General features: G+C 45.2%; 1 protein-coding gene across 2 annotated transcripts; it reads left to right on the forward strand.

Moving 5' to 3' along the window:
* Positions 1 to 15,144: 15,144 nt before the first annotated feature.
* On the forward strand, positions 15,145 to 64,959 carry TUNAR (TCL1 upstream neural differentiation-associated RNA). 2 transcript variants are annotated; one of them, XM_054530483.2, is made up of 4 exons: positions 15,145 to 15,472; positions 15,744 to 16,061; positions 20,419 to 20,538; positions 61,680 to 64,959. In XM_054530483.2, exon 4 carries the CDS (start codon positions 61,719 to 61,721, stop codon positions 61,863 to 61,865), a length of 147 nt encoding a protein of 48 aa, XP_054386458.1. In that variant the 5' UTR covers positions 15,145 to 15,472; positions 15,744 to 16,061; positions 20,419 to 20,538; positions 61,680 to 61,718; the 3' UTR covers positions 61,866 to 64,959. The 2 variants fall into 2 exon arrangements, with proteins under 2 accessions (XP_054386458.1, XP_054386457.1); XM_054530482.2 differs by lacking the exon at positions 20,419 to 20,538 and having other exon boundaries at positions 15,146 to 15,472; positions 61,680 to 64,958.
* The last annotated feature ends 79,220 nt before the right edge of the window (positions 64,960 to 144,179 follow it).

Below are 144,179 nucleotides of genomic sequence, written 5' to 3' on the forward strand. Positions count from 1 at the left end.
AATTAAATGCTACATAGCGTAATAAAATAGCTACCCATTTTGTCCATTCCTTTATCATATTTCGTCTTCACTGCTGCCATTTTAAAGATTTTCAGTTTTCTCTGTGAGTTACACCAATTTCTAATTGGCATCATTTTGAAGTTTTACAACTTCTGGTATTTCAAAGGAAATCAAAAGAGAAGGAAAGAGAGCCACAAGATGTGATTGATGGAGAAAGTAAACTCAGCCCTTCCACAACACGCATAACTGCTCAGTTTGAGTGACTTGGCTTTAAGAGGCATTCATTGCAAAGCAAGGAACATTTGTTATGAATCTAGTGTTTGGCATGGAGAAGGGGCAGATGAAAAGATGAATAGACTTTGAGGAGTTCAAAATCTGCTGGCAAAGATGGACCCAACCCCATTTAGTGAGTTCTATAACAGTCCTCTCCCAGCTTCTTGTACTGAAGTACCATTTTTAACCATCTGTGCAGCCATCTCTTTTGTGGGTGTGTCAAATGAAAAAGGTGCATCTGCCCCCAGGTCTGTTAATAATAAATTTCACAGCAACAATACTATTATTGCTAACAAGGACGATTAACATTTGTGTCATGCTTTAATGCTTACAAACCACACTCACACTCAATGTGCCTTAAAACTGCAGAATTAGAGAAGTGTGGGTCAGGTAATATTTTTCCACTGAAAATATTTATGTTCAATTTTCTACAACTAGCAAATTTGAGACATTATTAACTTTTTACAAATATTGTAAAGAGAACCCCTTGCAGGCCATTTCCAACTATGCCAAAATGTGTGCTGACATCCTTCAAATATTAAAAAGAGCAAGCAAAACATTTCAACTATTTGGACTATGTGAACCAAGCCAGTGGGGAATGCACATGACTCTGCAGAAGCAAAGAACATTATTCAGCAAAAAAGACATGCATTCTGCATAAGGCTATAAAATAATTTTTTCCTAGAGCATATTTTTAGATCATTGTACTGCAAGAATGCTGATTTCTTTCTAAAACAAATTGATTACCAAGAATCACTGAACTTCTGTAAAAGAATAGCAACTTATCTAAATTTCCTGTTTTGACAAGCATTAAGGAAAATTATGTAGTACTCACAGCCACAAGAGGAATGTGCTGTATAGTTCTTATACTGTTGAGACTGTTAATCATATCAAAACAAATAATTTCACTCAGCTAAGTTTGTACTTGGTAGAGCAGATATTCTTATTGCAATACTTAATTCATGGACTCAAGCCATTGGCCATTCAAGGCTAAGGGCATAGAGGAGCTGGTACATGCAAGTCGCTCTCCATGGTACTGAGTTGCCCATCCTCTCACGTTAGGGTCTAGTTGTTTTTCTTTCCTGCTGAAAGGACCAGATGCAGAGTCAGGATTTAGAACTCTGTTCCAGCTCCATCACTACATAACTAATTGTGTAGCCAAGGTCACATTATTCACTTGTTTTCTCTCACCCTCAATTTCTTCAGAATGTAAAACGAGCACATTAAAAAGAGGGCTCTATGCTCCAACATCCTATGATTTGGTGACTTAAAATTGCCAAAGTAGGGCAGGCACGGTGGCTCGTGCCTGTAATTCTAGCACTTCGGGAGGCCGTGGCAGGCAGATTGCTTAAGCCAGGAGTTTGAGACCAGCCTGGGCAATATGGTAAAACCCAGGTTCCAAAAAAAATGCGAAAATTAGATAGGTATGGTGGTGTGCTCCTGTGGTCTCAGCTACTCAGAAGGCTGAAGAGGGAGGATCACCTGAGTCCCAGGTAGGTTGAGGCTGTGGTGAGCCATGATTGTGCCACTGCACTCCAGCCTGGGTGACACAGTGAAACCCTGTCTCCAACAACAACAACAACAAAAGATATTGCTAAAATATTTGAACAACTGGCAGGGTTCTCAATTTGATTATTGACCAATTAGGGTCATCTCTCATATTTCATGTACTATGCTAGGTACTAAAAGTACAATTACATATTAGTTAGAAATTTTTGGTTGAAATGGACACAAAACATACTGGCTTATGTGGGGAAAAAAAAAGGTAATACCATCACGTAATTTACTGGGTCATGAACCAAACTTGTAGGATTCCAGCTGGGAGTCAGGTACAATTGGAAAGAGAACCTGCAACACCCTCAAATCTTTATTTTTTTCTGCTTTATTCTTTTATTCCAAAATGACTTTTACCCAGAAGGTGTGTGGCAGACAGAGTTTCAGGTGCCCCCCAATTATCCCAGCCTCTTAGCACTCACAACCTTATACAATTCCCTATCCTTAAGTATGGGCATGACTTGAGAGTTACCTTTCACCAATAAATATGGCAAAGGTAAAATGATGTCACTTCTGTGATTACATTACCCAGGACTGTAACATATTTCTTGCTAACGTGTTTTTTCTTGTTGGCTTGGATGAAGCCAGTGGGCCTGTTGGGGAGGCCCCAGTGACAAGGAACTAGGGGCAGCAGCCTCTAGCCAACAGTAATGTAGGAACTGAAGGTAGCCTCTGGCCAACACCAGCCAACAACAAACTGAGACCTTTGGGCCCATGGGCAACAGCATCCAGTTCTGTCAACAGCCATGTGAACTTGGAAGGGGATCCTTCCCCAGCTGAGCCTTGAGATGAGACAGGGTCATCAGTTCCCACCTTGATTACAGCTTTCAAATGAGGCCCTGGTGCAGAGGATCTAGCAAAGCTGTACTCAGATTTGTGACCCACAGAAACTGTGAAATAGCAAATGTATGTTTTTTAAGCCACTGAGTTTGTGGTAATTTGTTATATAATAGATAAATAACATGAAGGGCATGGCCACTAAAATCCCTGCACCTGAATCTCAAGCTTTGGAACCTGGGCAGAGCTGAAAACCAGTTTTTCTCCTTTCCTGTTGAAAATTCCTAATGGAGAGCTTTGATCATCCCAGCTTGTGTCAGGTATCCAGACTACTAACCACTGAGGCCAGGGAGGTGGAAATCGGCAGGAGGCAGCAGCCTTTATTCTGGCTGATTGAATTGGATAGAACATTTCCCATGACAAGAGAAAAAGTGCAATTATGGGCAGGCCAAACAGTAGTTGCCCACTGCAAATGGTGAACAATGTACACGTTCTTTGCCCATGATCTAGAGGCAGTTGTATGTGAGTTAATTGCCTATTAAAATCAGTTGTTTCTGCGCTGCAGTAAGGGAAGTACAGATCTGGAAGAAGGACTTTTACACAAACCTGAGAGTCAGGAAAAAATATCCAGGGAAAGTGACACTTAAGATAGCAACTGAAAACTGAGTAGGAATAATACAGGTAAAAAAAGAACAACTAAGAATGCCTCAGACATGGAAGACATGTGAAAAACACCCAGGCACTAGAGAAAAAAAAATGAAGTATCTGGTTGATTCCAAACATCTTTAATATACTCAGATCACAGTATGGAGAGTATGCTATGGAAGTGCCAAGAAAGAGGCTGAAGAAATTTTCCAGGGCTGGGACATGAAAGACCTGGTATTAGTCAGAATTCCTAGTGACATACCACAGACTCCATTCTTAGTTGGCTCACAGGGTTAAGACACCATGCAGTCAGAAACTCTGCAGCCATGGTGAGACCCAGCACACCAGAACATCATGGTTGCCCATCCCCACCGTTGGCACCAGTCATCCCACACTGGATAACAAAAGCTCTCCCAGAGAAGTTAGATTTCCCACCGTTCTGCCTGGTAGGAGACTATCTCCCAGCTCACCACTGTGTCTGCTGCCTCAGGTAACACTTTGGCATCCAGCTTTCACAGTGGGGGTCTGATTGGAAGAAGCCAGGTTGCTTGCCTGCGTCCGAGCTGCAAGGAAGGCTGGAACGTGTTATTGCGGATGCTGATTTTATTCCATCATGGGAATGTGGGAATCATATATGGGAACTGTCAAGGTGTAAAGAGGTTGTTCAAAAGATAAAGACATCCATAAATGACAGCTGCCCATGAAAGGCTTCATGAGCCAACCGAGAATTTTGCCTTTGTCTCGGGGAATGTCATCAAAGGGGTTTGGGTAAGGGAATGGCATGCTTCCTCTTATAGTTTAGGAAGTTCACTCAGCATAGAGGTTGGAGGATGAATTGGAGGCAAGGAGGCCAGGTGGAAACCTGTTGAGGCATTCAGGTGAGGAAGTCCAAATGCTGGGAATAAAGTTGAGGCAATGGGAATGGAGAGAAGGATACCTCTGGGTGGATCCTAGGAGGCACATAAAAAAGTATTTTCTCTTAATTAGACAAAAATACTTAATAAATTACCATTCTTTTCTGCACACCCACCCCTCACCCCCCACCCGCATCTTAGCAACACTTGGGGATATTCCTCTCTACCTAGGGTTAAATTCGGATTTTTAAATGCATTTTCCCAAAGAAATATTACAGTGGCGGGCCATGTGGGAAACCTATCATTTGTAATACAGCTTCTCTGACAAGTGTCTTTTAAATATATATTAAGCATGGAATCTTTCTTCAAATGAAATCTAATATAAAGTCAACGAGGGCAGATGTTGGGTGAGTGTGGTGTTTTTCAGTTCAGAACTCTGCCCTCCCTTTCTTTCCAAAATATCAGCCTGGAGGAAGATCTGCAGAACCCTGGGGTATCATGTTGCATTGTTTGAGAATATGTGCCCCTTGAAAGTGTGTCTTGAGCTTACACAAAAAGTGGAACTGACTCTCAGTTGCTGTGATGTGCTGCTATAAGTACTAGGTGGATTCACTGGGGAGAGAGAGGAAAAGGAATGCAGGAGCTACCAGAGCAGGTTTCTTGGAGGAAGGTGGCTGGTGCTGAGCCTCCAAGGATAAGAAAGATGTGCCAAGGAGAGAGTAGCAATAGGAGTGCTCCATGAAGAGCTGATGATGGCAAGGGCACTTACTGGAATTAGATGAGTGGTATGGTGGGCAGACTATAAGATGTCCGCACTGGTCCTTGTCTCCTGGGATTCACATCCTTGTATAAGCCCCTCTTCCTGAACGTGAGCAAGACCTTCTTTTAACAAATAGAATACAGCAATGGTAATGGGATGTCACCTCTGTCATTAGGTTACATGAGATCTTGGTTTCCATCTTTCTTGCAGCTCTCTTTTTTGTCTTCTTGCCTAGCACACTTTGATGAAGCAAGCTGCAATACTGGAGAGGCTCATGTAGCAAAGAATTGCTGTTGGCCACTGGCCAACAGTCATCTAGGAAGTGAGGCCCTCAGTCCAGCACCCTCAAGGAGCTAAACTGTGTCAACAATATCCTGAGAAGAGGCCTGCAGTGGATACATCCCCTGTTGAGCCTTCAGATGAGCTCCCAGCCCTGGTTGACACACTGATTTCAGCCTTAAGAGAGACCCTGAGCAGAAAGCTCAACTGAGCTGTGCCCATCTAACTGTGAGATCATAAGTGTGTATTGTTTTAAGTCACTAAGTGTTGTGAATGTGTTACATAGCAAAAGATAGCTGATGTAGTGACTTTGGGCATGCTCTTCACATTCCTGACCCTCAGCTTTCTACTCTGTAAGTGTGGGGAATATGTGGACCACCTTTCATGTTTGGTGGAGGGATTATATAAAACAAGACACGGAATGCCAGCATTCTGTAGGGCTAGCTATAGATGTTCAATAAGCAGTAGCTACAGCCACCACCACCACTAACATCAACCATGCATAAAGGAGAAATAACCCTCAGAAGATTTTCGCAATCTGTGCATGTCTGTCACTTACTGGAAGAACCAATATGGCCCCGTGAACCTCTCCCAGAAATCTAGCTCTGGAATAAGAGTGAAAGACAGACAAAATATCTCTAGAAGCTTTAAACCCCACAGTTTCTAGGGTTGGCCCTAACCATGCATGCGTCTTGATCACACTGCACCAAGGAAATCCCAGGTTCAGTACCATGGCTGGATCTGTAATATACATTCATGAGCTGATCTTATGTCAGGGGAGAGAAGGGCAACATTGTGCTAGTTTTTTAAGGCAGCATTTCCAAGTTAATGAAAAAAAGTCTGCATTTTCTTTATCATTCCTCCATCATGTTCAACCCCCAACAAATATCACAACCTTCAGATATTAGTCACTCTCCAGTTGTAAGAGTTAAGATTAACAGGGTAAACAGATATTCAGTACTGCTTTGCCAGAAAAACTTGGCTGATCCAACAGATTTTAACTCTGTAGGACAGATTTTGCTGTATTTGTGCTTTCCTTTTTTTGTTCTGTCCTCCCTAGAGGAGTATTAACTCAAAGTCATCACAAGAGACCCGTCGCTGCTTCCTGCTTTTTATATTATCACTTGCATCTTTCTCTTTTATAATTTCTCCAGCCATTTGATTAAGCACACACACACACGCACACATGCACACCCACACCCATACACCCAGAGGATGCCATCCACTTCTAAAAAGGCAACAATTTGACTGGAAAATGGAGAGTGTATAAAAGCATCTTCATATCCACACATTTCACTTTCATCTACCTTTCCTGGTCTACTCAAGCCAACAACAGGACTTTGCTCTTTAAATGTAATGGCTGCTGTGAAATGCAGTTAGTGACCAAACTTAGAAAGGAATTAAGAAGACTGAAGTGGGTTGGAAGCTAACAGAGAGGTACCCTCTGGACTTGTATTTTCAGTGATGTCTAAAAATGTGATGGATTCCAATGATGTTTTAACAAGGTTCCTGATACTTAAATCTTAACTGTTTAGAAAAAAACAGATAAGAGATGAAAGAACATTTTTTTCTTTGTCCAAAGTAGGTACAGTGACTGTGTTTTGAGTGGGTGAACTCCAAAAATAACAGTAATTTGACACACCAGCCATTAAGAAGGCAAAGAGGTAAGTCTGTCAGCCACTGCTTGTTTTGTTAGTCTGAAAAGTGAGAAACTATTTCTTGAAAGTTCTGCATTTTTGTTCATTGATGTGACAGAAGGTGTTGCAATTTATTAGCAATAGCCTTTGCCTAGTTATATATACGTATATCTTACTGTTAGCTTTTAATTAATGGCTTCTAACAATTGGAAATATTCATTAGCTAAGTTTGGATCTTTGAAGATTAAAAAATAGCCTTTTTCTGTCACTGCTTTTTCATCTGAAAAATGTGAATCATGATGTGAGCTTGTGGTGGTAGTATGAATTTTAAGTAGAAATAATATACATGAAAGGGCCTGGCACAGAATAGAGGCTCAATTAATGCTGGCGAGGATGATGATGATGATGAAACTAAGCAGAGATGTATAATATACTGATTATTCCTATGGAAAGCATAAGCTTTCTTTAATCAATGAAATGGCTTTAGGCATTTTCCTAGATGGATTATTAATATGGTCACCCTAGCAATTCAACATTCTGTGTTTCATGAGATATTTGTAAGTCATCCAAAGCCCCTCCTTCCTTATTTATTTAGAGGAATCTAGTGCAAGGAACTCCAGCTGGATTTGGCTTTATGCAGAGCTTCAGACAGGCCAAGTCAGCCTATGGCTGGTTTGTGAGAATAAAAAGTCTTAGGAAGGATCTAGATTGGAAAGACAAGATGAGGAGCTCTTTGCCTTCCTCATCGTCCATTAAGAGGCTCTCCTTCAGCGTGACGGAGGCAATCATATGACAGTTTGCTCCAAACTTAGCAGATGATGTGGTTGACTGTGGAGGGGGGTGGGGGTGTGGGTCGAGAAATGGTCTCTGATCCTAGTTCAGCTCTGTGGCATGTCATCTCTTAATTACCATGGCTTCCCTGTCACTGGAGAATATTTGTCAGCTTTTAGAACAATTAATATTATGGAGAGTTGAGACTAAGAGGAAGAACGAGGGACTTCAACAACCTTTACATTTTTAGTAATTTTATGGATATGTTTATTTTATGTACAATCTCCCCAGCAGAACTGAATTACTACATTAATATTTATCCTTGGAATAAGGTAATGTGTGCTTGAGTGTACACGGAGCAATTAATTTAACAAACAATGCTCTCCAATCTTACCTTGGGAGCTGAAACCAAGCATGCTGACATCGACTAATTATAAATAAAATATATAGGAATCATTTTGTTTGTAATTAACTGGGGACAAGGCTATTACTACCTTGCCCCGTGCATTGTAAGTTATCATAAAAAAAAAAAAAAACAAGAACCACCTCTCATTTAGGAATTCAACACTGTCCAAGCTATGGCTGGGGGAGATAAATAAAACAAGGCTAAGGTTTGTGTGTCCTGTGGCCTGGTGGGGAGGTGAAAGGGGAAGGTTGGGCTAGAGAGGAGACCTCAGCACTGAGATTAGACAATCTACATCACAGGCAAAAATGGGAATAGAAGATGAAGGAGCATTGGGCTGAGGGTATCCCTGTGAAGGCATGAAACATCTGTGGCATTTTTATGTGATGCTTCTTTCATGTCTTACCAGGTGGACATCCCCAACACTTTCTGTGGTCTTTTAAAATTCTAAATAAACACAGCCATGACACCGAGACTTCTCCTAGCTGGAGAGCAAGCATGAGTTTGGTTCAAATAGGTTTTGAGCATGATTAAGTGACTGAGAGTGGATGTGTTAAGGCCTGAATAATATCTGAATGCTTCTCAGGTGAAAACCTCTTAGAGGTATCTGTCTCACAGCTGGGGAATCCTGCCAATGGCAACCAACCACCTTGATTATCTGTCACCTGCAAACAAAAACAGCAGCAAGAAAAATGTAAAATGTAAAAATGTAAAATGAGTTTGTTGCTGCTGTCTTACTTTGATGGGAGAAAGGAATGAAAACTCAAAGCAATGAGGGCTTTAGAAAAATCAGTGCCTGGAATTCACCGTGGTGTGGACTGGATCGAGCCATTTAGGATGAGGGAAGCAGTCTTTGTGCAAAGACAGTAAAAACAGGAATTAATCAATTTGGCCTTTGCCAATGCTATTCATAAGGGGACATTATTCGTTTCTGGTTGGGAAATCTTTGCTTCAGCACGCAGGCTGTAGATTACTGCATAAGAACATTTTGTTTCCAACACATCACGGTGTTTGCAAGACAGTCTGAGATGGGAAAATGGAACCTGTTCGTATTCAATCTGGTTGAGAAAAAGATAATGAAACAGCCACAGCCTTTTTTTTTCTAAGAGATGATTTTTATTTATTTATGTTTCTGTGTGTGATCCTACTTGGAAAGAAAGCAAATTTCAGTTAATAACATTGTGCAGTATCGTTGCTTTGCTAGCTAGATACACCACCGGCTGAGTATATCCCTCCTTGCCTTTGGAATCTACCAGGTCCTCATCACATTCTGGCCAAGCTAGGTGGGGCCGAGAAGACCAGCTCCTCAAGGGCAGGTACTTTGTCCAGTTCAAGGTCTGGCAGCGAGTTTGCTGAATGATGTCCCCAGATACACCAACAGAAGCCCAACAAAACTAATGTCGCTGATACCATACCTAATCCCTTTCAAACACATAGTAATGTGTGAGCCACATGGATATAACGGTGGCCCAGAAATGATCCACGCAGTTACTCATTAATGAGCTTATTCATCAATGAGTGCCTCTTTCCCAGTGGGAGAGGCTTGGGTGTAAAAAGATTTCCAACATGTTCATCCTTGAGATTGCCTGAATTTGTACCTCATCTATCTTGTCATATTAAACAGGCAGAGAAAGCCACTGCTCACTTTGATGGGCATTGGATACTGGCATGAAAAACTACAGTCCTGAAAGCCTGCTGAGGCTGCTTCATCGATTATTCATTTATAGTTGTGACTATTGTAACAGGTAGACAGCAAAGAAATTTGAATAAATGTCATTAACTGTTGGACTCTTAAAATCTCAAAGGGACCTTACAGGTTACTCAGACCCTTTTCAACATCACTGCTTAACAAGGCTTCAGCTTTTGCTTGAATGCCGCAAGTGACGGGGAACTCACTACTTACCAAGAGAGCTCATTTGTTATTTGGATTGCTGTGAGTCACGAGTCGGAAAATTGTTCCTGTAAAGGGCTGGACACTAAATGCTTTAGGCTTAGTGGGCCATTCAGTCTCTGTAGCAAGTACTCATCTCTGTTCTTGCAGCACAGACGAGACAAAAACGAATGGGTGGGCACTAGAATCTTGTTTACCGAAGTGCTCAGTGACTTAGATTTGACCCATGAGCTGTGGTTTGCTGGCCACTGCTCTAAGGGTGAAGGTGCTCCTTCTCATCTTGAAAAAAAGCAATTGTCTTCCTCGTGGCCTAGTTCCACCTCTTGGGGCCACCTGTAAGAGCTCATCAAGCTCTCTCCTATAAGAAAACCCTGTAGCTATTTGAAATTGATGGTATCCTCTTTCCAAATTATCTCTTTTGTGTTTGCCACTTCTCTCAGCTCTTCCCAGCTGCCCCAATGTCAATCTTTCACCACGTCCTTGGTGTGGTCAGTTGGGGATCTCATTTTGATAACCTCTTGATATGGGTGTTGCACAGCAAGATTTCCGACCTGAAAGCTGATCCTAAACAAATGTTTGAGTGCTCTTCACTTCATTTCACCTGTGCTTTATGTCACTCTTTACTCAGGCCCTGCCACTGACACAGGCTGTCCTATTCGCATGAATGCATATGAGTCAAACTGCTGCTCAGCCCAGAGACGGCAGTCTGTCTGGATAAGCCCAGCCAGTCACCCTTCTGGCTTCCTGCTAACCAGGGAGCTCTGCTGGACAGACGCTGCCCCTCCCTGGGCTACCATTTTCTTCCTTTGAAGCTGGAGATGCTGACAGAGTCAAGTGAGCTCAGGGAGATGGACATGCATTGTGAACTGTAAAGAGCCATATGCAAGTATTAAAAATTAACAGGACCAGGCTGGGGGCGGTGGCTCATGCCTGTAATCCCAGCACTTTGGGAGGCTGAGGTGGGCAGATCACGAGGTCAGGAGATCGAGACCATCCTGGCTAACGCGGTGAAACCCTGTCTCTACTCAAAATACAAAAAATTAGCCGGGCGTGGTGGCGGGCGCCTGTAGTCCCAGCTACTCGGGAGGCTGAGGCGGGAGAATGGCGTGAACCCGGGAGGCGGAGCTGGCAGTGAGCCGAGATCGTGCCACTGCACTCCAGCCTGGGCAACAGAGCGAGACTCCATCTCAAAAACAAAAAAAATTAGCAGGGCCAGACCACCCAGGGGGAAGCCCCAGGTTCAAGTCACAGGGTCTGTCAGGTATCAGCTTGGAGACTGAGGAATCCTCCAGACCAAACCCCCATGTATATGATAAGAGCCAATGAAATGTGGGAAATGAGAGGTTTTGAAAACCTCAGAGCACTGTAAAAAAAAAAAAAAAAAAAAAAAAAGTCATTAATAGTAGAGATACTGATTTTTAGAAAGGAAGGATGCTTCCAATCTTCCCTGAGCCATTTCTAAGGAAGTCCTTTCTCCCTCTTGGGTCCTACTACCCCCAACCCCATATCATACACCTGTCTGACTGCACTTCACATAGTATTTCTTCTCTAAAAGGAACAATTAGGTTTGAGCTTTCTCAGTGGGCTCTAATGTTTCAGTATTTGAAAGTCTTTGCAAGTGCTGCTTCTGGACTTGAAATATTTCTGCTCCCCAACCCCCAAACCATTTCCCTTTCATTTGACTGACTCCCACTTATCTTTCAGACTCATTTTAGAAGTCTCCCTCACCCCAGGAAAGCTTCCTCAATCTCCTAGATCCAAGGAAGGGCCTCTCTTCTGTGCAACCACATGACCTAATAAGTGCTCAATTAAACACTTATTAACTGAATGCCTGCACAAATGAATGAATAGATTGTGGATCCAATAGGCTAATATCTGCAAAAAGCTGGAAACAGATGTACTGTTTATGTGTCTCATGCAAACATTACACTCACTACCGATCGCCAAGCCCTCTCACCCAGAGGGACTGGTGAAGTATACTGTGTGCCTTGCCACGTCCCTGCAAAGTGTGGAGGCTGGTAGGGATCAGGACCCCATCGTCCTTATGAATGATGGGAGGAGCCTCAGTCAAGCACAGCCACTAAGTCTTGGCTTGGGTGGCTGTCTGGAGGCTGGATCCTCTTATAGCTACCTGCTCCACTGTCTCACACTCACCACCCCATAGGCCAGACTCAGCAGATGGCCTCGCCTGCTCCTTCAGGGAGGAAACCAGCACTAACAGGAGGCATGGGCTCCCCTAGCTCCCTCTCTACTTGCCTCCCTGAGAGCTCAAAAGAAGGGCAGTCCCTGCAGTTTTGAGACTTTTCTTCCACCTGTGTCCTTCAGCATCCCTAGGACTTGCTCCATGTCTTCAACTTCTTGTCTACCTGCCTTGGGTCTCTCTCAGCTCCTGCACACAAGAGCTGCTTGTTACCAGCTCTGGGATTTCCCCTGCATATTCCTCCTGATTAGCTTGTTCTTGCTTCTGCCTTATCACCTGGCCAATATTTACGGATCCTTGGGGACCCAACTCAGATGCCACCTCCTCTGGGCAGCCAGCTGTAGTCCCTGCAGATAGGTATAGTCACTTTCCTCTATGCCTCCAAGAATAGTATTTGGTAACCTCTATAAGATAGAGCATAAAAATTCACAACTATGAGGGTCTAGTGATGATAATAACTATCTTTTTATCAATAGCTCACTCTGTTCCAGGAACTATGCGGAGACTCCACGCACACATCTCATTGGCAATCCTAAGTCGCAAGCAACCACTAGCTATGTTACTATTATTCTTTTTTCCTTTAGCCTGGCAGACAGTATAGGAGGTTAGGAACTTGGGCTTGGGGTTAGGAAGACTGGGTTACAAATCCCCAAGTCCATCATTTGCCAGCTTCATGACTTTAAGGAACTTACATAACCTTTTTGAGCTTCCCTTCCCAAGCAAAGATAATGGACCCACTTTACAGGGTTTGGTGAGGTTAAAATGAGCTTTCCTAGATAAAACTCTTGGTACCTGGAGTTCCTGGCATGGGTTAAGCCCTCAGTAAAAGCCCCTATGAGGACCCAGAAGATAGAGGACTTATCTAAGTCATTTTTGCATCCCTGGTGCCTAACACTGTGCCTGACTTCAGTAGATACTCCTTACAAATTTAAGGTGATGTTCTTCCACTGCATTGCTGAGGAACAATCCCTGTGTGGCCACAGGGACCATGGGCTTCCTCAATCCTGGCTTTCCTGTGCATTCCCCACTTCCTATTATTTGAGAAAAACATGAAGAATGACTATGTAATGTAGGAGTCTTCCCTGCTGCCTTTTTCCTCATGCATACACACACCAATAAAAGATGTATGTGCCAGCTTTTGCTATGCTCAAACAACATTTTTCAAATCTCTGCAAACCATGAATGAGACACTTGTGCCGTCAAATCGCACTTCCTTACAGGCTGCTTTGTTTCCTGGAATAGTGGGACGCATGGAATCCAAGCTCTGAGGTTTCATTTATTGTAAGCACTGGGCTCCCTGACCAAATTAGGTGTCAAACTCTACCCGCAGATTGGGAAACTGGGGCTGAAGAAAGAGCCGGCTGCCAATTTGGCACATAGAAATAGTCCTTCTGGAGTTTCTGGGGACCAGCTCCCTGTCTGCAACTACCCATAATAACTGGTTGGGAAATTCAGAGATATTGCTCCCAATTTCGCTGGAAAATGTTGGAATGCAACTGTTATACACAGGCTGGGATGCAAAGTGCCTTTCTCAGAAAAGTGTGGCCTTTGGACCCTGGTTTCTTAAGACACATGGCTTCTGTTTCCATGGACTTGCAGGGTTTTTCAACAGGAGTTACTGGCATCTCAATAATAATAATAATTGGAGGAAATGTCTTGTCACTAAGCCAACAAAAACCACTCAGACTCTGCTGTTTCCCAAAGCCCCTCATGGAGGGACTCTGTGCTGTAGAGCTGCAGGGATGGGGTGTGGGTGTTCCTGGGCAGGCCTGATTCCCCTAAATCTCTGCTGAGTCTCTACTCTACATCTTTCTCCCCACATCCATACCAGAGAGGAAGACAGAAAGGCCAGCTAGGGAGGGTATGGGTTGGTGCTGTGGGCGAGGTGGTAGGTGATTCCTATTCTGTAGCAGGGATGGGAGGGAAGCAGCCTTTTGGTAGGCAGGAGGATCTTCTGAGAAGTAGGGGCAGGAGGTTCCTTGCACCATCCAACTCGGGAAGGGGCACACAGCGGTGGGCCCTGGGAACCTGCTAACCAGAATGTCTGGGTTCTTCCCCCAGCTCTGCTTCTGAGGCACCCAGCGGACCCGGGTAATCTGCCCCCTCGTCGATAGAGACCATGGTCGCTGCTTACTCTGACCATATTTCCCCGCACTTGCCTTACTTCCCTGGACGTTGGGGTGGATTTTGGTGAGGTCTCAGAGAACCAGGAGACAGGCTGCTTATCTTCTAGAAAATCATGTTCACATTCATGGAAGGCCTTAGGTACTAGTACTTAGCTATGACCTTTGGAGACAAGGACTCCATCTTCCTGAAGACGGTAAAAATGTCCTGCGTACTGAAAGCAATTGGAGGGGCCTGGATTTGAACCCTTCTGTGTCAGAGGTTCCAAGTCTTCCAAGAAAGCAGAAGGCGCCCCGAGGCAGGTTATAGGGCCTACAAGGCGGGCAACTGGACATGGGGATGGGTTGGGGAGGCGCCAAACGGCGGCAGGGATTGGGGGTATAGTGGTTTGACCACGACGTAACTACCTTCAGCTGCCAGGCCATCCTCCCGTTCCCTGGAAAATAGGAGGAGCTGGGAGTGGGGGACGGAGCAACCTGGGCTTCCATGATGAAGAAAGAGACAGCGCAGGAGCAAAATGTCCAGGAAGGACGGAGACAGACCAGAGGAAGGAGGAGGCGCCTCTTTCACCTGCGTCCCCAGGTCCCCATGTACGCCACGTGGGTGGGAGCGTGTCCCACACACCCACGCACCCACAGCCACATTCGCCACGCTACCGCCGCGGCGGGCTCACCGCGCGCCTCTGGGTGCCGATCCTCCACAGGCCACATAGCCGCCACCTGCTGCTGCATCCCCACTGCGGGGACAGGGGCATTCAGTGCCTCCCTCCGTCCCCCCGCCCCGCGAAGGCCTCCCATTCTCCAGCGCCAGGCGGAGGCCACGTCTTTCCCGGGCCCCCTCCCCAACGCCGAGAGGGAGGCGGAGGGAGGAGCTCGGCCCGCAGCCGCCGGCCCTACCCGCCACTAGAGCTCCCCCTCCCCCCCTCCCCTCCCTCCCCTCCCTCCCCGCCCCTCGGCTGCCGCAGCCCGGCTCGCACCGCGCGTCAGCGTGGGCTCCCCGGAGCGAGTCGCTAGGTAACGGGGCTGGCTCCGCAGACCCGGGGCCGGGGAAGCCCGCGCGCGTCGTCAGCAGCGGCGCCGCGGGGCGAGGGGCGCACAGACCCTCCCCCATCCCGGCCTGCCAACACCTGGCTCGCGCGCAGCCCCGGCCCAGGATGCCTTAATCTGCGCCGATTGCTGCCGCCGAGGTGCCCCTACCCTGCAGGGACCCCGGCGCCGCCAGCCCCTTCCTCCTTTCCCGCAGGTGCGCACTGTTCTGCTTGCGGCCGGGTGGGCGCCCCGCCGCTGCGGTCGCGGTCTCCGCTGGTAAGCTGCGCTCTGGGGCTGGGGCAGGAAGCAGTTGGGGGCGCTCGAAGAGCAGGGCAGCTACGGCCACCGCGGCCGCCGGACCAGCCATGTGCTAAAGTTTCTGGGGCTCGGCGCCCCGCTGGGCGCGCAGCGCGGGGCGCAGAGGCGCTGTGGGTGGGGCAGCTCGGTCCTGCTGGCGCCGGCCCGCCCCCGGCCCGCGCGGGGTGCAGCTCTGCGCGTTCTCATGCTGTCTCTTTCTCTCTCTTTCCTTCCGCGCTGCCTCCCCGAGGTCCTCCCGCCGAGCCCCGGCGCGGGGCATGAGGAGACCCCGGGTGCCGCCTAGAGACGAGCAGGCTTCGCGCACACCTCGCCAGCGGCAGACGGGGACATGAGCAGCGCGCACGGGGTCCCGCGCCCGGCGGCCAGCCCTATCCGGCGGCGGCCCACGGGTCAACGCTGCCCGGGAGAATGAGGCAGGAGCCGGCGGCAGCCTCCTTTTTTTCCTCCTCCTCGCCTTCCTGCGGCTCCGGCGCTCCGGGTCCGGGCCGGGCTGTGGCTCTGCTGCGTGCCCCGCGCGCCCCTCAACCGCCTCCGGATGCGCTTCTCGGTAAGCCAGGCCCTCCGCCTCGCGAACAAAGCTCCCCTCGCAGGGCCCGGAGGCCGCCTCCGGGGCCCTGTCCTACCCTCCTTCCCCACTTACAGCCTGGAAACATTCGGGGCTTCCGATTGAATCCTTCAATTTCCCCTGCCCCGAAGCCCCGCCAGGAGGCAGAACTGCCCGGGCAGACCTGGTGCTTTCCTCTGCCTTCTGGAGAAAGATGCGGGTTTGACATGCAGGCGGGAGACCTGTCTGGTCTAGATAACGGCATGTGTATGCAGCTGGGTTCAGACTTAGCATTTGGGGGCAAAAACTCTTATTTAGTAGGTGTCCAGGCCGTGCCGGGCAGTGTCCCTCAAAGCCACTCTGGGAAATAGGTCCCCGTTTCTCCTTGGCCCAGATGAGGAAACTGAGGCTCAGAGAGGTTGAATGACTTAATCAAGGTCACAAGGTTAGGAAGTGGGAGACCAGGATTGGAAACCAGGGTACTCTACTTCCCTGCCAGACTGTTCCCTTTGTAACAAACACACCTGTCTCATTTCTTCTACTAACTGCTAACGTCTGAAGAGTCATTGCATGTGTGTGAAAATACTTGCTCCAATGAGTATCTGTTCTGATGAAATAAATTGCCTGTAGCAAGCACTTTTTGTCCATCCTGCCATCACGTTGCTGCCAGCCCCTAATGTGTACTCCAAGTGTAAAGCTACTTTTTAGTTCAGGTGAGAGGATAATATGTTTTCCTAGGTGTTCTCTTTCCTGGGGTTCTGTTTTCCCAGTCCTCTTGAAGGATGGAAAGGACAGTGGTTCCTCCTGTGTGCCCAGCACATGCTAGGCCTCAGAACTGCATCCTAAACCTTTCCCTGGGGGCAGGGCTCATCAAGGTTACCTGCCCCTGGTTTTGTAAATCTTGGAGATGATTACTTAACCGGAGCGGGGACTGATCCCAGATGGCCACTGTACAGGGGCTGGCCCAGTGTTGGCTCATATTTGCCAGCCCTCAGTGTCAGCAGAACTTCTGAGCCCCAAACACTTCTGAGCCCCAAAGAAAATGAGTTTTAATGCAGATACGATGCCTGATGCATGCCCCCAGTTCTCTGGCTTGCCACTGTTAGCTGTTTGCTTAAGTGCATTTAGTTAACTGTTTGCTTAAGTGCATTTAGTTCAATCCTGAAGGGGCAAGCCACATGGAATCAGTTGGTCCTGGTCTGAGGGGCTTGTTCCATTGGTGGAGTCACAGTGTTGAGCTCAGTTGTCTACACGTACATTTGTGTTGGTGCAGAGAAAGTCCCTTAGCAGTAGGGGCCTCTGTGTCTCTGTTAGTAAAGAGCAAGGGTGGACTGACCAGCCCCTCAGATCCCCTTCAGCTAAATGATTCTATGAGTGACAAAACTAGTAAGTTACAGGCTTGAGCTAGGGTGTCTTAGTCCAGTCATTTGGACGAACATTCTACACTGAATGGGTTGTTGATTTCCAAGAAGAGGACTTGGTTTCCAGGGAGCTGTGAGATTCAGGTTCAGCCCAAAAGTGGTGAAGCTCGAGCTGTGCTTAATAGATTATTTATTGGGCTAACACATAGTGGCTATAAAATGTTCCAAGCTACTAGATTGGGGTTATGGGATAGGTTAGGCCTTTCAGTAGGAGAGACGACATTAGCTCCTAAGAGCTGATGACATACAGTGCATTAACAAGATGCCCAGCAGGCTAGAAAGCAGCAAGCTGGTGAGCTTTTCCTGCTCCTCCCAAAAATAATCAGTCATATTTGCATAGGTAAAACATTCCCAGCACAATTACTGCAAATAAATAAAGTGATTTTTTTTTAGACTCTTGCAACTCCATTGGTTGCTGAGTATATTAGCGATGCGTGGAGCCGGCCTTAGCTTGGCTGTAGAGGGGCTGGGACAAGGAAGGTGGGCTGAAGGATGTTCAGACCCTGAGTTAGTTTTTGGCTGTGGATTAGAGCTAAATCCATCACTTTGACCTATGGGTCATTAATGGGGTTGTCATTGGTCTTTTTAAGATGTGGATTAATGAACCTCTTAAAATGTTGCCGAATCCCAAATGAAACGGGCACGTCTCACCTTTTTCCCAGAAACTCGGCTCTCAGCGGGTTTTGTGACTGTTTAAATTCACAAAACCAGAGCAAAGCTTTCATTTTTGACAGGCTCATAGGGGTCTGCAAAGGAAAAATAATGCATCTTGTATAGGGATATTAATCTCCCAGCATTGTGTGTTTTAGCTTCTCATGATTAACTGGTAAGGTTTTGAATAAAAATGAATGCAGAGAAACAATCTTCATTAAGTTGCTTTTGAAAATGCTGAGGTAATTATGGAATAACGATTTTTGTGTCATAGATCATACTACTCATAGCCAAAGCTAGATTACATCACAAAACATTACTCTTGTTACTGATATTTATTTTTTAATTCATTAGTTTTCTCATATTTTTTGCTTTTTTTCTCCCAGTGTGAAAATAAGCCATCCAGAATAAATTCTTCCTTTTCAGTTTTTCTTTGTCTTAAACCCAGTTTTTTTTTTTCTGTAAGATCTCTAAAGCTGAACTCTTCCACACCATACATATAATGGCCTCATGTTAAAATATGTTTTAAGTGCCTCGGATTTCTTTTGGGAGAACAAGAGGGCTATGTATCATAAGTGAATAACAACGATGAGATATTTCCCTTGTTTGCTTACTATTCTAAGTCAGGGATTGCGACCATGCCTTCATGATTGCAGCTGCCACACTTAGCATCATGAGGACACAGCCCGAGTGCTGTGGCGTTTCTGCATCAGTGAGGATGCACACCTGGACTGATCGGAGTGTGGAGGAAAAGAACAGCTTCCAAAGGCCAGAAAACCTGGGGTTTATTCCTGACTCAGTTGTTAATTGGCTTTGTGGCCTTGGACAAATTATTTCCATTTGCTGGGTCTGGGTTTACATATATGCAACGGGTGTGTACGTTTGCACATATATGTGTGTGTATTGGTACCAGATGTCGCCCTCCAAACTCTAAGTTTGAAGAATCTTCAAAATTTGGGTATAGCTGGTTATTAATAGCTCCAGAATGCTCTGTACTTTAAGGTTACATAACATTCCAATTAGACATTCCTATAAACAATAAGAAATTGGTGATTATAGAAGATATGCTGTTTATTACCCTAAGTGGAGACTCCGTACCCTGAGTGTGTGAAGGAGGATGGAGCTTTGATCTTAAAGGTGATCATGCCGGCTTCCCTGTCAGAGTCCCCTTGCACGGTAGAGGCTCAGCACAAATCTGAGAGCACTAGAATGAGCCATGACCCTCTCTAGGATCCGAGTGGCAGAAGATGCAAGAACCATTATGTAATTTGGGTCAATGGGGTAAGAAGAATATGACATTGTATCTGTGTAGCTTTAGGGTTCAGGGGACTTGGAGATTTCGCCTCAATCTCAGGCTGTTCCTGGAAGGTAAGGAGGGGAAGTATGTAATTACTGTTTGCAGTTGTTTTGAAAATGGAGAGTACTTTAGTTAGAGCCTTGAACTCAGCTGAAGCTGGGAAATGGCGCGGAAGAAGCTTGTCAATTTGGTAATGGTATTTTTTGCCAGGTTTTGTGTGCAGGCTTCCCTTGTAACATCTAAGGAAGTGTGTTGTCTGAGGTCAGGCTCCCTGGTGAAGCTGCAGTCATTTTCAGATAGAGAGGGCACGAGGAAGGAACCGCCAGCCCTTCAACATTTTGTCCTTGCAACACCGCAAAGCAGACATTATGAACCCCGTGTTCTAGATGAGGAACCCAGGCTCAGAGAGCTGAAGTGTCTTTCTTAGTCTCTAATAATTATCGAATGGCAGAACCATGCAATGTTTTAAATGGACTCTGCTGGGGTTAAAATCAACCCGTGCTGGACCTCATTTCCACTGCTGCTGCCGTGTGTCTGTCTGGCAACCAAATTGTGTCCTTCCTCCCCAATTTCTAGATAACCGTGGCACTAAAAAAGCATGCAGATGATTTGACGTAAGTAACATACGGAGGTGATTTTGCTGTCAATAAACCTCTAAATTCACAGGATTTTTGTTAGTACATTAGATTTCTTTTAACTACACGAAGTCAAACGTGTCCATTTCCAAAAAGATTCCTAAATAAGCCAAGAGTAACCCTAAAAGGGTTAGTGCTAGTGATTCTGTGGGAAAAGCTAAAAGAATTCTCCTGGGTCCTACATTCATTCTCCTGGGTCCTGCATTCATCCCCCTGGGGTTCTGTGGGAGGTGAACACAAACTGACATATGCGACGTCAGTCTGAGGAGTTGTCGCTAGGCTGCTCCTCCTGAAAAAGGGACACAATAAAAGTTATGTAACAGAAGCTTTCAAAAGAACTGTTTCTCCCCCTCCAGGATGCCCATGAGTTAATCCTCCCCCAAACAACAGACTAGAGAAGGTATTCAGAGGAACACATGTAAGACCTTCACGGTTCACCTACAGCTCTTAGGAGTTTCTGGGACTCGGGAGGAAAGGTAGGTCTCAAAGAACTTTTCACGTTACTGAGTAGAGATGCCGTCGTAGCTGATGTTGGGGACAGCCTTCGGAAGGTCACCCATGTGAGTACAGCTGCTGCTGTTCTTCGCTGTAAGTGTGCAGAGCTGGCCAAGCATCCACCATTCCCAGGACCGGGTATTCCAGAGTCCTGTCGGTAACACTCAATTTACAAAGAGCAAAGGAAAATCCCTGAAATACTCTGTCGCCCCATCGCGTGGCTTTACATTCTGCTAATGATACTCAGGCTGGGTTTCTTCACCAGCAGTTGAGAATACTTCTGTCTCTGATGCTGGCCTTGCCTGTGTCATGTGAGTGACGTCTTCACCAACAGAACCCTCCTTCCATCTCCCTTGGATCACTGAGCTGCTTATATGCCAAAAGCTTCAAGTTTCTTGATAGGTGATGAATGAGAAAAAGCAGACAGAATGAGTTAGAAAGCTTGACTATGCTTCATCTACAATCTTTAAAATACCACATCTCAGCAGTCAGCACAAGTTTTTGATTTGGTAAATGAGGAATAACATTGCGTGTCCTCGGTGCGGCCCATGGAATCTGCATCTTCTGCCCCCAAACTTTGAAAGAACAGGTGCCCCAGGGCTTCAGCTCTGGGCTAGATTTCTAATATGTGTAGTTACTAAAAAGTAGAAAATGCAAGAGTAGCTTTGCAGAATCACCAGAGAGGATAAGATAAGAAGACAGAGAAGTTCATAGCCTCTGATACATGATTACTGTGAACACTTATTCGGAGCATGGTAGTAGCTTATTTCCAGCAACGAGAAGCACAGAATAAATTCACTAAGAAATTTAGCTGTGTTTCTTGTTGTCTTTGTATGTGGCTTATGACAAGTACAGACGGCACTTCATGTAGTTAAAAACCTCCACCTTCCTAAGTCCTTCGTGGTGGCTAAGAGAGGCTAGGCTAAATGCCTTGGCGGACCCGCATTTTTGAAACCTGACTCCCAAGGTCAGGTGGTGGTCTTGGGGAGGGTCAATGTATTTCCAGGTGCTTCTGTTTCTTAATAATCTGTGATGAGCTGCTGTATGTACCTCATTTAGCATCACCAAGCAAAAGAGCAAGCAGAGAATGCCCAGGGCATTTTTCCCAACCTGCCACATTTCTCCGCCTCTGTCTGCTAATATGGTCTGGGGATCCTGATCCACTTCTTGATTCTTTTAATTCAGAAAATGGATGATAATGACAGTCATTTTTTAAATGATCAATATTGATAAGTCTTATATTTTTACATAAAGTGAATGCCCCCGAGAGCATCACGTGCAAGTTTAAAATGATTTATGAATGAATACAGTATCCTTTAACTTGTTCAGAGGGCTTTATTGAATACTTCTAAAACAGTACGTCCATTATCCTTTAACTTGTTCAGAGGGCTTTATCGAATACTTCTAAAACAGTACGTCCGGTTTTGCAGTGTTCAAGTCTAAAGGTGGAAGTGAAAGCCACATCCTGTGTTCTTCATCTGAAAAGGAGGAGTGGAAAAATACACCCGGCTTCTAAAAGGGAATGTTGAGACTGTTCCTCTCTCAGTTTTACTGACAAGATAACATTGCTTCGGTCTGAAAATTCTCTGTAGATGCAGCTTCTGCAGCAGGGCTGGTTGTCCTCCAGTCTGCTCGAGGACGTCCCTGTGGCAGTTGAGAGTGGCTCTGTCCATTTGTGCAGGCGTGGAGCCATCTCCTCCACAGAGCATGCCTCTGTCTGGTCCTGTCTGGTTACTAGGATCCACCCCTCCACACACACACACCATCATCCTTTCCTCAGACAGATGTCAGGGGCAACAGTTTAACAAACAGTTATGGAGCACTAGCTCTGGTCCAGGCACTGCTAGGCATTGAGGCTGCAGTGGTGGACACAGACAGCTGTAGTATGTCATAGGCTGCTACTGTTTCAGTAGGCCTGGGGTGTCACCCTCTGCCCTTTTTAAGGGGTCTGTTCAGAATCTGGAGGACTTAGCTGTTGCAGACTTGGAGGCACCCTGGGGCTGGTGGGGAGAGCCCAGGCTGGGCGGCAGGGGGCCTTCTGTCTCCTCTCACCTGGGTGCCTAGGGCCAAGCCACCCACCCCCCCACTCTGACCCTTCACTGGTTTCAAGTGCAAAGATTGGGTCACTGCAGGTTTTTTCCAAGTGTGATCCAGGGACCACTTCCATGGAAACACCAGGTGAGCTTATTAAAATGCATACGGGTGGACCTTGCTGCAGACTTGCCAAATTAGAACCTCTGGGGATGGGGGTGCCCAGAATCTATATTTTTAACACACTTCCAGGTCACTCTCACCTCGAGCACAGTGGTGTTCGAGAAGCACTCGTTCTCATGGGTGGCGGATCAGCAATGCCCCTCCCTGCTCTAAAGGACTCAGAATGTGGCACTCACCCCCATGCTGGCCACTCTTCCCACCTTCACCCACCGCCATGCTGTCCAAGCCATTCGACTCTCTCTTCACCACACTTCCCGCTCCTCCTCCTCTGCGCACTACAGTTTGTTTCCCATATGGTAGCCAGAGTGAGTCTTTTAAAGGATCTCATTTCTCCTCGGCTGGGAGATCTTCAGTGCCCCCTGTGCCCAATAGCCAGGGACCTTAAGGTGACCCTCAGGGCCCTGCACGATCTGGCCCTCCATCTCACCTCCTCTCCCACCACCTGCCCCCTTGCTTTCCTCTTCATGTCACAGCCCTAGAACCCACCCAGCTGCCAGGCATTCACTCCGAGGAGCCACAGGACCTGGGGACTGGCAAGGCAGGGTGCCAGCCCCGGTAGGTGGGGCAGAGCCCTGTGAAGCTCTGTTTTCTGTCCTGCCACTACGCTGAAAACCCCTGCAGACTGACACTCTTAAGCCCACTTGGGCAAATCTGTTTCTGGGCCTGCCCACCACCATAGTAAAAGTAAATTTAGAAGCAGCTCTTTAATTCCAGGCACCGTGTTACAGGGTGACTCATCATGGGACCGCATTGTCAAAGTGGCTCTAGAACTTTTTTCCGAGGAAGTTTCTGGATGTAGACTGCAGCCCTCTTGGGCTGGACTATTAACTCAGCCACTTTTGATCCCAGGGCCCTGTCATCCCTCCTTCTCTTCTTTCCACAAGTATTCACAAGACACCTGCTACGTCCAAACACTGTGGTCCCCACAATCTGTGTCTGAGTGGTTGTGTCTCCGACTGCCGCTCTTGCTTACAGATGAAACGATGTGGTCTGGAAAGTATTTCTCTGGCCTTTTTTTTCCCTCCTACTGAGAAATAGTTGCTCTGGCCTGTGTATCAACAGCAGCCCTCTTGGGGCCCAGGTTAAGCAAACTGCACTCGAAAGTATCAATCCCTTGGCAAGTAGGAGGGAAAGATGGACCATGTTGTGAGATTCACCTCCAAGGTGAGCTGAGTGCGTAACTGGAAGATCTGTGGGGTCTCTCAGATGGGATGCGTGCTCAGTGCGTGGAGCCAGGGCTTGGTTTTCTGAAAGCCAGCCTGCCCAGCAGTGCAAACGAGTGAAAAAGGCTGGGACAACTTCAGACGCTTTTGGGTCTGACATTGCAGATGCTTTACCTTGAATCATAAGGAGGGAAGCATTTTCACTCTCAGCATCCATCTTCTTTGGGATGCTTTCTGTGGACACATTGACCAAGCCTTCACTGAGAGGCCATTAGCAAAGTGGGGTGGAGGATGAAAGTAGAGATGTTCTCCGCCTTTTATGGATTCAGAGACAGTTGGGGAAAACGTGTTACGTAACTACCTGTAGCTAATTAGAGTGACTGACGTGCTCTGAGAAGACAGAGATAGGAAAGATGGGTTTGGTCGGGGGAGGGTGGAGGCGTTTGACTTGAGCCCTGAATGATGAGAAGGAATTTCTTGAGCAGAGATGAGCGGGAAAGGCCTTCTAGGTAGGAGGGCAAGTGTGAGCAGAAGCACAGAGGCCTGTTTATTGGGGAGAGGGGACTGTGTTATAGGTCTGTAGAGTCAGGCTGAGGCTGCGAGGCAGGGACAAGGCTGGGTCACTCCTGCTTAACTGGGAGTGGGTCTTGAATGCTAGATTAAGGAGGGTTCCATGTCTTACAGGTGACAGGGAGCTGTGGGAGGGGTTTGACTGAGGATTTGCATTAAAAAGATAGCTGGTAGCCCTGTTTATGACCCCCCATACCCTCTATATTATAGGATAGTGAAGATGTGTAAAACGTTCAGGAAGAAATACTGTGTGGGAATGAGCATGGTTGTCCCGGGTATAACCTCAGGTACCGTTTCTCTGATTGCAGTGTCTCTGCTTGTCTGTATCTGTTGACTAATCCTCTGGGCCCTGCTGCCCAGATCCCAACTCTGCCAGCCCTGCTGGGGCTCGGAAGGAAAGCAAGGTAGCCGCTGGCTTCAGCACTTGCTGCCTAGCCATCGTGGACTCTAGCCAACAGGAAATGGAGCGGGCAGTGTCCCAGCCTGATTCACCGAGCCATGGGTCTCCCTGTGCCTCTGCAAATGCATTCAGGCTGCTCCTGGCCTGAAAACAATGCTCCCAGACCTACATCCACAGCTGACAGAATCCAGGGCACACATTTGCCGGCCAGCTTCCCTGAGCTTCCCGCAGTAGTAGGCTCAGTGGGTAGGAGAGGGGAACACAGTCTGGAATCAAGGCGTGTGCCACTCAGTGACCATTTGCTTTGAAATCAACGTGCTCGGCAGGGCCGGTGACTTTTGCAGGGCTGGCTGGACAAAGGGAACATGAAGAAGGGAAGAGTGTCTCAGGGTCACGGGTGGTTATACTACCCTTGAACTTCACCTTCTTATTGCTAAGGAGGAGAGAGAGACAGAAAAGCGTGTTCCACAAGCCAGTGGGCAAATTCTTAGCTGTTTTCTGTGGAGTCTGGGCCTGGCAGAGAGCCCTCTTCCTGACTGGCTGACTGCCAGATGGTGCCAAGGGCATGGCATCCCGGGCAGTCAGCCTCCTAGTGAAGATTGCCATCCTCTGGAGGGTTCCCCGACCCAGGACATGGGCCTGAGAAGGGAATGCAATTCCATCCTCCATGGGTCCCATTTACAGGTCAACAAATTGAGGCCAAGAGAAGAGAAGTGGAATTGTGGCCGAGTAGCACATGAAATCATTCGGGAGTCGGTCATGATCCTTGAGGCCGGCCAATGCCCAGTGCCCATTGCTGGCAGCAGTCCACCTGGAAATGGACAGTTTGTCCTCACACTGCCTTGCTGCCCACCAGGCATGGAGGATATGGCTTTCTCCTTGTTCATCTGTCTTCCATCTTGGAACCCAGTCCCAGAGCCAGGGGGCTGGGCATGACCCCTAGATGTCTGGCCCTTTGTTTGCTTCTTGGTTTCTGAAGCTTGTGTGGAAGTTGAATGCAAGCAGAGAAAGGAATTTAGTAGCAAGTTATCAGAGCAGATTAGAATGGTTGTCAGGATCTGGGCATGGAAATCGATGGGGCTGAGTTCTCTGTTTGGAGCTCTAGGGCTCCTGAAATGCACCATCAGGTCCGGGAAAGCCTTTCATCCTGGTTCTCAGAGCCCCTAGTGCACACTTACGTATATGCATAAGTTTAAGCCAGACCGTCTCGTGAGATCATCATCACTGGCTCCGTCTCCTTCTTTCAACTGTCTATTCCCTGGATCCTCAGTACCTGGGGTGAACCTTGCTTGGCACCTGGAAGTTACTCCTGGCCTGTTAGTGACTGGATGGGGGATGCAGTTTGCAAAGGGACTTGTGCAGCGGTCAGTCTGGCTGAGCTTTTGGGGCAGCCTGGTGCTCCTGACTGTTTCTCACCTTATCAAGTAGGTTCTCCTAAATGCATGAGAAGCTGATGACAGCTCTGCTGGCTGACTTCAAAACAGTAAAACCTTCAGGGCTTTATTCGGCAGATCTATAAGTACAGTTCCTGCTCATAAAATGCATCCATTACAGCCCCGTGCAACATAAAGGAATTGTTTGCAAACTTTCCCAGGTTATTACCCCCAAACTTAGTAAATATGTGTATTGGATAAATAATCTTGGGAGACCCATAAATTATTGCAGTTTTGGACAGAACTAATCTACCTGCTGGCACATTTCATAGGTTTCACCACCTTATTGACTCTCATTTTAATGAAAGAGGAGAGCAAAGCTATAAAAACTATCCTCATGGGTTGGGGACCCAACCAGATGATGGATGACAAAACAGTGTAGAAAATGTATGAGTTCTGTGTGGTTATTCAGGGTAATCATTATTAAGACATTTTGAGCATCTGACCTCAGTTCCTTTTGTTTTCCCGGGCAAGGACCTAGTACCTCCCAGATTCTGCTGCACTTGGCTGGCGACACTCTGTCCCTACAATCTCACCATTGGAATGGCAGTTCTTCAACAGGATTTTGATGGCTGTCACAGTCACTTTGGGGGACATGCACCTTTTATTTGAAGCTGTTCTTTGAGTCAGATTGTGAGGCACTGGACAGACCTGGATTGAAATCTGAGCTTATCCTCTAACTCCCTGTGTGATTCTTGGACAATTTGCTTCAGCCTTTGTGAGTCCTGTTTTCTCTTCTGAAAAATGGGCATAATAACAACAATTAATGGTAATCCCAGCTTTGATTAATATTTGCTGGGTGCTTAACGGGGTAGGGACCCTGTGCAATAAGTCCTTTCCATGGACTCTTTCACTGAATGTGTACAGCGCTTGATAAAGGAGTTACTTTTATTATTTCCATTTTACAGATGAAAATACTAAGCCTTCGAGTATGTATTGGTGCATACAAAAACACCTCAGATAGTGGTTTCGAACATGAGTGATCACTTATTTTGCTCAGCTAGGTGGCCTTGCTGCGGGCCTCATGTGAGGTTGCAGTCAGACTGTGGCTGGGGCTGGAATCGTCTGGGAGGCTTCCTCACTCACATGTCTGGCCCCTGAGTGAGAAGGGGCGCACAGCCTGAGGGTGGGAGCGGGGAGGCTGGTACAGCCGAGACTCTCCATCGCTCTGTGGATGCTTCGTGTGGCTGGGTAGCTGTACTACCTACCTGTAGCCTAGGGCTCCATTGCCCCAAGAGAGGGCAAGAGGTTGTAGTGGGTGGGGGTGTCTGTCTCTATCCTCTTAGGTGATTGAGCCTCAGAAGTCACATAGTATCACTTCCAGCATGTCCTTAGAAGCAAGTCCCTAAAGCCAGCCCATATTCAAGGGGATAGGGGGGCAGTTAGACTCCATCCTTTGATGGGAGAAGTGCCGAAGGATGCCAGTACGTTTGAAGCCACCACGGAGTGCTTAGGTGACTTACACAAGGTAGACCGTTGCAAGGCAGCAGAGTGGGGTGTCGGATCCCGAGCATGGCCGTCACCCCTCTGCAGTGTAAAGTGTGAAGCACCACGGGCCCCGTGAAATAGGACCTCTGTAAGCATGTGAGCTGTTTCCCCTTCAGATGTCCTTTCTGAAGAAGGAAGCAGAGCTGTGTGCGAGTCCAGCTGCTGCTCCTCAGCTTCAAAGAGGCCTTGATCAAACCCTTGGGGCAGACCACCTCCCTTCCCCTCCCCTGCTGTCCCTGGCCTCCCTTCCCTTCACCTGGAGCCACATTCTCACTTTCTTGGGTCCTGGGCAATTCTGTTTTCATGGGCCTCTTCCTCCATAAAAAGAAAAATTAAAAATTATTTCTTAGGACTGAGCTGATATAAAGATGAACATATTAATGTTATATATTAAAACATTTTCTTCCACCCAGAAGTTCATTGTTTTCCTTCTGATTTTAAATTGGAACATTTCTGTGGGCCCTGGGCACTGTGCCTGCTGCATCTGAAGGAGAAGTTGGCTTGCCCTTCCCCCTCCACCCTCACCACCTCCTCCACCCTCACCGCCTCCTCTCCCTCCCTCTCCTCCTCCTCCGCCTCCGCTATTCACTCTCCTGCCCTGGCCACCACTTAGCAGGCTGCTGTCCTCTCCTAGGCTGTGAACTTTCAGGTTCTCTGCACCCTGGGCAAGCCCCATGCCTGGGAGCTGACTGTTCCCGGTAACTCTGGCTTTCCTGTGTCCTGGTCCTTCACCAAGGGTAGACCTCCCTCGTGAGGAGTAACTTAAGCAGAGACTCATCTTCCCTGTAAGCCCACGGAGCCGTCACCCCTGTCTGGCTTCTGGCTGGTCTCTCATAGCAGAGTACGGGAAGTGCCTCCCTTCCTGTGCACCTGCAGGGGTGGTGGCAGCGCAGAGATGGCTGCTCTCCTGGCTCCTGCGTCTGACACCCCAGCCAGCCCATCCATCCATGAATCCTCCACTCAACCATTTAGGAAACAGCTTTTTACTGGTGAGCATTTCATGAGGCCTATCTTGTCTCCTTCCTCATGGAATTTAGAGGGGCACAAAGACAAAAAAAAAAACTGACAAATGATTCTAAGCAATGGGAGATTTTTTTCCCCAAGGGATGGGGTCTCACTGTGTTGCCCAGGCTGGAAGGCAGTGGCTATTCACAGGCGCAATCATTGCACACCACACCCTTGAATTCCTAGGCTCAAGCACTTCTCCTTTTTTAGCTTCCCAGTAATGGGAGATTTTTTTATAAGAAATTGGCATTTCATGGAAATTGAAGCAAGAAGTGTAGTCTGGCTTCGTGAAGGAGAAATGAAGCCATCAGCGACAAGGATGTCTTCCTTCCTCTGTGTCTGGAGCCCCAGGTCTCACCATCTGGTCCCCTTTGTCTCTAACCTTCCTCTCCCTCTTCGGGTTTTTCTTCTTGTCCTCTGAGCATATGGCCAGACAATGGTCACCCCAGTATGGCAGCCCCAACCCTACATTTGTGTGGTCTTAAAGCTCGCTCCATCTCCCTGGGGCCTAACTTCCCAGGAGAGAAGTAGAGTGGCCTGGCTTGGTGAGGAGCCCTCTGCTCTAAACAGCTGTGGCTGGGAGGTGATGTCACATGGTAGGGAAAGCTGTCCCTTGAGGCTGTCACTGGGACAGTTTCCCCAGGTAGCATGTGCAGGAGGGGAGAGAGAAATAGCATGTTTGCTACACCTTTGCCTCAAAACCAATTTCTGGTTTAGGGTGGTGTTTGCCAGCCTTTTGATGTCCACAGAAGAGGATATTTGTTTAGTTGAGAAATTGGTATAAGATTGCCCAATTTTAATCTGCCCTCTCTCATCAGCATGTGATAAATAATTTAGAAAACAGGAAGACCTTAATATTAGAATCATAAAAGTATTTTAAATTTATTCATTCATCAAATTAATCAAATGTAATTAAATTAATCAAAGTGTATTGTTGTTGGTTTTCCCATTTCACCTCTGACAGCTGAGACTTTGGTCACAGAGCTGAACAGGTCTGTGGGCTTACACCGGGACCCGCAGCACGTGGAGTCCTCAGAGATCATTTTTAACAATAATAATACAACCCCGACAGCAGCAAAAAGAGTCGACCTGTATCTGGAGCCTGCTGAAGTTGGGGGGCAGGGAAGCGACATGATCTAGTCTGTGATTTAGAAAGATAGCCCGTCGGCCATGTGGAGGTTGAACTAACATTCGCAAATTAGAAATCTGTGTTGGCAAACACTTTTAAATAGAGCAAATGTTTGGCATATGCAGACACACTCAAACTGACTGATTTCTGAAAGTGCATCCCCATTCGGAAGCTAGAGCCAAGGTCCCACTTGCTCGGGGGTTTTCCCTGGAGCTTGAGAGGAACCTGTCACTCACCCACCTCTGAGTCTGAAGACACAGGCTGCCAGCGGTCGTGTTCATGACGTCAACTTTGATGGTTGATTCCTTTTTTTGGAGAAAACCACTGGCTTGTGGAATAATTTTCACCCTCTCTCCACAAGAGCCCTGCGATTCATATAAGTTCTGTTTATAAAACCCCTTCGTGGGCACAGGTCAAATTTAGCAAGTCTGGGATAGAGCAAGGCTTACTGGCCCAAAATGGCTGATGAGGAAAAAGGCTTAGATACCCGCAGGAGCCTGTCCAGGGCCACACAGCTCCTAAGAGATGGAGCAGGAATTGGACCAGAGTCTCTGCTGCCAAGTTCATCTCCCTATTACTATACACTCACTACACATGCAGTTGGGAGGCTGTTCCTGATCTTGGCTCTGTTGTCTGTTACGTGTCCTAGCTGGGTGCTTAGTCTCCTAGGGTTGCCATAACAATACCAAAAGCTGGGTGGATTAAGACAACAGAAATGTATGGCCTTGTAGTTCTGGAGATGGGAAGCCTGAAGTCCAAGTGTCAGCAGGGCTGCGCTCCATTGGAAGGCTCCAGGGCAGGATCCCTGTCTCCTCCCGGTTGCTGGTGGTTGCCCGCAATCCTTGGCATTCTTGCCTTGTAGCTGCACCACTCCAGCCTCTGCCCCTGTCTCCCTGTGCATCTATTTGTCTGTGTCCAAATCCTCTCTTTTTCTCTTATGAAGACGTTAGTCATTGGGTTTACTCACCCTGACTCATGTGACCAGATTTTAACTTGATTGCATCAGCAAAGGTGCCATTTCCAAACAAAGTCACAGGTACTAGCAGTTAGGACTTGAGCATATCTTCTGGGGGGACACAGGTCCCCTATGACACTGATGCACTGCCAGGGGGCCCCTGGTGGACCATGCTGTTACCCAGAAGTTTCTGTGCCTGGTCAGTGTTCTCCCGTCCCTGGGTTCTCCTCAGTCCCCTGCTCAGGCCCATGAGATGCTTCCAGCAGGGGCTGTGCTCATGAGTCCCTCTGCCAGGAGGGGCATGAAGTCAGCTGCTGCCAGCCTGGGGACGGGTTGTGCCGCTTTCGCATCTGTTTGAGATGCTGCAAGTGCGTGGCCTCAGTGAGTGGGTGGCAGTGCGAGCACATTGTGTGTTCTGGGGAGCCGGGCCACCTCCGGCTGGATGTGTTGCCTTCCTCAGGGCTCCTGGCAGCACCTGGTGCATTACTGGGTCGGGGTATCATTTTGATCTCAGGGTGGCTGAGGAAGCTATGTTTGGGGAAGTGGCATGGAGCTTAGACATTCGAGCTGGCCTGATTCTTTTTCCCCACCAGATGACAAGCATCTCTAGGGCAGGGATGCCTGGCCATCTCCATTTCCCCTCCAGCAGTTTCAGGCTCATGGGAGCTGCCATGTTTCTGCAGCTTTAGTCCCACATTGCTGTGACCCTGTGAGGCTCCCCTGGGCAAGTCTCTTCACTCTCTGAGCACCCTGCAGGGCTGCTGTGGGGTTCCATGAGATGATGCATTTTAAAACCATGCACGACTTGAAATGCCCGCAGCTCTCCTTATTATCTTGGAGATGCCTCAGGACAAAGTGGCAGGACCTGATTGAAGAATAGGGTTGAAGACAGCACCTCGATATGTCTGGTGGTACAGGGATAGGTGGCCATGTAGCCCCAGTGGGAGCCACTTATAGGAAAAGGTGGTAGATTTGGGCAAGGAGGTGGCCCCTCTGAAAACCTGTTGCAGTTTCAAGTGAATTTCTGAAGATGCGTCAAGTTTTAGATCTACTGAGTCTGCAGTGACTGTGGCCAATGGGATGGGAAAATTTTCTCACTAGAGACCAGAGAGAGGGAACACGGACTCTCCAGAGAGTTTCATGAGGGTCCCTGCCAAGGACTAGTGGAAACCCAAGCAGTTGGGGACAGGGATAGTGGGAGAGGTGGGAGGCCACATGGGATCTTGGAAAAGAGGAAACTTCCTTTTGTCAGCATGGGAGGCAGCCTGGGAAAGTTAGGGTTGCAGGATGGGAATCCAGGGTTTCAGGAGGCAGGAACCTGCAGCAACATGGCTGGGCAGTGCTGTCAGCAGACCCAAGAATATTGACTGCTTGTCCTGTGAAGGAAAAATTTGCTGCAAAGTGGAATCAAAAGTGACCAGGGGCCAACAGGGAAGGGGCCGCCCTCACTCCTTATGGCTCTAAGGGGTTGGGTCTGTCCTCAGGTTCTGCGTGTGTCCCTGATTCCTAAAGCCACCTGGATGCTCCCTGAGAGCAGGAGCTGCTTCTGAAAGACCATGGATCTCCCCCACCACACTCCCCGTCAAGCAGCCAGCGGAGTGCCAGGGGCATAGCAGGTGCTCATTTAACAAAAACAGACAAGACCCGTTGCCAGAGGCAGCTTTTGCTCAAGTGCTGGAGTTCTCAACCCAGCTGTCTATGAGAATAACCTTCCCAGGAGCATTTGAAAAATGTGCATGCCCAGGCCTCCTCACTTTGTATGAATGATGCAGTTGGTCTGAGCTGGAGCCTGGCACCAGGCATTTTCAAAGCTGTTCATGGACACCACATTCATTGTTAAGATTCACCACCAGCTTCGAATTGTGGCTGCACTATGTGGGCACATGCCCGGTCTTTCTGGGCCTGTTCAGTCATTTGCAAATAGCCTTGCAGAAATGTACATGGTGGGTCCAGTGTGTGCCTGGCACACAGAGCCACCCTGGCTAATGCTGATTCAAATTCGCAAGATGATTTTGCCCTGTTATGGTGGATAGCTCCCCTGTGGAGATGACTGCTCAGGGAAACTGGCAGATTTCCAGAAGAGGGAAGAGGAGCAGCCATTGCTGATTGGCTCATCCAAGCTGGGTTAGCGTCTGGCTTCGAGCACTGGTTTAAGGTGAGCATTAAGGTCCCGTGGGATGTTGAGCGTGTTTGAGGAGGAAGAACACATCTCCTTGGTCTAGGGCTCCTTTCAATGAAAAATGCCATTTTGTCAGAAATTCCCCTCTTTTGGGATCAGGCAGTGCATTTGATGTTAACAAGCTCTCATTGAACACACGCTATGTGCTGCATCTGTGCAAGGGCTTGGGGACCCCCTAAATGAATTAGACAAATTAGACAAAGTCATGCCCTGTTGGAGCCCAGTGGCTTTTGGGTCCCCCTTCCCCAGGCACCTTAATCCAGGACAGCCACACTAGCAGGAGGAGGGCGGGGAGGGAGAGATTCACACGTGAGGATCAGGATTTGTGAACTTGAAGAAGAGCAGGGTTTGCGGGGCCCCTGGCAACAGTCCTGCTTGTCGAAACACTTTTTTCTTGGTGTAAACTGTTCCCAGTCGATTGAGAAAGAAGATTTGGAACCAGGCCCATGACCTTCTGCAGGTGCTGAGCTGTAGGTCTATAGATTGTCGGAATGTTACATAAAACAAAAAGCCCCTAAGGCCATGCCTGGAAGAGCAAGCTCTCCCACAGGTCGGCCTCCTTGTCTGCATATTGCACAGCTTCAAGAGATCTTAAAAGAAAGGACTGTTTTAAGCAAGGGTCAGATGGGATTGGGATGACGCACAGGGAAGGTGTAGATGCGATTGCAGTGAAGGAGAGAGTGAGGACCCAGAGACCTCCTGTCCTCAGCCACAGGTGGCTTCCTCTTGGAGTCCACAGCACGTGCATATTGGTGCAGGGCACTGCGGGATGGAGTGTTCATCCCCGCCACACGTTCCTGCTGGGCACCACCTCTCTCCTGGCGATAGGTTGGAGCTGAGGGCACAGAAATGGCCAAGGCAGGGAGTCAAGCCAGACAGCCAGCATCTCCAGAGAATGGTGACAGATGTCTGCCAGTTAAGTGCAGGAAGTGCAGAACCGCCTTGAAGCTGGATGAGGGTCATAGAAGGTGCCCCAGAGAGGGGACATCTTGAGCTGCATCTTAAAGGAAGAGTAGCAGTTAGCCATGTGCAGAAGGGCAGTCCAGGCAGGAAGAACAGATGTGTCTAACCCAGGAGGAGAGCATGGGCCGGTGGGAAGGGCAGGAAGCTTGGACTGGGCAAGATAGAAAGATCTGCCTGCTGGTTTGATAGAGTGAGGGAAGTGTGGGGCCCTGTTTTAGCTCAGTAGCCAAAGACCTGAGTTCCAGCAAAGCACACATGTGTGCATGTTCTTAGAGTGTGTGTGGTGCGTGCGTGCGTGTGTGTGTGTGTGTGTGTGTGTGTGTGTGTGAGGAAAGGGAGCGGAGAGTTGTCAAATGAGGCAAGCCAAAACCCAGGCGGTGGGATGGTCATGTTAACATCTGTTTTACAAGGGGTTCCCGACGCATCCTCTAGGATCATGGTTCGCTCAGCCTCACATTGCTACAAAATGGGAATTTTACCAATGATTTAAAGCCCTTCCAAGGGCTTCCAGGGTCTCTGATCTTCCTGGCAAAGCTCTCTGGCATCTCCCTCACCCCCAGCACCCTGTGCCCCAGACCTCGGGAAGGTGTTTCAGGCCCAGTTTTTTCTTCCTTTGAGCCATGGCACGTGCTGTTGCCTCCACTGGAACACTCTCCCACTTCTCTTCCTCCTTCAGATCTTAGCCCGCGGTCACCTTCTCTTTGACCCTGGTCCCTCCCACTGCAGGCTCTTGCTCTGGTGTCTTTGGGCTGCTCCACCACATGGTGCCTGCCCATCATAGTATCCACCACCAGGTGGCCTTTTTCTTGGTAAGTTCCTTACAGGCATGCAACATGCTTTGTGCACCTCCCAAATCTTCAACACCTAGCATGGTACCTGGCCCCAGGTGGGCACTTGGTCGCATATTTGTTAAATTATTGAATCCTTGAGAAAGCCCAAGCTCAGCAAGGTTAAAAAACGTTTCTGCCAGTGAGTAACAGAGTGGGCATTCAAACCGGCCTTCTCGCTGGCCCCACTCCTGTGCACCTCTCACTGCACCTACCCTCTTGCTGCCTTTCCTACCGATCTCAATGATTATGCAGTCAGCTGTGGGAGAAATGGGGCTCAGAGTCCAGTCTTCTAGAAGGTGGGCACTGGAGTGAGCCAGGCAGGGTGTCAGAGTGTCAGTGTTCAAGCTCAATGGGGAAACTGAGGCAGAACCCCAGAAATACAGATTGGGCTGTTCCAGCTGAGTAGGGGCAGTGCACAGACATGACCCCGTACCCACTGGAGATTTCGTTTGTGGCAGCAAGGCTCACTGCAGCCCCACCTCCTGGGACGAAGCACCTCCTGCCCTGTTTTGCATGGAATAAAGCTGGGACTTCCATGAAGGGACTGGGCAGGGTGAGGGGCAAGCCAGAAGCTGCACTACACCCTCTGGAGCTCTAGAGGCCATTCCAAACCACACTTGTGTTTCTTTTCGCAAAAACAGAAGTAGAAAGCCTCTGCTCTGTTTGCCTTACTCTGCAAATAAAAATGGAATCAGGAGAGTAGCAGTTTGAATCCCACTTGCAAGCAGTTTGTAAAAAGTGCCCAGGTGCCCCAAAAGGTGGAAACATTTATTTTCCATTTGCAAAAAATAACACTGTTATGTCAATATCATGCGGCAGCAGAGTACTCTGCAGTTTGCAGCTTGGGAATGCAAAGGGCAGGGTCTCCTTGCAGGTCTGGCTCTGGGAAGCCTCCTCACCACAGCCCTCCATATTTTCCATGACACTCTCCAGCTCCCACAGCGGGCTGCCTTGCCTGCTTAGCGGGCTCTAAAATCGTACTTTACAGTTTGTGCTATGATTTGGGCTTGCGTTGGAATCTGTTCCTTCAAATAGCTCTGTTTGGCATATGTTTTTATTTCACAGTAAAACCATTTTTAAAAATTAACACATGCGCATTTTCACAAATCAAATTGTATAGGTGAGTGTATCATAAAAGCCCTGACACATCTTGAATGCTTGCTTTGTGCCAGGCACTGTTCTGGGGATGTTTTTCCTATAAACTCGTTTAATCCTCATCAGAACCTTGTCCCCACTTTGTGTGATCCAGGATTTGCACCCAGACAGTGCATTGATCGTCTTTGAGCCCCAATCATGGACTTCGTGATGTGGAAGAGGAAGCCACTGCCTTACTAGTGGCTCTTTCTCCTCCTCTCAGTTTCATCCGTGCTTATTAAAGTGCTTCTATCTGTTACTTTTTAATCTTTAGATACATTTTTCTCCAGCACCCTTGCACAGTGCATCTGTTTCCTTACTTCATAAAGTGAGATTGTTAATCCATATTGTTTCTTTTGTCTTTCCTCTCAAGCTTCGGTGCCACCCACCTGCTACCTTCAGGCTGACATTCCTTCAAGGTTGCTGAAGTTTGCATCCCATCCTGAACGCTCTAGCGTATGCATTGTCCATAGTTTGACTCTGAATGTTGAGAACAGTAGGTGACATTGCTATAATTATTGCTACATCAGAGGTGTCTAATGCTGGGTTAACTCATGCACTGGGATGACCTTTTCTTCTCTGGAGTTCAATGTCAGAACCCCTAGACCACTCAAAGCAGAATGGCCCGGAACAGACTTGAGTGGGTTCTCCCACCTACACAATGTCAGTTGCTTGGAAGCATGCCATATTGTAGTTTGCTTCATCTTTGGATCATGACTTTATTGCACAGGATATTTTTTCTGGGATTTCTGGTTGCCTTTCTTTTTTTCTTCTTGCTTTATATGCCTTTTTCATACTCTCCCGTTTTTCATACCACCTGTTCCATTGAGCCTTTCCCCACTGATTTTTTGTTTTGTTTTGTTTTGTTTTCTTCTGGAGAGCTAACCCCTCTCAGGATGCTCTCCCCTCCTCTACCCAGGGTACTGCATCCTCTCCAAGGCTGCTACCCCCAGGTCATCTTGGGCTCGCCGTCATTGCTTTCCTGGGTTGGAGGTTCTGTTTGCTCAAGTTACCTCCTAAGAAAAGGTACATGGAAAGTAAACTGTCTGAAAATGTCTGTATTTTATGCTCACACTGAAGGTCAATTTCCAGGTTCTAAATCATTTGCCTTCAAAATTTTGAAGACTTTAGAGTTTTCCTTGTTGCTGATGAAAAGTCCGATTCCTGGTTCTTTGTAGATTACTTATTCTCTATTTTTCTTGTCCAGAAGATTTTAAGAATTCTTCTTCATTCATGGGGTTCATGTATTACATGAGGATAGTCTCCAGGGTGGGTCTTCACTTATTCATTGTTCTGGATGCCCAGTGGACCCCTTTCATCTAAAAGCCCACGTCCTTAAGCTCTGGGAGATTCTAATGGAACTGATTATTTTAAAACCTTCATTTGTTTTCTGTTCTCCGTATCTGAGCCTCTTACTTGTCAGCTCTAAATCTTCCAGAAAGGGATTATATTCTTCTACATTTTTCGCATTTCTTTGCCTTTTTGCTCTTTATTCTAGATTTTGTTGACTTCATTTTCTGGTTTGTCGTTTTGCTTTTTTTTAACTTTTAAAAAACATGTTGGCACTAACATTTTAAACCTCTGAGAGCTTTTTCTTGTCTCTGATCATTTCTTTTCCTAGAATCTATTTTCGTTTTATAGGTACTGAGTGCTGGAATAGTAATTAGAGCATTTTGTTTGTTTGTTTGCTTTAGTCCATGAATTATTTCTGTCTCTAAGGTCAGTTTTTGATTGTTTTGACTCTGCTCTTCCTGCCGCTCACTTTCTCCTGTGCCTTTTCGTTTCGAGTTGAAAAACGTCTAGCAGCTGTTGTGAGATTGTTCTTTGGCCAATGAGTAAACAGGCTGAGAAAGACTGGGTAACTGACCAGGGTCACCCAGGTAGAAATGAGTAGCTGGTAACCAAACCCCAGTCTTCTGATTTCTACTCTGCTTCTCTTCCCCCCAAAACTTGATTGATTTCAAGTGGATTTTAGGCCAAGACTTGTCCTACTTTGCTGATTGCATGGAGGCTGGCATCTCTCCGTAACTGGGGCTGTGGGAGACGCTGACTTTCCCATTTACCATCACTGGTCTGTGCCTCCTCCGTGGTACGCTGGAGGCCCCAGGAGTTCTGTGGTTGTCAGGAGACCATGCAGCCACATCTGGGATGGTTGGTGGCTTCTCATTGGCCTGATGTCTTTTGTCAAAGGTGAGGCCCCAGAATCCACTCCCAGGTATCTCACAGCCCCCCACAAAAAGCTCAGACTTCTCCCTCTCAGAACAGGAGACCCTCAGCTCTGAGATGGGGACCACAGTGGAGCAGCACCCACTAGAAGGATTCCTGGGTCCCCGAGGCTTGGTTAGAAGTAAATCTTCACCTGCATGCGGAATAATTCAAGGGGGTGTTTGACTGCAGGCAGGCTGCCTGTCTTCGTCCATTTGGGCTGCTATAACAAAATAGCATAAATTGAGTGGCTTCTAAACTACACACATTTATTTCTCACAGTTCTGGAAGCTGGGGATTCCAAGATCAAGTTGCCAGTAGTTTGAGTGCCTGGAGAGGGCCCGCTTGGTGGTTTGCAGATGACCGTCTTCATGCTGCCTCATCACCTAGTGGAGGGAGGGGTGGAGAGCTGTCTTCTGGGGTCCCTTTTATAAGGACACTAATTCTATTCATGAGGGCTCCACCCTCATTACCTAATCTCCTTCCAAAGGCCCTACTTCCTAATACTATGAACTTGAGGGTGAAGATTTCAACATATGAATTTTGGGGGGACACATTTAGATCATAGCAGTGCAAAATTAGGAAAATGTGGAAGGAACCATTAAACCGTAGATACTTTAGCTCATGCCACCCTCATCTGCTCCTGGAACTTTCTCCTGTAGAATATTCTGACTTGCAGAGAGAAACAGTGAAATCATTCAAAGGAAGTTCTCGGTCCTCCAGCTTTGGGATGCTCCTTAGATCACATGGAATCTGAGACTGAGCCATTTATTGGGAGCTTTTCTTTATTCCTTTTTTTTTTTCCATTTATTCAGCAGATGTATATGAAATCTTCCTGTAAGCATAAAACGATGCTTAAATACAAGAGGTGAGAAGGGTGCAGAGGCCATTAAGACGCGGCGTCTGCCCTCAAGGGCCCTGCAACTCAGAGGGAGAGACAAATGTGTAAACAGGTGCACTGTGAGGCGAAGGGAAGGCTGCACTGCTGGGATGTATAGTTAGTGGGCTGCATGATTGCGGGGAAAGGAGCCATAAATTGTGCTGGGGGGAGCTGAGGCAGACTAGAGCAGAGACAGCACCAGGACTGGGCTGGACAGTAAGCTGAGTGTTATTAGATGGAACCAGTAAAGCAAAGCATGGCTTGAGCAAGAGCCAGGGGTCAGAGGCTCACAAGTGCCAGGCCCATCCCAGGGCTGCTGGCCCCAGTTGATGGGAGTCCAGGGCAGCAAAGGACTTGGCCATGTGAAGGTTTGGGTTTCTTGTCTGGTGAGGGCACAGTGCCTCCTTCTTAGGTCTGTGCTGGGGAGTAAATGAGCCAGCTGGGGCAGGAGGTGGGCTCCATGATGGTTGCATAGTAAGCCTTAATCCAAGTTAGCTGTCATTGCTTATGACAAGGTGGCCAACAGTTCCACATAGCCTTGGAGCACATACTAGTTTGGAGAGCAAGTGGTGCCGGGTTTCAAAGAACTGTGGGCATTAAAACAGTTCATGGCAAAAGAGGAGAAGCAGATGCCCTTAGAAGGGGTGCAACCACCTTCTCCACATCGCCATTTTGTGGACAGGCAAACAGGCTCATAAAGGACAGATATAGCTCATTTATGTGCGGTGAGACAGGACTGAAGGCATGTGGTTTATAGGTGCCTTTTGCTTCTTTTTTTGTTTATTTAGTTGGCTAGTTATTTTTGCGCCCTTTACCTATTTTTTAGGAGCGCATTTTTCCCTGCTTTTTAGTTTCAGTACTCATATATAGATTTCTCTCTTTTCTTTTCTAGCATAATGTTTGAGATGGGTAAGAGACAGTCCAGGCAGCAGCTTCAGAAGGTGTATGTTTAACAGAGAAGCAAGCAAGTGCTGTTGTCTGGCTCGGTGTAAGAGCTTTCTGACCGGCAGAGCTGACAGGAGCCATTGCTTATGGACTGCTTTGGGAGGTGATTCATGCAGCCCCGGAAATGCTCAAGCAGAAATCTGGGCAACCATCTGGTGAACTAGTAGAGAAGGGAATGAGGGTTCAATGAGTGGTCAGACTGGAAAAGCCTGAACATTCTCTTTCTCCCCAGAGAGTTGGGGGCCAGGGATTCTGCTCATGTATTCAGACCCTCCTTCTGTAAGCATTTTGTGAGCCTCTCCTGGGTGCCGGGCCCCATATAGATGCCAGTAATAAGGAAGTTAAGGGACAGAGGTGGGAGATGTAAATTTTGCAAATGTAGAGCACAGGAGTTAATCTTGTGGATTTGGGCTCAGGACAGCCCCAAGGGTTGACAGCCTTGGCGCCTAGCAGGGCCATCGTAGACTAATTAATTAACCCCAGGGAACCACAGCTTCCTTTTCTGGAAAATGGGCAGATACTCATTCATTGAGCCTCTGCCATATGGCATTGTTCTTGGCACAGGGGCTGCAGTGAAGGACACGATTGCTGTCAAGTGGCTTCTCTTCAAAGCAGGGAGGAGAAATGAAAAAATAACATATTTTGGAGTAGGGAATCCTACTTTCTTCAGTACTTTGATGAAAATGAAGTAGGGTACATAGCTGGAGAGTGATGGGAATAGGGGACCTTTATAGACAGGGTATCCTGGAAGACTTCTGCTGCAGGGACACGGTATCTGAGCAATCTGAATGCTGTGATGGAGCCAGCCAGTGCAAAAGTTTGGGCAAAGTGTGTTCCAGTAGAGGAGACAGCCAGTGTAAAGGCCCTGGGGTAGTATTTTCAAAAAAGATGAAGGATGTTCAGTCCTTTAGTTGTGATGGGATTGACAGAGAGGGGAGAGTAGCAGGAATTTAGCTAGCTAGGCAGCAGTAGTATCAAGTGTATTTTTCCAGTGTAGCACCTTATAGCAAAGTCATTTTTTTTCAAGTTTTTTTTTTAACCCCTGTTAGTCTGGACAAGTATTGGATCAAAATTGTAAGCTTGACTTCTCCCTGCATGTCAGCCGCAGTTTCTTCAAAAAGTTATCATTCAGAAGGATGCTATTTCCAGGCTGGACGCAAACACAGTTGGAGGGATCCATATGCAGAAATGAGAATTTTTGTATCACAGAAGATGGTAAAACCCACCCAGCTGTCTAGTCATGTCGGAAAAAATCACATTAAAATGCAAATGCTCATGAGTAAGTGAAATGTTGATGGGTGCAGCCCGCCAAAGAAAAATATTCATGAAATACAGGCTGTTGATCCACAGCTAGCATGACTGAGCCATTTTCTCAGCAAGACCTGAGCACTAGGAAATCACAATTACGGGAGCTGTTCTGTGCCCTTAGCAAACCCTGATCTCCCCAGGGGTATTCGGAAATGGGGACGCTCGAGTGCTGGGTAATCATGGGGATGGGGTGGGGGAGCCTGCTTGGTAAAAGGACAGTCTGGCCACATCACTTTCATCATCTATTTGAACCTCTCAGCATGGACCTTGGGGACAAAGACTAGAGACAGTGTCACCTCCACCTTCCCAAGAGGAAGGGGTCTGCATTTCCCTGCATCGTTTCAACTTCTATTTCTGATCCTATCAGGGACTCTAAGCTGGATTTCCTTAAAAAGCATTCTCCTTTCATGGGTGGGTCTTTGAAAAAGCATTGAGAACATAGATTTTCTTAGTAAATATCTGTTATTTGCAACTTTGAGCCATAAAACGTAGGAGTGGAGAGAGAGAGAAAAATGTGTACCAGACATCATGACTGTTTCCCATTGAATCCATACAGCAGTAATCGGGTGTTGTTATTCCATTTTGTAGACAGGAAAACTGAGGCTCAGAAACAATAGAGTGGGGCCATTCAGAGCATGGCCTTGGTGAAAATGAGAGAATCCCAGCTCTCTCACACGCTGAGGAATGGGGAGATGTTTCTCCCACTCGCTGACTCCTTTGCCCATTTATAAAATGTGATGATAGCGCCTTCCTCTCTTCTGTTGTTGCAAGCATTAAAATTGTTGATGGACATAAAGTGCTTAGAACATTACCTGGCCCCTGGGAAGCAGTCAGCAATGCTAGAGGCTCTGCTGACTGCTTTAAATGTGACCACAGTCACTCAGCAAGCCGAAAGTAAGAGATGATGACATCAGCACGATTGTCCCTGTGCAGGAAGACCAAGCTCGAAGCCCAGAGACCCCTTGAGATCACCAGCGACAAACATTCAACACAGATCACAAATGATCATTGTCCTGCTCACACAGTTCTTGCTCAGTTACCTGTGGAATTATTCTCCCCACTTTATAGATGAAAAAAATTGATATTCATAAAAAGTCTTCTTTTCCTTAAGGATTGCAAACAAAAGCCTCTTTCAGCCAGTGTTCCCGTTACCTACTGCTGTGTTACAAGCCAGTCTAAAACTTAGTGGCTTGAAACAGAAAGTTGTTATCTCATGGGGTTCTGTGGGTTGACTGGACTCAGCTGGTGGTTCTCATTTTAGGTTTCCTGGGTATTGGGGGCAGATGGTGGCTGGGGCTGGAGCCACTGGCTGGCAACTGGGCTGGGCTGGCCGGCACAGCCAGGGCTGTAGGGCTTCTCTGCCCGTTTCTCTCCACCTGGCTAGCTGGGGCTTCCTCACAGCAGGTGGCCTCGGGGGAGTTGGATACTGACATGGCAGCCAGCTTCCCAAGAGGGAGTGTTCCAAGACACAGGAAATGAAAGCTGCTGGGCTGTGTGGCTGGCCCAGGAACCTGCTTGGGCTCTCACCCAAGGGGAGGGAACTTGGACTCCTGCCTCATGATTAGAAGGGAGTGGCCATCTGTAATCACCCATTGCTGAGCAAGGTGGATTTTGCAGATCCTGGAGGGCTAAGTATGTAATACTTCACTCCCCTGTAACATGGGTTCCGCTAGGTCCCTCAGCACAAACCTGGAGCCTTGCTTGATCCTGCTGGAGAGAAAGGCCATCACTGGCTCCTGTGGGGGGTGCCTGGGTGGTTGGCTTAGACTAGAACCTGCCTCACTGGGGATCTGGGAAAAGGTCACTCTGGCAGACAGACTGAACCCAGGCAAGCAGTCAACATGCAAGGCCTGTGGAGGACGTGCTGGTGATAGGCAGAGCACAGTGGGAGGGAGTGAGAGAGGAAAGGTGGGCCCTGGAAGGATTCAGGAAGGCAGGCAGGCTGACCTCCAGTCCTCAGGAGCACAGCCAAGGCCACCAGGCAGGTGCAGGGCAGACCACTCTCTCTGGCGGGTGAGGGACAGGCATGAAAGTCAGTAGCCCAGGCCAGGGTCACCAAGCAGGTTCCTGGGACAGGAGCTCAGCCAGAGGCCGAGTCCTAAGAGGTGGGCCACACTGTGTACTGGTAAAGCCCAGGTGTCATCCCTGAAACACAGAAGCTGGGGTTCCCAGAACCCAGGGCCCTTGAGGCTCAGCCCCAGAGAGGTGGGGAGCCCCTTCCAGGTCTTGGGCCCTGATTGCTTCTGAGAACCAAGGCAGGTAAGGTCTGCAGAGATAAGTGCAGGAGGTGGAGGGGCTGCCTGGGCTGAGTACCCTGTAGGGCCTGAGTTTATATCCTCTTCCCCTCAGGACACTAGCCTCGGCTGAGGACCTGCGCAGGATGTTCCAGAGATCCCTTCAGTTCTGGGGCTTTCTGTAACCAAAGACTGTCCCAGAGCCTGTCACCAAAAACCAGCTCATTCCACCAGGGCCCTGGAAGCTGTGGTTAAAATCCAGCACTCCTTAGCCTCTGTTCCCTGCATCCTCTAGAGGGATTGATACTAGAGCAAATCCTTAAGTGTGGCTTAGCAAAGGCCTGGTGGTTTGGCCTAGGTGTTTGTGAAATCATTGAATAAGGGACTTAAGCATTACCTCTTTATAAAATTTTGAGCTAATATAGAAGTCGTTTCTGCACCCAGTGGCCCCTCCAGTGAACATCCTATATAACCCGAGTGTAATCAGCAAACCCAGGAAGTTACCAATGTGTAATACCACTAACTCAATTGCACACCGATTCAGATTGCACCAGTTTTCCCACAAATGTCCTTCCGTCCAGGATCCCGTTCCAGATCCCACACTGCTCAGTCACCATGTCTCCTTACTCCCCTCCAATCTGGGGCAGTTCTTCAGTCTTTCTTTGTCTTCCGTGACCCTAACACTTCAGAAGAGCACTTGTCAGCTATTTTCTTAAATGTCCCTCAGTTTAAGTTTGTCTGAAGTTCTTTTTTGGACTGAGGTTGTGCACTTTTGGCAAGAATCCTACAGAGCTGATGTGACCTTCTTGGTGCCCCCTATCAGGATTCATGGTGTGGACATCACTGGTGACATTGACCTCGATCACTGGGTTAAAGGGATGTCTGCCAGGCTTCACTGTAAAGTTACTATCTTTTCTTCGTAGTTGATAAATACCTTGGAGGAAATACTTTGAGACCATGTGAATCTCTTTATCCTCAAACATGAGCTCATTAGTTTTAGCGTCCATCGGTAGATCTTGTCCACAATAATTATTACTGTGGTGATTGCCTACTGGTGATTTTTCTGTTTCTCTCTCTCTTTGTAGTCCTACATTTATTTATTGGAACTCTACCGTAAGAAAGAACTGGTCTTTCTCCCCCATTTATGTATGTGATTATTTATTTATGTCAATGAAAACTCATAGACATTTCTTTTATCCTGTGATTTATAATCTAATCCTGTGGTTATTTATTTTCTTGCTCAAATTATCCCAGCTTTGGCCATTAGAAGTTCCTTCAGGTTTGCTCTTGTGTTTTCAACCAGCCCCTCCACCCCCACCTGTTTTTGGAACACTTCCTTAACTTTCTGGTATCACAAGATGTTCAAGGCTTATCTTGTATGTTCCCTTCCTCAACTCTGGAATCAACCACTTCTCCAAGGAACCCTGGTTCATTTTATTGGAGAATGGCATAGAGAAACCAAGGTTTGGGTGCCAGGTATGTTTATTGCCACTGAGCTATCATTGCTTTTAGGCCTTTTAGGGGACATAGCTGGGAATGACATGGACAGGCACTAATCCACGCATGCACACTCATCTGTATTTCTGTGCCCACCTACCTGGATGTATATTAAAAACCACGTGTTTATACTGGTCTCTCTAATTCTAGTCCAGCATCACAAGGCTCATTTTAACTTTTTCCCTTTCCTGCAATTTTTTTTCCCAACAGCAAGAAACTCAGCTTTTGTCAGCTAAAATATACTTATTTAATTCTAGTATACACTAAAGTAGTTTCAGATTTATTAACCCATGTCCCCATGAGAAGCACATTTACCCAATTACTGAGTAGGTGATAGCGTTTGTGTACAGTCTTTTTGTCCTCAGCCTTACACTATCCAATCAAAATACTGTTTTCCAAAATTACTTAGGTGAGTTATTTTCTTTCCCACCCCCTTCAGGGTGGTAATACTATTTATTTGTAATAGTTTGGTCCACTTATTAATGTTTACATTCCATTTTGGGTTTCCTTCCAGTCTTGGTAGGTTTGAATTGTTTTGTGTGGACATATGAAAGACATGCTAAACATCGCAATGCTCCTGAGTCAAATCTATAGCAAAAGATACACTCAGAGAAGCATCACTTCCTCCCCATCCTCGCCATCGTGATCCTACCCCCTCTTCTCTGCATCCCTTTCTCTCCTACCTCCTCTAGGGAACCAGTCTCTTTAATTTCTAGTTTACCCTTCCTATATTTCTTTTGCACAAGTGAGCAGATGCATGCATGCATTTTTGTAGCCCCTTTCTTCCATGAGGTGTAGCATACTGTTGTATGTTACGTGTCTGTAGCATGCACTTTCACACTTTGCTTTTCTAAGTCAACATTGGGTCCTTGAAATCTCTCCAAGTCCATTCATAGGGTCCTTCCTCCTTCCTTTTTGCCACCACATCGTACTCTGTGTGGACGTGCCATGGTTTATTCAGCCCTTCTCCTATATCTGAGTATTTAGGTTGCTTTTCGTATTTTTGCATTTATAAATGATGCTGCAGTGGATGAACTTGCATGTGTGTTTTTGTAGCATTGGAGGTTATCTTCAGGGTAGAGTCCAAGAAATGGAGTTGCATAGTTGGAAGGGAAATGTATATGTGGTTTTGTTAAGTGTTGCCAATTTTGTTTCCAGAAAGCTTTGCCTTTAAGAGTTGGAAAATACTTGTTTCTTGTTGGAAGTCAATGGTAAGCGTAAGGGGCAAGGTGGGGGTATTGCTACTCTTGTTACGGGATCCTTAGGACGTTGCTTTTCTGGCCAGAAATCTCTGTGGCCAGTGGTGCCTTTGCCCAAGTTCTCGTCCAGCATCCAGGAAGAATGAGGTGTGCAGACAAGTGGAGAGTGAGCAAGATGAAGAGGTGCTTTACTGAGTGGTACGACAGCTCAGAAGAGATCTGCAATGGGTAGCTCCTCTCTGTAGGCAGGTCATCCCATTGAGTGTACAGCTCTCAGCAAAGAAGAGGCCCCTGGAGTGAGTGGCTCCTTTATGCCAGCAGGTCGTCCCACCATTTCTGCAGCTCTCAGCAGAGAGGAGGCCCTGAAGAGGGTGACTCCTCTTTGCAGCTGAGTCTCAACATCTGTGCAGATCTCTGAAGCCCTCAGTAGAGAGGATAGATCCTCTCTGCAGCTGGTCCTCCTGTGGTCTGTCTGTCCTCTCTGACCTCTGCCCTGCTCCAGCTGAACCTGGGGCTTTTACGGACCTCAGAGGAGAGGAAGTGTGTGCCAGTTCGTCCATGGGCAGCCATGGGTGGGCCTGGAAAAGGCACCACAAGTCCCCAGTTTGATCTGCAGGACTGGCAGCCTGGCCCCCAGCCTTCAGGCCCTCCCTGGCCTTAAGGTGGAGCCTTCCTAGGGACCCGCCTGCTTCTGCTCAGGAATCTGTCTGCCTCCTGATGCTGTTCATGGCACCCGGGCTTGGCCCCCAGTTTTCTCCGAAATCAGAGCAGATGCCAACAGCAGGGTGAAGTCAGACAGTGGGGAAGAGGCACTTCCAAGGCTGTGAGGGCAGGGATGACTTCCCAGGTCCCCAAGAGTGCAGGGAGGCCTGAGTCTGCAGCCATGGTTTGGGCAGCTGCAGCTGCACCCAGTGGGGTGGGGCTCCTGCCTACTCAGCCGCTCCAGACGATCTGCCACTGCCATCACTCTGATGGAGGCTCTTTCTCACCAGGCAACGATCTGTCAGGCAAAGTGCATCCTCCCATCTGTCCTCTTAGCATCGAGGAAGGGCAGATGCTGGTCTCTCCCTGACAGCTTACTGAGGGCTCTCATATACACTGCCTCGTTTTGTTCTCTAACAACCTCATGAAGAATCTGGGCTTACTCTACTGTTGGCTCCATTTTAAAGGCAAGGAAACTGAGGCTAAGAGAAGTTAAGAGATTTTCCCTTGGTCACAGAGTTAACTGGGATTACAAGAGTCTCAAAATCAGTTTTCTCAGATTATGGCCTTCTTCCCCTCTCCATGTACACTATTGGAGCCATAAGAGGCCTTGGCTATCACCCAGTTTGAGCCCATCATGAATCCATTACAGGTGAGGACCAGAGAGGGAAGTTGATGTATTTTAGGTGACACAGCTCAGTGAGGGCCATACCTGGAACCCAAATCCCTGGGTCCTTCCCCTACTCCCCGTTACTCCTGGGAATTGGAGGTAGAGTCCCCCTGGCAAGTGGGGTCCATGGCCCAGTGGAAGTGGCAGGCAGGCGGGGGGGTGACGTTGCTGGGCTGGAGGTCTGCACCACAGGCCTGCGTCTCATCTCCACTGTTGAAGCATCCTTTCCTCAGAGATACCTGATGACTTGGGTTCCTCAGGGAAGTCTAGACTAACAGAATTAACTTTTCCCACAACTGAAGAACGTGTTCTTGTTGAGCAAAGGAAATACTGATTAATTTACCCTTAAGTGTCAGTACAGGGAGCTGTTTTTTCTCTCTTTAGATCAGTATTTAAACTTTTCTCACTCAACACACAGTAAACTAATCCTCCTCTCCATCAGACTTCAGGGGGAGAAAGAAAATAAACAAGGTTATCCTTGCTGCCATCTCTTTTTTTTGTTTTTGTTTTTTGTTTTTGAGATGGAGTCTCTCTTTGTCACCCAGGCTGGGGTGCAGTGGCACGATCTCGACTCACTGCAACCTCCTCCTCCTGGGTTCAAGCGATTTTCCTGCCTCAGCCTCCCGAGTAGCTGGGACTTCGGGCACCCGCCACCATGCCTGGCTAATTTTTTGTATTTTTAGTAAAGACGGGGTTTCACCATGTTAGCCAGGATGGTCTCGATCTCCTGACCTCGTAATCTGCCCGCCTCGGCCTCCCAAAGTGCTGGGATTACAGGCATGAGCCACCGCGCCCGGCTGCTGCCATCTCTTTATAGGGAAATCCAGCTAGGCGGGCTGGGCTAGGCTGTCCCTACCCCCCCATCTCAGCTGCCTCTCAGAGTGAGCCAGTGCATGCACTCACTCTCAGTACTGAACACCGTGGCTGCCCCAGGCCAGGGCAGGGGCCAGAGGACATAGAGGTGAATCAGACCCACCCAGGCTTGTCCCTCCAAAGGAGCTCAGTTTAGTGGGGAAAGACCCAAATCAAGAGATCGTCACAGGATAGGGCAGGAGTTGCCCAGACATCTGAAGACAGGGTCCTGGGAAATGCTACCAATGGAATCGAGCCTCAAAGGGGCAGCAGTAGTTATCCAAGCCAGGAAGAGCATGTGAACAAACGCACAGGGGTTAGAGCCCCAGCAGGCGGTGGTGGGACTGGAATGTGGTGGGCATTTGAGGGCAGGCAGGACATGGGCAATACCTGGGAGTCATGTCGGCTGCATGATTTAAATCGCAACTCAGTTTATGATTATTTCTTTATTTTTTTCACTGCCATATCCCTAGTACCTGCAGACTTCCTGGAGTGTTGCAGAGCTTCACTAATTATTTAAGTCTCAATTCCTTTTCTCTAAAATGCAGATAATGCTTATTTTTGTCTGTGCTGTCGCTGTGTCTCTAGAATAGGGTCTTGGCTGGGCATGGTGGCTCATGCCTGTAATCCCAACATTTGGTGGAGGTGGGCAGATCACTTGAGCCCAAGAGTTTGAGACCAGCCTGGGCAGCAGAGTGAGACCTCATCTCTAAAAAACAAAATAGAATGGGGCCAGCATAGATTAAATACTAAGTAAATATTTGTTGAGTGGGTGAATGGATGGAGGAACTGTGTATTTACTAATTAGTAGCTATGACTTTTATCGTCATGTGTGGCTGGATAGTAGCTACTGGCCCTATCATGACAGATATCAAGTACAAAGCTAGATCCAGCAACATCTTGGCAATTAGGGAGGGGAAGCACTGTAAGTAATACTAATCATTGTGAACCTCCGTTGATCAGACTAAATGCTTTACAGATATTTTATCTCTTCACTGGTTCTTTGGAACTCCTGGGAGTAATTCCTATCACCAGGGATGGCCTGGCTGCCGTCTCCCTTGAGTGGCTGTCTGATGACAGCCGGGCCGTTCTATGGCTGCCTGTGCTGGGCATGGGCGTGTGTGGAGGAGCTTGTCCTTTGGAAAACCCTTGCCCAGCCCCTGACAAAGACCTTGCCTGGGTTCAGACTCTGTCACTCAGAGGCTCCCAACTCATTTCCTGAAAGCCTGGAAGGCAGCTGTGGAATGTTGCCAGAGCTGGCGGCCACCCTGTCCAGACATTTAGTCCTGGAGAGCCGGTTACCCATTTTACTTACTGTGGTTTGATTTTAGGAGCCAAGTGAATTTCAAAAATTTAATATAAAGTATCCAATGCATACAAGAGTATACATAGTGTATATGTGTGATTGAAAAAATAAACAGGAATTGAACATGCATGTACCCATTGCATCTAATGAATAAATTCCACACGTGCCTTGCATGACTTACAAGGGCCTCTGTTCTAGTCCCCGCTTCCCCCTCCAGCCTCAGCTCTTAGGACAACCCCCTCACCATGCTGCTGCGCCAGCCCTACTCGACGTAGTATTCCTCACTTCCACATTTTCTTCACATCTGCCAGTCCCTTGCCTTGGTGCCCTTCTCCCACCATCAGCTGAGATGGTCCTACTGGCCTTTGATGTGTCAGCTCAGACCTCCTATCTTCTGGAGACAGTTCACTGCATGCCCTCTCTGCATTGCCCTGGGCCCTCATCACCATAGTGATCAATTTTTGTTTTCCGTTCACTGGCCCGTGAGCTCATTGAGGTCCAGAGCCCTTGTCTTCCATTTGTATATGCCCATTGTTATGGGCGGCTGTGTTTTAGGTGACCACTGAGGTCTCTTCTTGGAGGGGAGAAGTTGATGCTTCCTCTGTGCTCTGGCCTCATCTGCTAGATTTGTCAGACAGCTATGCTAAATTTCCAGGCAGGAGCTTGCCCTTGTAGATAGGATCAGCGTGAACCTTCCCCGCTCCAAAATATGGAAATGTTCTCAAGATGGAGAAACACTCAGAGTTACAGTTGAGCCTGAGCCACTCCATTGAAAGCAGCCAGCAAGTAATGGAAAAAATTTGGATAGAATAATCCCTGTCTTCCTTTTCTGGAATGTCTGGTACCTTTTAGCACATCAGGGAGCAAAGATTTAGTTCTGAGACTGGCATTATTTTGACAAACAAGTTGGTACTAGAATTAAACGACCCAAAAGCCAACTCCCATTCAGCCTGAACATCTCTGCTGTATTGTAGAAAGGCTGTCAGAACCTCCTTCATTTGTCATTTTTCACATACAGCAACGACCCCTTTTGGTTTTCAAATTCCAGCCTCTCAAGCAGAGAGATACTGACACGAAGATTTCTCCTTGCACGCTGGCATTGTTCTTGTCACTTGGCTGGTGAGGTTCTTCGAGGATTGTTGGAAAACAGAAGCACTCGTAGTCTTCGTAGTTTTATTTATTTATATATTGATTGCTTTGAATGTGATAAAAGTAAATTAACATAATCAACTATGTTATAGAACATTTCTGAATTTTTCCCCCAGCATGTTTTTCCTAAACAAGTAAGTTTTTAAAAATCTTACATGCACTATATTGTACTTTGTATTTTTATTTTAGTCCCCATAATCATGTTGAATTTATGTGATCACTGATTTTATTTAATATGGAAAAGCAAATTTCTTCTTAAATTTACATTACCTAATATTCTCACTGGCTACGTTCTGCATTCCACACTGCCTTTTATTGTAATATTGTCTAAATAGATGCAGAAAAATGGAATTTTCTCTATTAAAGTATTTTACATTTGAAATATAAAAGAACTAGATAACAGTTTTCTATTCAAATGTGTTTATTTTAACATTGTTTGGTTAAAAAAGATAGATGAAGTTCCAATCAACCACTTTTTCCCCCCTGAAATTTCAAGATAATGCTGTATTAACTTTTCTAGATCTAACACTAGCTTATCCTTCCCTGTTACAAAATTGAACTTACTGAGAAAATATTCCCATCATTAACAAAAATAAACTATTTAATAAAAAAATTATTTGCAGTCATAAGTAGAACTGAATTTTAATATCCTGTGTTTTTCCCCTTACCACATTGTGGGCATCTTCCTTTTTTTCTTTTTTTTTCTTTTTTTGAGAGGGAGTCTCGCTCTCTCGCCCAGGCCAGAGTGCAGTGGCATGATCTCAGCTCACTGCAAGCTCCACCTCCCGGGTTGACGCCATTCTCCTGCCTCAGCCTCCCGAGTAGCTGGGACTACAGGTGCCTGCCACCACACCTGGCTAATTCTTTTGTATTTTTAGTAGAGACGGGGTTTCACCGTGTTAGCCAGGATGGTCTCGATCTCCTGACCTTGTGATCTGCCCGCCTCGGCCTCCCAAAGTGCTGGGATTACAGGTGTGAGCCACCGCGCCCGGCTGGGCATCTTCCTTTTTTTACCTCATGGTCTTTGTCACCATCATTTTCTTTCTTTCTTTCTTTCTTTTTTTTTTTAAATTCTACTTTAAGTTCTGGGATACATGTGCAGAACCTGCAGGTTTGTTAAATAGGTATACATGTACCATGGTGGTTTGCTGCACCTATCAACCCATCATCTAGGTTTTAAGCCCCGCATGCATTAGGTATTTGTCTTAATGCTCTCCCTCCCCTTGTCCCCCACCCCCCGATGGGCTCCAGTGTGTGATGTTCCCCTCCCTGTGTCCATGTGTTCTCATTGTTCAACTCCCACTTACGAGTGAGAACATGCAGTGTTTGGTTTTCTGTTCCTGTGTTAGTTTGCTGAGAATGGTCACCATCACTTTCAGCTGCCAGGTAATGCATCAGTGAGTCGTAATCACACGAATTTTTCATTCCCCAATTTACTATTGATCACTGAGTGGCTTGGCAAGGGACAAACTCCATTTCTTAGAATTGGCTCTGAGAAATTGGTCTACAGAAGTAATAAAGAGGAAACCTCACCAGCAAATAGAGGCTGCAGAAAGTGCCAGGACCCAGCATCTTGGATATTGCTCAGCCATGGTCTGTCCAGCAGGGTCACTAACCTAGAGACCTCTTAAGTCCTAGATGGACTGGACTTGTTTTTTTTTTTTTTTTTTATTTGAGACAGAGTCTCACTCTGTCACCAGGCTGGAGTGCAGTGGCACGATCTCGGCTCACTGCAACCTCCACCTCCCAGGTTCAAGCGATTATCCTGCCTCAGCCTCCTGAGTAGCTGGGACTACAGGTGCGGGCCACCACACCCAGCTAATTTTTGTATTTATAGTAGAGACGGGATTTCACCATGTTGGTCAGGATGATCTCGATCACTTGACCTTGTGATCTGCCCGCCTTGGCCTCCCGAAGTGCTGGGATTACTGGCGTGAGCCACCGTGCCCGGCCCCTAGGTGGACCTTATAGCAACCTTGGATAAATATGGGCCAGAGGAGAAGGCAAACAGTAACCGATTGACAGCCTTGGAAGAGTGCTAATGAACTAGTTGGTATTAAGCTGGAAACCTAGTCAAAAACTGGAAGGTGAGTAACTGTATGGAGAGTGTGCACATCCAGTGTGTGGATGATCTGAAGCTGGGAGGACAGTGACTGTGTAGGAAGACAGTCATCTAGGAGCCAAGGCAAACTCAACAGATTGGCACAGTGGGCAGAGGTCAGCCCCCTGGACTGTAATGTAAATACTAAGTCCTATTCTTGGGTTAAAAATGCTCACCTTCCACAAACAGGGAGCAATGTGATTTTGCAGCATCATGAGTCACGGCATGGTGTGGTGGCCCCAAAGTGAAGTGGTTCTTATTAGCATCCATGGATGTGCCACATCCAGGAGGGAGAGGACAAACCTGCCCAGTTTGGGCTGAAAAAACTTTCCCTTATGTTTTCCTTATGCATGCTGTGATTTTAGGGTGGGCCTTCCCAGGAGAAGGGATCATGATTAGGAGTGGCTATGTGGACAAATAGGGAACAGAAGGTGCTTAGCTGGACAAAAGGCTTGTGAAGTCATGAGAATGAGCCTCTGTCATCATCATTGTCATCATCATCATCAATCATCATCATCACCACTTAATCATAGTGGCTGCCATTCATCAAGCTAGGAGACTTACAACTAATGTCTTTAATCCTACAAGCTACTATTATCCCTACTTTATAGGTGAGGAAACTGAAGCTCAGAGAGATGAAGCAGCTTGCCCCAGTCACATAGCTGATAAACCACTGAGACAAGATTGGATCCTAGCTATATCTGAAGCCAGAGCTGTCGTTCCTTCAGTATCAATTTTTCAAAAACCGTGGTGCTCCCTTGCAGAGGATAATAAGGACTTGCTTTTGTTTAGTTCCTGGTTATAAAAGTAGTTCCAGTGGGTGCAAGCTAAGCGAGAATATTTTGTTTTAAAGCAAAGGGCTTTCCTGACTGAGCTGTCAGCAGGTAGAATATACTTCCTGAGAGGTGGTAAACTCTAGAATGATAGGAAGTCTTCAAGAGGAGGCTTGGTTAGCACTGTGTGTTCTTCTAGGGGGAGCTCAAAGAAGCCAACAAAGTAAACGAATACCCCTTCTGTACAAGTAAAAGCTCTGGTTGCATGCAACAGATAATGGTAAGAAATGGGTTCCAACTGCCTTAAGCAAAAACACTGTTTTTTGCAGGGATATGGGGTAGTTCATGGGATAGAAGAAAATGGTGAGCTGAGCTTTAAAAAGGGCAAAAGTCAGCCTAGCTCCAGGCATCCAGGCGGCAGCAGCTAATGGAACCTCATTTCAGCACCGTGGCTAGGATGAGTCAGTGTTTACCGTTAACCCACCTGCTATCACCCTACCTAAGACTAAGCTCCAGAGACAGAGCATCTTATAGGCTTAGCCAGGATCCAGACCCATCCCCATGGCAGCTTGATTTACAGCCTCCATTGGGAAGGGTAATTTTCCAAAGGAAAATCGAGACACTGATACTCAAAGAAAAACTATGAATGCTGGGCAGGCCCAGTGAGCCATGACCTCAGTACCTTCTATCCCTGACCGGCTGGGATTCCACACTGAACCCTGAGTCCCCCTGCAGGGCTCTCCCTAGCTGCCCTGCAGCCTCTAGGCCCAGGCCACACACGGCACTGTGTCACTGTATACTCGTGGTTTATTATCCAAGACATGCATCCTAATTAAGCAAATGATTAAAAACTCTCAAGTGTGCTCATCGGAAGCAGCCCGGCAGAGGACTGGCTTGCTGGGAACTGTGCTTGAAAGTGAGTTGCCCATCCCTTAGCACAGTAGGGGTGCTGATGAGGAGCACTCTGTCTTTCCAGAAAAGTGGCTCCCTTCCTGGTTACCATGCAGGGCTTCTTTTGGCATTCAGCACAGCACTTAATATACCCAGTCTTTAAAACCCTGTGTTTTTTTAAAAAAATTGTTTTGGCTAATTAATTTGTTTTAATATCAGTATTGTTTTATTGTTAATTATGCAGTTAACTAGTAAGTATTAAATCACTAATTAACTTATTAAGTATGGAATAAATATGAGAAGCATATTTAGAATGTAAGTATAAAGAGCAAGTGCTCATGTACCCACCACCAGCTTGAGAAATATTACCAGGGCTTAGAGAGTCCTGAGCATCCTCTCCATCCTGTCCACTTAGTGGGAACCACTACGTCGGCTTTGGGATTATTAGTCTCTCGTTTTTCTTTGTGTTTTTATCACACTTGTATCTCCATATGAAATATTGTTAGAATCTCCTTGTTTCTGAACTTCCCACATAAGTGGGAACATCCTTTCTGTGGTCTTTTGCAACGTGCTTTTTCACTAGATATTGTATTTGCAATTCATCCATGCGATGGCACGTTCCAGCATTTCATTTTTTCCTCGACGCTGTGTGTTTTTCCAGCATGAGAACGTACAACAGTAGATCCAGGCCACTGTGGATGGCCATTGATGCTGGGTCCAGCATTTCGCTTATGCTGACATTGCTGTCTTTAAATGCTCTTATCCATGTACCCTGCTGCTCATTTGCAGGTGTACTCGGTGTGTATCTCAAGGTGGCATGGCTGGGTCACTGGGGTGTGAGTATGTTTGGCTTTACAAGATAATGCCATCCTGTTTTCCAAAGCGACAGTATCCACTGATACTCCTGCAGTAGGTATCTGAGAGTCCCTGCTACCCTACAGACTCTGTCAGTGTTCGGTGGTCTTGTCAGATGTTTTAGTTCTTGCCAATCTGATGACTGTTTGATGGTAGCTCACTGTGTTTCAATGGGCATTTCTCTGATACTGAGGTTTAGCTTCTTTACGGCTGTTTACTCTTTTGTAAACCATGCCTGGACATGGTTTTGCCCAGTTTTCTACTGGATATTTATCATTTTCTTACTCATTTGAGACTAGAATGATGTATAGTGTATATCCCAGTTTGTGGCTTAACTTTTCACTTTTGATGATATTTTATTTTTTTGATAAACAGATATTGAATTTGAGGTCATCGAATTTCATAATTTTCCTTATAGTTTGAGCTTTTATGTCTTGTTAAGATATCCTTCTCTACCCCAAGGTCACACAGATACTCCTTTATATTGCCTTATAAAAGTTTTGAAGTGTTCTCTTTCTATCCTTATCTATAATCCATCTGGAACTGATGAACTACTGGTTTGACTTCATTTATTTTTTCATACAGATACTTAGTTATTCCAACACTGCTCATCAAAGACCCATTTTCCCCTGTGGATCAGCAGTGTCCATGTGTGTGTGACTTTGTTTTTGTTTCTTTGGCCTATTTGTCTAAGGCTTGTATAAGCCTTAGACCTAAGACATATTGATGCCCTATGAGGCAGATCTCCCTACCTTATTCTTTAGTAAACATCTTGGCTGTTATTATCCATTTGCTCTTTGATATACATTTTAGAACCTACTTGTCAAATATCACCAAAAACCTCATAGACAGTTTGACTGGAACTGCAACAAACCTATAGAACACTTTAGGAAAAACTGATGTTTTTAGGATATTGAATCTTGCATATTGAATCTAGCATTCCATGAAGATGGTATGTCTTCTTTTTCGTGTTGGTCTGCTTTTATGTCTTTCAGTAAAGTTTTACAGTATTCTTCATCAGAATTTCACACATCTTTATTAGGTTTATTTCTGGGCACTTTATATTTCAGATACTATTGTGAATACTGTTTTTTAGAAATTAACATCTTGATTGAGATATAATTCACAAACTACAAAATTCATCTATTTGAAGTATACAGTTTCATGGCTTTAGTATGTTTAGTGTATTTAGAGTTGTGCAACTGTCACTAAAAATCTAAGTTTAGAATATTGTTATTACTCCAAAAAGAAACGCCTTTACTGTTATCAGCAAATCCCTACTTCCCCCTCCACCCAGCCCCTGGCAGGAAGAAATGAGTAAATGATTGAGTGGATAAATGAATGTATAACCTTTAGCAAGCTTTATGTCAGACATTGACTGGCCCCAGCCTTTGCTTGTTATTTTTAATTTTTTTAATTTTATTTTTTAAGTTTTAATTTTTGTGGCTACATAGTGGGTATATATATTTATGGGGTACTTGAGATGTTTTGATACAGGCACACAGTGTGAAATAACACATCATGAAGAATGGGGTATCCATCCCCTCAAGCATCTATTCATTGAGTTGCAAACATTCCCGTTATACTCTCTAATCCATTTTAAATGTGCAGTTATTATTATACTTGTTGCTTATTGTTTCTGTTTTCCTTTCCCATCTCTGTCATTGTTCTGGTTTCTAGGCTAATCTGGATTCTGTGCGTCTCCTCCATCACTGTTCGTCCTCCAGACCCTGGCCAGACAAGTTTTTCCAAAGAAAACAATATTCTAACTACTCCATTTAAGGAAGCCCTCAATAACTCCCCTGGGAATCAAGCCACACTCCCAACGTGTTACCTACAGGGGAATTGAAGTTTCCAAGTTGATGACTTAAGCAACTTGGAAACAAACACTCGAGATGCAACTCTTCTGTGAGTCGGAGGAGGTCTCTTCTAGGTCTTTGTTTGCTTCAGAGTCCTCGGAAAGTAAACACAGCTGACCTGATTATTCCCCTCCACTTCCTCCTGAGTCAGAGTTATCTCGCGATAACTCAGGGAAGAGGCTAAATTAAGCCTTGAAACCAAGCAGCCTCCATGACAGGCACTTTGTTTTGCTTGAGTGACTGTGATGATGGGTCTTTGGTTATAAAGGCAGCACTAATTGCATCTTCTTAAACCAACCCTGGCAATCTATTCCCTGGCCTGCAGAGACTGGGAGATGCCAGGTTGCCCCAGAGCACCCACTCATTCATTCAGCACAATTTTCTTAAGTGCCTGCTCCATGCCCGGCACCACGCTTGGAGGTGGGGATTCAAAAGTCCTTCCTCCAAGGGCTTGCAGTCTTTCTAAGAAGACAGATGATAAACCAGAGACTCCATTAAAGAGATGACTAGTGCTTGGATAGACATCTGTCCAGGGCAGTAAAGGGAGTGGATTTCTAAGGTTCTTACAACTGACTTCTCGTGACTTTGTGCAAAGTTTGAGCCATGGAGTCACCAATATAAAAAGGGGGGATCCACTAATACCTACAAACGAGCAAACAGACACAACCACTTTGAAGAGCTGTTTAGCAGTATCCACTAATGTCAAACATATGCATACCCTGTGCCCGGCAGCTCCTTGTCTAGGTATGTATGTAGTCAATAGGAAATGCACATGTGAATTTTACATTAAAAGAGAAAACTGTAAATACTGAACTGTAGTTAAAACATGCAGCCTGCTGCAGTGTTTACGGGGAAATGAAATAATATCTGCAGTTTATGCCAAGCATGGTGGCTCACACTTGTGATCCCAGCACTTAGGGAAGCTGAGGCAAGAGGATTGCTTGAGCCCGGGAGTTCAAGACCAGCCTAGCAACATAGTGGGACCCAGTCTCTACAAAAAGAAATGTAAAAATTTTAGCTGGGCGTGGTGGTGCACGCTCGTGGTACCAACTGTTCGGGAGGCTGAGGCAGGAGGATCACTTGAGCCCAGGAGGTCAAGGATACAGTGAGCCGTGATCACCCCACTGTACTCCAGCCTGGGCAAAAGAACAAGAGCCTGTCTCAATAATAATAATAATAGTAATAATGATACATGTAGTTTAAAATGCACCCAAAAAAGAAGATAGATGAATAAGGAATGGGAAGATGTGTGACAAAGCAAGTATGGGAACATGTTAGTGATGGATTTGAGATGGTGAGTTTATGGGTGCTCACTGTAAAATTCCTTCAAACTTGCTGTATGTTAAAAAACTTCATATGAAATATTGGGAAAGATGTATATATATGCTTGCCCGAAGATATATACAAGAATGTTCATAGCAGTGTTATTCATAATAGCCCCAAACTTGAAGCAGTGAAAATGCCCATCAACCATAGAATAGAGACATAAATTTTGGGTGTAGTGATCCAATGGAATACTGTTCACATATAAGAGTGAATGAGCCACAGCTATACACAACGACGTGGGCAAAGCTCACAAACACAGCGTTGTGAGTAAGAAATCAGACTCAAAAGAGGACATACTGTACGATTCCATTTACGCAGAATTCAAAACCAGGCAAAGCTCATCAATGGTGTTTGTTAGAAGCCACGACAGTGGTTTTCAGGAGGTAGGGATAGTGACTGGATGGGACACTGTGGGAGGCCCCTGGGTGCTGGAAGGCTCTGTTTCTTGATCTTGGTGCTAAACAGATATGAAAATGTATCAAGCTGTACATTTAAACTTTGTGCACTTTGTATGTTTACTATACATCATTAAAAGTATACGAGGGGAGAGAAAGCAGGAAAACTGAACGAATCCAACTAGAAGCTTTCCCTGGCTGAGCTATGGGAGTAGGAACCCACTGTAGGCCTATCTAGTAAACCGCAGTTGTGAAGAATATGAAACTTGCCTTTAGGGTGTTCATTTGTTCACTTATGCACAGTTTCATGTTGCATCAGTTCCTCCATTCTTCACTGATGTGCTTGCCTCTCCTTCATACAGATATTCATTCACATGTACTGTGCTCCGGATCCAGGGCCGCTCTGTAAGGTGCGAGCGACCTAGCACTTTCAGGGGCTCACGTGCACAGAGGGAGGGCATGCAGACATTTCATTTCCCATCTCATTTCACATGCCTGCATTCCTGGATTCCCGTTTGTGATCCTTCCTGGATATGTGCCCTAAGATAGCATTCGAATGAGAGAAACAGAATCAGTAAGATATATATAGGTGTATATAAAGAGATTTATTATATAGAATTGACTCATGTGATTTCGGAGACCAGCAAGTCCTGAGATCCGCAGGGTGAGTCAGCAAGCAGGAGACCCAGGATGGCCAGTGGTGTGGTTCCATCTGAAGCCCTGCAGGCTCAAGGCCCAGGAAGAGCTGCCTGAAAATCGACAGTTCGAGTCCAAAGGCAGGAAAAAGCCATTGTCCCAGCTTGAAGGCAGGCAGGCAGGAGGAATTTGGGGGAATGTCAGCCTTTTCGTTTCATTCGGGCCTTCAGCTGATTGGTCAGTCACCACCCACATTTAGGACAGTCTGATTTCTTCAGTCTCCCAGTTCAAATGTTAATCTCATCCTGACACACACACCCAGAATAACACATGACCAGCTATCTGGGCGTGCATGACCCAGTCAAGCTGACACATAAATTTAACCATCATCAAACCCTGAAGTGTGAAAAGCCTTCTGGCTCTAAAGGCGCAGCCCTCCAATGGAGGAAATGTAGCTATGGGGCTGGCCTGGTGCACATCACATCACAAGTGGACAGGCTGCCACCACCACACACACTGATCCTATTTTACGTATGGTTTGGACCAGCAATTGGTGGGAAAGAAGGCTTTGGCTGCCCAGTCTGCCTCCTGGATGGCCATGTTTTCTGTCTTCGAAAATAAAAAGTTATTTTGATTATTGCAATATATATCATGCATACAAAAAGAGTAGCTGGAAGATATGCCTGCAGTTTAAAGGAACAGTTTAAAGCTTAACAGATGGCAGATTTGACTAGTATCTAAGGCCACTGGTGCCCCTCCCTCATGGCAGCCTGCTCCACTCTTGCCTGGAGAAAGCCACTCTCCTGAGTTTTGCACTAGTCACTTTGGTGCCAATCATTCCGTTACTTTTTATGAAGATCAAAGAGCACATCTCTAAAACAATAGATGACTTGGTTTTGCCTGTTTTGAGCCTTTGTAAATCAAATTGTGCTGCACAAATTTGTCTGCCATGTGCTCTTTCCCTCCGCTAAGTGTCTGGGCTTTGTTCTTCCTGTTGCATGTAGTTGTAATTCATTCATTTCACTATCATATAATATTCCATTGTAGAGACTGACCACCACATGTTCATCTGCTCTCCTCTCGGTGCATATCTGGGTAACTTCCAGTTCTCTGCTATGGCAGATGAAGCCCATGGGAGCAGTCCTGTCCACGTCTCCAGGTGCACAGAAGTGAGGCCTTCTCTAGGGTATAACCTGGCAGAGCAGGTGCCCAGTGGTAGAATATGTCTGTTCACTTTTCTAGCTAATGCCAGGAAACTTTCTGGAATGATTGTAGCAATATCTATTTCTACCAGGGATTATAAGAATTTCTCATGGTGCTACTCATCCACACCGTGCATAGACCCTTTACCATCCTGCTTGGTCTCAATGAATCACCTTCCCTGGCTTCCAGCCACCCCTACCCATACCACAGTCAGAGCTTTAGCATGGTAGGACTGTGATGCCCCATACACACTTTGTGGATACTCAGGACAGCATGTTTCTTGCGTGTAACCCAATATGTGAGAGTATGTGAAATTCCCACCACCAGGACAGAGGGCACAGACTTTAGTTTCACTGCAGTGCAGCTGACCCAGTTTCTCCTTCAAGGGAAAGGGGGAAAACCAGCTCAACAAAGTGGGTGATGCTCGGGTAGACTTCTAGGCTTCTCTCTCTGTACCAATGTCAGGACACTCATCTTCTAAACCAATTAGTCGTGTTCTGCCATTTTCCCATGGCCAAGAGTAAGGTGTCCCAAGATAGGATCCTTGTGTGATTTGTCATTCTCCCACCGTGGTCTGACCTGCAAGCAGATCACTACCCACTGCAGATCTGCCTGGCTATGGAGAGCATGCTTATAAATGATCATCTTTTGTGCTGCCTCTTTCCAATTACAGGTTAGCCTGGCAAGGAAAATAAAGACATTTGCAACCAAGATGGTAATCACGAGTGGAAATGATGAAGACAGAGGAGGTCAAGAAAAAGAAAGTAAAGAGGAGAGTGTCTTGGCAATGCTGGGGATTATCGGGACCATTCTGAACCTGATTGTGATCATATTTGTCTACATATACACCACCCTGTGAATGGCCCAGAGCGTCCTCAGAGGCCTCAGAATGGCCAAAGACGGAAGTCCTGCGTGTCGGCGCATCACTGACCAGACCCTGCGAGAACAAGCAGGCTTGACCCACACACACCACCCAATCAAATGCACCTTCAGACTTTACAAAAGGTCACACAAATAGACCGATCCTCCTGCAGAGAGCAGACACTAAAGCACAATGATTCCAATAAAACTCATTCACAGCACTAGGAACTCAACGTCTTTGGCAGGGGGCCCAGAAGAATGCTTGGAAGACCAGCCTCTGACACCATCGGTGAGCGGATGGGTGCAGAAATTCATTATTCCAGATCGCTGACGGATATCACATATTTGAAAAGATGAATAGGGTGGACATGGCTCAGATGTGTGTCTCCCAGGACAAGTGTTTCATCTTCACTTGACGAGCTATTTAGTGGAAAAACCACAGGGGCAGCCCTTTGACAGGCATCCCATTCATCAAAAGTGTCTAACTATTTGATACCGGGGAGATAACTTATTTTTCTTTTTTCATTGGCTTGACATGTGTATCTGTTCATATCAAGGTTTATAAATATATATTTTTAATAAATGTGCTCTATTTTTTAGCATGAACCAAATACTTGGAGAGGCGCTCCCAGATCCATAGAGCTTTCCTTAGTTTTATCTGCTTTGTCCCCTCCTCCCCCAACTGCAGATGTTCTATTGTGGAGCCATTCTAGTCCTTTTGTCTCATCTTGAATCTTTTACTTTTGCGCTCTTGTCCTTTCTCTCTCCTTCTCACTCTCTCTGCCTCTTTGGTCTGAAGGACATTTTCCCATACTGTCAGCCATGGTTTTGGGTGCATGTTTTAAGATTGTCCATTGAGTGGCTTTTTGTTGTTATCTCGGGGCTATAAAATGATTGTGGGCATGCAGACCCTAGATGCACCCTATCTTTACTGAGAATTATGCATGAATAAGGGCTGAGTGATAGATCAGCTTAAAATTAAAAGGACTACCGTTGAGGAAGAAGAGCGTGGCTATATTTGCAGATGAACTTTTGAACAGAATATTCAGCTTCTTACTGGCAGCGTTATTGTTTCATTCTCTTGTGACCACTCGTTTATCAGATTTTGATTTTAGCCATCATGTACCGTGAGAGTTGGGAAGAACAAGGTGGAAAGCTCAGTATTAGGTGCATTACTCCTTCCTTTGCAAGATACCTGGGATCCTCTTCAAAAGCAGGTGGGGTATAAATGACACAAGAACTCCCCCATGAGAGCTCATGGTGGTTCAGGCTATGAGGACAGCCCTGTGACAAGTGACTTTTCAGGGGCATGAGGAGGGGATTTAATGATTGCCCTAAAGGACTGCTGTATTTTTAAAGCCCCTGGTTTACACCCACATGAAGCTACTTCCTCTCTGGCAGGGATGGTTGCATAAAAACAAATTAGCTCCCTTCTCCTGGCTCCCTGAAATGGGCCCTTGCCTGGCTACGGTGGCATGACCTTAAAGAGAGGGTTAGTATTCCTTCTGCCACGCCAGCTGTATTAGTCTGTTTTCACACTGCTGATAAAGACATCCCCAAGACTGGGCAATTTACAAAAGAAAGAGGTTTATTGGACTTACAGTTCCACGTGGCTGAGGAGGCCTCACAACTACGGTGGAAGGTGAAAGGCACGTCTCACATGGTGGCAGACAAGAGAAGTGAACATGTGCAAGGAGACTCCCATTTTTAAAACAGATCTCGTGCGACTTATTCACTATCATGCAAACAGCATGGGAAACCTGCCCCCGTGATTCAGTTACCTCCCACCAGGGCCCTCCCACAACACATGGGTATTCAAGATGAGATTTGGGTGGGGTTACAGCCAAACTCTATCACCAGCCTTGCCCCTGGGCAGAAGCAGCAGCAGTCTGCCTGGCTGGATTCAAATGATTCTGAAGCTTCTAAAGTCTATGCCTCCAGATCTCTCCGTCACCCATGTTATGGTATCTGAAATTCCACCATTAGAGAGTCATTTCTTGGGCTCTGTTAAAGGGACCAGGCTCTTTTATAAAGCAAATGCCCCTGAGAAGCTGGCTCTGGCATTGATTTATCAGGTATCTTCTCTTCCCTGCCAGAAGGAAGGAAGCTAAGGTGCATGTAGGTTGCACTGTGTGCCCAGGCACTGTGCCAGATGCTTTGGATACTTGGAGTCATTGAATTCTCATAGTAACCCTGTGAGAGAGGGAGTCTTTCCCCCACATTGTAGAAGAAGGAAAAAGGGCTCATAGAGGTCAAGAAATGTCCCTGAGATCACATGGCTCCTAGTGGAGTCAGAATCCAAACCCGATGTGTCAGATTCCTTAGCCCTTGGGGGTCCAGAGGCTGCTGAACAAGAAAGGAGGTGGAGAGGAGAGAAAGCTGCAGGAATACCACTGCACACCCTTCTCCCTTCCCTGTAAAAACAACCCTGGGAACTCCCTGGACACTAGCAGAATATCATACACTAAGGACAAGGGATGAGAGGAGGCTGGTTAGAAATAAAGCAGTGTCAGGGGGAAGGAGCTACTCAATAGGCTCTGTGTGATTTTAGAAAGACTGTATGAAAATTCTGAACAGTGAACAGAATAAACAATAAAGGTGCAATGGAAAAAAAATACTCGATGTCTTTTCTTTCAACATTGTGGGATATAAAACATTTCAATGTCTTTCCTTTGCCTATACATAGTGTTTATTTTTTTAAAAAAAAACTGAATGTGGTGCTGTTAAACGGAGACTGTTTTGTGTGGACTATAGAAGCCTCAGTGGTTTTTCAAGTATACGAATTTGAAATGTATTGAGGGGGAAAAGTGCCTTTCCAATCCTCTGTTCCCGGGATGATTCTTCTAAGTTGTCCTAATCCACAGCCTGGAAATAAAGCTGCCTGTTCAATGTTGAACAGAGCAGGGACACCCTTTCCCACAGCTCCGGCATGCCCTGTCTTGTTTCCTTTCTAATTTAGTAGAGACCATGAACACACACTGGGCAAACTCATAGCTTCCCCCAGATCTGAAGCCATCGCGAAGGGACGTGGAAGGGAGAGGCTGGCAGTACCCCTCCATCCTCAACATCTGAGTGAGCCCCGAGCCCAGCCTTGGCCAGCAATAGCAATACCTGAAACAACGCCAGGGCCATCTACTCTACCAAGCACTTTCTACTCATCCTGTTGGGCACAGAACAATCCCATGAGATGTGTGTGTGTGTTTATCCCTACTTTACAAGATGAGGAAAAAAAGCAAATTGACTTTTCTGAAATTGCACAGCCAGAAACCAGCAGAATCAGGTCTTTGCCGCACGTCCACCAGCCGTCAGCACCTTGCCTGGCCCAGGTGGTGTGATGAACCATCTGGCTAGCTCAGTCACGATATACAGATTCCCATCAGCCCTGGCACTTCTTGATCACAATACAGCTGGCCCTGTATTGATCACAATACAACTGGCCTTTCACCTCTCCTCTGGGAAGGCAACTTTGAAAGGCCGGGTCCTAACCCCGGAGGGCCAGCCATGCTGCTGGAAGTGTAGCCTAGTGGTTTGGAGCCACAGGGCACTTGCCCTATGGCCAGAAACCTCCTGGTCCTGAGTCCCATCTCTGCCTCTTTCAGTCTAAGTGATGGCAGGCAGCCCACAAGAACTCTGAGTTTCAGCTTTCCTCATCTGGAAGAGGGGTTAACAACAGTCCCACCTGGAGGAGCTTTGTGAGGATTAAAGGAGCCTGACCAGCTGAAGCTGCCAGCATCACCAGGCCTGGCCCATAGCTCATGCTCAGGTCATGCTAAGCTCCTGCTGCTACATGAAGGCAGTCAGGGAGCCGTTGGGCATACATCTTGGGGGCCCCTCCTGGCCTTGCTCCCTCCAGTCTGCATGGTTCCCTCACCTGCAGGGAGTACCAGAGAGGGGCCTTATGCCAGCAACAGAAAGGGAAGGTCACATGGCAACTCGGTCCTACTCTTCTTGTCTTTTCATAAATCACACACTCATAGTCACAGTCAAAAAAAATTACAATTCTAAAAACTCTATACAAGCACTTTTTAAAATTAAGCTAACTCCCGAATCTCACCACTCAGAAGCAACCACTATTAATATTTAGTGTGTAATTTATAGAGCAGGTGGCTTGTATATCTGTTTGGTGAGTCCATTTTTTCTTGAATTTTGAAATCTCTTTGTCTTTTGGCAGGGCACACTCTTCGGCCACTGCCCCTGTGTCCCCTGCAGTCTTGCAGTGGACAGTTCTCCACATTTCTGTAACTTGGGTCACAAGATGTTCTAGATGACATCCTTGAATGGCCATCCAGACATTGACCTATAAACAGTAGATTGGATATTGTAATTTACAAAAAATGGCCTCATGCTATGAGCATTGCCTCCAAATAATTTTGTCATTGGCAATTATGAATATGCTTCCACATCGATGGATCTATATGGGCAAGCCCTCGTGATGGTTGTTCAGGGTTCTGTGGTTTAGACATACCATCACAAATTCCCCTGTTCTCTTACTGCTGACCCTTAAGGTCATTGTCAGTGTTTTGCTATGAACCATGCAGCTTTGCTCGTTAAAGCATCCCAACCATTGTCCATATCTCCCCCATGATCCCCTAGAGTGGTGTCACGTAGTGTCCTTCACAGCAAGCTTCAAGGACATATCCCTCTTTCCCTCCCTCTCTGCCTCTCCCTCTCCCTCCATCCCTCTCTCCCTCTCCCTCCATTCCTCTCACCCTCTCCCTCCGTCCCTCTCCCTCTGTCCCTCTCTCCCTCTCTCTCCATCCCTCTCTCCCTCTCCCTCCATTCCTCTCACCCTCTCCCTCCGTCCCTCTCCCTCTGTCCCTCTCTCCCTCTCTCTCCATCCCTCTCTCCCTCTCCCTCTCCCTTTCCCTCCATCCCTCTCTCCCTCTCCCTCTCCCTCCATCCGTCTCTCCCTCTCCCTCTCCCTCCGTCCCTCTCTCCCTTTCCCTCTCCCTCTCCCTCTCTATCCCTCTCCCTCTCCCTCTCCCTCCATCCCTCTCTCCTCTCCCTCTCCCTCCATCCTTCTCTCCCTCTCCCTCCCTCTCTGCCTCTCCCTCTCTCTCCCTCTCTCCCTCTCCCTCCATTCCTCTCTCCCTCTGCCCCTCTCTGCCTCCCCCACCTCCCTGCTTCTCCCTCTCCCTCCCTCTCTCTCTGCTTTTCCCTCTCTCTGCCTCCCTCTCTGCCTCTCTCTGTCCCTCCCTCTCTCTCCCTCTCCCTCCCACCCTGTCTCCCTCTCCTTCTGTTCCTCTCTGCCTCTTCCTCTTCTTCCCTCCCTTTCTGCCTCTCCCTCTCCCTCCCTCTCTGCCTCTGTCCCTCTCTTTATTTATCCTTCTTTCTCTTTCCCCTTCCTCCTCCTGTAAATACCAGGGCCTCAGCTCACTTTCCTCTCCTTTAAATGTTGCCACCCCCATGCTTAGCTCAGGGCACCTTCCCACCAGCTGCCTGCAGAGCATGAGAAAGCCCACCCACTTCCCTGTCTCATTGTTCTCCACACCAACAACCCCGTTGGCCATTTAGGCACTTTCCTACCAGTGACTTCATGAGCCCAGACTGGCTAGGAGCATGCCACACATTAGGAAGAGAAAGTTCCAGAAGCCAAATTCCTGATTCCTCTTCCAAAAGAGCTCACCTAGGAGACTTCTGTGGCCTCCATCTCCCTGAAGGCAGGACCCCTATAACAGGACACCTCCAGAAAGATCCCCTTGTGGACCGGGAGACCTTCTGGCACCACTATGCAATGATTCCTCCCTGTCATGGGAAGCAGACGGGATGAACAGACTGTCAGTATTTTCTGTTGTTCATAAACATGTTACATAAAACTGTGAATACTTTTCCCAGAAGATGGGCTACATGTTGCCAGGAGAAGCGAGATTACATAGCTGTAAATTTTCTCTTAAAAGACTCTTTGTTAAGAGCTGTATTTGTTTACTTTCTCCACTTCCATTAGGGAGTAATGAGGAAACTTTTCCAGAATGGGGTAAGAGTCATGGTTGCATGTCTCCATGGGAAAGTAATGGAAGGTCCTCACACCTCCCTCCCTGACACAGCAGCCGCCAGGTACATAGACAGATGCTCAGCTTCAAAGCCAAGACAACCAACACTGTCATCTGCCCCTGACTACCAAGAGGACAGCACAACTCAGCATCCTGTTGGGGCAGCAGAAACATCCCACCTCCCAGCCAAGAGCAGGAAGCAGGGGGGTCATAGCTGAATAGCCCCAAGCATTGTAGTTAATCAAAAATAAGAGGACAGCGCTTTAAACTTGTATCTGTCTCATTGAGACTAAAAGAATCAAAGTTAGAACAAACACAGAGAGGTGAGTCAGCCTTAATTCTGGCAAGATCCAAAGCCTACACTTTATGTCTCCCTTATCTCATCTTTCTCTTAACCAGGAAGGGGTTGTTTCTAGCACGAAAGGCCAAAGGCACAGATTGACTGACCCATCCATGTGGTCCAGCCACAAATCAAAGCTGCCAAGATGCAGACAGGCTGTTTCATCTCTGAGACCTCGAGCCAGGGAAGGTTGATTTCAGGCGCTTCCTCATGAGCTTGCGCATGCCAGAATGAACAGTGTAGCTTCTATTGGAGTGGATATGTGGTTGGCTTGCCTAGCCCCTCAGTCGGCTTCCAGAGAGATTCATAATTCTCAGAACAGAAACCGGGCAGCCTCCACAGTGCGGCGTCCTGCCCACGGTTACCATAACTCTCTTCCCCTTCTTGCCACCCGAGCTTCTGTTGTCCTGACCAAGGTCAGCCATGTTCTTTCTTGTTTTCGTTTTTTCTTTTTTTTTTTTTTTTTTGAGACAAGAGTCTCACACTGCCGTCCAGACTGGAGTGCAATGGTGTGATCTCGGCTCAATACAACCTCCACCTCCCGAGTTCAAGTGATTCTCCTGACTCAGCCTCCCAAGTAGCTGGGGTTACAGGTGCCCACCACCATGCCCGGCTAATTTTTTGTATTTTTAGTAGAGACAGGGTTTCACTATGTTGGCCAAGTTGGTCTCAAACTCCTGACCTCGTGATCTGCCTGCCTCAGCCTCCCAAAGTGCTAGGATTACAGGTATGAGCCACTGCGCCCAGCTGTGGCCATGTTCTTTCTTTGGTAACTTTGTTTTCATTTCTAAAGAGCTCGCTTTAGTGTTTTTAGTTCTAAAGACTATACCATAGAACTTTGGGTTCTGAAGTTCTGAGACTGCCTCAGTATTGAAGAGTTGTGTGAACTCAGCTTCAATTGGCTGTTCTGGTTTGATATTGGCTTGACCACCCAAGCTGCTGATAGTTCTCACCTATCCTATTTTCCTCCAGAAAAGTTGGTGGATAATTCCATTGCCTGTGAGTACTAAAGCAATAAGTGTGTGCAGAAAGCCGATCCTCACTCTTCAAGGGCCACCCCCCCTTTTTTCTGAGGGCCAGGAAGTTATCCAGAAATGGAACTGGGATTCAGAAGCAGAAAACCTGTGTTCAAATCCCAACACTGCCACGTATTGGCTATTGATCTTGGATCACACCCTCAATGTTGCTGAGCCTTCATTTTCTTGTTTTGAGTTTAATAATTCTGGTCTCTCAGTGTTGTGTGGATTACATCTTTATATATCATTTGGGGAACTGAGAAATATGTGCTTCTGCTAGCAGTTAATCACAGAAATTACAAATTATATAGAGATGATAGATAGATAAATAAAAAGTAAATACATAGAGATGAAAGAATATATAGAGATAGATATATTTAGATAGATATGTGTATTTAAATTTTTTCACTGAAGAATGATAAAGATACAAGATTCAGATGCAATAATGTTTCAAAATCCTTTTGTTGTCAAAATTAAGTGTAGTTTCACCTGGGTTGGTAGCAGAGGTCTATGTGATTGGAAAACTAAATATTAGGAACTTGGAAGTAGCTACATATTGAAATGTGAGCACAATGATCTCTTCATCAGTGATTTGAGATTTGAACTCTATCTTCTATCCACAAAGAGAACAAGCAGAGATATATTTATTCATAAGGCAAAGGTGTGTGTGTTGCAATTTCAGAGCCCTCTGTGTAGACAGATACCTTAACCCCTTTGTTCCAGGTGGTCCTCAGAAGAATCTTTGTGGAGTGGATGGGACAGGACACCATGCATCAGTCATGGTCAGAAGTTAGCCATATCCTTCCTGTGCTCCCAGGCCAGTGCCCACGTCTCCTCCTGTGCCTCTTACTTTTGCAGAGGAAGACAGAGACATAATCAATCACAGCTGCTGGAAGAGGTCGCCACAATGTTCTGGGTCTCTTGCAGCAGCCCAGAGGGCTAGGTGTGACCAGCTTCAAGTTAAAGACAAGCAAACTGAGGCAAATAGAGTGTAAGTCATGTACCAAATTCCACAGCTAGTGAATGGCAGAGCTGGGACTTGAATCAGCATTGTCTGGTCCAAAGGCTTTGAACTTTGGACTCATGTTGCTAGAGAATTCCAGCAGTTGGTCCTTGGGGTGAAAGGTGGGCTTAGACTGACATCACAGGACTATGGGCACACATGCATTCTGGGAAAGAACCCAGTATCTCAGTGTCTATGGACTGAATGTTTGTGTCCCCTTCAACCCCCCCACAAATTTAAATGTTGAAGCCCTAATTTGCTAATCACCAATCTGAAAAGGTGGGACCTTTAGGGAGTTAATTAGGTTTAGATAAGGTCATGAGGATGGGGTCCTCATGAGAGATTACTGCCCTTATAAAAAAGACCTCAGAACTGTGAGAAGTAAGTGTTAATTGTTTAACTCACCTAGTCTGTGGTATTGTTTTTTGTTATAGCAGCCTAAACTAAGGCACAAGTGCATATATCTCTTTCATCACTTGTCATTTTAGAATTCCAGCTGATGCTCCCTACTGTACCCAGAAAACACACACAGCGGCTTCCCATGGAATTTCATACAGACTCTCAGTGAGCCCTCCCCCAATACTGAAGACAGCTTCCTCTGAGATGATAGGATTTATTGGCTCCTTTATTTATTCATCCAACATTATGGAATACCAACTGTGTGCCAGGCACCATGCTAGGCTTGGAGGCTCCAGAGATGCCTGTGGCATGGTCTCTAGCCATGAGAAGAAGGTAATTCATAGTCTAGTCAAGGAGACAGATATATAACTATCCTATTACCCAAGATGGTTTATTCTGCCTAGGACAAGATGGAAAATCATGAGATCCTTCCTAGGAAAGTTAGACTTGAGGAATCAGTAGGATTTTGTCACGGGATTAAAGGTAGAAGATGTTTGAGCCAGAGGAAACATCAACTGTAAAGGTATCAAAGTGGGAAGGAGAACAAGGCTGTCCTCAGCCCAGGGAAAACTATTGCCACAGATGCCAGGACACATATTCTCATTTCTTTCTCTTTCAGACCTGGTGTTTTGGGGCTTTTTATCTCAAAATTTCCTCAAAGTATGGGTTTTGAAAAAAATTCCAGGTTCACATGATTTGTCCCAGAGTTGACATTTTGTGATCTAAATGAGTTGCCTTCCATTGGTTGGACATCATCAATGTTCATTAATGTGCCATCATCTCGACAGCCAGCCTCAACTTCTAAAATATTTACGAAGCCTGACATGAGCCCTTATTTACACACTAAAATATTTAACTACCAAAGATGAACAAGACCTGCAAAGAGTAGGCTGCAGCCCTGGGTTCAAACTGGCTCCATTTTGCACCAAAGCACTCTTAAAACCAGCTATTTTGTTAGAAATCAAATATTAATATAAAGGGTGAATAATTCATTGGTAAGTCTGAATTCCTGAGAAGTTCCACCGAAATCCCCAAGAGGAGAGTTTGGTGCCCCAGTGACTATATAGATTCAGCTCTTTCCATCAAGTTCAAAATGAGAGATGCTGGCTCAGAGCATGGGCTCTGTAACTAGGCTGCCTGGGTTTTCACCCAACTCTCACTTACTTGCTGTGCCAGACGTCTTCTATTTGTCCCTATAAATCACCCTCTACCCTTCACACTCTGCCTTGTGCTCCAACAGGCTGAACTCTATGGACTGCAGCAACAAACACCGTGGACCTGTGGCTTCCAGTTGTTCAATCAATGGAAAGCCCTGGCAACCACTGCAGAAACTGAGAAGAAACAGGCTGAGAAATGTGTTTTCCCAGCTCCCTGTCTCCCTGCTGGATCACTATGGGCTCAACCAAAGGCCACGTCTCCTCTCAGGTGGACTGTCCACAGGGCTCCCTCTCTAGGCTCTGGTAACTACTACCTCCTCTCACTCCTTCAGACCTAGCAGTGCCTCAGCTTCCTGGGTTGCTAGCCCCAGGGTACTGCACCATCACTTGTTGCTTGCCCTAAACTCTGGTCATACATTTGCATTAAGTTCAAACTTATAAAATTGTTATTTTTGAAAGTCAAAAATCAACAAATATTGACAGTCTCATGTTTCAACCTCATATATTGTTCTTTTATTAAACTTGCTTTAATTTGTATGTGTCACCTATTTTCTACAACAACCTTAACTAATACAAAAGGTATGTGACTAGTTAATCGACCTCACTTTGCCTCAGTTTCCTCATCTATAAGATGGAGGGAATAATAGTAGAACCTGCTTTAGAAAGTTGTTCTAAGGATCAAGTAAGCTAATGTACACAAGAAGGGCGTGTAAAACGATGTCTGGCAACAAAAACGTGCTCAGTAGGTGTTGTGGGAAGAGACATTCGAGGTAGAAACATCAGAGGAATGGATTTATGGCTTAATAACAGACTGGGCAGAAAGAAGCTGACATCCTCTGCAACACCCAATGGAGAAGAATATAAATAATGTACATTTATGTACATTATTCTACTGCTCAGAAAATTTATGCATATGTTCTATTTTAACCACTTAATTAAAAATCTATTAGATGCCTACTATATTGCTGCCAGTCACTATAGAAATATAACAGAGAGCCCATCAGGGACCCTCATCTCCATATCCTCATCTCCTGGAAAGACACAGACAAAGAGGCTGAAAATGACATTACAGAGTCCTACGAAGTGCAATGATGAGAAAAGTCAAAGATGACACAGGGAGCACTGACCACAGATTTGGGGAGTTAGAAGATGGCTTCTCACAGAAGGAAATGTTTCCTGTCTGACTTGAAGGAGAAGTAGGAATTATCCAGACACAGGGTCCAAACAATAGAATAGTATTCCCAAGAGAGGGAACAGCATGCCAGAAAGCTAAGAAATGAAAGAATGTGGAATATATAGAGGAGTAAAAGAAGTTGAGTGTGGCTGGTACACAATAGGTGCTCAAAGATTAATGAAAAAACAGAAATTAAAGACACATCTCTAATACATTCACACAAGGAAGACAATATTCTCCAAGTGGAGTGATTTGTCTCCCCACATGTTTATTGGACCTTATTGCTTACCTCACAGAAGAATAGCTCCCTGTACATGTTGGGTAGCCCACTTCCTGCCCACCCAATCACTCATCTTTCCTTTATCAGAATTCAGAAACAAAGATGCAGATCTCTGGAGGAGCTCTGGAGCTCAGGAGGCAAGATTAAAAGGAGAGCAAACTGCTGGAGGCCAGGCCTTTGAGGAAGATCCTTTGAAGGCAATTCACTCATTCACCCACTTACTTACTTGTTGATTATTCACTCATTCAACAGATACTAGTTGAGCACCTGCTGTATGTGCGGGTAGCTGGCCAGTGCCACACCAATAAACAGTATAGATACATAACCCATTATCATGGCAAGCTACATCTGTGAGTATAAGCCCAGGTGATTAGGTAGAATGGCCAGGTAGGGACAGAAGGAGACAACCAGTGCAGACTCTTGCAGACTGTTGTCTTTGGCTCTGACAGCTAAGGGTAGTTTCCTATGGGAGTGGCCTTGGGTCAGGGAGCCAGGGTGAAACCTACAACTGAATTGCCAGGGCAATATAAAGCATCATCATCTAGTGTAAAAAGCAAGGAATCTGAGGTCAGAAGATCGGATTTAACTCTGACTTCCCTACTTGCTAACTGTGCGACTGACAATGGGTTGCTTCACCTCTGACATTTAGTCCTCTTTTATGTGAAAAACGGGAATAATCACACACCCCTTGCTGTGTAGTTGTGAGAATTAAATAGGATCAGGTATGAAAAGTGTATGGCACATAGAAGTCACTCCACAAATTGTAGTTTTTACCATTATAAAAACAGTTTTAATTTCACTTCCATTGACCACAAGCCCTTGCTCCATTTTGGTGACTGGACAGGAGCTCTCCATGGTGCTGATCTATTTTGCAGCAGCTGGGAGCCTGCCCTGTGTTAAGATGAAAAACCTTTGTCAAGAAGAAAAGTGGCATCTACAGCAAGATGGAACACGTATGTGTTCCCGAAAAGATACTCCACCAAGGATTTCTCCCATACTCACTGCTCACATGGAAGTACTATGCCCAAATTGCAAGAAGGAAACCAAAAGAAAGTACCAGTTATACAAAGACTATTCTTGAAAACATCACTGTGATGGGAAGCATCACAGTGAGAATAATAATAGAAAAGAATAATAAGAATAACATCACAACAGTAGGAGTAATATTAAACAGCAAGAGGCAAAATACTATGGTGGTTAAGAATGCGATTTCCAAAGGCAGGACACTTAACTCCAAATCCCAGCTATGTAGACCTTCAATGAGTTACTCAAATTCTCTGAGCTTCCTCATCCACAAGCAGAGTCAAAATAGTACCTGCCTCATAGTGTCATTGTAATGATTAAGTTAGTTACATAGTGTCATGATAATAATTCCTTTATGCCAGACACAACTCTAAATACCTTTCATACATTACGTCAATTAATGTAAGATTAATTGACATTAAGTCAATTAATGTATGAAAAGTATTTAGAGTTGTGTCTGGCATAAAGGAAACACTCAATAAGCATTAGCTCTTAGCACAGTAGTAAGAACTTTTAGCACAATTAGTAAGCAGCGCTGAGTGAAGCATTGTACGCACATTATTTCTAAGCATCTCAACAACATGCAGTGACCAATTATCAACACAGATTGCGTGTACTATATGCCAGGCACTGTCATACTTCCAGGCACCCTGGTTTCCTCAGCTCCTGGCACAGGGCCTTCCACACAGTGAATACTTCCAGTACATGGGAGTTAAAATAAACTGAATTTATCTGAATTAGAAAGAAAATTACCTTCAAATCCAAAGCTACTTGCCAGCATAGCCCACGCACTTAGGAGGAAAATGCCACATAGAAAGTAACCAAAATTCTACCCCCTTCTCCCCCACCACCAACCCCCTCTGGAAGAGGCAGCTGAGATTTTTTTCTCTAAAGAAATTAATCCTGCCAAGAAATAAATCCCCAATGAGCTTCCCAAGGAGACCGTTAGCAAACCACAGTTAGCCACTGGCAGGAGTTTCTTCCTATGGAAGTCCCATTGAGTCACTGCTGAATTCTTTTCTCCTGTGCAGCAGTTTGCCTGAGCCTGAGAGATGGCCAGCAATTACAGGAGAGTAAATATTTCAGCAGCACAGAGTCAGACTTCTCAACAGCCAACAGGAAACCGTTTCTCTTTCCTTTAAACAGTTAATTAAAATACAAGGTTAAACCCAGCAAGGGAATATATTTTTCTGCCACCTCCTCCAATTAACAAGCTATTTCCATGCTGAAGTTCTTCTTGCTTTAGCAAAACCTCTGCATAAACTGTAGGAAGAGTGCTTTCCCCTCAGGGGACCATGGGGGTTCTGAACTTGGAATCAATTGGATTCCAAGCCCAACTCTCCTATGATTTAGCTGGGCAACCTTAGGCAAATCACTTTTCAACTGCCTGAATTCAAGTTCAAGAAAATGGGGACAGCAACACCGACCTGCTTAGCTCTTGTGAGATGGTAAAGCATGTGGACGTAGCTAACTTGAGAGCCAGTGCACTGAAGGCAATTGGCGAACTTTGCTGCTACCCAAAATCCACTCCTCCCTTCTTCTCATCTTTTATCTGCAGCCCCAAGGCATGAATCCTGAATGATACATGTCAGTATGATAAACCTATGTCTCTGCCAGGACTGGTTTAAGAAAGGATATAGGGCATAATTTATTGGCCAGTGAGACATGAAGGAAAATCTGTTGGGGAGCTTCTGGAAAGGGTGTCATCACTTTCCAAAGGGATACCTCAAGAGGAAGGACGTAAATGTGGTTTGATGTTTTGTATTACTGAAGTTTGGTGTCTATCTGTGATGTCTGGAAGTGCTGCAGCCATCTCGTGACTATGAGGAGATAAGCTTGGGAATAAAAGCTACCACACAAAAATGACAGAGCATAAAGATGGAAAGGACCAGGGGCTCTGATGACACCTGAGTGTCTGAGTTAAGCAACACTGACTCCACCCTGCTTTTGGATCCACTCCAATTTCTGGTTATGCAAAATGGTTCCTTTTTTGTTTAAGCCACTTTTAATGGAGCCATCTATTACATGCAGTTGAAATCATCCTAATAAGAACACCAATCAAGAATGAAATATCAGATTTAGGACATATTTTATCATGGAAATGTCACCTCTCTACCCAGCTAGCCAGTGGCCAGCAAATCTTTAATGAACACCATGAACACTTATTATACATGCATAGCTTGCATGTCTACAATGTAATATAAAGTAAGATAAAGAAAAATACCAGGACACCTTTCCTCTCAAAAGAAAAATGAACTTCAAGAAAATAGGGACAGCAACACCCACCTGCCATTTTAATTATTTATTGTTTTGAGACAGGGTCTTGCTCTGTCGCCCAGGCTGCAGCGCAGTGGCACAACCATGGCTCACTGCAGCCTCAACCTCCTGGGCTCAAGCGATCCTTCCCACCTCAGCTTTCCAGATAGCTGAGACTACAGGCATGCACCACCATACCCAGATAATTTTTAAAATTTTTTGTAGAGATGGGGGCCTCACTATGTTGTCAGGGCTGGTCTTGAACTCCTAGGCTCAAGAGATCCTCTTGCCTCAGCCTTCCAATGTGCTGGGATTACAGGTGTACAGCACTACACTTGGCTCAAGCCATTTTATATCTAAAATACAAATCATAGAGATGGTGACGATGATGAGAATGAGGATGATATTTGTGCCCATTCAGATTTTAAGTTGCAGACAACAAGGTCTACTCTATCTGGTTTAAATGGAAGAGGAATTTCTTAAAGATTGTTAGGAGCTTGCAGAATCTCCAAGAGGGCCAGAGACTGGGGCCTGGAGACCACATGCCCAGGAACGATTTCCAAATCGCCCCTTTGCACTGCTTGTAGCTCACTCGGATCTCATGGCCTCTGGCTACAGGCCCTGCAGACGCCAAGCACAGGACACAGCTGCTGCATCCTTGGGCTCTGCCAGAACTGAGATCTGGATGCTGCCTCTGCCTCATCCTTCACCATCCTCATCTAGAAAGGATTGCATGTGGGTCTGCGTTTTTATGTTTCCTTCTTCCAAATCAAGGCCTTGCATGGATGCCTCTGATGGCCTGCATCTAGGCAACATTCTCAGAAATGGCTGGGAAATCGACTTCTAGCTTTTACTTGAAGAGGAGAGACTTAAAAATGTGAGAATTTCCCCTAATATAGGAAAAATGTTCAGAAATGTTAAGTGATATGACAAGTGTTCATTATACCATCTATGCAGTACTTTGATTTAGCTGGAAAACTTTTGGACAAGCTGACAGAGGGTTGGGGAGATTATGTACCAATTTTAGGGGTAGTAAGTGGTTGGGTCACCAAACTAAAAAGCTGAAGATGCAGGTTCATATCTTAGTTCCATCACTAACCAGCTGGGACCAAGCAACTGCCTGGACAATTGATGATAAGCTGACAAGCACCCCTGAGGCTCAAATGAGTCAGCCTTCTGCGTCTGGTGCCGTGAACTCTCATGCTCCCTGTCGAGGGCTTGGAGACAGGGAAGCTGAGTCTCACTCTTGCCTTATTGGCTAATTGGCTGAATGACCTTGAGAATGCCATTCTTGGGCCTTAGTCTCCACACTTTTTAAATAGTGGGTTGAGCTAGGTTGTGTCTAGGGGTTCTTCCTACTCCATTTCTTGTCACAGAAATGTGACACAGAAATGTGTCCTAGAAAGATGTCACATCTGATGACTCTTTAAAGTACCTCTGGTTACTGTAGCAATAATTCCCCGTCTGGTGTTGTTCCCTTTTGTAGGACTCGCCGAAAAACAGCTTGCCCAAGAAAATTTGATTCTCAGGCATTAGTAAACTTGCACCAAATATTTCCCAAACTTAAAGTGACCAAGAAGTGTTTTGCAAACAGAGCACCACGTCAACACCTTCTAATAATACAGCAATCTCTCCCCAAAGACATGCCACTGACCTGTGGCAAGCAGCTGCCCACTGACTCATCCACCCTCAGAAGACAGATGGCTTGGCCTTGAAGGCCAGCCTCGGCCAGTGATGAGCCACTCACTTCCAGCGTATCCAGGGATGCTCTCCACACGGGCTCCGGGCAACTTTATCTTTCACCCTAGGAAACCCACGCGCTATAAATACAGCAGTCTCTGTCTCTGGCGAACCCAACTCCCAGCCTTTCACAGACATATCACAAAGACTGACATCTCCATTCCCACACTGACGAGAGAGCACAGACTGCACACACTCCACCCACCATATCCATCTGGTGGCTGGACCATGTTTCACTCAGCTTTCCTGTTTCTGAGCACTTGACAAGGAACGTGAGAGTCCATGGCTCCAGATGCAAAAGACTAACTCCTTTGAAAGATTTTTGACCATGGACAAGCTTCTATGTCTCTTTCTGAGCCTCAGTTTTTCTATCTTGCAAATCAGAGATAAAAATATCCAACACAAAGAATTAGCCAGTGAATGTGTGTATAAGCCCCTAGCCTGGTGTTGGGCACTTAGCATGCGCTCAGTAAATGTAGCTTGCCTTTATTTCTTCAACGTCCTCTTAGTATCTGGAACCCACTCTCTTTTTAGGGGGTGCTCCCATGTGAGTGCCCAACCCTCCACATATGTGGTCCCGCCTTCAGACCTGTCTCCTGGTGCCTTCAAGGCTCCTTCCAGGACTAACCTTCCAGGATCCTCACCCTGCCTGCAGTCAGAGCAGTGACCTGTCCAATGAGCTAAGCAGATAGTTCAAGCTAATTAGTCAATTATGGCAGCATGCATGATGTAAATAATGAATTGTGAGACTGTTCACTGACGAAACATTAACCCAAGGGAGGTAGTGCTGTGGGCCCCCATCCACAGGGCTCATGAAGCCTGTAATTCCAATTTATATATATATATCTTTCTCTCTCTGTGACACACACACACACACACACACACACACACAGAGTTAGGAGGTCCCAGAGAGCTGGCATGCTATCATCTGTGTCCTTATGATGTCTGTGACCAGAAGCTGGGCTACTTATGGGTGAGGGTCTGCATCCACCAAAGTGTGAGTCAGATGGATGCACACACCATGAGAACCAGGAGGCTGAGTCCAGGCCACTGCCCTGCCCTGACTTGCTGCTGCAAGATTTTGGGGAACCACCCTCCTCCTCCTCTCAGCTTCCTTTTCATCTCAGTAACATAGCTGATGTCCATTGAGCATGTGGTATGAGCCAGATACTTCACTGGGCTCCATGTGCATTTGCACATTCAGTCATCTCTGTAGCCCTGTGAAAAGATCTCATGGCCATCCCCATTGACATGAGAGGAAACTGAGGCACAGCCCCAGGTCACACAACTGCTAAGTGCTAATTTAGGGGTCTGCATATATCCAATACCCCATGGCTACACCCACCTACACACCCATCATAGGCAACTGAAGACTCCAGGAGGAGAGAGCGTTCTGTTGACTCCAGTCACTGGAAATAAACATCTTTGCATGACTGATATGGTTAGGCTTTGTGTCCCCACCCAAATCTCATCTTGAATTATAATCCCCATAATCCCCATGTGTCAAGGGAGAGACCAGGTAGAGGTCATTGGATCATGGGGGCAGTTTCCCATATGCGATTCTCGTGATAGTGAGTGAGTTCTCACGAGATCTGATGGTTTTGTAACTGCTTGGTAGTTCCTCCTGCATTCATTCTCCTTCCTGCCACCTTCTGAAAAAGGTACCTTGCTTCCTCTTCACCTTCTGCCATGATTGTAAGTTTTCTGAGGCTTCCCCAGCCATGCTGAACTGTGAGTCAATTAAACCTGCTTCCTTAATAAATTACCCAGTCTCAGATAGTTCTTTTTAGCAGTGTGAAAATGAACTAATACAGTAAATTGGCGCTGCAGAGAGTGGGATACTGCTATAAAGATACCCAAAAATGTGGGAGTGACTTTGGAACTGGGTAACAGGCAGAGATGGGAACAGTTTGGAGGGCTCAGAAGACAGGAAGATGTGAGAAAGTTTGGAACTTCCTGGAGACTTGTTTAATTGATTTGACCAAAATGCTGATAGTGATATAAACAGTGAAGTCCAGGCTGAGGTGGTCTCAGATGGAGATGAGGGGCTGCTTTTTGGGAACTGGAATAAAGGTGATTCTTACTATGCTTTAGCAAAGAGGCTGGTGACATTTTGCTTCTACCCTAGAGATCCGTGGAACTTTGAACTTGAGAGACATGGTTTAGAGCATTTGGCAGAAGAAATTTCTAAGCAGCAAAGCATTCAAGAGGCAATCTGGGTGCTCTTAAAAGCATTCAGTTTTATGGATTCACAAAAGGATGGTTTGGAATTGGGACTTATGTTTAAAAGGGAAGTAGAGCATGAAAGTTTGGAAAATTTGCAGCCTGATGATGTGATTGAAAAGAAAAACCCATTTTCTAGGGAGAAATTCAAGCCAGCTACAGAAAATTGCATAAATAATGAGGAGTTAAATGTTAATCACCAAGACAATGGGGAAAATGTCTCCAGGGCATGTCAGAGGTCTTCACAACAGCCCCTCCCATCACAGGCCTGAGGCCTAGAAGGAAAAAATGGTTTCCTGGTCTGGACCCACTGTCTTGCTACTTTGTGCAGTCTTGGGACTTAGTGCCCTGCATCCTAGCCATGGCTAAAAGAGGCCAATGTACATCTCAGGCCATTGCTTCAGAGAGTGCAAGCTCAAAGCCTTGGCAGCTTACACATGGTGTTGGGCCTGCAGGTGCACAGAAGCCAAGAACTGGGGTTTAGGAACATCCACCTAGATTTCAGAGGGTATATGGAAATTCCTGGGTGTCCAGGCAGAAGTTTGCTGCAGGGGTGGAGTCCTTATGGGGAACCTCTGCTATGTTCCCCTCTGCTAGGACCCCAGAATGGTAGATCCATTGACAGTTTGCACCATGCTCCTGGAAAAGCCACAGACATTCAATGCCATCCTGTGAATGCAGCTGGAAGAGGAGCTATACCCTGCAAAGCCACAGGGCTGGAGCTGCCCAATGCCATGGGAGCCCACCTCTTGCATCAGCATGATCTGGATGCAAGACATAAAGTCAAAGGAGATCATTTTGGAGCTATAAAAATTAATGACTGCCCAGCTGGGTTTTGGACTGGTATGGCACCTGTAGCCCCTTTGTTTTGGCTAATTTTTCCCATTTGGAATGAGAACATTTACCCAATGCCTGTACCACTATTGTATCTTGGAAGTAACTAACTTGCTTTTGATTTTACAGGCTCCTAGGAAGAAGGAACTTGCCTTGTCTCAGATGAGACTTTGTACTTGGACTTTGGGTTAATGCTGCATTGAATTAAGACTTTGGGGGACTGTGGGGAAGGCGTGATTGGTTTTGAAATGTGAAAGTGACATGAGACTTGGGAGGCTCCAGGGACAGAAAAATATGGTTAGGCTTTGTGATCCCACCCAAATCTCATCTTGAATTATAATTCCCATAATTTCCACATGTCAAGGGAGAGAACGGTTGGAGGTAAATGGATCATGAAGGCAGTTTCCCCCATGCTATTCTTGTGATAGTGAGTGAGTTATCATGAGATCTGATGGTTTTATAAGTGTTTGGTAGTTCCTCCTGTGTTCATTCTCCTTCCTGCCACCTTCTGAAGAACGTGTTTTGCTTCCCCTTCACCTTCTGCCATGATTGTAAATTTCCTGAGGTCTCCCCAGCAATGTGGAACTGTGAGTCAATTAAATCTCTTTCCTTTATAAATTATGCAGTCTAAGGCAGTTCTTTAGAGCAGTGTAAAAAAAGACTAATACAATGACACAGGTTTAGGGAATCTCTTCCTGAAAGTGTCACCTAAATAAAAAAGAAGCATGATCATCATGGCTTTCCTCCCACATCTGCCAGGTTTTGCCATGGCTACTTGGCAGAGAGTTTCAGTGCCACTGCTTTGCAGCCAGAGGCACCTGAGCATCAATCCTAACTCACCATGCTGCCCTTAGACACAGGCTTTTACCCTATCTGAGGTTCAGTTTCCCCATTTGTACCGTGGGCCTAATTCTCTATGTCAATGGCATCCTTGGGGAGGATCAAACTTCCTGGTGTGGAAAGGGCTGAGCAAGGGGCCTGCCTCATAGAAGCTACTCAGCAGCTACTGCCATTGTGGAAATTGACTGGCCCTTGCCAGTCATAAAGCAGGCTCAGCCAGTTTTCTGACAAAGGGATGGATTTCCTTAGAGTTTTAAAGGTGAGTTTTGCACTCCAAGACTCCCTTCTATTGGACCCTTCTTTCCCCTCTACCTCCTCTTCTCTTTCCCTTACAGAAAGAAAGCCAGTCATTAAAAAAAAAAAAAAAAAAAAAAAAAAAAAAAAAAAGGCAGGAGGAAAAATGCCGCTCTTGGCATCCTCTGGATGCCTTTCCTATCCGCTGCCGTTGTCATGGTAACCTAAAGCCATTTGCCTGCCTCTTTCGGCTGTGCCTTCTCCACCAAAAGCTGGGTGTGTGCCTGGCCTTTTCCCTGCCCCCTGAAAGCTACGTTTAGAGTTCCCCAATCCATTCTTAAATTTCCCAGCAGCTCCCCATTCTCCCTGCTTTCTCTGCCTCTTACACTTGAGGGAGAAAGGACCATAGCAAGCAGGTGCCCCATGGCATTCACTCCACAGATGTTTAAGCAGACCTCCTGTGTGCAGGCACTGTGCCAGATAGAAATTTGTCAGTGCCAAAATGCATGAAGAGAACCAATCATTTTATCCTGGAGAAACTGAGGCCCAGAGATGGAAGGAGGAGAGCCCATCTCAGAGCCCCATGTCCTCGTGCCCAGGTGAGTGTTGAGCTTTTGTTGTCATTAGCCTTTGCCAGTGACCAGCCTCATATGGGCCCCAAGCTTTCCATCTGCAAGTGCAATGAAACTGTGGAGCCATGGGCAGAGCTGGCCAGTTTTCCCAAGATTCCTCTTTCCCCTGGTGCAGCTGGGGGGTTAGGGCCCAGACCTCCTTATGAATGTCCTTTTAGCACAGCTAAGGCAGGTCTTCCCCCACCATGGCCCTATCTGCTGCAGCAGACTTCCAGGAGTGCATGGAAGCTCCTGCTTCTCCCACCCTGCCTTGCTCCTTACCATGGGCAGAACTGGAGAGAGTGTGGCTACAGCTAGCTTTGCTCCACTTAACCTGCCAGCTCCATCTGCAAGCTGACGTTGCCTGAGCCACCACTATTCCCCCCACCCCCACCCTGGCATTTTCTGCTTATTAAAACACACATGCCATCTCCGCTCCTGCACCATCAAGACATTTGCTCAGCAGCACAGACTCAGAAAAGGGAGGGATGGAGGGAGGGAGTCCACACACTGTAGAAATAAATTAATGTGGAATAAAACAGCAGTCCTGGCTCCCATAAGGTGGCTGGTTTGAGAGGCAGATAGATGCTAAAAGGCTCTCATTACTAAATAAGGAACACTTAAAATAAGCACCCATTGCTAATGGCTCACCCTTAAAAGAGGGAATATGACAAAGACTGCACGAAGACCAACTATGGGTCAGCACTCCATCGTCTTCATCACGACGACATGTACACAGTACTTACTATGTGTCAGGTGCTTGACCACACTGGCTAAATCTAGTTTTCATTTATACATCTATTATGCTTTCTTCCATCTCCACCCTCTGCTCCCTTCTGTCACTTTCTGCTCCCCACAGGTAATCCTTTTTTATTCTTTTTGTTGATCCTTTTCAGATTCACTATATCTATAGATAATCTATTTATTAGGGTGACTGACTTGGAGGCTTTCTCTATTGACTTCCTACTATGGAATTTAACCCTCTTTCCTTAGCTCCTATACCCACCACAGACACTTCTGGCCTTCATCCTCCCAACGGGGTCATGTGGTCATTTTATTTAGATCAGCAGCTTTGCATGATCCTGACGATGTGAATATTCTACCTAGATAAGCCATATAGTGTGGTCTGGTGGCCACAAAATGCACCACTCCAGTGTCTTCCTGAAGGGAGTATAATAGACTAACAGCTCAGCTGCTGCCCCTCTGGGCCCATCATTACCTTCACAACAAGGCCACATCCCTGTGGCCCAGTGACTGAGCACAGGTCCATTCCTGCAAGACGTGCAACTTCTCCAATTGGCCTCTTGGGCTGGAGACTCCCCTGTTGTCCTGGCTGCTCCTTTCTGGGAACTGCACTGCAGCCTGGGCTGTCCCCGCCTCATCTTCCTCCCTTCCCTCCCTCCTGCACAGGGGCCAGCCCTGCACTGAGTTCTACAAGTGCTGCTGCCTCTGTCTGGGCTTTCCCACTAGATCCTTCAAAGGTGTTTCCCCCAATCAATCTTTCCAACATCTAATCCCATCTTAGTGTCATTCTCATCAAACCTGTACTCGTATATCTGGAGTCAATCATTGTCCCTCCCTCATACCCTGTTTATTTAGTTTTTTATTTGTCTGTTTGTTCATACCAGTTTATTTATGATAGCTAAAAGCTGAAAATAAGCAAATGAATGGATAAATTAATAGTGGCATATTCAAACATCAGAAGAGTACTCAGAAAAAGAAAAGGCTGAACTACTCATATAATATTATTAATAAATCTCAAAGTAATTACACAAAACAAATAAAACCAGAAAATAAGAGGAGTAAACGCTTTATGATCCAATCATATAAAATTCCAGAAAAGGTAAACATATATATTGTAGGGCAAAATAAATAAATGGTTACCTGGACGCCTGGGAAGGATGAGGAGAGGGATTATAAAAGGACATAGTTTCACAGCTTCATCTGTATGTCAGAATTTGTCCAATTGTGTATGTCAAATATGTGCAGTTTATTACAAGTAAATTGTACCTTAATAAAGCTTTAAAAATTGGTTCAAGATAAAAATCTACATATCCCACTCTCAGGTTGTTTGTTTCATTTTTTATATGCTTATCACTATTCTATTCTGAAGTCTCCTGGTATGTAAATCTTCTCCCAATGTGTGCAGACACACTAGGCAGTCTCACAATTGCATTGCATCTTACAGAAACTTCTCCTGGCTCCTTCTGACCTCTTCCAATCTGGGCTGGGCTCTCTCCACCTGCTGTGCAGCTGACCTCTTGGGATCTTCCTTACCATCATCTGGGGGTCTTCGTCTGTTGCACCCCCTGTTTCCTGTTTTTCATGCCTGGATCTCCTTCGACTCACCCTCATCTTGGTGTAACACATCCTTCAGTAGCTTCCCACTGAAGGGTGGGATTACGCCTGTAATCCCAGCACTTTGAGAGGCCAAAGTGGGTAGATTGCTTGAACCCAGGAGTTCAAAACCGCCTGGGAAACATAGCAAGACCTTGTCTCTACAAAAAACAAAAAAAAATGAATAAATCTCAAAGTAAGACGGAAATTCTAAACCTGTCTTTCATCTATCCTCACACTTTAGCAAGAGTCTGGCTGGACACAAAATTCTAGATGGAATCATTTTCCTTCAGAGTCTGGAAGGCTTTGCTCCCCTGTCTTTTGTGTCATGCAGTGCTGGAGTTCACAAGCCTTTTCTCCCTTTGGAAAGAAAATGGGATTCCTCCTTCCCCCCTGCATCCTGAAAGCTCATGGCCATGTGCCTCATGTAGACGGGTCTGTTGTCCTCCCTTGCTCTGTGCTCAGTGAGTCTTTCCAGACCAGCAACTTGGCTCCTTCAGTTCCAGGAAAGTAACTTGAATTCTTTATGGGTGAATTCCTCTTTTCTCTTTCTTCTCTTTTCCTTCTTTGCAGCTGCTTTTACTTGGATATTGAATGTCCTAATCTGGTGCTCACACCTTCTCATCATTTAGCTCCTATTTTCTCATCTCTTTGTCTCTCACTCTACTTTCCATGAGATTTTTCAACTTTGTCTTGCTACTTATCTTTTTTTTTTTCTGTTTTTGAGACAGGGTCTCACTTTGCCACTTGGGCTGGAGTGTGGTGGCAAAATCACTGCTCACTGCAGCCTTGACCTCCTAAGCTCAGGTGATTCTCCCACTTCAACCTCCCAAGTAGCTGGGACTACAGGCATACACCACCACGCCTGGCTAATTTTTTTTTTTTCTTTTTTTGTAGAGACAGGGTCTTGCTATGTTGCCCAGGCTGGTCTCGAGCTCCTGGGCTCAAGTGATCTGCCCACCTTAACCTCTCAAAGTGCTACCTTTTAATTGATTTTTTAAATTTCTGATATCATTTTTTTAATTTTCAAGATTTTTTTTGGTCTTGGAATAGTCCTTTTTATAGCATATTCTTTTTTAAAGCATTCTTCTCTATAAAAGAATATGTTAGTAATATTAATTGTTAAGAATAGTAAGAATCATTTACGTGAAGTTCACGCTACCGGAATAGCTTCTGCTTCTTTCAAGTGGCTTTTTTTTTTTTTTTTTTTTTTTTGAGACAGAGTCTTGCTCTGTTGCCCAGGCTGGAGTGCAGTGGTGCGATCTACAGGCATGTGCCACCATGCTGGCTAATTTTTTTGTAGTTTTAGTAGAGACGGGTTTCACCATGTTGGTCAGGCTGGTCTTGAACTCCTAACCTCAAATAATCTGCCCATCTCGGCCTCCCAAAGTGCTGGGATTACAGTCAAGTAGCTTTTTGTTTGTTTTGATAGCTTTTGTGTTAAGTGCATTCCCAAAATGTCTTAGCTGTTCAGTGGTATTTACAACTAGTTATTGAGAAGGTAACTAGCAATCTGGGCAAGGTGGCTGGGGAAGCTTGTTATCTGTAGTTACGTTGGGTGATCTGACTGCCTATTTCCTTAGGTAATTCCAGATCTTGGTATCTTTGACACTTTTCTTTTGAGTTAGTGAAATTTCCTAGAAAAGATTCCTAATCTCTTTCTGGATGTCAATAGATTGTGCAGAACTCATTGTCCATGATCAGCATTTTCAACTTTTAGCAGAGTCCAGCCCTCTCCCAGAGCAGGCCCTATTTACAACCCTCTCTTCTATACGAAAAAATTATTCTCAGTAATAATCATGTAAAATCAGCATTAATCACTTCCTTATTTCTTTAGTTTTAAAACAAACTATTAACATAACAGATGGATAAATTTTCATTTTAATTATATTATGCAGATTCAGTAAAGTATTTTATGTAAGAACTAAAATCCGCACTTGCCAAACCAAAGTACTGCACTCAGTTCACACTCTGATTTACTGATTTAAATTTTAAGCATTCATGAAATTCCAAGCAGTCACATGGAATGCCAAGGGTGAAATAATGCAAATTCTGCTTCTTTGTCTTTGCATTCACAATCTCTCATTGTTGCAATCTTCTTTACAAATGCAGGAATATGCCGCACCCCAGGGATGGGACCCAGGTCACAACCAAGGAAGCTGCACAAGATCTGAAGTGTTAGCCATCTCCTCTCAACCAAATACATGTGCTGAGTCCTCATATGCTGGGGTTCTTGCAAATAACTTCCATGCAGAATAAAATGCTTATTAAAGGGTCAGTAATAAAATGTGCTGTTTTGAAGCTTACATCTATACATACTTTTTTATTTTTTGAAAAAAGGGTTTTGCTGTGTCACTCAGGTTGGAATGTAGTAGCCCAATCATGGCTCACTGCAGCCTCAAACTCTCGATTTCTAGTCATCCTCCCACCTCAGCCTCCTGAGCAGCTGGGACTACAGACATGTGCCACCAAGCCCAGCTATTTTATTTTATTTATTTATTTTTTTTGTAGAGATAGGGGTCTCGCTATGTTGACCAAGCTAGTCTTGAACTCCTGGGCTCAAGGAATCCTCCCACCTTAGCCTCTCAAAGTGGTGACATTACAGGTGTGAGTGTGCCCATCTGACATCTGTATTATTGAAACTCAACAGTAACCACACAGTTATTTAGAATATAGACCAACAAGATATTTTTCAGGTAGGAATCCTTTATAAAAACATTGTTCAGAATTACCAGCACATGGTGATAATAAAAAAAACTTGGCTTTTTATTGTTGTAAAATGTACATAACATAAAATTTATCATTATAACCATTTCTTTTTTTGGAGATGAAGTTTTGCTCTGTTCTTCAGACTCGAGTTCAGTGGTGCAATCATAGCTCACTGCAACTCCAAATTCCTGGGCACAAGTGATCTTCCTGCCTCACCCCCTGAGTAGCTGGGACTACAGGCACATGCCACCACTTTCAGCTAATTTATTTTTTGTTTTTTATTTTTATTTTTTTTGACAAAGTCTCACTCCGTTGCCCAGGCTGGAGTGCAGTGGCGCAATCTTGGCCCACTGCAACCTCTGCCTCCTGGGTTCAAGCAATTCTCCTGCCTCAGCCTTCTCTGTAGCTGGGATTACAGGTGTGCACCACCATGCCCTGGCTAATTTTTTTTTTTTTTTTTTTTTTTTTTGTATTTTTAGTAGAGACGGGATTTCACACCATGTTGGCCAGGCTGGTCTTGAACTCCTGACCTCATGATCTGCCTGCCTGGGCCTCCCAAAATGCTGGGATTACAGGCATGAGCCACCGCACCTGGCCAATATTTTTATTTTTTTTAGAGACAGGGTCTTACTTTGTTGCCTTGACTGGTCTCAAACCCCTGGCGTCTAGTTATCCTCCTATCTCTGCTTCCCAAAGTGCTGGGATTACGGGCATTTTAACCATTTTTAAGTGTACAGTTCAGTGGCTCTAAGTACATTCATACTGTGGTGAATCACCACCATCGACCTCCAGAACTTTTTCGTCATTCCAAACAAAACCCTGTACCCGTTAATACACTAACTCCCCCTTCTCATCTCTCCCTAGTTCCTGATAACCTCCTCTCTACTTTCTGTCTCTACAATTTTGACTACTTTAGGTATCTCACATAAGTGGAATCCTACACTATCTGTCCGTTTGTGACTGGCTTGTTTCACTTAGCGTAATTCTTCAAGGTTCATCCATGTTGCAGCATGTGTCAGAATATCCTTCCTTTTTAAGGCTGAATAATAACCCATTGTATGTGTACACCTCTTGTATGTGTACACCACTTGTATGTGTACACCACATTTTATTTATGGGCTCTTGGGTTGCTCCCGTTCCTGGCTATTGTTAATAACCACTACTATGCACATAGGTATACAAATATCTCTGTGAGTCCCTGCTTCCACGTCTTTCGGGTATATACCCAAAAGTAGAATTTCTGTACTATATAGTAATCCTATGTTTAATTGTTTGAGGAGTCACCATATTCTTTTCCACAGCAGTTGCAGCATTTTACATTCCCACCAGCAATGCACAAGGATTCTGATTTCTCCATATCCTTGCTGACGCTTGTTATTTTCTGTTTTTTTTTTTTTTTTTTTTGAGACAGAGTCTCGCTCTGTCACCCAGGCTGAAGCGCAGTGGCACGATCTCGGCTCACTGCAAGCTCTGCCTCCCGGGTTCACGCCATTCTCCTGCCTCAGCCTCCTGAGTAGCTGGGACTGCAGGTGCCCGCCACCATGCCCAGCTAGTTTTTTGTATTTTTAGTAGAGACGGGGTTTCACCATGTTAGCCAGGATGGTCTCGATCTCCTGACCTCATGATCTGCCCGCCTCAGCCTCCCAAAGTGCTGGGATTACAGGCGTGAGCCACCGCGCCCGGCTTCTGTATTTTTTAAAAAAAAAAATAGCCAGCCTAATGAGTGTGAAGCGACACACTGACTTTTCACCAGCTATATAATTTTTGGGAAGTTCTCTACAGACAAAGTGTGACTTTGCTACCTGCACCCAAGACAGACTCTTCCACTGTCTGCCCTTGGTACTTCTCAGGCCTCCAGGATGTAGCGTTTTCCAGAATTGTGCCCTTGGTGTCCCAAGTCCAGAGCCTCTCTCTTTATCTTCTCCAGGGAATAAGGCTCCCACCCCTCTGCTGGAGTGGGAAAGGGGCATGCCCAGTAGCATGAAGTGGCTGAGGAAGCTGGAAGTCTAACTGCTTTTTGAACTTTCAACCAATCCTTCTGTTTCTAGCCCCAAATCACTTCCACTTCCAAAACTACCATGCCACCAGGTCCAGAGCCTGTAAGGCGTTCGTTCGGTGATGCTCATCCATTGCTTCTCAGCCTCATTTTGACTTAGGATTTAATGCCTCCAATCTGCTCAGTTACCACGCATCCATCTGCTTTCCAGCCTGCAATTGTAGATTCCAGATCTGCTGCTCCCTCCTCCCCTTCCCTCTTTGGCCTTAAGGGTCTAAGCCTTCTTAAAAATTCCTTTGTTGTCATTTGGATGGGGTTTCGGGAAGGAGTAAAGCTAAAAACATGTGTTCAATCTTTCATCTTCAAAAAGCCTCAACTAAACTTTAATATGCATTATTTTACTTAAATTGTACTATTATAAATGAAATTAAACATGAGGATCTGAGCTGTGGTGGAGGTGGAGGGGCATGTGGAAGTTCAGGGAGGGCCCCCAGTGCAGCAAAGGGTATCTCCGAAAGCTCCTCAAGGAGGTAACATATGAGCACATGAACTGAGCTGTGAAGGCAGAGTAAGAGTTTGATTCATTTTACACCTGTTCTGTGCTGAGAACAGAAGCATAAAGTTTTAATAATTCATTGTCCATCTACCCAAACTAACACTTAGCTGCTCTCACCATGTGCCAGACCCCAGGAAAATGCTGGTGAGTCCTCAGCACATGCAACCAGCCCCAGGGTCTCCCCTGTATCCTTGGTTCTCGGAAACTGCCCCACCCAGAAGCCATCTGCTTTCTGTGATCTGGCATCACCTCACCCTGCTTCCAAATGCTGGTAAATCTCCCAGCCTCACCTAAATGTTCAAGCAGCCTGTGTGTAACCCAATCTTTGTGAAATTGTTGGAAAGTCCCTCCCTCCTTCTCCCAGAATGGAAGGTTACATAAAGGTCGTGCGGAAGAACTTGGATGAAATAGAAGTGCAGAATTCACTGCCGATGACAGCCAAGCTGGGGACAGATAATCCTAGAGAAAGCATCAGAACTGACTTGAATCTCTGTCCACAGAGAGGGGATCCAGAATTCAGAGTGTGACCTTGAACAAAATTTCAGTCTGCTCCTGGACTGAATACCAACAGCACATAATTAATTGGAAGTGAGATCCTTATGAGTGACAGGTTGGCAGTGATTAATTATCTTAATATTTGCTCTGGGTTCTGAGGATGTGCAAAGTGATTAAAGAGGGGTTTTGGAAACAGTGACTTGTTTTCTGTCCCCTAATTGTTTGCTAAATGATTCACCGTAATTACACGTAACGTCTCCCTGCTCCCCCAGGTAATACTTGCATAATATGGAAACAAAACTGAAATTCCTAAAGTACAAACACAGCAAGGGCTGGGGGGTGGGCTGAGAAGCTCCAGAAGGCATCATGTATGGGCCCTGCTAATCCAAGGCTCTGATCTTGTACATTGCCCTGATTTGTAGACACCTGAACTGTAGCTCACGCAGAGCTGTGGAGCAGTATTGTTTCACAGCAGGATATGGAGGGGGTGATTAAGAGGTGAGATTGGGGTTAGGCAAGGAGTTAACCTCAGTGCCATCAGGAGACTGAGGTTCTAAACCTACTGTTGTCACTTTGTGTGCAGGAAAATAATCTGAGGCACAGAGAATCAGATTTAGCCATCATGGGTCTTCCGAAGCTGAATGCTCTGATCCAGCCCCAGCCTCCTCAGGGTCAGACCCCCAGGCTTCCCTGCACAAACAGGAGAAACAAGTCCTGGACCTGCCCTCCTCTTCTGATGGGCAAGGGGAGAGCCACCACCTCTCACTCACCCTCCAGCGCCCACCTCTTGCCCATCTCAGCCATTAGGATGCTTGGCTAAGAAGAGATCAGCTGACTGGGGTGGGGAGTATCAGGGAGCATTGAGATAGATGTTGGGGCTTCCAAATTCCCAGAAACCCCCATCCTGATTTCAGCACTCCTTTACTAGTCAGTACCAAGAACAGCAACTATTGCTTCTGGTTCTAGAAAACACAATACAAAGGTTCAAAGATATGAGATCCAGGAGGGCCTGAGAGGTGGTGAAGTCTAGTCTGTCCCCTTACAGGTGAGGACACAGTCCCAGAGATCAGAGGGTATTTTCCATCACCAAGCTAAGCCCAGGTACTCAGGCAGGCAGGATCTGATGATTCACACTGCGTGCTGCACCTGGGATGCTGCCACGCTGCCTGGACTCTGGGCTCCTTGGAGGAAGGGGCTGGACATAACTCATCTGTGTCCCCACAACCCAGTCCAGGGCCCAGCACAGAGGAGGTGCTCAGTGTACACAGGTTTAAGTTATTTGTAAATCCAAATCCTCCCAGGCACATCCCCATAGGCCCAGGCCAAGGAACACCTCCCCTGGGAAAACCACCTCGTCAATGGTGGAGAAAGTGCCTGCAGCTTAGAGCTGATATCACCATTTCACACCAGCAAACCTTCTGTGTGTTATTGCTGCTTTTTTCCCAGCTATATAAATTGTCTCCTCAATAAACCTGAGAATTACTAATTCATATTCTCTGAATCTTTAATAATGCCTGGCATAGATATTTGTAGGATACCCACATGAAATACTGTCCCAATAGAGAGGGAGAGAGAGAAGAGGAGGAGATAGTTAGAGGGACAGAGACTTAGAGAGGCAGAGACATTTTTAAAGAAACAAGAAGAACACTATGCATCACTGTGTCACAACTATTGTTCAGTGGCCCCCAAAGCTCAAGAGGACCCATTTAAGCAAGTAGGGATCACCGGTGAGATTTTACACTGTGCTTCCTTTAGTTCGATCCAGGAAAGAAAATAAATATTATGACTCATTGTTGGTTTAAAATGAGATTTCCTAACCCCAAACCCAAAACACAAAACAAGCATGGATTCTATTCATCTTCCTTCCAGCCTACACTCTGGGCAACACCTTTGCATGCACACATCAGTCACTGTCTGTCACTTCCCCGTGGTGGGGGAGCATGCTGCTCAGTAAGGCTTCACAGCAGAAAGCTTACATCAGATTTGCAGAATCAGGCGACTGAGTCACAGACAAGGCCCCTGGGCCTTCCCCGCAGACCAGCTGCTTGGTGGAAACGGACAAGGGTTGACAAACTGAAGGACGATAAAGTCAGAAGAGAGGATCCTTCAGCTACGTTGAAGAGACTCCTTCCTAGATGGTCAAATAAGGATCTTCAGACTCCAGATAGGAAGTGTGGTTTTGTAACACGCTGATCTGATTGTATTTGGTTACTATTGAAGACCACCATGGCCCTACTTTGCTCGCAAAAGCTGCTTAACCCAAATAGCAGGGCATCAAGGTTGGGGTCATTCCATGAATGTGGTCTTTGCTTCTACCCCACCCTTTGCTCTAGCACCACCCACTGCTCAGCTAGGCACACACAAGGTGGCCCTCTAGGAGAACTTGTCCCTCCTAGGAATGCCTTTCTACCCTCCCCTGCCCTAGTTCTGCAATTAGCTGGGGACTCCCAGGCATTTTTCAGGACCCCAGGCTGAGCAAGCTGTCATTCCTCTGTGTCCTAGAGGCAGGCCCTCTGTGGCTTTCCATCGGCTCCTGTATTACAGTGACTTTTTTACTCCTGCCACTACACTGTAAACCTCTGAGGACAGAGTCTGTGTGGTGGACACTGGCTGACTGCCAAATACCCACTGCGATTCCCCATGCCTCCCACTATACAGCAGAATGACACCTGAGAAACAAACTCCAGTCTGGGGATGGGGATGTGTTAGTCCAAACTATTGTGGCAACCTCATCCCCTCGGGCAATGACTGGTCCTGAGCCCAGGGCTAAGCCAGTCAGTGTGTGGTGGTGCCCTGGAGATGCTGTTGGTCAGGGGCAATACAGGCACAAGAGCTGCTCCAATCAGAAGGAAGACTGGGCTTTGCCTGTAGAGTTAGTGAGGAAGAACTCTTTTTTCTCAACTGGCCATGAATGAGGAACTCTCTTCTCTCCACATTGGCCCAATGGCTCCTTGACCATGACGGAATCCAGCCCCAGTGTGTGTCCAGCACTGTGGATGCCAGAGGACAGGATGGGAGAACCTGCATCCTTGTTGGCACCATAGAGCCTCTGGGTCCTCCAATTGCCCTCTGAGTTTCTGACACTGCTAAGAAGTGCATTTCCAGTGTAAGCCAGTCAGGACTGAGTTATCTGTCACTCATAGTTGAAACTCCAGAACTGATATAGTTGGTCTCAGTCACCTTTGTGTGTCAGTGCTCAGAAGCATGTGGGAAACAGTAGATGCTCAAATATGAGAGTGTCAGCATTGGGTGCTCAATTCCTGTTGCTGGTCAGGAAAAGAATCAATGAGGAGGAGGAGAGAAGCTTGCTGAGGGCAGTGAGACCATCAACCACCAGACTGGGATGCATCAAGGGCAGGTAATGACAACCACCTATGCAGATTCCACAGGGAAGCCAGCACCCACCCTAGGTCTCTGTGGCTCCAGTGCCTGGCTTATCTCTACCATCTGTCCTGCCTGGTGGTCCCAGACCCAAAGAAGGCATTACTGGATGTATTGTGTATTCCATATTCAAGATATTTTATCAGAAAATGCTTTAAAGGTGCATTTTAATACTGGTCAAACAATATTATTTTATATTCTTTCTTTTTACATCAGCATCACATAAAAATATAAACTCCTTAACCCAGCAACCAGTCATATCTCTCCAGAGCCTCTGCTGATCATTGTCAATGTGTCAACATTGTTTTGCTGTCTTTGTAATCCATATATATTCCTGCTTCCTACGTTTTTTTAGTTAACTCTTTCATTGACAGGTAGCAAAGTAGCAAAGGACCTTGTCTGTGTGATCATCATATTTATCATTTTAAACATCTGTACCCATTCCATCATACTAATAGCTTGATTTTGCAGTCTCCAGTGGTTGGGCCTGAGGACTATATCTGCTTTCACTGGAATAGTCATTGGAGTAATACAGCTGTACTGGTAAACAGTGACTGCCCTTGAGATGTTAACAGCCAGTGAGTAGAATGCAAAGTAGGGATCCTGGGTCTCCACCACTAATCAGTTTCAATCAGGGTGCATTAGTTTGCAAGGGACTGAAACTCACTTAAGCTGCCATGAGCCAGGAGTTCAGTAGGGACAGAGCAAAATATCTGGGAACCACAAAACAGCCAGGCCTCAGGGAGCTGCTAAGAACCATCTCTACAGTTTTTCTGTGTCACCCTGTCTCTGTCTCTGTGTCTCTGTCTCTGTCTCTTTGCATCTCTCTGTCTCCAGATGAATCTCCACAACCACCAGGCCTCAAATCCCCACTGACCTGCTGGTCCAGGGCCCATCACCAACCAACCCAGGGCTGAAATTCTCAGAGGACTGTGCATGTCTGTGGCCAGTGGGGGCTGTGGGAAGGGTGTCATGTGCCATAACCTACACTGACTTCTGTCTCTTTGGCCAGGACTAAAGGTGAGCAGCTTTCAGAGAAAGGGGTTCTGGGGGAGGGAAGCCACATGCACTCCCTGAACTCTGGCACTTCTATTATTAATACATCACAGAAAAGCACTTTATAAATTTTAAAATTCCCTTCAATGCAGATTTCCCTTTAAAGGTAGGCCTCCTGTATTTGAATCTGGCTCCACCACCCACCACTCTCTGATTTTGGGCAAGTCATGCCCCACACCTTGTGTGCTCCCTGTTCCTAGGTGTATTCACATCAACAAATGAGGGAAGAGAGAGACCCTCTCATATTGTTTTGTATTGTTTTATACTCAGTACCTGTTTAAAGAAAAAAAACAAGGAAGTGAAATCAAAAACAGGCAGCCTGGCACCAGGCCCAAAACTGGACCTGGGCCTGCCTGGCCTAAACCTAGTAGTTAAAAATCAACTTATGACTTAGAAACCGATGTTATTAATAGATTCCAGACATTGTATAGAAGAACAATGTGAAACTCCTTGCCCTTTTCTGTTTCTCTCTGACCACCGGTGCATGCAGCCCCTGTCACGTACCCCTTGCTTGCTCAAATCAGTCACGATCCTTTCATGTGAAATCTTTAGTGTCATGAGCCCTTATAAGGGACAGAAATTTTGCACTCGGGAAGCTCGAATTTTAAGGCAGTAGCTTGCCAATGCTCCCAGCTGAATAAAGCCCTTCCTTCTATAGCTCGGTGTCTGAGAGGTTTTGTCTGCAGCTCGTCCTGCTACACAAACAGTGACTGCCTGTTCTTAGCTGACATTAATTGAGCATTTACTCTATGCCAAGCGTGGTTGTAAGCACTTCACATGAGTTAACTCAGGGAATCTTCACAGCCTCCTAAGATGAGAAATCTGAGGCACAAAAAGGATAAGTAAGTACTTGTGGATTGGACAGCTAGTATTTAGTATGCAAAGAAATGCAAATCAAACTAAGATACCACTTTGCATTCACCAGATTGGCAAAATGAGCAAGTTGGGTAACACTAAGCGTGGGCTTGGATATGAGCAAAGTGGAGTTCTCCTGCAATGCTGATGCATGTGAACTTGGAACCGCCTTTCTGAAGGGCGTCGTGGCTGTGTTTATACTGGATGTATTCATGTTCAACGACCCAGCACTATCACCTTCACGTTCCAATTCCAGAGAAAGTCTCCAGGGCTACCCAAGGAGGCATATTCAAAGATGTTCATCGCTCTGTTATTTACAGTAGCAGAGGACTGAAAGTGACGTAATCTAGGCTTCCCCCACTAGGGGAACGGAAAAGAAAAGGTACAATACACATCTACATAGCTGTCAGCTTGATTTCAAAACCAGAATGAGGAGTGAAAACTGTGAAGAAAATAGAATTATTATTGTGAAAGGAAAATATCTTGGGCTCCTTCAAGCTGGGAACTGCTCAGGGCAAATCTGCCTCCCATTCTTTTCAAAATCACCCCTCTGCTCACTGAGATAGATGCATATCTGATGGCCTCCTTTGGAAAGGCTAATGAGAAACTCAAAAGAACTCAACCTTTTGTCCCTCACCTACCTATGACCTGGAAGCCCCCTCCCTTCTTCTAGTCTTCCTGCCTTCAAGTTGTCCTGCCTTTCCAGACTGAGCCAATGTACTTCTTACTATATTGATTGATGTCTCATGTCTCCCTAAAATGTATAAAACTAAGCGGTGCCCCGAGCACCTTGGACACATGTTGTCAGGACTTCCTGAGGCCGTGTCATGGGCGCTCATCCGCGACCTTGGCAAAATAAACTTTCTAAATTAACTGAGACTGTCTCAAATTTTGGGGGTTCACATTCTCCATATTGTAAACTGTTAGGGACAAACCGACCCAAAAAAGCTTCTTGGCACTGCCAACACCCCTCCCCTTCCCCCAAGCCTTTTTACATTTCTAAGCCCTTATCTAGGCACCATGGTGAAGCCTGCAGACTTTACCTATCAGGTCTGACTGCGATAAAGCAAATCCCAATTACAAACCATCTGGACTGCACGGGGGGCGGGGGGAGGTCGTAGGAAGCATAAACAAACTTTACCCTCCTGTAAGTTCCTGCTATCATAAATGTCACCAGGTGATATGTGGCAGAGTTAACCAACAAACGACCCCAGGGTCTCTCTCCCCCATATAAAACTCCTCATTTTGTAAGCTCAAGGCTGCCTTCTCTGTAATGGAGCAGCCAGCAGGTTCAATAAACTTAGTCTCCTGAACTTGGGTCTCTCTCTCTCGTCCTTTCTCTCAGCTGAACTTACATAAATAATATGCATATATATCCAAAACAATTACATATATGTTAAATATATATGTGTGTATATATGTTCCTCAAATTGTGTAATTTTCTTGAGACGTGAGTAAATCAATGTTTGGCAGGACACACAGTACGTGAGAATGGAGGTGTATGGAAGGAGAGGACAATTGGATTGGGAATAAGGATAAAGAGAATGAAATTGAAATAAAATGAAATAAAACCCTAAGAACTCAGTTTCTCAGGTAATTTAGTTTGGATGTTTGTCCCCTCCAAATCTCATGTTGAAATGTGATCCCCAGTGTTGGAGGTGGGGCCTGGTGGCAGGTGTTTGGGTCATGGGGCAGGATCCCTTCTGAGTGGCTTGGTGCTGACTTTGCCATTGCGAGCGAGTTCTTGCAAGAGGTCAGGTTGGTTGAAAGCATATGGCATCTCCCCCATCTCTCTCTCTTGCTCTTGCTCTGGCCACGTGACATACTGGCTTCACTTCACCTTTCATCATGATTGTGAGCTTCCTGAGGCCTCCCCATGCCAGCACCATGCTTCCTGTATAGCCTGAAGAACCATCAGCCAATGAAACCTCTTTTCTTTATAAATTACCCAGCCTCGGTATTTCTTTATAGCAACGTAAAACTGGCCTAATACACCAGGGCTTCTGAGAATCAACCCGTCAGGTGCAGAGAACTGCTGCAGACACCAGATTGGTCTTTCTGAACTGAGAGATAAGGAGTAGATCCAACATCAGTATCTCCAGGCCCCTGCCCTCCACATCCCATGGTGAGTGCCCTCTGCAAGAGGCATCTCTAAATCTGCCTGCTATGCTTGGGTGCTGCATCAGGTATTCTTGGTACTTCTATCTGTGTTTGGTAACTGGACAATTCAACAAACGCTTAAAATTCTACGCAACTATTGCAACTCTTGTTCAATTACCAAACATGGGTAAAAGTACCGAGAATACCTCTACTATAAAGACACATGCACACGTATGTTTATTGCAGCACTGTTCACAATAGCAAAGACTTGGAACCAACCTAAATGCCCATCAATGATACACTGGATAAAGAAAATGTGGCACATATGCACCATGGAATACTATGCAGCCATAAAAAAGGATGAATTCCTGTCCTTTGCAGGGACATGAATGAAGCTGGAAACCATCATTCTCAGCAAACTACCACAGGAACAGAAAACAAAACACTGCATGTTTTCACTCATAAGTGGGAGTTGAACAATGAGAACACATGGACACAGGGAGGGGAACATCACACACGGGGGCCTGTTGGGGGATGGGGGGCTAGGGGAGGTATAACATTCGGAGAAATACCTAATGTAGATGATGGGTTGATGGGTGCAGCAAACCACCATGGCACGTGTATACCTATGTAACAAACCTGTATCCCAGAACTTAAAGTATAATAATAATAATAATAAAAACCTAAATAAATAAGACTCTGCTTGCTACTTTACAAAAAGATGAAAACTCATTTTTTCATATTTTATGTCTCCCCCAGAAGGTCTGGTGGAGAATGGAGAGCTCAGGGGAAAATGGGACTGATTGAAAGAGACTCACTGGAGGGTTTTGTGCTGCACATACCCAGGGGGCCCAACTACCATGAGAAACACTCTGTTCAGAATGCAGCCTGTTCCCTCCCCCTCAAGGCAAAGCACAGCCCTGGCCCTGGCTCCACAGTGTCCTGACAGCACAGACAGCACCTGGTCCAGCCCCCACGACATGGCTGATGGAAACCGAGGCCTGGAGAGGAAATGTGGGTTGTTGGGTTGAGTGGTGCCCTCCCTACAAAATGGTATGTCCACTTGCAACATGTGAACATGACTTTATCGGAAAAAAATCTTTGAGGATGTAATTCAGGATCTTGAGACGTGATCATCAGGATTAGGGTGGACCCTAAATCCAATGATAAGTGTCCCTAGAAGAGAAGGCGCAGAGGAGGGGAGTGGCACTGAGGGGAAAGCCATGTAAAGAAAGAGATGGAGGCCAGGTGTGGTGGCTCATGCCTGTAATCCCAGCACTTTGGGAGGCCGAGGTGGGTGGATCACAAGGTCAGGAATTTGAGACCAGCCTGGACAACATAGTGAAACCCCGTCTCTACTAAAAACATAAAAATTAGCCGGGCGTGGTGGCAGGTGCCTGTAATCCTGGCTACTCGAGAGGCTGAGGCAGGAGAATTGCTTGAACCCGGGAAGAGGAGGTTGCAGTGAACAGAGATAGTGCCATGGCACTCCAGCCTGGGTGACAGAGTGACAGTCTGTCTCAAAAAAAAAAAAAAAAGAAAAGAAAAGAAAAGAAAGAGATGGAAATTGGATCCTGCAAGCCAAAGAAGGCCAGGGACTGCCCATGGCCACCAGAAGCTGGAAGAGGAATGGGGGTCCACTCCCTCCAGGCTTCCAGGAGGAACCAGCCCTGCTGACTCCTTGATTTTGAGTTTCCAGCCTCCTGAACTGTAGAGAATATGTTTCTGTTGTTTGAGGCCACTCAGTTTGTGAATTAGGAGACCAATACAAGGATCTACTCAGCAAACAGTTGTGACCACCTCCTGTCCTTTGTGCCAGGAGCTGGTAATTCCAGCAGACCAAAGCAAGGGCCTGACCACAAAGAGGCTCAAATTAGGGGTGTGAGTCAGATGCAAGAGTGGCAGACAAAGCAAGAGCCCTGGGGCTTGGCCCAACCCAGAGAGCCCAAGACGGCTTCTAAGAGGAGGTGATGCCTGGGCAGGAAGAGGATTCCAGGCAGAGATAATAAAACCCAAAATAAGGTATCTGAGGGAGCTGCAGGCTGCTTGGTGTTGCTAAAAATTAAAGTCCATTGCATCAGGAATCAAGGGGAGAAGTGACGGGAGATGGGGCATAGCCAAGTCCCTTCCTCAGCACAGCTCACTGTGACTGAGGACGGAACATGGATGGCCCTCATGGGCAGATCCATCCAGAGCCCTACAGGGAAGACATCCTTGCTCCTGGCTTCCTTTCTGTGATGCAGACATTAGAGGGGGGTGGCTGTCATGTCACCAGACCATCATCTGGCCCACATGCTGTCTGCCCCATGCCCATGTCCCCCTGCTGTCTAAGCTTTGCGAGGCTAGCAAACCCAGGGTCTCATTGTTCACTCCTTACTTAATGTAGCTTCTCATCCAGGGTTTGTGGAATGGATGAACAATTTCTGAGGATTAAATAGTATGCTGCTTTAAACACTTCTGAATGCCAGTGTGTTAGCTGTGCATTGCTTGTTCATTATTACAAGCTCCTCACGAGAACTTTGAAACTAGCCCGACATGACAAGGCCATCCAGAACAAGAAGCCTTTAGCATGGGCTCCTAGACTTTGGGGCAGTGTTTCCCAAAACCTGGTCTGTAGACCCTCTGCATCAGAACCTCCTGACACCGGCCAGGAGGCACAAATTCAAGCACTGGCCCTGGCCTTCTGACTCAGACTCTCTGTGGGTGGGACCTGGGTGCTGGCATATCGAACAGCCCCCAGGATACCCTGTGCATGCTGAAGTTTCAGGACCTGGCAGGAGAATCCTTAGAAAAAGGGAAGACAGCTTCTGGCTACTGCTTCTATTGGGCACTGCCGCCTTGACAGGGCAGGCAAGCCACACACCAGGAAATGGGCTATTTGACCCCACGGTTTGCCTCCACCAGGGTGACAGCTATTGAAGAAAAGTTGAGTGGAGGACCTGCAGAGAGGGTGACTGCCCATCCTGGTCTGCTCGAGACTGAGGGGTTTCCTGGGATGCAAAAGCCAGGAAGGTCCTGAGTAAGCCTAGGGGGGCTCTCCACCTGCCTTACCGTAGCCCAGGCTCAAGGAGCATCTCCGGGGCTCACTGTTACTCACCTGCAGAGAGGAAAGAGATCCTGGAGCCCTACCATTTCCACTAGAGCCTTGGTATCCCCTGCCCCTCCGGGAGCTGACGAGTTTGATATGGCAGCTCTACAGTGAGAGGACGAAGCTTAAGAAGCAACTTTCACAGACAAGTAAAAGGACTGTGATAATTTTGACCCTGTAAACTTGTGAAGGGACAGTCTGAAGTGCTTCCCTTACAAACACTTTTCTCTTTCAAGATGTGGCCCCCAGTACTCAAAGGGGCTTTATGGTAGGAAAGAAAGCTTTCAAGCAGAAGCTCTTATCACAAAGCATTTGCCTTCCCCTCAGGGCAAAGGGCATGAGTATGTGTGCATGTGAGCATGTACACACACATACAGACACCCACACACAGGCACATACACACAGCCATTAGAGTTGATTAATCAACGTCCACCCTAAAGCTGCCCATTCTAGCTGCTTCTATTGTAACGGTTTCTTCAAACAATAGCTTTCCACCCGTAATACTAATAATTACAGCCGTTATTTATGGAGTACTCATTGTGCTGGGTACTGACGCATTTCCCGTGCACGATGGCATTGCCTTGCATTTCATTCTGGAACCATCCCCATTTTGCAGATGAGTACCCCAAAGTACAGAAAGGCTAAATAAGTCTCTCCAGTTTATACAGAGGGCAGATGGTGAAGCCAGAATTCAAAGCCTGTGTTCTTAATGACCACACCAGTGGTTCTCTTGAGGGGGTCTCAGAATCGCCTGGGGGTCTTGTGGAAACATGGATTGCTGGCCCCACCCCCCAGAGCTCCTGACTCAGTAGTCTGGGTAGGGTCAGGGAATTTGCATTTCTAACAAGTCCCCAGATGATGCTGATGCTGCCGGTCCTGGGACCACACTTTGAGAACCAGTGCACGATACCATATTGCCTTCATTAATCCAGAAGGGCTGCTGTGTAAGAGCAATGACAATAATCATAATTAAAAATGAATGTTCTGCAGTGCTTATTAGGTTCCAGCCAGTATTCGTAGTGCTTTAAATACATTAGCTCATTTCATCCTCACACCCACACTCCATGATGGAGAGATGGTCATTACCCTCATATCACATATGAAGACATTGACAGCAGAGAAGCTGAGTAACTTGCCAAAGGCCACACAGCCAATAAGTAGCGAAGACGGGATGCCATCTACCTGGTTCCATATTAAATTGATCAATAATTACCTGTGGTGGATTCAGACCTCATCCTGACTTGACTTGACCTGCCCCACCCTTTTCCAACCTGTTCCCTTATAATGTCTTCTATTCCTGTGATTTTATGTACTCAACATAAAGCAGCCATGTTTTTTTTCCCTGGGCCAGCCCAGCCTCTGAAAACTGCAATGTGCATGGCGTGGATCCATGGGTTCCCTGTTTAAACAGACAGATCCCTGGAACAGTGCAGGATAAGGCATGAACTCATGACTATGGAATAATTTATCAGAAAAAAATCTCCCTAGAATAGTGATTCTTAACCTTTTGTGGGGTACAGGCTCTTCTGAGACCCTGATGAAAATAGTAACCCTCTTCCCTGGAAGACACACATGTCCATATACGCCCGAGATGTTGCATCCAATGCTAAGGCAGTTATGAATCTTCTGAAACCATTCATGGTCTGTATGCCCCCAGGTAGGGCTCTGCCTCAGAAAGCAAAGAACAAAAAGCCAGGGCAAGTGGTTTCCTCAAGTTCAGCCCCTCCTTCCATGAATGCAGCTTTCATCACGTAGATCACATGGTCTTAAAGTCCCCCTCTGCCTGCAAAGCAGTGTCTGACCCTTAGCCTACCATGCAAGGTGCTCCTACCTGGGAAACAGTACCCCACTCCTGCAGCTTCACCTCAGGAGGATCTCAGGCTACCCTCAGGCCCCAAAGACAGTTGAATTTCCACTGGTCTTTGAAGTGTTCTGTTAAAAATGCAAATACTATAGGAAGGGATCACTGACCACAGCTGGCCCTAATACATATGCAAAGTGTTATGAAATGTTATGAGCTTTAAGATCTTGAAGCTGATTATAAGGAGAAAAGAGGCACCTGCTTAATCCTAGTTGTCTTGGGCCTCTGTGAATGATGCTGCAACAGACATCTTTGTCCATACGGAAACCGCCTTAGCAAAGATTATGACAGCAAGGGGAGTCTAGCACAGCTGACCCTATCTTGCTTCTAGCCTCACAGACTGGCTGTCCTTGCTCATTCCTGGGCATAGGCCAAGCTAACTGTAGGAGGAATTTAGTTTATGGTTTAACTTTGAAGCAAGGATGATCATAGTCCCTCTCTAAAACTGATCTCCTGCATGTTTGGGGCCTGAAACTGCTTTTGTAAGACTAATGAAAGGCCACAAGACTATGATTATGAGAGGGGCCTGAATTCTGCTAAAATGTAGGCATATTTTCTATAATCCCTTACTTCTCTGGAGTCATGTAGCCAGAGGTCACAAGATTTGTGACTGCCCCAATTGCTCCCATAAATAACATTACTATTGTAGAACCTGAGATTGGCCTTTGGAGATGTTTTTCAGACTTCTGAATTCTGGCATCCGACTCACCCCACCTAGACTCATGACTCATGACTCAGTTGGTCCTGTGGTTCCACCAATAGGCAGGCTCAGCACATGAGGACCCCTTTCCACACCCCTATGATTGTGTCCCCAACCAATCAGTAGCACCCATTCCCTAGTCCCTGGCCCACCAAACTATCCTGGAAAAACCCTAACCTCCTAACCTAGGGGGAGAATGATTTGAGTAATAACTCCATCTTCTGTGTGGCTGGTGTAGCATTAGTTAAACTCTTTCTTTACTGCGATACCGTGATAGAAGTGAATGGTTTTTGTCTGTGCAGCAGGAAGGAAGAACCTGTTGGACAATTACAATATGAGAGTACATGCCAGTAGTTTCATTTCTATGGAATATATCCCAGGAACGGGATTGCTAGGTCAAAGTTCATTTGAATTTTTAATGTTAACAGTTGTTAGCAGATTACTTTTCTGAAAGTTTCTAACCATTCACACTTCCATTCAAAGTGCAGGAGAGAGCTTTTTGGCCTACATGGCCTCTGGCAATATTTATCATTCTCTTAGATTTTTGTCAGGCTCTGGGGTAGAAAGTGATATACCATTGCAACTGTAATGCTTATGTAGTATTTAAGCTCTTTTCTTAACTGCTAGAGAATTTTAATATAATTCTTGCCCATTTGAATTTGCTGTTGTATACATGGCTTCTTCATATAGCCTGCCCTTTTTTTCTCTTGTATTGTTTGTTTTCATCAAATTTTAAAGCACTGAATACATCATACATATATATGTACATATATATACACACACACACATGCATACATAGAGTCATCTGTGCTGCCAGCATTCTTTCCAAACTCACCATTTGTCTTTTTTTTTTTCTTGAGACAGATTCTTACTCTGTTGCCCAGGCTGGAGTGCAGTGGCACAATCTCAGCTAATTGCAACCTCTGCCTCCCGGGTTCAAGCCTCCCAAGTAGCTGGGACTGCAGGCATGCACCACCACAGCTGGCTAATTTTTGTATTTTTAGTAGAGACAGGGTTTCACCATATTGGCCAGGCTGGTCTGGAACTTCTGACCTCAGGTGATCCACCCACCTAGGCCTCCCAAAGTACTGGGATTACATGCATGAGCCACCACACCCAGTCTATCATCTGTCTTCTTATTTCATTCATGAGTGTTTTTGCCATGTATATTTTAAAATTTTATAGACCCAAATATTCCTACCTTTTCTTTTTTAACATCTGGGTTACTTGTCTTGGTTCAGAAGGTTTTTTCCACCCTTTGATTATACATATTGTTTATCTTGCAAATTTTTAATCTTTTTAACACAAGTCTGTAATCCACCTAAATTTTTTTGGATGATGTAAAATAGTGATTCAATTTTGTTTCCTTCCAAAAGGAGAACCAGTTGTTCCAGCACCATGTGTTCAAGTATCCATTTTCCCAACCAAATTTAGCCACCATTTTTATTACATGAAAATCCTTGTTAAGCAGGACCAGTTTCTGCATGCTCTATTCTGTTCCACTGATCTGTTTAGTCCGATACCAGTGCCACATTGGTTGGGTTACTCTGACTTTTTCCAAAATTCCAGTGTCAGGTAAGATGAGTCATTCATTCTTCATTTATACCTTTGATACGTCCAGGGCATGGCCTACTTTCAGGCCCACGCATGTTTGATGTGTGTGTGGGGACAATTATCAGGCATTTATTTTTCCATATAGATTTATATATTAAATTATTCAATAACTCACTTCAGAAAAATATTGCATTTGAAATTCCAATCAAAATTTTATTTCATTTACATATTTATTTTTAGGTGAACTGACATTTTTATAAGAAATACTATTTTACAACCCACTATGTCCTTTCCTTTGATCAGCTCTGTATTAGTTCTATATCCTTCCTTGAGATCTTCTAATGTTCTCCATATAGGTCCTGTCTTTTAAAATTATATTTATTTATAAATACTTTAGAGTGTTTATCACTACTGCAAATAAAATATTTCTCCTCCTTTCCATTTCTGGATGCTTATTTACTGGAAGAGAGAAAGACTATTGATTTTTGTGTTTTATCTTATAACCATTCCACCTTACTAAATTCTTTTTGCCATTCTCTTTATTTTAAGCACTTATTACTGTCTTAAGCATAGTTTTTTCAAACACAGAATATGGTTGCATTTCATCTTTTAACCCAATATGAAAGTCCCTGTCTTTGGGTGGGAAAAATCCAGCCATTCAACATACAGAGTAATTGCTGGTAGACCTTGTTCTATTTTTTACAATTTGTTTTATGTTTAGTATTTGGTTCTCCTTTTTTGACTTTTATTGTCTTAGTTTAGGTCTAATGACCAAGATGTTCCTATTCATTTTACTTCTTCCCATTGTGAATATGGAGCTCTTCTGTCCACACCCATTCTGTTAGCATTGACTTTTCCTTTGCTGGCTCTCTTCTTTGACTATACATTTTGCTACAAATATCCAGAAGTAAGATGTTAACTATTCTCTCTCTCTCTCTCTAAAGATATATATTTACTATATCTATATCTAGATAGATAGATAGATAGATAGATAGATAGATAGATAGATAGATAGAGATAGATAGATAGAAACCTTCTTTTAAATTTTTTTTAAGAGACCAGGTCTTACTCTGTCACCCAGGCTAGAATGCAGTTGCACAATCATAGCTCACTGCAGCTTTGAATTCCTGGGCTCTGTCAGGCCTCTGAGCCCAAGCCTGCATGTATACATCCAGATGGCCTGAAGCAAGTGAAGAATCACAAAAGAAGTGAAAATGGCCGGTTCCTGCCTTAACTGATGACATTCCACCATTGTGATTTTTTCCTGCCCCACCTTAACTAAGCGATTAACCTTGTGAAGTTCCTTCTCCTGGCTCAGAAGCTTCCCGACTGAGCACCTTGTGACCCCCGCCCCTGCCCATAAGAGAAAAACCCCCTTTGACTGTAATTTTCCACTACCCACCCAAATCCTATAAAACGGCCCCACCCCTATCTCCCTTGGGTGACTGTCTTTCTGGACTCAGCCCACCCGCACCCAGGTGAAATAAACAGCCTTGTTGCTCACACAAAGCCTGTTTGGTGGTCTCTTCACATGGACGCATGTGACAGGCTCAAGTAATCCTCCGTCCTCAACCACCATGCCCAGCTATTTTCTCTCTTCGTCTCTCTGTCTCTCTCTGTCTCTCTCTGTCTCTCTCTCTCTCTCTCTCATGTAAAGACAAGGTCTCACAATGTTGCCCAAGCTGGTCTTAAACTCCCAGCCTCAAGGAGTCCTCCTGCCTCAGCCTCCAGAATAGCTGGGATTATAGGGGTAAGCCACGAAGCCCTGCAGATGTGAACTATTCTCTTTCCCACCAAAGGTGCCTATGCACCAAGATTCTCAGCATTGCTCTTACTCTCTCTTGGCCCAGTGAGATGGGTCCTGGAGATATTTTCACTTTCCTCCTTCAGCTTAGTCCTCCTTTTTGCCCACCGCCCCCTCCCTCTGGCCCCTGCAATGAGACTTTGAAGTTGATGTCAATTTGCCCCTTTACTGCACCGCTCCAAACTCCTAGGTTTTGCTGTGATGGTTTCACAGTTTTGAACTCTGTGTGATAGTCTCTTCCTTCTGTTTGAGGAGAATTTAACAAGCATATTATGCTACTCCCAGACAGTTTCATCATGTTCATCTGCGTCTAATTGTGCACACACATATATACAATATTATGTTTAACTACATATCACTGAATACCATGTACCCTGCCCTTCATCTCCCCATCTTTAGTCTATCTTTGGGTTCATTTATCATTTAATGAACATTATTATCAAGTCCCTTTTCAGATGGATCATGTGAGTATATTCTTCTAGTGAAGGATGGCCTTGACTGAGTACGGATTTGGTTTCTCCATCCTTTTCACTCAGCTGTCTGTAGATGCAATTCCACCATCTTCAATCTTCTAGTTAATGCAGAGAAGTCTGATGTGAGTCTAATTATTTATCCTTTTAGGTAATTTATTTCTGCTAGGAAGCTCATAAAACCTTCTATTTATCCTTAGAATTCAGGGATTTACCAGGATATGCCTACATCTATGCCTTTTCTTATTAATCCAGGCCTAGAACTTGGTACAACTTTTCCATCCACAGACTCCGTTTTTTTCTTTGTCTCAAGACAGTGGTCTTCTGTTATGTCATCTGTTCCTTGATTGTCCTTTCTCTATGTATCCCTTTCTCATTTTCTGAAATGCCTGTAGTTTGTGTATTAAGTCTCCCGCCTCTCTCCTCCTAGTCTCTTATCTTTTCTCTCCTGATTTCAAAGTCATGTTGTTCTGAGATTTCAGATAGTTCATGCACTTGGCCCTCTGAGCCACTGACTTAGGCCTCAACTATGACTGACACCTCCTTTTCCTTTGTTTAGCTCAGAGACTAGTCCCAGGGAGTCTTTTTCTTACTATCACCTGAACATCTTTATATTACTCTTATATTTTAAAATTCAAGTCATCTGCTTCCCCCAGGCCCTCTGTTTCACTGAGTACCTGTTCTGTCTATCTTCGCTTCCCTCTCTCTCCACCTTTGGACCCTCTAGATAGGTTATGGGTTTTTGTTTTTTTTCACCTCTTTAGGGTGCTGGTTTAGTTTGATTATTAATATGTCCTCAGCAGAAGTTTATGCAGGTAAAAAGGTAGAGCTGGTGTAGACCAGGGGTTAGCCCCTGGCCCCACTGCTGAGGCTCCTGGCTAGCAGAGCCTCCCTGCTCTCAAGGCTTCCTGTGCTGACCCAGCATCAAAGGAAGGCAGAACTTAATCCACTATTTCATTGCCTTCTTCAGCAGTTGCTGTCCAAGGGCCAGGCCCATAGTGTGGGTAAGTGGTGGCCTTTCCTCCACTCCTTCTGAAGTCCTCAGGTCTCTGAGGCCCAAGTGCTTCTCACTGGGTATCTTAAAATGCCCAGTATTTACCCTGGAACTCCAGGAAGGTGATGTCTGGGCCCTTGCTCAACCTCACAGGGGATAATGATTCATACCTGTAATTAGCACAAAACCAGGACCACCCCCCCACCCCACGCTCTGGAGATTAGCTCCCTCTGGGATCCGTAGACAAGGCAAACAGAATGGAGAAGGGAAACAAGGGCTCAGCCAGTTAACAGACTTCCAGATTCCTCCTCATTAACATCATTAGTATTAAACGTTAGAAGGAGGGAGGGTGACACAGGAAAAAAAAAACTGGGACAAAAAAGAGTAGAGCATTTCGCAAATCAAGATGTTTAGGAATTTGAGACTAATATTTATTAAGCATGTACTATGTGCCAGATAGACATTGATACTTTTGTACATTATCACATCTCATTCTCTTATCAATCCTAAAATTAGATATGTTTATCCTCAATTATAGATGAGAAAACAGCTGCAGATGAGAGATTCAGGAAGGTTAGCCCAAAAGTTCAAAGTCTAACGGGTAGAAGTGGCAGAGGTAAGATTGAAATTGGAATAAGGTCTTCCCTATTCCAAGATCATGATCTTTTACTGCACCATACTGAGCACAGGTACTTTCAAATTTTTTTTTTTTTTTTTTTTTTTTTTTTGAGACAGATTCTTGCTCTGTTGCCCAGGCTGGAGTACAGTGGTGTGATCTCTGCTCACTGCAACCTCTGCCTCCCGGGTTCATGCCATTCTTCTGCCTCAGCATCCCAAGTAGCTGGGACTACAGCCGCCCACCACCACGCCTGGCTAATTTTTTGTATTTTTAGTAGAGACGGAGTTTCACCATGTTAGCCAGAATGGTCTCGATCTCCTGACCTCATGATCTGCCCGCCTCGGCCTCCCAAAGTGCTGGGATTACAGGCGTGAGCCACTGCGCCTGGCCCTCAAATATTTTTCTTAAAAAACAAACAAACCACTCTGTCTAGTAGTGTCTGGTTATTTTACAAGGCGTTGTAACAGTCACATCTCCCAGTGGTGACACTACTTGGAATGAACATGCTGTTTCTGAGCAGGGGAAGAATTCATTTTCCTCCTGTAAGAATCTGCCAGAACTAAGAATAGGCCAGGGACAACCTGTGTATTTAATAGAGCCCTGCATCAGGAGTGCCAGCCTGGTGAAGCATCCCCTTGGCTAATGAAGGAAGGCAGAGAGATGGCTGTGGCAGGGCTGGGATCACCAGAACTTACCTCTCAGAGGTGCTAGACACACATGCAACCTCACATGCACACGTAGGCTGCTATGGTTTGAATGTGTCCCCAGATTTTATGTGTTGGAAACTTAGTCCCCAAATTCATATATTGATGGCATTTGGTGGTAGGGCCTTTGGGGATAAATAGGATTAGAGAAGGTCATCAGGGTGGGGCCCCCATGGGGGGACTGGTGGCTTTATAAGAAGGGGAAGAGAGAACTAAATTAGTACACTTGCTCTGTCTTGCCATGTGATGCTTCCTGCCATGTCATGAGGTAGCAGGAAGGCCCTCAGCAGATGCTGATGTTATGCTTTTGTACTTCCCAGCCTCCAGAACTGTAGAATAAATAAACCACTATTCTTTATAAATTACCCAATCTGTGGTATTCAGTAATAGCAACAGAAAATGGACTAAGACACTTGCATACACACATGACATGTACACATCATGTACACACACACCACAAACATACACACATGCACATCCACAGCAGACATGCCACACATACACCACATACATACATACACATGCACACATAACCATGATACACATACACACAAACAACACACACACATGCACACACCCCACACACATACTGTGCATAAACATACATATGCATGCATGCATGCACACACACCACAGATGCACACACATACACACATACACATGCTACACATACACACAAACAGCACTTATTCATACCACACGTGCACACATCACATGTAGGCACACACCACATGTAGGCACACACATGCACACACATCCCCACATACATACATGCACCACACACATAGACATACACATGGATACATGTGCACACACCACACATGCACACGCATACCACACATATACATATACATGCACACAGACACACAAACAATGTACAATACTATCTTCAACTTGAATGTTTGCTGGAATCAAGTCAAACAGCTTTAGCATAGGAGCAAAGAATAAGAACTTCCCAGTTAATGACTTTGTATTTTTTAAAAACTGTCTTTTTTTAACTCTTGGCTCTTATATGTTGCACAAGTAGCTTTATGCTAGCAATCAAGCAAATGAGAAAGATGGGAAAACATTCACCCAGAATCCCTCTAGTCCAGCCCAACACTTTGTTTTAATTTTTCCACATCTCTCCACATCCCTTCATCAGATGAAGGCATATTTTACAAAGCTCCAGTGTTTTTCCACTTGTCTTTTCCTGTGTTACAACATTACTTTCAGAATTATTGTTATCAGCCAAAATTTGTTCCATCAAGTGGAGATGTCTTAATTTACTTTGTTGTGTAAATATCTCCACTGCTGTATGTCAGGCCTCTGAGCCCAAGCTAAGCCATCATATCCCCTGTGACCTGCACATACACATCCAGATGGCCGGTTCCTGCCTTAACTGATGACATTCCACCACAAAAGAAGTGAAAATGGCCTGTTCCTGCCTTAACTGATGACATTATCTTGTGAAATTCCTTCTCCTGGCTCATCCTGGCTCAAAATCTCCCCTACTGAGCACCTTGTGACCCCCACTCCTGCCCGCCATAGAACAACCCCCCTTTTCCTTTACCTACCCAACTCCTATAAAATGGCCCCACCCCTATCTCCCTTTGCTGATTCTCTTTTCGGACTCAGCCCGCCTGAACCCAGGTGATTAAAAGCTTTATTGCTCACACAAAGCCTGTTTGGTGGTCTCTTCACACGGACGTGCATGAAATTTGGTGCCGTAACTAGGATCGGGGGACCTCCCTTGGGAGATCAATCCCCTGTCCTCCTGTTCTTTGCTCCGTGAGAAAGATCCACCTACAACCTCAGGTCCTCAGATTGACCAGCCCAAGAAACACCTCACCGATTTCAAATCTGGTAAGCAGCCTCTTTTTACTCTCTTCTCCAACCTCCCTCACTATCCCTCAACCTCTTTCTCCTTTCAATCTTGGCGCCACCCTTCAATTTCTCCCTTCTCTTAATTTCAATTCCTTTCATTTTCTGGTAGAGACGAAAGAGACACATTTTATCCGTGGACCCAAAACTCTGGTGCCGGTCACGGACTAGGGAAGGCAGCCTTCCCTTGGTGTTTAATCATTGCAGGGACACCTGATTATTCACCCAGGTTTCAGAGGTGTCAGACCATGCAGGGATGCCTGCCTTGGTCCATCACCCTTAGCGGCAAGTCCCGCTTTTCTGGGGGAGGGGCAAGAACCCCTCAACCCCTTCTGCTTCACCCTTAGTGGCAAGTCTTGCTTCTCTGGGGGAGGGGCAGGAACCCCGACCTCTTATCTCTGTGCCCCGATCTCTTATTTCCGTGCCCCGACCTCTTATCTCTGTGCCCCAACCCCTTATTTCCACACCCTGACCCCTTCTCTGCTTTTCTGGAGGGCAAGAACCCCCCACCCCTTCTCTATGTCTCTACTCTCTTTTCTCTGGGCTTGCCTCCTTCACTATGGGCAAGCTTCCACCTTCCATTCCTCCTCCTTCTCCCTTAGCCTGTGTTCTTAAGAACTTAAAACCTCTTCAACTCTCACCTGACCTAAAATCTAAGCATCTTATTTTCTTCTGCAATGCCACTTGACCCCAATACAAACTCGACAGTAGTTCCAAATAGCTGGAAAATGGCACTTTCAATTTTTCCATCCTACAAGATGTAAATAATTTTTGTCGTGAAATAGGCAAACGGTCTGAGGTGCCTGACATCCAGGCATTCTTTTACACATCAGTCCTTCCCTAGTCTCTGTTCCCTATGCAACTCATCCCAAATCTTCCTTCTTTCCCTCCCACCTGTCCCCTCAGTCCCAACCCCAAGCATCGCTGAGTCTTTCTGATCTTCCTTTTCTACAGACCCATCTGACCTCTCCCCTGCTCGCCAGGCCAAGCTAGGTCCCAATTCTTCCTCAGCCTCCACTCCTCCACCCTATAATCCTTTTATCACCTCCCCTCCTCATACCCGGTCCGGCTTACGGTTTCATTCCATCTCTAGCCCTCCCCCACCTGCTCAGCAATTTACTCTTAAAAAGGTGGCTGGACCTAAAGGCATAGTCAAGGTTAACGCTCCTTTTTCTTTATCCCAAATCAGATAGTGTTTAGGCTTTTTCATCAAATATAAAAATCTAGCGCAGTTCATGGCTCGTTTGGCAGCAACCCTGAGATGCTTACAGCCCTAGACCCTAAAAGGTCAAAAGGCCGTCTTATTCTCAATATACATTTTATTACCCAGTCTGGTCCCGACATTAAATAAAACTCCAAAAATTAAATTCCAGCCCTCAAACCCCACAACAGGACTTAATTAACCTCACCTTCAAGATGTACAATAATAGAGTAGAGGCAGCCAAGTATCAACATATTTCTGAGTTGCAATTCCTTGCCTCCACTATGAGACAAACCTCAGCCACCCCAGCCACATCTCCAGCACACAAGAACTTCCAAACGCCTAAACCGCAGTGGCCAGGCATTCCTCCAGAACTGCCTCCCCCTGGAGCTTGCCACAAGTGCCAGAAATCTGGCCACCAGGCCAAGGAATGCCCGCAGCCCGGGATTCTTCCTAAGCCATGTCCCATCTGTGTGGGACCCCACTGGAAATCGGACTGTTCAACTCACCTGGCAGCCACTCCCAGAGCCCCTGGAACTCTGGCCCAAGGCTCTCTGACTGACTCCTTCCCAGATCTTCTCGGCTTAGCAGCTGAAGACTGACACTGCCTGATGGCCTCAGAAGCCCCGTAGACCATCACAGATGCCGAGCTTTAGGTAACTCTCACAGTGGAGGGTAAGTCCGTCCCCTTCTTAATCAATACGGAGGATACTCACTCCATATTACCTTCTTTTCAAGGGCCTGTTTCCCTTGCCTCCATAACTGTTGGGGGTATTGACAGCCAGGCTTCTAAACCTCTTAAACCTCCCCAACTCTGGTGCCACCTGAGACAATACTCTTTTAAGCACTTCTTTTTAGTTATCCCCACCTGCCCAGTTCCCTTATTAGGCCGAGACACTTTAACTAAATTATCTGCTTCCCTGACTATTCCTGGACTACAGCTACATCTCATTGCCACCCTTCTTCCCAATCCAAAGCCTCCTTTGCATCCTCCTTTTGTATCCCCCAACTTTAACCCACAAGTATAAGATACCTCTACTCCCTCCTTGGTGACTGATCATGCACCCCTTACCATCTCATTAAAACCTAATCACCCTTACCCCGTTCAATGCCAATATCCCATCCCACAGCATGCTTTGAAAGGATTAAAACCTGTTATCACTTGCCTGCTACAGCATGGCCTTTCAAAGCCTATAAACTCTCCTTACAATTCCCCCATTTTACCTGTCCTAAAACCAGACAAACCTTACAAGTTAGTTCAGGATCTATGCCTTAACAACCAAATTGTTTTGCCTATCCACCCCATGGTGCCAAACCCATATACTCTCCTATCCTCAATACCTCCCTCCACAATCCATTATTCTGTTCTGGATCTCAAACATGCTTTCTTTACTATTCCTTTGCACCCTTCATCCCAGCCTCTCTTTGTTTTCACCTGGACTGACCCTGACACCCATCAAGCTCAGCCAATTACCTGCCGCAAAGCTTCACAGACAGCCCCCATTACTTCAGTCAAGCCCAAATTTCTTCCTCATCTGTTACCTATCTCAGCATAATTCTCATAAAAACACATGTGTTCTCCCTGCTGATCCTGTCGGCTAATCTTCCAAACCCCAACCCCTTCTACAAAACAACTCCTTTCCTTCCTGGGCATGGTTGGATACTTTCACCTTTGGATACCTGGTTTTGCCATCCTAACAAAACCATTATATAAACTCACAAAAGGAAACCTAGCTGACCCCATAGATCCTAAATCCTTTCCCCACTCCTCTTTCCATTCCTTGAAGACAGCTTTAGAGACTGCCCCCACCCTGGCTCTCCCTGACTCATCCTAACCCTTTTTATTACCCACAGCTGAAGTGCAGGGCTGTGCAGTCAGAATTCTTACACAAGGACTGGGAATGCACCCTGTAGCCTTTTTGTCCAAACAACTTGACCTTACTGTTTTAGGCTGGCCAACATGTCTCCGTGCAGCGGCTGCTGCCACCCTAATACTTTTAGAGGCCCTTAAAATCACAAACTGTGCTCAACTCACTCTCTACAGCTCTCATAATTTCCAAAATCTACTTTCTTCCTCACACCTGATGCATATACTTTCTGCTCCCCGGCTCCTTCAGCTGTACTCACTCTTTGTCGAGGCTCCCACAATTACCATTGTTCCTGGCCTGGACTTCAATCCGGCCTCCCACATTATTCCTGATACCACACCTGACCCTCATAATTGCATCTCTCCGATCCACCTGACATTCACCCCATTTCGCCACATTTCCTTCTTTCCTGTTTCTCACCCTGCTCACACTTGGTTTATTGATGGCAGTTCCACCAGGCCTAATCGCCACACACCAGCAAAGGCAGTCTATACTATAGTACAAGCCACTAGCCAGCCTCTTAGAACCTCTCATTTCCTTTCCATTGTGGAAATCTATCCTCAAGAAAATAACTTCTCAGTGTTCCATCTGCTATTCTACTACTCCTCAGGGATTCTTCAGGCCCCCTCCCTTCCCTACTCATCAAGCTTAAGGATTTTCCCCCACCCAGGACTGGCAAATTAGCTTTACTCAACATACCCCGAGTCAGATAACTAAAATACCTCTTGGTCTAGGTAGACACTTTCACTGGATAGGTAGAGGCCTTTCCCACAGGGTCTAAGAAGGCCACCACGGTCATTTCTTCCCTTCTGTCAGACATAATTCCTCGGTTTGGCCTTCCCACCTCTATACAGTCCAATAATGGACCAGCCTTTATTAGTCAAATCACCCAAGCATTTTTTTAGGCTCTTAATATTCAGTGAAACCTTTATATCCCTTACAGTCCTCAGTCTTCAGGAAAGGTAGAACAGACTAATGGTCTTTTAAAAACACACCTCACCAAGCTCAGCCACCAACTTAAAAAGGACTGGACAATACTTTTACCTCTTTCCCTTCTCAGAATTCAGGCCTGTCCTCAGAGTGCTACAAGTTACAGCCCATTTGAGCTCCTGTATAGACGCTCCTTTTTATTAGATCCCAGTCTCATTCCAGACACCAGACTAACTTGGACTGTGCCCCAAAAAACTTGTCATCCCTACTATCTTCTGTCTGGGCATGCTCCTATTCACTGTTCTCAACTACTCATACATGCCCTGCTCTTGTTTACGCTGCCAGTTTACACTGTTTCTCCGAGCCATCACAGCTGATATCTCCTGGTGCTATCCTCAAACCACCACTGTTAAAGTAAATAAATAATCTTTGCTGGCAGGGCTATGCTGAACCTCCTTAGGCACTCTCTAATTAGATGTCCTAGGTCCTCCCAATTCTTAGTCCTTAAATACCTGTTTTTCTCCTTCTCTTATTCCGTTTAGTTTTTCACTTCATACAAAACTGTATCCAGGCCATCACCAATAATTCTAAATGACAAATGTTTCTTCTAACAACCTCACAGTATCACCCCTTACCACAAAATCTTTCTTCAGCTTAATCTCTCCCACTCTAGGTTCCCACGCCGCCCCTAATCCCACTCAAAGCAGCCCTGAGAAACATTGCCCATTATCTCTCCATACCATCCCCCAAAAAGTTTCACCGTCCCAACACTTTACTACCATTTCATTTTATTTTTCTTATTAATATAAGAAGACAGGAATATCAGGTCTTTGAGCCCAAGCTAAGCCATCATATCCCCTGTGACCTGCACTTACACATCCAGATGGCCGGTTCCTGCCTTAACTGATGACATTCCACCACAAAAGAAGTGAAAATGGCCTGTTCCTGCCTTAACTGATGACATTATCTTGTGAAATTCCTTCTCCTGGCTCATCCTGGCTCAAAATCTCCCCTACTGAGCACCTTGTGACCCCCACTCCTGCCCGCCATAGAACAACCCCCCTTTTCCTTTACCTACCCAAATCCTATAAAACGGCCCCACCCCTACCTCCCTTTGCTGACTCTCTTTTTGGACTCAGCCCGCCTGCACCCAGGTGATTAAAAGCTTTATTGCTCACACAAAGCCTGTTTGGTGGTCTCTTTACACGGACGTGCATGAAACTGTATCTTTTTAATTGTTTGCAAAGATTTGCCACCATACATAACAGCGCAGGGAACATTTTCATGGAGAGGGGTTCTACTGTTTTGGAGGCTGGATTGGTGGGTGGGTGGATGGGAGAGGTTGAACTCAAATTTATCTTTGTGGGACTCTTGAAGAAACCCAGAGATGGTGCGAGGTACTCACAGAGTGAGAGGCTGAGCTAGGAGGGTCAGCCACCCAGCTCCTCTCCAGCCAGAGCTTTGCTTTTGTCTCTTAGATGTTAGACCTTGGCAGACAGTGTTGTTTCACCAAAAAGTGGCACTGCTGAACATATGTTTGAAACTCAGAGGTCAGAATTAGACCTAAGCAGATTCCTATCCATCTCCCTTTTGTTCATTAAGGCATATTATCATTCATGAATGAGCATTGCATTTAATTAATCATTCATTCAGCACTTTTTGAAGATCCATTCTGTGCCAGGCTAAATTCCAAAGGTACACGTACAAACAGGGAGTCCCTGCTTAACTGGCCCCAGTTTAGGTCGAGTGAGAGAGACACTCTAATGATGATCATGATAAAAGTTCACATTTATTGGCTTTTTACTAGTTACCAGTATATTCCCTTGTTTAATTCTCATAAGAGCCTTTTAAGGTTTTACCTGTGATATGCCCATTTTACAGATAAGGAGATTGAGGCTTAGTAATAAGCCAAATGTCCAGGGGTAATAAGTGTCATGCTGAGCTCTCTACTGCCATGCAACCCTGCATCGCTTGAAGAGGTGACTTGTCAAACCATATGACAATGGCAGCACTGTGCAGTATAAGCCATACAGTACTTTACAGTGCTATGCAGTATAAACCCTGGAACATGATGTGCTTTCCAGGGCAAAAACGGCAGAAGCGACAAGGAGGAGAAATTTCCCTGACAAAGAACAATGGAATGTGGGGCTTTAAGCATAGCAAATCCTTTTGGGCTCCTTGAAAAACTGGGTCAGCTCCCAGTGTTGAACACCCTCTTTGCCTGGGGTTTTCTACCTGGAACTGTGTGCAGACGTCATTACTGCCCCCCAGAGGACTGAATGGTCTGACAATGCTCCCCAAAGTTAATGACCAAAAATTATGCAAAATCTCAAGGAAATGAGAATCAGGGAAAATGTCCGTCACTCCATGCCACCATCCTTCCCTTTGGGGCTAAAGTTTCGAGACATGAAAACCAATCCATTTTAACACAAACCTCATGGATGCTTCTGGGAATGATGAAAAGGCTGCATTTGAAAGGAGATAAAAGAAAGCAAGGTGGGTCCTCTTTGGCTCTGTTCTCTCCCTGTTACGGATTTCTGAAAAGGCATCATTTGGGGGACAGGAAACAGCTTGGGATCTAGCTCCCAACTCAGAGTGTAACCTTGGGTGTCTCACTTCCCCTGGATGGCTCTTAGCCTCTCCTCTTGGGTCCCATGAAGGCGTTAGACCAGGTGTTACAGTCCGGGCTGTCCAGAGAAACTGAGCCAATAAGAGCTGTCTTACCTTTAGACACACATACTTTATGCATATCTTTATATACCTATATATTCATATCTATGTAGATATATAGGTATCCATATATGAATATATTATATATTTTATATATGTATTGTGAAAGGAAAATCTTGGGGCCCCCAAATTACTAAGCCACAGGGAAAAGTCAAGCTGGGAACTGCTCAGGGCAAACTTACCTCCCGTTCTATTCAAAGTCATCCTTCTGCTCACTGCGACAGATGCATACCTGAGTGCCTCCTTTGGAAAGGCTAATCAGAAACTCAAAAGAATGCAACCATTTGTCTCTCAACTACCTGTAACCTGGAAGCTCCCTCCCTGCTTTGAGAACCAACGTATTTCTTACATATATTGATTGATGTCTCATGTCTCCCTAAAATGTATAAAATCCAGCTGTGCCCCAACCACCTTGGATGCATGTCATCAGGACTTCCTGAGGCTGTGTCACGCGTGTGCATCCTCAACCTTGGCAAAATAAACTTTCTAAATTAACTGAGACTGTCTCAGATATTCAGGGTTCACAGTATATACAATACAAATTTTATTTATATATACACATGTATATACATACCTCCATATATATTTTATACATTATGCATTCATATATTTTCATATATTTATATGTACACATATATAGAGAGATTTATGTGAAGGAATGGGCGGGAGCTGTTATGGGGGCTGGCAGGTCTGGTATCTGTAGGGCAAGCCAGTGGACTGAACACTCAGGCTCAGGTCGAAGCTGTAGTCTTCAGGTAGAATTTCTTCTCCAGATAACTTCAGTTTTACTCTCCAGACCTTTGACTGATTAAATGAGGCCAATCTATATTATGAAAGATAGTCTTTTTTAGTTAAAGTCAACTGATTATGACTGTCAACCTTATCTACAGAATATCTTCACAGGAGCCAAAACCTGGTCTTCTCACCCGTCAAAAGGGGGATAAATGGGGCCGGGTGTGGTGGCTCACGCTTGTAATCCCAGCACTTTGGGAGGCCGAGGCCGGTGGATCACCTGAGGTCAGGAGTTTGAGACCAGCCTGGTCAACATGGTGAAACTCCTACTGAAAATACAAATTAGCTGGACACGGTGATGGGCGCCTGTAATCCCAGCTACTTAGGAGGCTGAGGCAGAAGAATCGCTTGAACCCCGGAGGCAGAGGTTACAGTGAGCCAAGATCGCACCGCTGCACTCCAGCCTGGGTGATAGATAGAAAGAGTCTCAAAAAAAGGTGGGGGGGGGGAGATAAATGATCCCCTCCTCAAAGACCATTAAAGGTTAAAGGAAATGGTATTTGTGAGCTGCTTAGCAGAGTAACAGGCACATCAAAAGTGCTCAGAAAATCTGTACTCAAAAACCCAATACTCACAGCCTGAGGAGCCAATTACTCTCCTCTTGTTCTCTCTAAAACCCCCTTCAATCAGGCTGACACCTCTGCCCCTCCCCCAAAGTTGCTGTGGCCAAGGTCAGCTGAGCCATCAGCAGCAGTGCTGCCCTGGCCCTTCCCTCACTCCTGGAAACACTCCCTTGCTTTGATGTCCCCAGTCCAATACATGACCTCATCATTCCTCCTGCTTCCCTGGCTGCTCCCCTCCCCTCCCCTTGGTTGGTCCCTCCTCCTCATCACCCCCACCCTGCACCTCTATACCTCTTCCCTGCTTAGTTTTCTTCAATTGCTATGTGCAACTTGTTTATTTTCCCTGGCTCCTCCCACCGTGAATCCGTGAAGGCAGATACTTTGACTGTTTTGTTAATTATTTTACCCCAGCATCTAGAAGAGTGCCTTGTGCATGGATGTTTGTCTGTGGACGAATCAATACATGTGATTGATGATGACAATGGTGGCAATGGCAGTGACGACATGACGAAGTGTGCACATACCCTAGACGCTGCTCAAACAACACCCAGTTTGGACAGAACAAAGATGTGCAGTGAAAAGTGTATAAAAAGGATGTGATCAAATCTGACTTGTCATCCCAGTACCCTCTGTTCATTACGAGTAGCTTAACTTACCTGAGCTGGATTCATCCCAGAGATTTAGACAATATCCAGCCCAAGAACCAAGGGATAGTCAGATTCTACCTGTAAGTGAAGACGGTAAGTGCACCCACCCATACGTGGAGAGCTCTCTTCCCTGAGATAAGCTGGCTTGACCGGCTGGAGCCAAAATGGCTGCCCTGTTGCCACACTCGCCTGCTGATGGCTTGTGCCTGGGCTTACATCTCTCTTCCCCGGACCCTGCCCCTAGCTCCTTCTCCTTCTTCTGCTTTCCCCAGCCTCTCAGCTTCCAAAGATACCACCTAGAGCCCTTTATAGCTGCGTTCTTTCCCTTCTAATTTCTCTTCCTGCCTTATTTCACCGGCATGTATACTTTACTTATTTTAATTACAGTGAGCTTTCAATTTTGAATCCAGCTTTTAGTCTTAACATCATGGCCTCCACATTGTATGCTGTTGCAGCATGTTCTCATTTTTATGCCCCAGTAAGTGTGCTGATTGGATTATCCATCACCCACTCAGTGTTGGAGCTGGGCTCTGTGCTAGGTCTGTCTCGGTTTCCAAGGAGCTTGCAGCCTGGCTTCACGATTTCATGCCCACGCTAGCTTAAATAGTCCTTATTATTGGATTTTTGGGGTTTGTTCAGATATCCACTTTGGTAAATGATTCTGGGATTAATATCATTGGGCATAAGGGTTTTCCCAGTTTGGGGGTCATTAATTTCTTTGACCTTTTATGGAGCACCTCTATACTGTCAGGTGGTCTGCATTCAACTTGACAACATCCCTGCACTCCCATCCCCTTCTTTGCTGCATCACAACCAAATTTCCCAGTATCATCTTTAAATGAGGTTTCTGCTTCATTTCTACAAATGAGAAGCCCTTGCTTGACACGTGGCAGGAAAAAGAGAAGAAGCTGTTCCCATTCAAAGGAGTCTGAGGATAGGCAGCTGGGATCGTCAGTACCAAATGCCCTTTGCTTCCTGGTGTCCACTGCAGTCTTCCTGCTCCAGGGACGTGGGCAGCTGGGATCACCGACGGTGCCTTTGCTGTAAAACCCAAGCCTTTATACTACCTTGGATGAATGATGTGGTGTTCCTCTCATATCCTCTTTTCAGGGGGCTGATGGGTCACAGTTGTATCCCTCACTGGACATTGCCCTCCCCGTGGGGTTTGGCCTTGCCCAAGCTTACATCCTTTCCAAAAGAACGGCCAGTAGCCAGTGGCTGACCAGTGCCTAGATACAAAGGCCCAGCTCTCTTTTTCTGGTTTGAGACAAAACTGAAGACCATCCCAGCTCCAGAGCTCCCCGTAAGACTGGCTGAGGCTTTGCGGCAACCACACTGCGAGTCAGCATCTCCTTCCACCCAGTCCTCCTTCCTCCTTTCCTTACAGCTGCATCCCCAAGACACTTTTCAGTAAACCTTCTATATACAACTGTCCTTCTCAGAGTTGTTTCCAGGGAACCCCTAGACACTGATCTTTGCTGACCAAGCTCTTACAATGATCACATAAGCCATACAATTTCAGAGTGTGTATTTGCTATGGCAACTGCACTGATTATCTTGATGAAAACAGAAATTGAGGCTGGAAGTAAAGCTCTGTTATGGCAACAAACCTAAAATATGTGATACTTGCTTCATTGTGGGGTGACAGGCATTGAGGAAAATTATAACTTAGGATGCAAATATGTCAATTCATGTTGTCATAAAACACTACCATGTGTGGTGAAACCAGCCTACGGTTATTGCGGAAGCAGACCATGTGCTTACTAAATTGACAACTCTAGGGTTGGACTTGGAAAACATGTCTTCAGTACTATGTGTTGGTTGCTATTGGCTGCATTCATAAGGTATTATAAGAAGAGATGAGCTTACAGTGAAAAAAAAAGAGGTTGTGGGGAGGGGAGCAGAGAGGGAGGAATAGAGAGAATCCAGAAATGTGAAGATTACATGATGAAAAGCCAAGTGCTTCTGGATCCCAAACAGGAAGACATGGAGCAAAAAAGTCTTTAAGGTATAAAAGCTCAACCAAACTTCCCTGTAAAGATCAAATTCATGGCAAAGATCAGAGTAAGGGCAGGATTTTCCTACCTACTACTCCAGATGACTTCAGTGGCGCTTCCATTGAGTTGGGTGGGGCACAGGGCAAGGGAGTGAAGAAATAATGCAGATTGAGAATCAGTTTTAAAACAATTTTTTGGGTGCAGTTACTGATGCATGGATTTGGCTGGGAGCAAATAAATCACGAGTGTATAGCATACCTCAAAGATACTGTGGGTTTGATTTCAGACCACTGCAATAAAGTGAAAATCACAATCAAGTAAGATACATGAATATTTTGGTTTCCCAGTGCGTATAAAGTTATGTTTACACATACTGTAAGCTATTAGGTGTGCAATAGCATTATGTCTAAAAATGTACATACCGTAATTTTAAAATACTTTATTGCTGAAAACTGCTAACAAATCATCTAAGCCTTCAATGAATTGTAATCTTTTCATTGGTGTAGGGTCTTGCCTTGATGCTTAAAGCTGCTGACTGATCAGGGTGACGGCTGCTGATGGTTGGCATGGCTGTGACAATTTATTAAAATAGACAAACATGAAGTTTCCCACATTGATTAACTCTTTTCTTCACAAAATATTCTCTGTAGTATTGTATGCTCTTAGATAGCATTTTACCCACAGTAGAACTTCTTTCAAAATTGAAGTCAATCCTCTCAAACCTTATCACTGCTTTATCAACTCAGTATATGTAATATTCTAAATCCTTTGCTGTCATTTCAATAATATTCAAAGCATCTTCACTGGGAGTTGATTTCATCTCAAGAGATTTCAGCAATTCAGTGATATCTTCAAGCTTCCCTTCTAATTCTAGTTCTCTTGCTATTTCTACTACATCAGTAGTTACTTCCTCTGCAAAGTCTTGAACCCCTGGAAGTCATTCATGAGGGTTGAAATCAATGTCTTTCAAACTCCTGTTCATATTGATATTTTGACTTCCTCCTATGGATAAGGAATGTTCTTAATGACATTTAGAATGGTGAGTGTTTTCCAGAAAGTATTCAATTTACTTTGTTCAGATCCATCAGAGGATTTATTATCTATGGCAACTATAGCCTTATAAAATGTATTTCTTAAATAATAAGACTTGAAAGTCAAAATTACCCCTTTATCCATGGGCTGCAGAATGGACGTTGTGCTAGCAAGCATCGAAACAACATTTGTCTCCTTGTACAGCATCATCAGAGCTCTTGGGTGACTAGGCTCGTTGTCAATGAGCAGTAATATTTTGAAAGGAATCTTTTTTTATGAGCAGTAAGTCTCAACAGGGGACTTAAGATACTCAGTAATTTATTCAGTAATCAATTTCTTAATTTCTCCTCTTCAGCTATGGAAGTCCTAGATGGCCTTTTCTTCTAGTAGAAGGCTGTTTCATCTACATTGAAGCCACCTTCATCAGTGATCTTCTGGATAACTTGCTGCAACTTCTACATCAGCACTTGCTGCTTTGCCTTGCTCTTACATGTTATGGAGACAGCTTCTTTCCTTAAAGCTCATGAACGAACCTTTGCTAGCTTCCAGCTTTTCTTCTGCAGCTTCTTCACTTCTCTCAACCTTCACAGAACTGAAGAGAGTTGGGGCCTTGTTCTGGGTTAGGCTTTGGCTTAAGAAAATGTGGCTGAATTGATCCTCTATTCTTATCACTAAAACTTTCTCCATATCAGCAATAAGGCTGCTTAGCCTTCTTATCTTTTGTGTGTTCACTGGAGCAGCACTTTCAATTTCCTTTGAGAATTTTTCCTTTACATTCACAACTTGGCTAACTGGCCCAAGAGGCCTAGCTTTTGGTCTGTCTCACTTTTTTGACATGCCTTCCTCACTAAGCTTAATCTTTTCTAGCTTTTAATTTAAAGTGACAGATGTGTGACTTTTCTTTTCACTTGAATGCTTCAAGGCCCATTGTAGGGTTATTAACTGGCCTAATGGCAATATTGTTATGTCTCAGGAAATAGGGAGGCTTGAGGAGAGGGAGAGAGATGATAGATCAGCTAATCAATGAAGCAGTCAGAACACATGCATTTATCAATTAAGTTCACTGTTTATGGCACCCCAAGACAATTGCAGTAGTGACATCAGAGATCACTGATCACAGATCACCATAACAGATATAATAATGAAAAAGTCTGAAGTATTTTGAGATTACCAAAATGTGAAACAGAGACACGAAGTGAGCACATGCTGTTAGAAAAATGAGACTTGCTGAACACAGGGTTGCTATAACCCTTTAATTTGTAAAAGATGGAGTATCTGTGAAGTGCAAAAAAGTGAAGTGCAATAAAATGAAGTTTATACTCGTACTACATTTTTGAGGGTCATATTACCAAAGAAACCATACAGACAGACTGAATAAGACCTTCAGTCTTCAAGCCTTAAGGCTTGTACCAAACTTTTAGAACAGCAGTCCCTAAGGAGGGCTTATTTCTCAATGCCTGATTCACATGCTACCAAGGAAGCTTATAAAAAAAGAAATAACCTCATGGGTGGAACCAGGTTCATGGAGAAAAGTGAACAAAGAAGCATCTCTCAGAGAGCAAAATTAGAGCCTAACCATGGATGCCAAGGATATGGGCTTTCATGACGTCTGCCCAGTGGGATTTCAGAATTGCTATGGACAGTGACTGTATGTACTTCCCATCCTTCCCCTTTCCAAGTGGGAAGGGCCTATTGAGGCCGTATTATCTCAGTTCCATCATTATATATTGGAAGCAGGGTTGGCAGGTGACTTTTTTTTTTTTTCAGTTTTGGTATCCTTGGACCAAAAGGAACCACATGCGAACTTGCTGGGAAGATGGACAGACATCACCCAGAGATCTGAGTTTGCACTGGATGTGGTGACTGGGGGAGATTTTAGAGGAAGAGTTGAGTGAGCTCTATGTGGGGGCAGAAAAAAATGAGAAGACAGTCATGAGAAGGGCACACTCAGCAGAGATGGCATACACCAAGTATTCCATGTGCTTCTTTGCACTTCTCAGCCTCCCTTGCAGCTGGATTGAGACTGTGAATAATTATGGCCTGTGAATGCAAGTGACATGTGTCTTTCTCTCTTGCAGAGGCAGTATACATCAAGTGACATACTAAAAAGTAGAAGAGACCCCCCTGAGCACATTGAACTTTACACAAGGAAAAGTATAAACCTTTATTCCATAAAGTCATAGAGATTCCTGGGTTAGTTAGTTTCTGCAGCAGACCCCAGCCTGTCCTGACTAATATTCTGACTATGTGCTACTTTTCTTCAAGTCACTGAGTAGGAACAGATATTGAATAACAAAATAACATGTTTAGGTAGTTACAAAGTTTCCAAATTTTAATAAAATTCTGATGCTCCTGGTCCCTAGACTTCTAGAACCTCTTCTGAACCAGTCTACAAGTTTGGTTGAACTTATTTTTTCTGCTTTTATTTCTGAGCGTGAGGGAGGAGCTGGAAGACTCACTGATAGCTCTCTCCTCTTTCTCACTCCAGCCCTTCAGTAAACTGTGTGGGCCAGGTTTGGGGGGGACTTACATTATTTTATATTCTTTAATTTACTGAAATATTATGTATTTATATATAAATAATATACAACTGCATTTATAAATACTATTATTCTAGAGGACACACTCACTGGACTTTCCTCTATACTCCCCAATCCTACACTGAGTTATATTCAGGTTTGAGGTCCCCCATGGGACTAGGTTGTTTCATTCCTTCATGCTTTGGCTGCACTCCTTATTCTGTCTGGAACATCCTCTCTCCCCACCACCTTCTCCATACCCCAAACTCACCTGTTCATTTTCTCAAATTGGGCTCTGTCTGTGCTCCTGGGCTGACTAGACCACCCCCTCCTTGGTGAACGTGTGGTGCCTCCAGTACCCTAACCTCATCACAGGAAGGCCCTGTAGACATTTCCCTTCTGTGATAATTAATTCCATGTGTCAACTTGACTGAGCTAAGAGATGCCCAGATAGCTGGTAAAACATGATTTCTGGGCATGTCTGTGAGGGTGTTTCCAGAAGAGATTAGCATTTGAATGAATGGACTGAGTAGAGAATGTGGGTGGGTGACATCCAATCTGTTGAGGGCCCAGATAGAAAAAAAATGACAGAAGAGGAGCAAATTCTCTTTCTTCTTCAGCTGGAACTTCCATCTTTTCCTGACCTTTGACATTGACTCCTTGTTCTTGGGCCCTCAGACTCCAGGACTTACACCAGCAGCCCCTCTGTTCTCAGGCCTTTGGACTCAGATTGAATTACATCACCAACTTTCCTGGGTCTCCAGCTTGCAGATGGCAAATCATGGAACTTCTCAGACTCCAAAATCACATAAGCCAATTGCTGTAATAAATCTCCTTTTAGATCTCTCTCACTCTTTCTCTCCATGTATATATATATACACACACACATACACACACACCTATATATCTTATTGGTTCTGTTTCTCTGAAGAGTCTTGACTAATACACCCTCTGTCTTCCCTTCCCTTTTCAACTGTGGGGTCCTGAAGCCAATATCTGTGTTCTGTGGTCTCTGTTTCCCCTGCACCAGCACATCTCATTTTGAGTTATCCACTGGTCTTGGCTTGTGTGACTTTGGCTTTGGGAGGAGGAGTCCTTGGGACTGGAAGGCTCCTGCTATGCTGAGACCATGGGAAGTGGGGAGCTCTGACTATGCTGGTCCTCAAAACAGGGCAACCAACCACCCCTTCGCTGCATCTCTCTGCTTTCAGGACTTGAGTGTTGCTCTTGAAAGTAAGGAAACCCAGGGAGAACAGTGAGGAATGAAATCCAAGAACTAAGAAAGGAGAAATCCCTAGATGAGCTCTCTCTTTGGAATTCCTCATGGAATAGGACAGGCCCCGGAGGACACTAACTCTGCCAGGATCAGATATCTGAATGTGCTGAGCCAACTAAATTTATGCTCCAATTACCCTCTGTTGTTCCTCCTAGATGTTCAGTGAACTTTTTGGAAGTTCTTGTGGCCTCAGCACAAGGACTCCAAAAACAAGAGCTTGGTCTTATGCAAGCTCCATTATTCAAGGGTGACAGTACCCTCACGGGAACCTGAATAGCCAGAGACAGGAGACCAGGGACAGAGCAAAGGATGCCATGTGGACTGCCGTCACCCCACACCTGCAGGTTCAAACACTGAGTATGTTTCAATAAGAAAACTGTCCCCAAAAGGCTCTTTGCAAGACCAATATGAAAACAAAGCCTGGATATATGCTGAGCAGTGACACCTGAAGTGAGGAGGCTCCCCTATTTCTCCCTCATATCCCACACAGGCAGGGTAGTCATCTTCCCAGGGATCTCACCTACTATAGCTACTGTTGCTGACCACCTGCTTCTGCTCTTCCCTGTTAGAAGTCACCCCTGCACCATTGCAAGTTTCCCACTGATTCAGCCAACACTGACTCACTGCCTACATGTACCAGGCACTGTGCTAACCACTGATGGTCTGAAATGAGTAAGGTGTATGCAGTAAATGGCAAGAGGGCCAGCCTTCTAAAATGTGCACCATCCAAATGGCTAAGACTGATCTCAGCCCAACATGAGACAAAGGCCCAGATGGTCAATGTCCCCTTCCCATTTCAGTTTTACACTTTCCCTGTTGAGCAAATTTCCCTGAGCTGTTCTCAGGCACCAGTGTCCTCAGGGTACCCTGCAGAATTCTCCACCATCCTCCAGTAAGGAGCTGCACACCCTCATCAAAGCTGGCCAATCCACTGTCTATTTACCCAGAACTCAGCTGACCACAAAACATTTGTTTTCTTCTTTGAAGCTCTGTAGACAACTCATTCACCCAACAAACACTTAAGAAGTCCCTTCTAGGTGGTGGTCACCTTGGAGCAGACCATGGGGCACGATGAAAAATGAGACAGTGATACTGCCTTCAAGGAGTGAAGGCTCAAAGGGGCAAGGTGGACACACAGTGCCCCATAGTATGACAGGTAAGATGGCAGGAGTCAGGACATGGAACAACATAAAGGAATGTAGAGTCAATGCATTCTGAGGACAAATGATTCCAGAGAGGCTTTGGGGAGGAGATTAAGCAAAAGGCATGAGCAGTTGTTCTTGGGTTTCCAGGAGAAGGGGTCAGCTGGGGATTTGTGTAGAAAACATCTTTCGGGACCATGGCCATTGGCCTCCTAAAGGTTCACTGAAAAATCGCTGGAATGAGACTGATTGATTAACTGGGGAAAAGGCATAAAAATGTATTTAATGTGTATGCACAGGAGCCTTCAGAATGAAGATCCAACTTCCCAACGAGCTACAGGAACTTATATATCATTTTGAAGTTACAGAAAAAATGGGGGCTTGGATTCTGGTAAAACAGGTTATTGGCAGGGGGAGACGAGGAATTCTATTGAAGGGCAATAAGTGAGTGCTAGGAAGAGTGATTGGATGGGGAACAGAGCTTACCTTGTAAATAGTAAGTAGTTTTCTTTGGAATGCAGATGATCCTTGGACAGTCATTATGCTTGTAAAAGAGTCTGTTCAGGTGTAGTCACATTTTGGTCTTCTTTTCTGCAATAGATAATGAGATAATAGGGAGGGGAAGAAAGAAGAGTTGTTCTCCTCGGTGGGTCTGGATTTTAGTTAGATAAAGAAACTTCAGCTTCTTTGGGAGAAATGATGGAAGAAGGGGGAGGTCAGGGAGACCTGAGCCTTCTTCAGTTCAGCATGTCAAAATGCCATATTTTGGAGTATCAGTTTCTGAGCTCCAATACAACATTCAGGAGAAGGAAATAGCATTAGCAAAATCACAGTAGTATAAATTATCCATGGGAATTCTCCACATTCTAGATGGTAAGGGAATGCCCAGTCATAATTGTTAAAATAATGAAATAGGAGGTCACTAGTTTGAGGTGGCTCTGACACCCTGGGTTCCTGTATAAGCAAACTGAAACCTAACTCAGAAATTAAAAGAAAACAAAACTTAAGCTCAACTAATCATAGGCAGCCAACTGGGCATTTGTTATCTTGTCTTAAACTTCGTACTAGGATAGTTCAAATGAGGCTATAACCACGCAATGAGTTCACCGTGCCCACTGCCCAGATAGAGTCAATTTATCGAAACAGGGGAATTGCAATAGAGAAAGAGTTTAACACACATAGAGTCAGCTAACCAGGACAACAGAGTTTTATTATTACTCAGATTGGCCTCCCCTAAAATTTGGAAGGTAGGATTTTTCAAAGATAGTTTGGGGTGCAGGGGGCTAGAGAATGGATGCTGCTGATTGGTTGAGTATGCAGTCACAGGGATGTGGAAAATGGTCCTCATTCTCTGAGTCTGCTTTTGGGTTGGGGCCATAGGATTGGTTGTGTGGAGAGTCATGGGTCTGGGTGGGGTCATCTGCTCATGAGAAATTCCAAAGTCTGAAAAGACATCTTAAAAGACCAATCTTAATTCTACAATAGTAATGTGATTTACAGGAGTAATTGGGGAAGTTGCAAATTTTGTGACCTCTGGAATAATGGCTGGTAATCATTTAACTACAAATTCCGACCTCTCTCATCCTTCTAACTTGGTGACTTTTCATTAGTTTTACATAGAGGCTTTAGTTTTGGGGAAGAGCTATTATCATTTAAACTATAAAATTTCTCCCAACATTAGCTTGGCCAACACCCAGAAGTGACCAAGGGCAGTTTGGAGGTTAAAGGCAAGATGGAGTTGGTTAGGTTGGATCTCTTTCACTGTCACAATTTTCCCACTGTTATAATTTTTGCAAAGGCTATTTCAAGGCAATTGCTCAAACATTAACTAACCAAATAATTTTTTTGCTCTGCTTCCACATTTGTTCTACAAAAGCCTTTCTTTCAAACCTCTTTGGCAAGCCCTGAACAATTTGAATTCTGGAGCTGCCCAGTTCATGGATTGTTGAATGCTCAAATAAGCTCTAATATTTTAATGTGCCTCAGTTTATCATTTAACAAAATGTATGGTGTGTGTGTGTGTGTGTGTGTGTGTGTGTGCACTGTACTGTTGGGGAAAGAAGTACACAGGACAGGAAGGAGCATTAGGCAGGGGCCAGATTCTGCAGGGCTTGTGAGACATGTGAGAGAGAGGCTGAACTTTTCCCTGTGGACAGGAGTCTCAGACTTCACTGTGCATCAGAATCACCCAAGGGTCTATTACAGGCAGATTGCTGGGCCCACATCAGCAGCTCTGGTTCAGTAAGGCAGGTGACAGGCAAGGAGTCTGTATGTGTGACAGACAACCAGGTGACCCCAATGCCGTGGTCCTGGGAGCCCTGCATGTTATGGGAGAGGCAGAGCCTGTAGACATCACCTTGACGCAACCCCACCCTAGCTGACAAAATCAAAAGCCAATCACATTTGGTAGAGTTCACACTGTTACAGGAAAGGAGTCCAGATCCTGACCCCAACAGAGGGTTCTTGGATCTCGCGCAAGAAACAACTCAGGGCGAGCCTGTAGAGTAAAGTGAAAGCAACTTTATTAAGAAAGTAAAGAAATAATAGAATGGCAACTCCATAGACAGAGCAGCCCCGAGGTCTGCTGTTTGCCCATTTTTATGGTTATTTCTTGATGACATGCTAAACAAGGGGTGGATTATTCAGGCCTTCCCTTTTTAGACCATATAAGGTAACTTCCTGACGTTGCCATGGCATTTGTAAACTGTCATGGTGCTGGTGAAAGTGTAGCTGTGAGGACGACCAGAGGTCACTCTCGTTGCCATCTTGGTTTTGGTAGGTTTGGGTTGGCTTCTTTACTGCAACCTGTTTTATCAGCAAGGTCTCCATGACCTGTATCTTGTGCTGACCTGGTATCCCATCCTGTGACTCAGAATGCCTTAAGTGTCTGGGAATGCAACCCAGTAGGTCTCAGCCTCATTTTACCCAACCCTTACTCAAGATGGAGTTGCTCTGGTTCAAACGCCTCTGACAAAACCATCATCTCCTAAAATCAGGATTCAGGATTTCTGTGAGAATAAGGGCTCTGCCCATTCTGTGCTTCCACTCACAGACTGACAGGCGAGGCTCTGAGACAGAAGGAGCTCAACGGCAGCTGCAGCCTGTATCTGTCAGTGGCAGAGCTGGGATTAGAAGCCTCGCGATTACCCTGCTCCACAGTGCCACAGCCAGAGCCATGACTGTCGCAGAAAAGTCATCCCTGGCTCTCCACCAGCCTGTCAGGGCCCAGGATGGGTCAGCTGCTAGAGTCCCTGCTGTTCTGCCTGCAGGGCATGTTAACTGAATAGAGTGCTCTGGGGAGCCAGTGGGATGAGTCTGTAGTGAAGACAACTCAGGTGCTATGACAGGAGAGAGTTAGGGGCAGATCAGGTCTTTCTCCCGAGCCTCAAATCAGAGCACAAAAGAGTCATTCAGTCGTCACTGAGAAAATTTCAACAAAGAATGTCATTAAGTACGTTGCATTTAATAAAGGGCCTTTAAGTGTAATAGCATATATAAAGCCACCCTGCAGTGGCATTGACGGTCAGACTTTGGGTCTATGGAAAGCTAATTGAAATGTTTTTGGAGTCTCTGTCTGAGCCCTTCCAGCAACAGGAAACTCACTAGTCCTGAAGACAGATTGTTCTGTTTGGGGATGCCCCTGAGTGGAGTTCAAATTCCTTTTTGCCAGGGTCTTCAGCTACAGGTCTGTGTAGCATTCACAGCAGAAAGAGGCCTCTCCCGTGTGGGTCCCATCAGGAGCTAGGGAGAGAGGAGCTCTGCAATTGCAGAGTTCACTGTGTTCTGAGAAGGCAAATCATTTATTGTGGGGACAATTTAGCCAATTAGCAGAATTTAGCTAAAAACATTTCTTATGCACCAGAGCCCTCTGCTGGCTAAATAGAAATATTGATAGTCCTGCAGAAGGACCCTCTAAGTTGGAGCACTCCCAATTTAGGATATCCGGACTTTCTGCTGGTGGAATCAAATCACACACCTTCAAAATCTGTTGAGAATCGTGTGGCTTATCCCATAATGAGTTCCAGGGGCCAACTATTTAGGAGGTGGAGGGAGTTAATTAGAGTCCATTAGAGTCCTATTTCACTGAGGACACTGAGATGAATTCCCAGATGAATTAAAGAGTTACATATTAAAATATAGAATACTAAAAGAACCAGGAGAAAATAAATATGGATGCATATTAATTTGATTCATGATGGAAAAATACCTTATAAATGTAGAACCAAAGTAAGATTTTATAAATGAAAATACAAATAGATTTGGCAAAGGAAAAGACGTTTATTTCTTCACTGCAGTCATCTTAGACTGAAACAGACCTAGGACGGAGACTTGTGTGCAGGAGATTTATTGGGAAAGCCTGTTGGAATGGCACCTGCAAGAGAATGAGTAGGACAGGTGGAGAGACACACTGAACTGCAATGCAATAGCAACAGGGCTGAGGATGGCCCCTTCAGCTGTCCTGAATTAAAGTCAAGGGCTCAGAGCTTTGTGTGTCCTAATGGCCCAATCATTGGATGTGAGATCCACTAGGGAGGCAGCTTCCTTAGGCAAGGACAATTCCTAGGGAAGGACTCTGCTTGAGCCATGAGCAGGCAGCACTCCTGGCAGCTGGGGAAATAGGTGCCTCTATCCTTCACTGGGAATCTGGGTGGCACACTACAGCATCCGCTACACCCGTGCTTGGCTATGCCCATGCCCATTTTATCCTACCCTTGGCAACACTTACTATTGATATGTTTAAATCTTTGCCAGGGTAAAAATAAAACAATATTGTCTTAATTTGTTGAAGTACCTTTTTGTTAATATATTTACTGATTTTATCCCGTATTTTGTAGCTTGCCTAGTCAAATTCCTTGTTTCCTTTTCTACTAATTTTAGTTTCTCTAAGTGTATTCTTAAGAACTTTAAAACTTTATACTCTAATTTATGTTTACCCTCCATTCCAACCAGTTAGATTTCATTTTCTTCCTTTTCCTTAAAAGCCTGAAGGTAGCATCTTTAATGAATGCTAGCTGTCAACTGCTGAAATGACAGTCAAGTTCTTTTGAGAAAAATTTATCTTCTAGCAAAAAATCATTTAGCTCCACTTGTAGATGTTCTGAAATCTAGATATGGTTACTGAATCTTTTGTATCCCCAAAAGTGTACATGTACAAGCCTCTAAAAAAGCCATATATTATTTTAAAATTATTCTTTATTTAACTTTTATTTTAAGTTCAGGGCTACACATGCAGGTTTGTTACACAGGTAAACTTTTGTCGTGGTTTTTTTTTTAACAGATTATTTAATCACCCAGCTATTAAGCCTAATACCCATTAGTTATTTTTCCCGATCCTCTCCCTCCTCCTACCTCCTCCCTCCAATAGTCCCCAGTGTGTGTTGTTCCCCTCTATGCGTTCATGTGTTCTCATCATTTAGCCCCCACTTATAAGTGAGAACATGCAGTGTTTGGTTTTCTGTTCCTGTGTTAGTTTGCTGAAGATAATGGCTTCCAGCTCCATCCATGTCCCTGTAAAGGACATGATCTCATTCCTTTTTATGGCTGCATAGTATTCCATGGTGTATATGTATCACATTTTCTTTATCCAGTGTATCATTGATGGGCATTTGAGTTGATTTCATGGTGCTGCAATGAGCATATGTGTGCATGTATCTTTATAATAGAATGATTTATATTCCTTTGGGTATATACCCAGTAATGGGATTGCTGAGTCAAATGGTATTTCTATTTCTAGGTCTTTGAGGAATAGCCTGCATTACACAATTGTTGAACTAACTTACACTCCCACCAACAGTGTATAAGTATTCCTTTTTCTCTGCAAACTCACCAGCATCTGCTATTTTTTGATTTTTTAATAGTAGCCATTCTGGCTGGTGTGAGATGGTATCTCATTGTGGTGCTGATTTGCATTTCTCTAATGAACAGTAATATTGATTTTTTTCCATATGATTGTTGGCCACATGTATGTCTTCTTTTGAAAAGGGTCTGGTCTGTTCATGTCCTTGGCCCACTTTTTAATGGGGTTGGTTTTTTTCTTGTAAATTTGTTTAAGTTCCTTATAGATGCTGGATATTAGACCTTTGTCAGATGCATAGTTAGCAAAATTTTTCTCCCATTCTGTATACTTTTTTACTCTGTTGATAGTTTCCTTTGCTGTGGAGAAGCTCTTTAGTTTAATTACATCCCATGTGTCAATTTTTGATTCTGTTGCAATTGTTTCTGGGTCTTTGTCACGAAATCTTTGACTGTTCCTATGTCCAGAATGGTATTGCCTAGGTTGTCTTCCAGAGTTTTTATGGTTTTGGGTTTTACACTTAAGTCTTTAATCCATCTTGAGTTGATTTTTGTATATGGTGTAAGGAAGGTGTTTAGTTTCAATCTTCTGCATATGGCTAGCCAGTTCTCCCAGCACCATTTATTGAATAGGAAATCCTTTCCCCATTGCTTGTTTTTGTCAGGTTTGTTGAAGATCAGATAGTTATAAGTGTGTGGTCTTATTTCTGGATCTCTATTCTGTTCCACTGGTCTATGCATCTGTTTTTGTACCAGTACTATGCTGTTCTAATTACTGTAACCTTGTAATATAATTTGAAGTTGGGTATCATGATGCCTCCAGCTTTGTTCTTTCTGCTTAGGATTGCCTTGACTTTTTGGGCTCCTTTTTGGTTCTATATAAATTTTAAAACAGTTATTTTTCTAGTTCTGTGACGAATGTCAATGGTAGTTTAATAGGAATAGCATTGAATCTATAAATTTCTTTGGGCAGTATGGCCATTTTAACTATATAGATTCTTTCTATCCATGAGCGTGGAATATTTTTCCATTTGTTAGTGTCATCTCTGATTTCTTTGAGCAGTGTTTTATAGTTCTCCTTGTAGAGATCTTCCACCTCCCTGGTTAGCTGTATTCCTAGGTATTTTATTTTTGTGTGGCAATTTTGAATGAGAGTTTGTTCCTGATTTGGCTCTCAGTTTGACTGTTGTTGGTGTATAGGAATGCTAGTGATTTTAGCACATTGATTTTTACATCCTGAGAAAACGCCATATATTTTTAAGGATCACCTTCCAAGAAAAAGTCATTAGTTGTCAAGATAAGAGACTTTGCTTCAAAATGAATATAAATGTCTTTAGCATAGTGAAAGTGTTTGGAGAAATGCTGTTGTTAAAATAGACTTGGTGAGGCTGAGACTTTGAAATCACCTCCCTTTAAGTAAAAGAAAATAGACAATTCAAAATAGAAGCAATAAAGATTCTATCTATTGCATCCATTTAACTCAATGTCCCAGGTAATTGTTGAATGTCTGCCCTCTGGAAGGCACTGGGCTAAGCTTGAGTGATTTATGTGTAGCTTCCTCAGTACAGCATTCAAAGTCCTTCGTGTTCTTGTTCAACCTAAGGTTCAATACTTTTCTCCAGTCACATCTACAGTGACGCTTAAAGTGCAGCCACACAGGACCCTGGGGTGGTCCCAGAATGTGTCATCTGCCTCTCACATGCCACCGTGTTGATGAGAGTCCTTCTAGCATCCTCCTTCTCCACATCAGGAACTGCTACTGAGATCCCAACCTGTAGCTCAAATCTTCTTTCCATGTCAACTGTTTGCTTGCCCCTGTCCCTAGCAAAAGCTAACCCTTCCTTCTCTAGGCTCCTACAGCACTTTGTCCAGTGCCAACCATAGTCTTTCTGTAGATTTTGACAATTGCTCTCTCCAACGTCCTATGTGGCCACAAGAGAGTGAGTTGAGCCCTTCACATTGTGCAATGTGCAGCCAATAGGCGTTGTAACAAAAGTTTGTGCATAAACAAATGAGTAGATCTGGAAAGCACTTTGTAGTTTACAAAATGTTTTCACAGACTTGATGCAATTTAATCATCACACCAGCCCTGAAGGCTTGAAATTGTTATGAGAGAGAAAGAGAGAGAGAGAGAAAGGAGACAGAGAGTAAAACAGGTCCCTGCCCTCAAAAGGTTTACAAGCTGATGAGGGAGACAGAGATATTGTAAGCACTGGACAGTAATAGAAACCTAAACAAGATACTGCAGAATCAGATTTGGGGGTCAAGAGGTAAAAAAAGGTGAATTCCAACTTAAGGGGAAAATAAATATATTCATTTTGGTTTTTCTATGAGAGAAATTCTAGCAGTAACTTGAACACACCACACAGGGGCAGAAGAAGCTCATTATCATTAGGATTTAATATTCCTCCATGAGTGTGTGCCTGCTCATAATTCTACATTGAGTGGAGACGCCAAAGGAAATGAGGATCTTCACATTTATTGAGTGCCTACTGTATGCCAGAAAGTTTATATGGAGTGAGTTGGTTAATCCCTTAGCACAAGTAATCCTGTAAGGGATTCTTATCTGTCCTCCGCATCTCCTTTCCAAATTCTCTCCACTTCCTTTCCTCCCCCACCGTGATGTGACTTGTCCATGGTCACACATGTGGCCCAAAGTGGAGCTGGCATTCAAATTCATGTCAGATTCCAAAGTCTAATTGCATTTCTTTCATTTCTTTTACTTTCTTTACTTTTTCTTCTTCACACTTTTAAAATCACACAAATAATACAAAAATACGTGCTCATCATTAATAAAGACATTGCAGATAAACACGTGTCACCCTGACCCTCACCTAATCCCACCCCATGCCCACATATACAAATGCTTCTCTCAGTTTGGTGTATCTCTTTCCAGATGTTTGTCCACACACTTGCAAACATGTAGATATTTATTTAAACAATGAGTTAACATAGAATCGTTATTTCACTGTTGTGATATACTTATTGTCTTAAAATATATCTTATAATTACATACTATGTTCAAAATTTCATGATGAGCAGAATTTGTTTTTGCAAAATAATCCGTTAGGGTAGATGAAACTAACGAGGTCTTTGATTGATTATTATTGTAGCTGGGTGATGGGGTTCATTATACTGCAATTTGGCATAATACAGTTTTAAAAATACTCATAGACTTCCATTCTCCACTTAGGAGATAGGCAAATGGAAAAAATAATCGCTTCCATCTTTACAACAACAAAAATGCTGGACAACCTGTAAATCTTGGACCTGTTAAAGAGCTGAGGTCACAGGGCAACCAACTAACGTGAAATCTAAGGAAATATAGGATCCTCCAAGAAGAAAGGGGAGGTGAGCCCTTGCTTACCTGTGGCAAATCTCACCAGACACTGGTAAGAAAAATCAGCTAAAAATGCTAGCAAATTTCTAAAGGACAAATACAGACAGGTGAGAGGATATAGAACTACTGGGAATCACAAGCACAAGGGGAATATGTAGCTGCTAGCTAGCTGTTCTCCAGGCTAGATGATTACAAGAAAGATGGGGTCAGAGCATGAGTGCTGAGAGGCATCACTGATGTTGCTGACCCAGGAGAAAGGCACAGTAGGCACTGTGAGAAAAACATTAAACCCTACCTGGATCCTTTTTTCTATGTCTCATACAGAACAAATGGCTTATACCCCTGGGGAAAGACAATATACACTCTGTCACACTTAGCACATTGATGGAAACCCATTCTAGCTGGGAGAAGGAACATAAAAATACCATCTGCCTTTGCAGAAGGTGTAAGATCACTGTCCCCTGACCAGACCCACAGTTGGAAGTGTGCGATACTGTTGAGAAGGCCCCATCTCCAAGACCCAGGGACACAGTTCTTGCCTCTAAAACTGAGACTTAGCCAGAACAGGAGAGGATGCTCCAGCTCTGTCCCTCATTAGAGACAGAAATGACTTCATGGCCAATGACTTGTGTGATCACACAGCCCGTGCTTAGAAGGGTCCTGCATTTGGTTTAATACTCTGCTATTGCCATCTTGACATTTTAAATACTTTTTGAGCAAGGAGCCCTTCATTTTTATTTTTCACCTGCAAACTCTGTAGCACATCCTGTCAGGTTACAACAGTGTCAAGTAACAAATAACAGCAGTTTACAGCTGGGAAAGAGACAAGAGCATGAAGAGAGACTCTTTCTCTCTTTCTCTCTCTGTCTCTCCAGGCATGGCACAAAGGAAAACTTAAAGTCAAGGGTGGAGCAGATATTGATTAAAAAAAAAAACACTCTTTAAAAGCAGCCTGTATGCTAGATACGACCTCACTGGTGAATTCTACCAAACAGTCAAGGAAGAAATATGAATTACACACAAACTCTTCCAGAATGTAGGAGAAGAGGAAAGACTTCCCAGCTCATTGTCTGAGGCCAGCATTACACAGGTACCAAAACCAGCCAAAGAAATTAAACACACACATACACACACACACACCCAACTAGAGAAGAATATCACTCATGGATACAGATACAAAAAATTCTTCAGCAAAAGTATTAGCAAATTGTGCCATATATATGTACGTATATGGTAATACATTATTACTAAGTGGGATCTTCTGCAGGAAGTTCAGCCCATTTCAACATCCAAAAATCAATCAATGTAATTAATCACATCAACAGACTAAAAATGAAAAACCATGTGACCCTCTCTATAGATGCAGAAAAAATAATTTAATACAATTCAACAAGTCTTAAAAAATATTGAATAGAAAGAAACTTTCTTAACTCAAGAAAGGATACTTACCAAAAAAAAAAAAGCCACAGTTAATATCATACTTAAAATAGAAGGCTAAATATTTTCCCAAAGGATCAAGAACAAGGCTGGGATGCTCCCCCCGCTGCCGGCACCATGCTTATTTAACATCATACTGGAGTTCCTAGCTAGTTTAATAATGTAATAAATAAATGTCTCTACTTGCAGACAATGTGAATTTCTATGTAGAAAATCCCAAAGAATCTACCCAAAAAGCTACCAGAACTACTAATTTTCACAAGGTCATAGGATTAAAGGTCAACATTTAAAAATCAATCGGGGGGGTGGGGTCAAGATGGCTGACTAGAAGCAGCAATGGTCAGAGGGTCCCACCGAGAAGAACCAAAACAGCATGCAAATCCTACACCTGCAACCAAGATATCCAGGTTCTATCATCAGGACTAACTAGGTGGTTGGCATGACCCACGGAGAGCAAAGAAAAGCAGGATGGTGCATCACCCTGCCTGAGAGCCACACGGGGCAAGGGGAGCACCCCCATGCCCAGCCAAAGGAGGCGGTGAGTGAGTGTGCTACCCAGCCCGAGAAATTGTGCTTTTCCCACAGATCTGTGCAACCCACAGATCAGAAGTTTCCAGTCATGAGCCTACGCCACCAGGGCCTTGGGTCCCAACCACAGAGCCACACAGATTCTCAACAGCCTCTCTGCTGAAATCTGCTTAAGACTACTGAGTTCCCAGCAGGAGGGGGGGCCATCATCACTGTGCCTGCCTGTTGTCTAAGCCATTTGAGCTCCCTGAGGGAGGGGCAGCAACCATCACTGTGGTTGCCAGCTGCCAGCTGCCTAAGACAACTGAAATTCCTCAGAAAGGGGCAGCCATCATCACTGTGGCTGCCAGCTGGCTAAGAAAGCTGAGCTCCCCAGGGGAGAGACGGCAGACATCACTCTGGCTGCCAGCTACCTAAGACAATGAACTCCTGGGGTGGGGGAAGGGCAGCAGCCATCACTATAGCTCCAGGCTGCATTTCTCTCCTGCTAGAGCCAGGGAGACTGCATGGCTTAATCCCAAGAGGTATTCCCCACAGCATAGCACACCAGCTATGGCAGACTATGGCCAGACTGCCTCTTTAAGCTGGACCCTGACTCATCCCACCTCACGGGGAGGGGCCTCCCTGTAGGAACTCCAGTAACTACAGCCAGGGGCTTAGGGGCAGAGCTCTGATCTCCCTGGGCCTGAGCCCCTATGGGGAGGGGTGGCCATGGTCTCTGTGGACCTGCAGACTTAGTCTGTCTGCCTGCTAGCTCTGAGGAATCTGGGCAGCCCAGATGAGTGGGTTTCCCCTCAGTGCAGCACACCCCCTCCACCAAGAGACAGCCAAAGTGCTTCATTAAATGGGTCCTGATTCCCATGCCCCCCAATTGGGTGAGACCTTCCAACAGGGGTCGCCAGACACCCTATACAGGAGCACTCCTACTGCTATCAGGTTGGTGCCCCTTGAAGTCAGAGATCCCAGTAGAAGGAGCAGGCACCCATCTTTGCTGTTCTCCAGCTTCCTCGGGTGACATCTCCAGGTGGCGGAAGGACCCAGATGAATAGGGCCCCAACAAACTGCAGCAGCCCTACAGAAGAGGGACCCGACTGTTGAAATAAAAACAAACAAACAGAAAACAACAACAGCTTCAACAAAAAAGTCCCCACAGAAAACTCGTCCAAAGGTCAGCAGCCTCAAAGATTGAAACTAGACAATCTCATGAAGATGAGGAAGAATCAAAAATAAAATGCTGAAAACTCAAAAGGCCAGAGTGCCTCTTCTCCAAATGATTGCAACACCTCTCCAGCAAGGACACAGAACTGGATGGGGAATGAGATGGACAAATTAACAGAAGTAGCCTTCAGAAGGTGGGTAGTAACAAAATTCACTGAGATAAAGGAGCATGTTCTAACCCAATGCAAAGAAGCTAAGAACCATGATAAAAGGTTACAGGAGCTGTTAACTAGAATAACCAGCTTAGAGAGGAACATAAATGACCTGATGGAGTTGAAAAACACAGCACAAGAAATTTATGATCCAAATATAAGTATCAGTAGCTGAATCAATCAAGTCAAACAAAGAATATCAGAGCTTGAAGACTATGCTGCTGAATTAAGGGAGGCAGGCAAAATTAGAGAAAAAAGAATGAAAAGAAATGAACAAAACTTCCCAAAACAATGGGACTATGTAAAAAGACTAAACCTACCACTGATTGGAGTACCTGAAAGAGACGGGCAAAATGGAACCAAGTTGGAAAACACACTTCAGGATATCATCCAGGAGAACTTCCCCAACCTAGCAAGACAGGCCAATATTCAAATTCAAGAAACACAGAGAACCCCAGTAAGATACTCCATGAGAAGATTAACCCCAAGACACATAATTTTCAGATTCTCCAAGGTTGAAATGCAGGAAAAAAATATTAAGGGCAGCCAGAGAGAAAGGCTGGGTCACCTACAAAAGGAAGCAGTGGACCTCTCAGCAGAGACCCTACAAACCAGAAAAGAGTGGGGCCAATATTCAAAATTCTTAAAGAAAATAATTTTCAACCCAGAATTTCATATCCGCCGAACTAAGCTTCATAAGCAAAGGAGAAATAAAATACTTTTCAGACAAGCAAATGCTGAGGGAACTTGTCACCATAAGGCCTGTCTTGCAAGAGCTCCTGAAAGGAGCAATAAATATGGAAAGGAAGAACTGGTACCAGCCACTGCAAAAACACACTGAAATACTAAGACCAATGACACTATGAAGAAACTGCATCCACTAGTGTGCAAAATAACCAGCTAGCATCATGATGACAGGATCAAATTCACACATAACAATATTAACCTTAAATGTAAATGGGCTAAATGCCCCAATTGAAAGACACAGATTGGTAAATTGGATAAAGAGTCAAGACCCATTGGTGTGCTGTATTCAAGAGACCCATCTCATGTGCAAAGACATGCATAGGCTCAAAATAAAGGGATGGAGGAAAATTTACCAAGTAAATGGAAAGCAGAAAAAAGCAGGGGTTGCAATCCTAGTTTCTGACAAAACAGACTTTAAACCAACAAGGATCAAAAAAGACAAAGAAGGGCATTACATAATGGAAAAGAGATCAATTCAACATGAAGAACTGACTATCCTAAATGTATATGAACCTAATACAGGAGTATCCAGATTGACAAAACAAGTTCTTAGAGACCTACAAAGAGACTTAAACTCCCACACAATAATAGTGGGAGACTTTAACATCCCACTGTCGATATTAGACAGATCATTGAGAGAGAAAATTAAGGATATTCATGACTTGAACTCAGCTTTGGATCAAGTGAACCTGATAGATATCTACAGAACTCTCCACCCCAAAACAACAGAATATACATTCTTCTCACTGCTACATGGCACTTACTCTAAAATCGATCACATAATTCAAAGTAAAACACTCCTCAGCAAATGCAAAAGAACCAAAATCATAATAAACAGTATCACAGAACACAGTGCAATCAAATTAGAACTCAAGATTATGAAACCCACTCAAAACCACACAACTACATGGAAATTGAACAACCTGCTCCTGAATGACTCCTGGGTAAATAATGAGATTAAAGCAGACATCAAGAAGTTCTTTGAAAGCAATGAGAACAAAGAGAAAATGTACCAGAATATCTGGGAAGCAGCTAAACCAGTGTTAAGTGGGAAATTTATAGCACTAAATGCCCACATCAGAAAGCTAGAAAGATCTCAAATCAACACCCTAACATCACAACTAAAACAACTAGAGAAGCAGGAGCAAACAAATCCCAAAGCTAGCAGAAGACAAAGAACAACTAAGATCAGAGCAGAACTGAAGGAGATAGAGACAGGAAAATCTTTCAAAAACTCAATGAATCCAGGAGCTTGTTTTTTGAAAAAAATAATAAAATAGACTGCTAGCTAGACTAATAAAGAAGAAAAGAGAGAAGAATCAAATAGACACAATAAAAAATGATAAAGGGGATATCACCACTGACCCCGCAGAAATACAAACTACCATCCAAGAATACTATAAACACCTCTACACAAATAAACTAGAAAATCTAGAAGAAATGGATAAATTCCTGGACGCATACACCTTCCCAAGACTAAATCAGAAATAAGCTGAATCCTTATTAGATTCAGCTAATTTATTAAGCTAATAATAAGCTTATAATCCTTATTAGATTATTAGATAAGCTAATAATCCTTATTAGATTCAGCTGGTTAGACCAATAACCAGTCCTCAAATTGAGGCAGTAATAAATAGCCTACCAACCAAAAAAAGCCCAGGACCAGATGGATTCACAGCTGAATTCTACCAGACGTACAAAGAAGAGCTGGTACCATTCCTTCTGAAACTATTCTAAGCAATTGAAAAGGAGGGAATTCTCCCTAATTCAATTTATAAGGCCAGCGTCATCCTGATCCCCAAACCTGGCAGAGACACAGCAAAAAAAGAAAACTTCAGGTCAATATCCCTGATAAACATTGATGCAAAAATCCTCAATAAAACACTGGCAAACTGATTCCAGCAGCACATCAAAAAGCTTATTCACCACAATCAAGTCAACTTCATCCCTGGGATGCAAGCCTCATTCAACATACACAAATCAATAAACGTAATTCATCACATAAACAGAACTAATGACAAAAATCACATGATTATCTCAATAGATGCAGAAATGGCCTTCGATAAAATTCAACATCGCTTTATGTTAAAAACTCTCAATAAAATAGGCATTGATGGATCATATTTCAAAATAATAAG

This window comes from Pongo abelii, chromosome 15 (genome assembly GCF_028885655.2).
Source record: "Pongo abelii isolate AG06213 chromosome 15, NHGRI_mPonAbe1-v2.0_pri, whole genome shotgun sequence".
Lineage (NCBI taxonomy): Eukaryota > Metazoa > Chordata > Mammalia > Primates > Hominidae > Pongo > Pongo abelii.